General features: G+C 40.6%; 2 protein-coding genes and 1 non-coding gene across 5 annotated transcripts; 2 read left to right on the forward strand and 1 right to left on the reverse strand.

Annotated features, from left to right (window-relative positions):
• Positions 1-2,046: 2,046 nt before the first annotated feature.
• On the reverse strand, positions 2,047-2,122 carry TRNAT-AGU (transfer RNA threonine (anticodon AGU)). Its single transcript has one exon. It is a non-coding gene; the product is annotated as a tRNA-Thr (tRNA).
• Positions 2,123-35,703: 33,581 nt separating this feature from the next.
• DSP (desmoplakin) lies at positions 35,704-79,689 on the forward strand. Of its 3 annotated transcripts, none has more exons than XM_066268452.1 (24): positions 35,704-36,252; positions 48,756-48,858; positions 51,105-51,253; positions 51,968-52,142; positions 55,270-55,398; positions 56,294-56,344; positions 57,590-57,751; positions 58,274-58,378; positions 59,223-59,318; positions 59,652-59,777; positions 60,260-60,412; positions 61,544-61,698; positions 63,221-63,347; positions 64,316-64,517; positions 65,009-65,235; positions 65,727-65,893; positions 66,298-66,436; positions 66,994-67,187; positions 69,353-69,515; positions 69,990-70,073; positions 70,753-70,860; positions 71,431-71,529; positions 72,321-74,615; positions 75,771-79,689. In XM_066268452.1, the coding sequence occupies exons 1-24, from the start codon at positions 36,086-36,088 to the stop codon at positions 79,002-79,004; spliced, it is 8,610 nt and encodes a 2,869-aa protein (XP_066124549.1). In that variant the 5' UTR covers positions 35,704-36,085; the 3' UTR covers positions 79,005-79,689. The 3 variants fall into 3 exon arrangements, with proteins under 3 accessions (XP_066124549.1, XP_066124550.1, XP_066124551.1); XM_066268453.1 differs by having other exon boundaries at positions 35,705-36,252; positions 72,321-73,286; XM_066268454.1 differs by having other exon boundaries at positions 35,706-36,252; positions 72,321-72,818.
• Positions 79,690-82,700: 3,011 nt separating this feature from the next.
• On the forward strand, positions 82,701-109,580 carry SNRNP48 (small nuclear ribonucleoprotein U11/U12 subunit 48). Its single transcript, XM_066268455.1, has 9 exons — positions 82,701-83,008; positions 86,688-86,801; positions 87,057-87,117; positions 88,776-88,850; positions 96,054-96,239; positions 96,650-96,771; positions 106,047-106,135; positions 106,465-106,623; positions 108,729-109,580. The coding sequence occupies exons 1-9, from the start codon at positions 82,850-82,852 to the stop codon at positions 108,775-108,777; spliced, it is 1,014 nt and encodes a 337-aa protein (XP_066124552.1). The 5' UTR covers positions 82,701-82,849; the 3' UTR covers positions 108,778-109,580.
• Positions 109,581-121,896: the final 12,316 nt, after the last annotated feature.

Consider the following 121,896-nt stretch of genomic DNA (forward strand, 5'->3'; position numbering starts at 1 on the left):
AGTGCTAGGCAGAATGAAGGGAAAGGGAGTATATCACTTCGTGAAAAAGCCTGTTTGGGATGAAGAGGGGGCATGGAAGGTGACTGGGAAGCTGTAAGAGGAGAATGAGGGAGTGGAGAGGCTCAGAAGTCTGGAAGAGGAGGTGGCATCAATAAAAAATTATTTCAAAACCCGGAACCTTGATAATATAGCCTGTTGCCTCTTCTTTAGTATTTTGGCCTTTTTTCTTTTACTACTGCTGTAATATGCTGGGACTTAAAAAAAACAAACACAACTTTTCCCCCCAATTCTAACAGAGGACAAAAAGAGAGCACCAGTAAAGTATCTGGTTGGCAAGTATATGGTTCTAATCTAGCACGACCAGGTTCTGAGGCCCGGTTTTATCCCGAAGTGGGAGCAGAGTTCTCCACAGGCTGTTCTCAGATAGCTTCTGTGGGTCCTTGTCTGCGCTTCCCCCTTCCAAGGATTTGGCCATTTCCACTTGACCGCCTTTCTTCCACAGCCCTCATGCAGGAGCCCCTCCTGTTCCCGGCCTCTGTGGTCTGTAAAAGAGGGCGGCTCACCCAGGGCCCGGGTTCTCTTTTCCTTTGCCCATCATGAGTGACTGCTTATGCTAGTCACTGACACTAGGATTATGTCACTCTACAGAGGAGACCTCAACTGCACTCAGGTCCGAGAGTATAACAATGGTTTAAAGAATAACCACTGTATGATCTTACAAAAGCTACAGTAACGAAGTATGGGGTCGGGGTGCATGAGAGCAGAATCAGAGTTCTTCCAGGGTCAGATGGAGCAAGCGCGGTCAAGGTTGAAGAGACTGGGATGGAGAAAGAACCTGTAACACACAATGAGCAGAGCACTGGTGGCCTTTGGCAGAGTATGTTAGTAGTGAGGCTGGGGTGACCAGAGACTGTCAGGGGTGACAGAAGGAGTATGGAGGGGTAGAATCCACAGCTCCTCTGGAAACATTTGACCTCTTTCTTCTCTCTTCCCTTGGAAATATTATGATTCCTCCTTTCTCTTTCATCCCAAGCAGCATAGCTGCTCCCAGTTCCTGCTCCAATATCACGGGTCTGGGAGACTCAACCAGGCAGAAGCAGAGGCTTCTCTGTTCCTTCCGGGTGCACTGCTCTCTGTGGAGTGGGAGCCCCTCCACCTTTCTGAGCACCTGCTATGGAAGCCCGTTTGGAACGTGTAGCCCGCCTGGTTTCCATCTTTTCCATTTGTCCTTTCCTTGCCTATTGCTCTGCTTGTAGCTGCCATGAGTTCCCTGCTCTGCCATCCTACAAAAGTCCTAAACCAGAGCTCTGAGTTCAGTTTGCAAGCACAGGGGAATCAGACTGTGGAATAAAGGAGCGAACATTGAAGTTCATTTGCCTTTGTTTCCGAAACATGTATATTACACAAAGGATAAACACTCTGACCAAGATTCGTAGCCTGAAAATCCATCATTCCGGACACATATTCAGACTTGCTCTCTTGCCTCTTGTGATAAATGTCTACCAAACATGCCATCTTTTTTTTTTTTTCTCAAGGGCAACCAAGCCTCTTAGTTTTGAGGATAGCACAAACACATGATTATGTCCGAGTTTTCCCACTACATTTCACATCAATAACTATGACAAGACTAATGCTCACTGCTCACCTTAAACTGTTTGAGGGACTTCCAGGATAAGTCTTTTTTCCTGAGCACCTGTGTTTGACATAGCTGTATATCTTTTTTTTTTTTTTTTTTTTTTCATTTTTTTGAAGCTGGAAACAGGGAGAGACAGTCAGACAGACTCCCGCATGCGCCCGACCAGGATCCACCCGGCACGCCCACCAGGGGCGATGCTCTGCCCACCAGGGGGCGATGCTCTGCCCATCCTGGGCGTCGCCATGTTGCGACCAGAGCCACTCCAGCGCCTGGGGCAGAGGCCACAGAGCCATCCCCAGCGCCTGGGCCATCTTTGCTCCAATGGAGCCTTGGCTGCGGGAGGGGAAGAGAGAGACAGAGAGGGAAAGCGCGGCGGAGGGGTGGAGAAGCAAATGGGCGCTTCTCCTGTGTGCCCTGGCCGGGAATCGAACCCGGGTCCTCCGCACACTAGGCCGACGCTCTACCACTGAGCCAACCAGCCAGGGCTAGCTGTATATCTTTCTCTGTTGTTATTGCAGTCATATCCTCCTGGTTCCACTTTTCTGCCAGGATGCTAGGCCTTGGGCGACAGGGGTGTTCACTGAATTAGGATACAAAAGATGTGGATCCTAAATTCTGATACTAATTAAATAATATAACCCCATGGAAGTCATTTTCCCTCTGTTGGCCTCAATTTTCTCATCTACAAATAAAAAGTTTGAATAAGATCAATGATGTGCTGTCAAAATTTTAAACAACAAGCTCTGGGTGGAGGAGGGGGAGAGAGGGAAGCCCTGAGTTATTGAGTTTGTCCATTTCTGTGGGGTAAATATCCCACCAAAGTCCCATTTCAAGCTACCAACTTGACATCAACTGGCTCACAAATTTCCTGAAAGCTGAACAGTGGGCTCTGCTGAGACAGTTTCAGCACAACTCTGGGTGAGATAAATACTATGCATTATTTTAATCTTGAAATTCTTTGATATCATGTATCTAAAATCTCTTTCAGTTCTAAATGTTATGATTCTATGATTCTGACACTGAGTAATTTTTTTAAAAATTGTCAGGATATACCCAAAATCTATTAGCAGCACTCACCTGCCCCATAAATTCATCAGCATCCTGATTAAAGCTAGCTTTGGTCCAGATTCAGAGTTTGCTTCAGTCTTGAGCAAGCAGATCTGGTCAGAAAGCCTTTGGACTAGAAATTTCTCTAAAACTATCATGGTTTAAGAATTAGGAACTTGAGTCTTGAGTCTTGAGGGTTCATTCTAGTGCTGTTTCTTTCTTCTTATGAGCAGTTAAGATGGGTTATGATTCATTGCCATGTTATTTCAGCCATTGTTTCCCAGAGCGCCTGGAAGCGAGGAAGGCCTGAAAGCATGCAGTAGACAGATTAAAAACAGGGATGAGGAGAAAGGGACACACCTAGGGCAGGGCCCTTGCTGAGTTGTAAGTGGGTATGAGTCACTCCCATCTGTCTTGGCAGCCACACCTTTTGTCCAAGTTCTGAACGCCAGGTGGAGATTTGCCGACACCAAGCTATCCTGATCAAGTCAGAACAGGTTTCCTGAAAGATCATTCCCATTAAAATTAATGGGATCAAAATAGGCTGATCTTTCTGAAATGTAATTTCTTTTCTGTTTCCTTCATGCTTAGAGAGAACTGTGAAAATGCAAAAGAAAGAAGGAAGCCTGTTTTGACATCCAGGATGCTAGGGGTTAGAGACAGGAGAGGTGGTCTATATTGTCCATTCTTGTCATCCCAGCCAACCTCTAACTATGTTACAAAGAAACCAAGCAGAGGAATATTTTCATTATGCGTGTGCGCATCTGCAACTGCTATTGAATTAGGAAGGCAAGATCTAGAAGGGAAGGACTTGCCATATAACTCAATTCCAAAACCATAGGGATATACCTCATATAAGGATGGCTAGTATCAACTCTTCCCCCCCCCCCAAAAAAAAACCCCCAAAAATAAATGTTGGTAAGGATTTGGAAATGTTGGAACCCTGGTGCATTGCTGGTGGGAATGTAAAATGGTGCAGCCATTATGGAAAACAGTATGGCAGGTTTCTCAAAAAATTAAACATAAAACCAACATATGACTCAGCAATTCTACTTCTGGGTATATACCCAAAAGAGGTGAAAGCAAGATTTCAAAGAGATAACCATATTCTCATGTTTATGTCAGCATTATTCACAATAACCAAAAGTGGAAACACCCCAATTGTCCACTGATGAATGGATAAACAAAATGTGATATATACATACAAATGACTATTATTTGGCTTTCAAAAGGAAGGAAATTCTGACATATGTTACAACATGGATGAACCTCAGAGACAGACTAAGTGAAATAAGCCAGTCACAAAAAGAAATACTGTATGATTGCACTTATAGAAGTACCTAGAGTAATAAATTCATAGAGACAAAAAATGGAATGGTGGTTGCCAGGGGGTAGGGATAGGGAGTTAGTATTTAATGAATACAGTTTCATTTTGAGAAGACAAAATATTGTTCTGGAGATGGATGGTGGTAATGACTGCATAACAGTGTGAATTTGCTTAATGCCACAGTGACATGTGATAGTGGTTAAGGCAGTTGTGAGGTTTAAACACCACAACTCAGGACAGTGCTTGGCACAGTGTTTAGCACACATGAAGTACTCGACAGTGGTAGCTGTTGTGATTGCTGAGCCCTCAGGCATCATGGTTGAAGATCAACTAGAAGCTGGCTATGGGCAGTCTTCACTTATCATTTTTAACTTTTAAAAAAAATCCCAATAATTTTTTACCATACATATTCACATCCATAAAGTACTTGCACCATTAAGACCCACATACACATGGACTAAGATAAGCTAATTTATTTCATGTGTTCTAAACTTATCTTTTCTGCTGACATATCAGTCTTGCTTTGCTCTTTGGCAAATTGCATTTAAGGTAGAAATGTTTTATGTTTATTGGCACCTTTGAAGATTAGACAGTTGTTTTCTCTGAAGAGTTGCTGGGATCATGTCCGAGGTGCTATGGGGCTGTTCACAGAAGCTTCAGACAAAGTCCTGAACCAAGCCAAGTCCGTGGTTACAGCAGCAACTGTGGCAGAGCCCCTGGCTTCGCAAGCTCTGACCTTCCCGGCCATCTCTGCTCCTGCTGCAACAGCAAGCATGCTGCCTTCTGGCAAGTTCATTGGATGGAGGCTCAAGAAGGCAAGAAAAAGGAGAAAAGCAATGAAATAACACCAGGGAGATCTCATATGTGGACTTGAAATCTTTGAGACAATATTGAGGGAATAAATATGGCAAATATGAAAGTATAGTATCATAACTCCCATAAATATTTGCAGAACAGAGGTTCACAATTAGTGGGGATTTTGCTCCTCTACTTCCCACCCTCAGGGTACATGTAGCAATCTCTGAAGACACTTTTGGTTGTCACCACTCACAGGGTGGGGGGCTGTGTGCTACTGGCATTCAGTGGGTAGAGGCCAGCATGCTGTGGAACACCCCACAGTGTGCAGAGCAGCCCCCACATAAAAAAGAATGACCTGGACTGAAACGTCCACGGAGCCGAGGTTGAGGCACCTGCTCTAGAACAACCAGAGGCATTAGAAGAAACTACTTCCTACCTGAGAGAAGGATGGAGGAAGAGAGCTAACAAAATGGGATGGCTTGTAGAGGAGCCTGAAAGAAAAAGGATGCCTTTAGCACACTATTTGGCATTTAACTTTATTACCTTTATTCTCTCTCACACACACATAGTGACCAGAGACCACATCTATTACATTTATTTATCCTTTTTTTTTTACAGTAAAGATATTAAAATATAAAACTGGATCTGGTTAGGAGAGGAACATTTTGTTATAAACTATCAAGGCTTCTTTATTTAGACCAGCACTGTATTCGTCAGAACTTTTTTTTTATATCTTTCTCAACGTTCAGGAAGAATTTGTTCAAACATGAAATCCTTTAAACTTCACAGTGGATGACACTTGGGAAAGTGCTTTATGGGCAACAGATTAAAGTGGGAAAAGGTCGGAAAAGATGCACTAAAATTCCCGGGGGAATTATGACACTCAACCACAGCATCACGTGCTCCCGAAACCCGTTTACAACCAAGCCATCAGCAGAGCAGTTACAGAGGTTCTGTGTCTGCTTGTCTGGGCTCACTCCTGTCATCAGGAGACAAGCTGTGGCACCTGGGGCAAGCTCCTGAACTTGCTTTGTGCTGCTATTTTCTTATCCTAAAAATCACAGGGGTAACAGTAGAATGTATCTGATAGGGTGGTCAGGTGGATTAGCCAGGATAACTAATACAGGTAAAATAGTACAGTGCCAGGGGCATTGCAAGCCCTCTAGGAATGTTAGCTGTTACAGTGGGGATGAAAAAGTGGACCACCGGTATATATATATATATATATATATAAAAGTAAAAGAACAGAATGTTTCCTTTGAAATATAATCAGCTTTTGATTTCTCTGTGACTCAAAATAATCTTTAGGTTGTTTTAAAATTGAACAAAAGGTACTTAATTTTCTTTTCCTCCACTCCAGAAACCACAAGCCATAATTACAGTAGTACCAAAGAATGCTTACAAAATTAGCAAGGAGGGTTAGTGAAGAAAGAAAATTTGGATCCTTTACTGTGAAAGGAAATGTAAGACCAGGTTTCGTGTTTATGCAAATTTTAGGTGTTCTGTAACTGTTTGTTGACAAATGAAACTACTTTCCAGTTGTTTTTTTGGGGGGGAAGACAAGAAGCCACACAATATTAAGAAAAGTTTGAGTAGAAAAGTGGCGGGAAGTCCCGGTAGAGCACGGCTCTGGGCCTACATAACGCTGAGGAGTTGTAGGGCACTCCAGCAAGGGCACTCACAGTGATGTGTATCCAGGCTGCAAACTGGGGCACGTGTTTAGAACTCTAATTCCTAGCGCCACCCAGATTGATTCCATCAGGACCTTGGGGGCTGGAGCCCAGGCTTCTGTATTTTTAGAATCCCCATAGGATTCCAACGTGCCAGTTTTGAGAAACTGGACTGATGCTTCTCAAACTTGAACTTCATATGAATTGCCTGGGAATTTTATTAGAACTTGAATTCTGACTCAGTAGGTGTGCGTAGGGGGAGGAAGCCAGAGGCCAAAGATACTGCATTTCTAATACATTCCCAGGACATGTCAGTTCTGCAATTCGAGTGATCTCATTTGGAGCTGCAAGTCTCATATGCTTTGAAAATGACTCTATATAAATAAACATATGATGTCCTTATAATGTGCTACTGCTATTCTTTGAGTGGAAATTCACTTGTTTGATAAACATATAACAACCTACTGTAGCCATATGCTTTTAAAGGAATACAAAGATGAATAAATAGACTTCTACCCTCAACTTGTTTACATTCAATTCATAAGATGGCATTTAGGTTAGGCAGACAACAAAATCTTTTTCTGATGGCAGTGAAATGGGTACTGAAGGGGGACGGGGCGGGGGGTGTTCCAGGTGGAGGATACTATGAGAAAGTTTTGTTTCAGGAAAATACTGAACGAAGAATATCTGTGTGGCCTAACCTATGGTGGCGCAGTGGATAAAGCATCAACCTGGAATGCTGAGGTGGCCGGTTCAAAACCACGGGCTTGCCTGGTCAATGCACTTATGGGAGTTGATGCTTCCTGCTCCTTCCCCCTTCCTATTCTCTCTATCTCTCTCTAAAAAAAAAGGTAAAAGAATATCTGTGTGAAGCAGCAGAAATGGCTGGAAAATTCAGGAAAGAGATAGGAGAAATGAACAGGAAAAGGAGATTGAACATCAGGGTTTTAAAAAAGGAGTCTATAGATGATGGTGAAGATTTGGAGATTTCTGAGGAATGAGAATCTTTTGGCTGAAGTTAAGAGAACCTAACTCCTGGATTTGAAGGTTTACTGGGGAACCCCTACCGGTCCATCTTATGACTGGATTCAGTTTATGAAACCAAACACATGAGCTCAACACTAGAATTTCTCTCAAAGGTTCACTTATAGAACATTTGCATCTTCTGACTTTCAAACCACACATTATTCACATCTTATGTATAAATGTTGAGTCCAACTCTGTCAAGTGTCAGTATCGAGAGATGTTAGATCCTGAATCTTTGTAAGTATTTTGTCCTCACATCTCCATAAAGTTTGCATCATCAATCAATGGTGGCAATCAGTATAAAGGATGTTTAATTCATTTTTATGTTGTCAGGGTTGGCAACAAATGGATAGACTTCCTGGTCTTTGGGAACTTCATCTTCCTCGGTCACCTGTCTGATACCAAGTCTACTGAGCCTGGTACCATATCACCAGGATTGCAAAATCTCCAACTGCTTGTGAAAGCACAAACAGATCTGCTGAATGTTCAAACTGCAGGACAACCTGCTCCTCCTCGTTTACATGCCAACAGGTGTGGAAGTGCCTCTGACAATAATTCCCCAAACTTGAGCACTGTTAAATTTTTAAAAAGGGGTTGTGTTCTTTTTATAAATTAAAAACTATTATCTAAATTGATTTTTAAAAATATAAAAAACATAAAACAAAAGAAAATAAAATGCACCATAATCTCACTATCTAAAGATTGACCCTGTTGATATTTTTTAAAAATTGAGAGAGACAGAGAAAAAACAGAGAAAAAAAAAACCCATCGATTTGTTGTTCCACTTATTTATGCATTCATTGGTTGACTCTTCTATGTGTCCTGAGTGGGGATTGAACTCACAACTTTGGTGTATTGGAACAATACTCTAACCAACTGAGCTACCCAGCAAAGGTGGTTCAGTTAATATTTTGATAAATTTCTTCCTAGCCATATTTGTTATAATGTGGGATTAAACAGCACAGACAGCTCTGCTATCTTATTTCTTAGCTTAGTATTTTTGTTAAATAATCTTAGGAGGAGAAATTATTTTTCTTTTTTAGTCTACTCAAATCCATTTAGGAATCTTGTATGGTAGGAACTTACATTATAACACCCACTGTGTTCACCTACTGGGCATAGCATTTTTTTTTTTTTACAGGGACAGAGAGAGTCAGAGAGAGGGACAGATAGGGACAGACAGACAGGAACTAAGAGAGATGAGAAGCATCAATCATCAGTTTTTCGTTGCAACACCTTAATTGTTTATTGATTGCTTTCTCATATGTGCCTTGACCGCAGGCCTTCAGCAGACTGAGTAACCCCCTTACTCGAGGCAGTGACCTTGGGTCCAAGCTGGTGAGCTTTTTCTTTTTCTGCTCAAGTTGGTGACCTTGGGGTCTCAAACCTGGGTCCTCCGCATCCCAGTCCAACACTCTATCCACTGTGCCACCGCCTGGTCAGGCCTGAGCATAGCATTTTGTAAGAGAAGTCTCTTGCTCTCCAGAGGCATGTGCTGAGAATGCTATTACATTCAGTAGAGAGTGATTCTGTCTGTGGTAGGAATTAGTTATGGTAGGTAGAATTTGCTTATTCCCGCTTTTGAAATATCCTTGGGGACAAGGAAATCTCAGGCTTAGAATGGTAGCCTTCAGTACCTAAGAGAGCCACCTGTGCACTTGTAAAAGGATCTGCATACTGCTGTACTATTTGTTTAACTGACACTATACTCGACCCTGAGGACATTTTCATATTAAATATTTATTATTTCTTACACTTGCCCTTTTCTTCTCACCTGTCCATTTACATAGATTCTCATTGGGCAATTCTATCAACCAGCATTTGTTGAACACTGGCAGCACTGGAATGTTAAGAATGGCAGTGGTGATGGCCCTGAAAACCTTCCCTGGGAGATAGACAAGATTAGAGCCAGATTAGAGATGAGTGGTTCAGGAGTCCATTAGCAATGGTTCTCATTTTCTGGCCATAGTTGAGTCACCTGGGAAGCTTTTGTGCTGAAGCTACAACCCAGATCAGGTGAATCAGTGTCTCCAAAGATGGAACGCAGGTAGGTAGCTTCTAAGGCTTTCCTCAGTGACTCTGATGTGTACTCAGGGTGGAGACCCTGTGCCACAAAGAAGTGATTTTCATCCACTGGCTGTGCATTAGCATTACCTGGGGAGATTTTTAACAAATCAAAATGCCTGGAATCCACCCCAGAACAAATGAGTCAGAATTTCTGAAAAAGGAGTCTGACAACTATATTTTTTCAAAGCTTCTCAGATGATCTGATAACACAGCAAGTGCTAAGAATCATTGCTGTAGGCAATCCAGTAAATAAAAAAAATCTAGATTTAAACCCATTTCTGACAGTTTGGCTTTGCAAGCCATTCACACCTGTAGAATGATGGGTTACTGCTGTGAGGCCATCTGGGGTAATGGAAATAGCAATGGTTTGAGAAGTTATGAAGGGACCTGAAGGCATGGCTCCAGTTTTGGTTTACTGTTATAATGTTTACTGTGCGATGTAATACAAGTCACGTACCCTCCCTGAGTAAGCAGCCCCTGTCCACCTCCTTACAATTTCTACCACACCTAGTATTTTCAGAATTTCTTTTTTCTCTTTCTTTCTTTCTTTCTTTCTTTCTTTCTTTCTTTCTTTCTTTCTTTCTTTTTTAGAAAGAGAGACAGGAAGGGAGAGAAATGAGAAGTATCAACTCGTAGTTGCATGACTAGTTTTTCATTGATTGCTTCTCAGACTTGCCTTGATTGAGGGGCTCCAGCTGAGCCAGTGACCTTGGGCTTCAAGCCAGAGAGAGGCCTTTGGGCTCAAGCCAGCGACCCTGGGGTCATGTTTATGATCTCACCCTCAAGCTGTTGACCCCACGCTCAAACTGGTGAGCCTGCACTTAAGCTGAATGAGCAACTCCAGCCTGATTCTCTTCATCCTCCAAAGAGGAACTGAAAACACTAGCTCCCACCGCCAGGCTCTAGCCCCAGGCGGATGCCGCCTTCTGCTCTGCGGGCCTTGCAATTCCAGCTCTGGCCTCAGCCTTGGCCTCCCGCCGCTGCTGGCTCTCCACAACGTCCAGGGCAATCTGCAACTCACGAACCTGTGATTCCTTCTCCAGCGGCTGCTCCATTTTCAGGGTTGGCATCTCTTTCTCCCACGTTTGCTCCAGCTCCTTCCACTGCTCGGTTTGCAGGTCCCAGGCAGCCTTTTCCACAGAGCTCTTGGTTTCCTCACGCATGGCTGTAAAAGTCAGTCAGCCTACAGCCCCCAAAAGAACAGCCATGGAGAATCATAACAGCAGCCATTCCTCTACTCTACCGCTCAAAGGTGGTAGTGGCTCCATACCAATCTGTATCGAATCCTGCCACAGACTACGCCAAATGTAAAGCCAGTAGCCATGGCCACCATCACAGCCGCCAGGCCCATGCAGGTTCGCATTTGATTCGGACAGATGGTAATGAAACAACGGAGCCAAGAACTGGTGGGCCATTAGCTTAATCCTAGCTTGCACCCAGCGGACGAGAAATACACACAGTGGGAAAACACTTCCCTTTCCATTCAAGGCTCCCAAAGCCACTGACTTATCTGAGTTTTTTAGAATCAAAGTTTTCTACCTCACCAGCCTTATTCACCTCTGTTTCCCATTCTTTCTGCACAAACACCGCACAAACCAGCTTCTCCCTCAGCACTCCACCATCTTGGCTGCTTCTCCTTTCTTCCATGTGGCCCTTCTCTGCTCTTTTCCAGCATGGGCTCCTCTGCTCCATTTTATAGTGTAGAAATCAAAACTTTTAATCCAATATACAAACAAGGAAGTCTCTGATACAAAGTCACTTAGAGTGGGAAAAGCTTAGTTTTTAAATTAAGCCTTAGGCTATAACGACCCTGCCTGCTTATAGCCTGTCCCCCACACCCAATGCAAACTATAAGCTAGCAAACCTATATATCATATTTACAAACTTATTTGACCAACACTAATTTATTTCTATATATCTTCCATGTTTCTATATTTCTATATATTTAGTTACTATAATATTATATTACTGTAACAACTTTATTATGCAATGCTACAAAGATTTTTACCTCTGAGTAGGAAAAATTATAAAAATCCTTATTCCTCCCACCCTCCTGAACAGGAATTACTTGTCACTTCTGCAAATTCTAGAGATGGAGAAAACATACCAAAGGGGTGGACACTACCAGTGAAGGCTTTAGGAGTGGATAGCCCTCAGAGATCTGCCTCTAAAATCAGAGGATGAGGGGTCCTGGGTGAAATGCTTCACGGAAAATAGCAGCAGTCAAGTATGAGGGCCTACTAGGTTCAAATGTGGAACCTCTGCATTTTTAGATTGTACAGGGGTCTTCGGGTTACAACACAGTTCTGTTTCTATGAAAGAAACATAACCCAAATTTTAGTGTAAGTCAAAACACACCCTAGACTAACACAAATGGAACACCTGCACTTTTAATAGTCCAAAATTATGTAGATAAGTGTATTGGGGAATGCCAACTACCTCACTCATCCTCCTTATTGCTGCATATCCTTCCGCTGTGCACAACCAAACAAGTTCGCACACATAGTCCATAGGTATGATGCTAATGGTGTAAGCCGAACCACTCACATCTCAATTTTTTAAAGTTTTTATGGAGTGAGTGTTGTAAACTTGAAATGTAGTATGTTGAGACTGTCAAAACCTGAGGACCCTTTTATCTATCTGTTTCATTCACACGTATGAGGTGGAGAGTGAGAGGTGGTTTCCTTCTGCAAGAAGATGTGGTTGTGATGCAGGTGTGATGATAGAGCTGATCATCTCTGATGATCAATTCAAGTATGAAATAAGAGGAATAGAAACTACTCACTGAGCTGTTCCTATTAGGTGACCCATGACCTTGATTAATGGCCACTAATCTGTAGTTATTGCTTACCAGCAGACTAGTAAGGCCTTTAATGATACCAGGGAAAAAACAATTAGGAAAGTACAGGCTGGATGACCACATGACTTGCAGAGGCCTAGACTTTTATGTAGCTAATCAGATTGGACTCTATAGTAAGTGTAGTCCATATTGCCTTTATTACGTGGGATTTGTTTCTCATCTCCTAGGGAAGCTCAAAACACTTGACACATGAATTATATCTCTTAATTGTTGGGATTCTCTTAATTGTTGGTATTCTATCCACCAGCCAGTACACATAGTTTTGAAATTGCTGATTCTTTTCTATAGATTCAATTGCCAGTAAAATATCTTTGCACTTTTTTTTCTTTTTTTCTCTGTATTCCTCTGAAGCCGGAAACAGGGAGAGACAGTCAGACAGACTCCTGCATGTGCCCGACCAGGATCCACCCAGCACGCCCACCAGGGGGCGACGCTCTGCCCACCAGGGGGCAATGCTCTGCCCCTCCGGGGCGTCACTCTGTTGCGACCAGAGCCACTCTAGCGCCTGGAGCAGAGGCCTAGGAGCCATCCCCAGCGCCCGGGCCATCTTTGCTCCAGTGGAGCCTTGGCTGCGGGAGGGGAAGAGAGACAGAAAGGAAGGAGAGGGGGAGGGGTGGAGAAGCAGATGGGCGCTTCTCCTGTGTGCCCTGGCCGGGAATTGAACCCGGGACTTCTGCATGCCAGTCCGACGCTCTACCACTGAGCCAACCGGCCAGGGCTCTTTGCACTTTTTATATAGGCATTTTCAATAAACTTTTTGTTGAAAGATCATTTACATACATAAATATATACAATGTATGTACTTATAAGAATAAAGTCAATGAATTTTCACCCACATGTATGCATTGTGTCTCCAGATCAAGGAATAGAATGTTATATCAGGCTAGAAAGCCCCCTCTTTGATTCCACCCAGTCAGTCCCCACAAAGGTAACTACTACCCTAATTCTAACACCATACGCTAATATTGTCTAGTTTTAAACTTTTCCATTTTAACAGCTGACCAGGTTAAATCTATTCCAATGGACAGAGAGTTTCTTGTTAATATTTTCTACCTCCCGAAATCATAATTTGTGGGAGACAGGCTGCAAACAGTTTCTCACAGTCTAAGAGCTTAACCAAAGGCTAAGCTCTTCCCCACACCCTCTAATTGTTTCTGCAATTGACTGAGTTGCTAAAGGCAATCTATATTCCCTTCTTCTTACCCTTCTTCTTTGTTTGTAGAGCTGCTGGTTGAGATGTTATGCATGCTGAGGGCTTTTTGTGCTCTTGGGAGAATTCCTGGTATATTTCAGAAATGTACTTTGTATCAGACACCTTTTTGTTTTGCAAATGGTTTGCTCTCTGCTCTATAAAATAAAGCTCACTAGGGGTGTAGGGGCCTTTTGGTAGGTTATTAGCCACCAGAATATCTACATATCCCATTTTTTCTCTCTCTGTGTTTATTTCTTAATCCTGCAACGTTCTTACTCAGGACCTGCACAATTACAAGTCGCACTGGTTTGCGGCAATAATTGTAAAGAATACTATTTATTTTGCTTTTTCCCTATGCCTTGTGAGTTGGACCAGCCTGATATAAAACTGTAGTGGCTTAAAGGCTAAAATGTCTTTCCCACAGATGGGGTCAGTATCTGTGTTTAATCATTTGGATGCTGAAGAGGAAGATGTGCTGTGACAATCTCTTTAGTAGCTGGTGCTTTTCACTGTTTATTTGTGGATCAATCTCAAACCATATTTGTTTGAATTTTTTTTTATGTACTCATAAGCTTGCATGCACATGCACATATACAGAGCTTCCTGTCTTTCCTGCTTCAACTTCTCTTTTTTTCTCTTTCTATCCTCAGTGGACATCCTTTTCTACCCTATGCTACTCTAGCATAAGAACCTTCCTCAACAAATCCTGCTCTCCGGAGCTCCTCAGCTCTGCACACACTACCTTGGACTGATTTTATCATTAATAACACAAAATGCCTGTACAGCCTTGGAGGGTCTCTTTTTTTAACTTTGGTTTTGAATGTAAAGAAAGACTATAAGAAATTCAGAACTGGAAAGGGAAAATGAGTAGTGAAACCAACTGTTAGAATGTACTTTTTGATATTAGCCTGAAGTTCAAGCCTGAATTTTTATTGAATGAGGTGTCTGTGTTTCTTTTTCTTTAAAGCTTAGAATTTTTTTTTTTTTTTAGTTTTTTAAGAGTTTATTTGAGCCAAGCTAACAACATATGCTGGGTAGTAAATCTCAAATGCTCCTCAGTGCTTGTGTTTATACAGTTGTTTGCAGAAGCCACAAGCATTTGATTCATTAACTCACTTATTAATTCTTTTCTTGAGCCCTATTAGGTGGTAGGCATTGTGGTAGAGGCTGGACTTTCTAAGGGGGAAGTGGGAAAAAGACTGGGAAGCTCAAATAGAGTATTTATAGATCTGACATTTAGAGTTCCAGAAACAGCATGCACATAATAATAGCTCTAAAAGTGTTTTTGGAATGATGATAATAGTATTGTTCATGTTTCTCTATTATAAATCAGTACAAACTCTGAATTGGTTAGGTATAAATGAATCCAGATCATTACTATTCTTTTCTAAACAAACTCAGTGACTTTTATTTAAAATAATGTGATTAAAATCACTCCAGCTTCATTGCCATTAATTACTTCACAATTCAGTGGTATAATTCACAATTACATTTTACTCAATGCCAAACATTTTTCAAATTGGGCTTTCTCCTTTTAATTACAACTGTAAGCTGATACAAGTGGAGTTCAGAGTCATGTAGAACCGCTTACACTTCTGTTAGTATAACTCACTCAGAGATATAGTTACATGTCCCATTTTCCCATGGAGGAAGAGAGGGTGACAACTCTTCCTCTATGTATGAATTCTGATGAACTCATTTAAACCCAACACTCAACATGCATAACTGCTAAACACAATGGAGCCATAAATGGCACATTTGTGGCTTTAAAATGCATCATAACCTATTGTTAATAAGTTACTTCATTAATAATCAACGCTGATCTTAAAAATCTAGGAAGTAGCTTGACTGCTCAAGCTTGGTTAGTTTCTGATAGGTGTTAGCCTCATCAGTTGACAATTGGTACAGATATCTAAAGACTGATTTTTTTTTTAACAGGAATCATACATCTGTCAGGTCAGGTCAGGTAAAGAAAGATGGAGATTAAATGGGAAAATATTTTATTAGGTCTTTTGTTTTCAGTGAAAACCAAATCAAGAGCTCATGTCCATGTTTTCATTCAAAATTAAAAGGGTGAATGTACTCAAGCTATTACTGATGAACAAGATTCACTTAATTTTCTTACGTTCATTTGGTAATGAATGTAAGATATTCTCTGTGATGAGGAAGGCTGACTGACACCTGAGGTTTTCATTCATTCAACAAGCATATATTTACTTATTAGATGCTGGCATATTGACATGACAATGACATGATTCTAAATATATGTTGCTCATGTTGGTTTAGCTTCCAATGTTTTACATTACTTGTGTGTTAAACTCTAAAAATTAGTAAACCCATAGTACTAATCAAGTATAAAATTAAAGCAGTGTCTTTACCCAGGACTTTTTTAAAAAAGATTTTATTTATTTATTTATTTATAAAAAGGGGGTGGAGGAGTGGGGTGCATCAACTCCTAGTAGTTACTTCTCATATGTGCCTTGATCAGGCAAGCCCAGGGTTTCAAACCAGCAACCTCAGCATTCCAAGTTGATGTTCTTTCCACTGTGCCACCACAGGTCAGGCTAGTATAGGACTTTGTAATATAGACACTAGACTAGAATAGTGATTTCAGCAGACATGTCTTCCTCTAAATTCACTCATAACCTGTACTGGGTGGACATTTTTTTCTCTGCTGAGCCTCACTTGAAAGCTGCACAAATTTCTTCTCTCTTTTAATCCGGGTTTTTGTTTGTTTTTTTTGTTGTTTGTTTGTTTTTCAGGAGCTTTCATTCTCCATTCCACAACTGGATGCAGGGGCCCAGTAGGACTCTGCATTCAGATGATTTGGTTGAGGCAATATAAGAAATTTTCACTGATTGCACTACTGCATTCATTAAAATTTTGGCTGCTTAGGTTAGGGACATGATGCCCTTTAAAGCTGACATAATAAGCTCTACCTGGAGGCTCTACCCCAGCTTTAACTTGGCTGATGATTTTCAGCTGGTGAGAATAAAATGGAATCTGTTCTGGGTAACCCAGAAAGTCTTGTTTAAGTCATGGACCTACACACTGGTTGGCAATCTGCTGAGCAAGGATATCCCTCTTTGATCCTGATTCTGATATCACTTTAGCTGCATAGCTTACATCAGTTGTGTGCTTTAGTGGCCCTTGTCTCTCCCCTCCACTCCACCCTCACCAGGATCAAAGATCAGGCACACTCCCCAGCTAGAGTTTTCTCTCCAGCTCATTACTTTTTAAATTAAACCAGTGGTAGCCCTGGCCAGTTGGCTTAGTGGTAGAGCATCCACCTGGTGTGTGGATGTCCCAGGTTTGATTCCTGCTCAGGGCACACAGGAAAAGTGACTATCTGCTTCTCCACCCCTTCCCCTACCCCTTCTCTCTCTCTCTCTTCCCCTCCTGCAGCCATGGCTCCATTGGTTTGAGCACATTGGCTCTAGAAGCTGAGGCTAGCTCCATGAAGCCTCTGCCTCAGGTGCTAAAAATAGCTCTGTTGTGAGCAATGGCCCAAGATGGGCAGATCATTGGCCCCAGATGGGGATTGCCAGGTGGATCCCAGTAGAGACACATGCGGGAGTCTGTCTCTCTACTTCCCCTCCTCTCATTTGGAAAAGAAAAAATAAATTAAACCAGTGGTTTTCAGCCTTTTTACACTTGGGGACTTGTGAAAATAGGAGGATTATTTCAGGGACCACAAAGGCAGAAATAAAAACCGTTATTAGTATTTTAAGCATTATTTTAAAATTTTATACACTATAAAATGAAAATTCTCTAAAACAACCAGATGAACAATAAAAACATTATTTTTAATAGACTACAACTGAAATTTTTGGAGAGCAATATTTAATTCAAGCAAGGCTAGTGTGAATCTGCTGATGCTTCTTTGCAAGAACACTTGATACCCCAGGCTGTAGTTTTATTTCTGAGAGATGAAGTGCCACACTGACTTCCATTTGTTTTCTCAGTCTGGTTTCTATTAGTGATGGGGCCGAGAAAGTCTCCTCATATAAGTAGGTAGTAGAAAATGTGATTTAAAATTTAATAGCTTTGTAACTAAGAGATAGATAGTCTTCTTCCAGTGATATTCAACATTGTAATAATGATTGCATTTTATGTTTGGGTATCAGAGTGACATCAAAAGATAAATTAATTTTTCTTTTACACAATGAATAAGGGAGCAGGAGTTGATATCTTTCATGAGTGGGTTCTTGATCCAGAGGTTACTTTTATGAGTGTTCTCATTTTCAGGGTAATAGTGGTCAAAGTTTTGAACTAACACTCTTAAATCTTTACTTATCATATTAAATAGGAATTTCTGATTGATATCTGCAGCAATCAAAAAGTCTTGAAAAAGTGGAAACATTTCTACATCTTCTATGAAGCATTCTATGTAGCATCAAATACTATATAAATTTGTCTGAATGCTTTTTGTCTATAGTTAAGGTGACCAATCGTCCCCCTTTAGGGAGGACAGTCCTTCTTTTGTAAGTTCCATCCTCTCTCTAAAAGTGTCCTCCTACATGTCCTCCTTTCTGATATTGGAAGACTAATCTGTAAATGTCCATATTCGATTGATGCAGAGTCGATCCATTGTGTGTGATGTGACATATTTGTATTTGCCATGACGATTCGTCAAGGATCAGTACAGTGCTGAGAGACATGATTATGAGATACATGCGATCCGCACAGGAGACCTTGAGAGAGTGCACAATATACCGAGCATGCAAATGACTCTGTGTACATCTTACTGGAACACGACATGGCACATACAACATTGTAGACTCACGATTATTTCTTTCTCAGTCAATATTCAATCATAGACAGGTAAGCACAATTCACATTTTATTAATTCAATATCTATTTATTAATTTCCAAATATGTATAATTTTATTTACAAGTATTTTCCCAAAATTTGAGTTTTAAAGTGGAAATCTAATCTCAAACCATATCTATTAATAATGCATTTTTATTAAATAGTTGCATAAAACAGATATTTTTTAATTAGAAAATGATACATACACTGGAATAGCAATCCAAATTAGTGGTTTTGTTTGTTATTTAGTTTTGTTAATTTAGCTTCTGGAAAATTCATCTACCATGATGTGATGTTTTCAGTTCCTAATGTGCTTGCATTGTTCATATAACTCTATATTTTATTTTTAATTTAAAATTTCATTTAAGGGATGGAAAATCAAAAAAAGAGAAAATGCCATTTCAATGATAAATTGAAAAAGGAATTTCCATTTCTCATATCAAAGAAAGATACCATTGTTTTCTAGAATATTTGCAGCAGAGAATTTTGTATTGCAGTTGGAGGCAGAGCAGAGATAATGAAACACTTGACCACCAACAAACATAAGCAATCATTAGATGCATCAGTTTCCAGTTGTAAAGTAACAGATTTTTTTAAAAGTTCAAATTATTCTGAAGATGAAAAACAGTTGGCTGCAATGGAGGGAACATTTGCATTTCATACCATAATTTACAATCAAAGTTTTCATAGTATGGATTGTACAACTAAATTATTGAAAAAGTTTCACAATGCAAAATTTTCATGTGCCAGGACAAAATGTGAGGCTATTTTGAAATCAGTATTTAAAAATTACTGTGACAAAACACAGAGGACTTGGAAACTGCAGCATTTGTAAGGATTTTATGTGATGCACCAAATCATAATGAAATTAAATTGTATCCGATAATAGTAAGATATTTTAATGTTACCAAGAGCATTGAAGTAAGAATTTTAAATTTAGAATCCATTGAGGGCAAAACTTCTAAATTTTGTCAAACCATCTATACAGAGTAATAAATGAAAACAATCTGAAATCCAAAGTTGTTGCACTAATGGCTGATAATACAAATACAAATTTAGATGGGCGAAGATGCAAAGGGGTGAATAATATGTATATAAAATTACAAGTTACTCCAAAAGAAAATACTAGCAATAGGTTGTAATGTACATATTTTGTCAAATGCAATCAACACAGCATCATGTGCCCTGCCAATTGATGTAGAAGTAATAATAACTATAATTTATTTGCATTTTAGTTGTTTTATTGTTTATTTTGCTACTTTAAAACAATTTTGTGAAGAAGCAAATGTTGAATATAAAAACTTTTAGGATATTCAAAAGTTAGATGGCTTGCTCTAACACCTGCTATACAGTGTGTTCTACAATTATTTAAGCCTCTCCGTTCCATATTTTTTAAGTTTAGACAAATGTCCTAAAATCCTGGAATAGTTTTTCAATAATAAAGTATCTGAGATATTAATGTATTTTGTACATAATCAAGCATCTATTTTTCACAAAATGATTCAAAAGATTGAAAGTGAATACAGTTCAGCTACAGAAGTTAGTCTTATTTTGAATGAGTTTATCCTTCAATATAAATCTTGTTTTGAAGAAAAATTTCTTCCTTTAATTATAAAAAAAATTGTCAGACTTAGAGGAGTCAAATCTGCGTATAACAGAAAAGTTTATCAAAGAAGTGCAGAATTTTTACCAAACATGTTTTCAATATATCGAAGAATGGTTTGAAACAAACATCACGGGAAACAACAGTTTTCAATGGTGTTTTTTACTTTATTGCAAGTATATTGGACAGATATTGAACCTTGTCTTGAGTTTTTATCTAAAGAAATGTCAGACATAAAAATAGACAATTGTCTCTTTTAAGAAATTAAAAAGACTGGATGTATATTTAAATTCTAAAAAATTAATGCAATGGAAAAATGAACATGTCAAAATTGGTAAAAGACGGGTGGAAATATTCAGCCCTTTCAAAAATGAACATATTCCATGTGAAAATTTATTTATTGTTGTTTAATTTACATTGTGCTGCCCTGGAACTGATACAGCAGTTGAAAGAGTTTTTTCGATTGCTAATGATTTTTGGACAAGTGAGAAATCGAGATTGACTGTTGATACTCTAGCTGCAGCACTTGCCATAAAATTCAATATGAAGAATATTTCTTGTTAAGATATTTCCAATATATTGTTACAAGATGATAAATTGACAAAAAATATTCATCCAATGGAAAAGTACTATACTCATTTAGATAATATTATGTAAATGAGTACTTTTTTCTTAGTTATTATTAAAAATTAATAGGCCTATAAGCATAATTACAATATAAAATATTACAAATGTTTTTATTATGCATTTATTATATTATAGTGTATTATTGTTGCAATGAATAAAATGTTTCTTTTATTTACAATATTGTTTTCTTCAATTTATTTTTGTCTTCCTTTTCATTATAAAAACATTGGTCACCTTACTATAGTGCATAATTTGTAAATGCTCTGAGTGGTGCAAAATTGTTGTTCAAACGAGCGTACAAATTCCAAAGGTATCTAAGACAACCTCAATAGTATTTTCATCAATGATACAAGCTAAGTGGCAGTCACTCTGGGCATAAGTAAATCTGACTAAGATCATTGGGTCTATAATCTTCATACAACATCAGGTTGGTTAAATCTTTCGCGGACCAGCACAAAATTTCTGGCGGACCTGCACTGGAGGTTGGACTGGCAGTTGAAAAAGACTGAATTAAATCTCTTTGCCAGTTAAGTAAAAACATTTCCTCCTGGGGGCAAGCTTGCTGATTGTTAGGCTGCCCCCTTTCCTTTGAGCTCGGCTACTACCGTGAGAATCAGTCTACATTTGTGTGTTGCTTATAGTTTAAAATCTCATGTCAGAAAGATCTTCAGGGCCTCTTTAAGGAAGCATTTGGTAGATGGAGGAATAGGCATTGAATAACCTTTTCATGTTATGCAATTCCATATTTTGTGCTTCAGGTGATTTCTTATAGGTTCATTCGAAGACACGCTAACCAGATAATATAGCCTTGCCTTAGATAAAATACAAAGAAGACTTAAAATAAAAGGTTAAATAGAGGGCATGGTATGTGTGGGGGGAGGGGGAGGGGGAGGGGGAGAATAAGAATCTTTTTTTTACTGCGGCAAACACTTTATCAGTTGACAGTTTGCACATTTCCAGCTTTGAGTGGACTCAAATCTGCTAACTCAGGCTTCCCTGAGATCTGGGCTATGGAGAGGTAAGAGGCAGGTAAGATGACTTCATTAAATTGTATTTAAATTTGTCCCACCACATCCACTCCTGTAATCCCATTGACACCTGTTGTAATTATGTTGCACAATCAGTGAACTGAGAACCATGCTCACTTTTGTATTCGTGTTGAACTCAGAAGACAGATAAATGTCAGAGCTCTGCCTTAAATTAAGATTCCTCCCCATAAAGGAATTCTGTACTTAGAAGGAAAGAGTTCCCCTTTAGAAGGTGACATTCTGTCCACGCTCGGCTCAGGGTCAACAAACTCATAGGTCAGTGGTTTCTAGTCTATAGAATGTGGAGGCCTGATGAGATGAATTTCTGTAGTGGGTTTGCAAGCATTATCTATAACAGTATAAAAAATATTTCATCGCCCTGGCCGGTTGGCACAGTGGTAGAGCGTTAGCCTGGCATGTGGATGTCCCACGTTCAGTTCCAGCCAGGGCAAACAGGAGAAGCGTCCATCTGTTCTCCACCCTTCCCCCTCTCCTTTTTCTCTATTTCTCTCTTCCCCTACCGCAGCCAAGGCTCCATTGGAGCAAAGTTGGCCCGGGTGCTGAAGATGGCTCCTTGACCTCCACCACAGGCACTAGAATGGTTCCATTTGCAACGGAGCAATGCCCCAGATGGGTAGATCATCGCCCCCTGGAGGACTTGCCAAGTGGATCCTAGTCGGTCGCATGCAGGAGTCTCTCTGCCTCCCTGCTTCTCACTTCAGAAAACTACAAAAACAAACAAACAAAAGAATGTTTCAGGCTCTGGCTGGTTGGCTCAGCGGTGGAGCATCGGCCTGGCATGCATGTGAAAGTGCCGGGTTCAATTGCCAGCCAAGGTGCACAGAAGAAGCGCCCACCTGCTTCTCCACCTTCTCCACCCTTCTCCCTCTCCTTTCTCTCTATCTCTCTCTTCCCCTCGCAGCCAAGGCTCTACTGGAGCAAAGTTGGCCCGGGCTCTGAGGATGGATCCATGGCCTCGGTCTGCCTCATGCACTAGAATGGCTCTGGTTACAATGGAGGAACTCCCTAGAGGGGCTAAGCATCGCTCCCTGGTAGATATGCCAGGTGGATCCCAGTCGGGCACATGTGGGGGTCTGTCTGCTCCCACCCCCTCCACTTCTCACTTCGGAAAAATACAAAAAAAGAGAGAATGTTTCACATCTATATGTATGATTTTTCAAAAGTATGATGTGCAATTGTAATTAATAAAACACACATTTGTTTAAAAGCATTGTTAAATGCATGAAAGTTTGTTATTGTGTATTTCCTCATTTGGTTGCTCTCAGAATCATAACTTTGCTCATGTGCAGATTTGCAATTTTTAGTAAGAAAATGGCCCTTATAATTTATTTATTTATTTATTTATTTATTTATTTATTTATTTATTTATTTTCATTTTTCTGAAGCTGGAAACAGGGAGAGACAGTCAGACAGACTCCCGCATGCGCCCGACCGGGATCCACCCGGCACGCCCACCAGGGGCGAAGCTCTGCCCACCAGGGGGCGATGCTCTGCCCATCCTGGGCGTCGCCATGTTGCGACCAGAGCCACTCTAGCGCCTGAGGCAGAGGCCACAGAGCCATCCCCAGCGCCCGGGCCATCTTCGCTCCAATGGAGCCTTGGCTGCGGGAGGGGAAGAGAGAGACAGAGAGGAAAGCGCGGCGGAGGGGTGGAGAAGCAAGTGGGCGCTTCTCCTGTGTGCCCTGGCCGGGAATCGAACCCGGGTCCTCTGCACGCTAGGCCGACGCTCTACCGCTGAGCCGGCTGGCCCTTATAATTTAAAAGTTAGAGAGGGTCATTGTTTGAGAGTGTTATAACCTTTAACTCATGAATGCCCTCTCCCTACCTCCAGAAAATATTGAGGTGTTGAACAATTCAGTACTATCATAACCAGAGCAAATATTCTGTAAAAGTCACATATTCTTTGTGTGTGTGTGTGTGTGTGTGTGTGTGTGAGAGAGAGAGAGAGAGAGAGAGAGAAGGAGACAGAGAGAGAGGGAAAGATAGAGACAGACAAATAAGAAGGGAGAAGAATGAGAAGCATCAAGTCTTCATTGCAGCTCCTTAGTTGTTCATTGATTGCTTTCTCATATATGCCTTGATGGGGGGGCTACAGCAGAGTGAGTGACCCCTTGCTCAAGCCAGTGACCTTGGGCTCAAGCCAGTGACCTTGGTCTTCAAGCCAGCAACCTTTGGGCTTAAGCCAGCGACCATGGGGTCATGTTTATGATCCCATGCTCAAGCCAGTGACGCCGCGCTCAAGCTGGAGGAGTCCACACTCAAGCCAGCAACCTCAGGGTTTTGAAACTGGGTCCTCTGGGTCCTCTGCATCCCAGTCTGATGCTCTAGCCACTGTGCCTTCACCTGGTCAGGCAGTCACAATATTCTTGACTGCATCCTTTTCAATCTCCTTCTGTCTCTTGTCTTTTACAAATCTTTTTGGGGAAATATGATATAATCAAACAAAAAGTTAAATAATAAGTTAAAAATTTGCAAAGAGAAAACATATAATACATGACTAATTGCCAAATACTTTGAGCTGAAAGGAAGAGTGGGGAAAGCGAGGGGAAGGGAGAGAGAAGGAGGTGGGCAGTGTGGAAAGAGAGCATGTGCCATCTAGGAGTCTGGACATCAGGGCAGGTTTTATAGATTCTCATTCCTGGCTCTGCAGATTGTCATCTGAGTGACTATGGACAGATAACCTGACATTGCTGAGCCTCTGTTTCATTGTTAATAAAATCAGATTAGAATATCTCCCTGACAGCATTATTGTTAAGATAATTTATAACAAAGTGTTTTGAATGATCTGTATTACACCTGGTATATGGTATGTGCAAACTAAATGGTAGCTATCATTTCTTCCATTAGATTGTCAATCCCGCCAGTTTTGAAAAGGCGACTTATTTATTTTTGTTTTCTCAGAATCTAGCACAATGAATGGCTCATAATAGGTTCTCAAAAAAAAAAGTTTGCTGCCTGACCTGTGGTGGCGCAGTGGATAAAGCGTCGCATTGACCTGGAAATGCTGAGGTCGCTGGTTTGAAACCCTGGGCTTGCCTGGTCAAGGCACATATGGGAGTTGATGCTTCCAGCTCCTCCCCCCTTCTCTCTCTCTCTCTCTCCTCTCTCTCTCTCTCTCTCTCTCTCCCTCTCTGTCTGTCTCTCCCTCTCCTCTCTAAAAATGAATAAATAAAAAAAATAAATTAAAAAAAAAAGTTTGCTGAATGAAAGGATGGAAGGTATAATGAACTGATAGTAGAATGAATAAACGAATGAACCATGGGCTTTGGTGACTTGGGAGGTTGTCACGGAGAAGCCAGACTTGAGGTGAATTCAGTAGAATATGTGGAGAAGGGGGGAGGGCGTGGCAGCGGGGTAAGCATGAATTAAGCACAGAGGCAGGAAAGCACAATATGCGTAGGGAGTAAATTGGGGTACAATTGTGGAGGGCTTTGCACACAAGGCTGTGAAGTGTGTCTTCTCTGCTGACAGTGGGGAGTCAGTGCAGATTTTCAGAAGGAGAACGACACGAGGAGATAACTTCTCAGGTTAGTCTCATGATGGTGTGTAGCATGGAATGGAAAAAGGAATGGTGAAATCCATTCCAAGGACACCGTCAAGTCCCTGAACAGCACAACAACTATGGAAACAAAGAGAGACAAAGAAAAGATGAAGAAAAGGGTAGCAGTCTCTGTATCTGCTCTATTTGCTATAAATTCTTTTTTTAAATTTTTAATTGACTTAAAGGAGAGAGAGAGAGAGAGAGAGAGAGAGAGAGAGAGAGAAGAACATCAGCTGTTCCTGTATGTGCTCTGACTGGGGATGGAACCAGCAATCTCTGCACTTTTGAATGATGCTCTAACCAACTGAGCTATCTGGCTAGGGCACTATGAATTCTTTTCTTTTTTATTTTAGGGAGAGGATGGGAGGCAGAGAGTCAGACTCCAGCATGCTCCTCAACTAGGATCCACCTGGCAAGACCACTAGGGGGTGATGCTCTACCCATCTGGGGCCATTATTCCATTGCTCAGGAACAGAGCCATTTTTTAGCACCTGAGGCAGAGGCCATGGAGCCATTTTCAGTGCTCAAAGCCAACTTTGCTTGAACCAATGAAGCCATGGCTTCAGAAGGGGAAGAGAGAGAGAGAAAGAGAGAAAAGGGAGGTGTGGAGAAGCAGATTGTCGCTCTTCCTGTGTGCCTCGATCAGGAATTGAACCCAGGACATCCATATGTCAGGTGGACACTCCACCACTGAGCCAACCTTCCAGGCCATGAATTCTTAATGTAGCCATTTAGACCATTTATCAACATGCATGTGGATGTTTTTGAAATATACATGATGACATTTTAAAAAATCTTTGTAGGTGAATGTTTAGCTAGAAAGAAGTCAAGCTTACATTGGAAGCTTAGATTGATGAGGAGTGTGGAGCATGTGGCATATATTGAATCAAGAAGGAAAGGTGTTTTGAAGACTGGGCCTTTTATCCCCCCTTGGAGACTTGGGAACATAAACAGTGGTTAGAGTTAGGATGGGCCATGGAAATGGATTAATTGGTGAAATTGAAAAGTGAAGTAGGGCAGCTAAATTTGCAGCAAGAGACTCACTTGCATGGAGAAAGGTGAATTGGATGTGGTAGAATGGGAGTCCCATGGTGTGGGGAGGGATACAGAGATGCATGACTGAGAGGACAGGGAGAGAAGGTGCTGGATGGTTCCCCCAGTGGTGAAGAGCACAGGAAAAACCAAGTGGGCTGAGAGCCAGACTTGGCCAGGCCCACTTCTGTCATCTGAGCTGGCTTTGTGGATTGCCCTTTGCCTCTCCACTCTCACTTGGCTAGGAGGAAGCAGCTGGTGCCTGGGAAGTGCAGCTGGAGCAGGTTGCCTTCTATTGTTGCAGTTCTAGGAAAAAAGTCTGTCTTCCTACGGAGGAGGCTTTATTCTTCCCAAATAAAGAAACCATGTTCTGAAAGAAGTACAGATGAAAAAGAGAGAGGAAGAAAGAAAGAAAGAAAGAAAGAAAAAGAGAGAGAGAGAGAGAGAGAGAGAGGGAGAAAGAGAGAAAGAAAGAAAAAGAAAGAAAGAAAGAAAGAAAGAAAGAAAGAAAAAGAAAAAAGAAAGAAAGATAGATTGGAGGGAAGGAGGGAGGGAAAGAAGGAAAGAAGTAAGGAAGGAAAGGAGGTAGGAAGGAAGAAAGGAAAGAAGGAAACAGGGAAGGAAGAAAAGAGGGAAGGAAAGAAAGAGCCCTTTTCTCTCCTGTTCTTAAGGGGAATTCATTCATTCATTTACTATATTTATTAAATTTAAAAATATCTGCTTTCTTCTTCCAACAACTGCCATGTTTACTGACTGCTGACATTTTTGCTGCAGCAACTCTCTGTGATCCATAATATACTATTTTTCTTCTGCATTGGGGACCAAGCAAGAAGGGCATTTAGGCCTCCCCCTCCCACTTTATGTTCTAAAAATGATTAGAGCATACTGATTGCTGAAGGTTTCACAAAAATGTACAAAGAAGCAGAGTGGCTTTGGACCTCTCAATAACACCTCTATAAAGAGAAGACAATGGAGTAATACTTCCAACAATCTGAGGGAAAATTATTTCCAATATAGTATTCTATACCCAGCCAAATTATCAATCAAGTGTGTGGTGCAATAGGACACTTTCAGGCACACAAATTCTCAAAAGTTTTTCTCCCATGTACTTTTCTCAGTAAAGCTGATGGTAGATGTGTGCCATCAAAATGAGGGAGTAAACCAAGAGAGTGAAAGGCATGGAATCCAGAAAACAGAGGGCCCGCCAATCACAGCAGGCAAAGGGAACCCTTAAGGTTGACACAATAAAATATTTTCAGATGTTCTAAACTTAATTACAGCAGGCTAGAGGGTGGGAGGAAGAGACTAGGGTAAGTTAAGCAGCTACCTGAGCTGAAACCAAGAGAAGATTGCTCACATTCCTGAATATGTATGTTTAAACTCAGAATCAATTTCCTGGCAGCTATGTTAGCAATTATCTAGAAAAGCTAGCCAACCACCAAGTGATACTAATTCCTGCTTATGCATGAACATTTCAGACTGTTGCCCACAACCAATCCAGATGCATCAAGGATTCCTTCCTGACAGACTATTCGTCTATCCAGAACTTTCCCTGCTTCACCATTTCCTGGCCCCCTTATCTATAGACAATGTAAATTCTTTTAAAACAATTTACATCTTCTCCAAACTCATTGTATAAAAGAATCCCTTAAATACCAGGGATGATGTCTTTTCCACCTACCCCTGCTACTGGTAGTTTACTGTAAGCCTCAGGACTCAGTCCTTTTTCTGGCTAGCATAAGGCTCAATAAACCCTTTCTTTCAGGATAACTTTTGACCTTGCAGGTTTTTGTTTAGCAGGGTGAAGGGAGCTCACAGGTAAACAATGGAGAAGCAGGTCTGGAGAGCAATGACCTCAGATTAGAGCAAGTTAGAATATTACAGGAAGGCTTCCTCTCTCTCCCTCCCTCCCTTTATCTCTCTCTCTTTCTCTCTCCCTCCTTTCTTCTCTCTTTCTTTTTCAAATCAATGGGTGTGGAGAAGAACCCTGTAATGTGCTGTACAAATGGATAGAATAATGACTATTATTCTCATATTGATAAATATCAGATTTTTAAGACTCAAGTGCTATGAATATATATCCCTTTCATTTTCAAAGTCAGGTATGAAAGTCACCTTTTTGTTGAAAAATTGCATTTTTACCTGAAAGACATATTATTAAAAATGTATGCTGTAACAAATAAATATTTGATACACCCATCTTCCAGTGATGGCGCCTGTGCCTTAAGATCACTTTTAACACATGAAAGTATCTTTTACTTTTTTTTTTTTTTTTCAATTTTTTTTTATTTATTCACTTTAGAGAGGAGAGAGAGAGAGAGAGAGAAAGGAGAGAGAGAAAGGAGAGAGAGATGGGGGGAGGAGCTGGAAGCATCAACTCCCATATGTGCCTTGGCCAGGCAAGCCCAGGGTTTCGAACCGGTGACCTCAGCATTTCCAGGTTGACGCTTTATCCACTGCACCACCACAGGTCAGGCGAAAGTATCTTTTTCAACACAAAGTTTTTTGTATTTTTTTTTTTTTTGTATTTTTCTGAAGCTGGAAACGGGGAGAGACAGTCAGACAGACTCCCGCATGCGCCCGACCGGGATCCACCCGGCACGCCCGCCAGGGGCGATGCTCTGCCCACCAGGGGGCGATGCTCTGCCCCTCTGGGGCGTCGCTCTGCCGCAACCAGAGCCACTCTAGCGCCTGGGCCATCCTTGCTCCAATGGAGCCTTTGCTGCGGGAGGCGAAGAGAGAGACAGAGAGGAAGGAGGGGGTGGGGGTGGAGAAGCAAATGGGCACTTCTCCTATGTGCCCTGGCCGGGAATCGAACCCCGGTCCCCCGCACGCCAGGCCGACGCTCTACTGCTGAGCCAACCGGCCAGGGCCCACAAAGTTTTTAATGTAAAAAATCTGACCACATTACATATATGGCTTAATAATTGCTTTAAAAAATAACTTTACAATACATTTTGCCTTCTTTCTCCACCTGTGTATATAAACACAGCCATTTTCTTAATATTTTTTTTTTAAAACTCTGGGATCAAGATGAATTTCATGTTCATATAGCTCTTTTACAATGACAATTCCCTCTATAGTTACAAATGAGGTTTAAAAACCTTCCTTTTGTATATTACATTTTTTCTCATGGATACACTAGATAGGAACATTAATTTTGGCTTTAAGAGTACAGTAATTCCAGTTTTGAACCATAAGATTATTTTTTTCTTTATTCAGTAAAACAAAATAAAAGCTTGTTCAGAGATGATAGATAGCATTTCTTCTGAGTACCTTGATGGGAAACAACTCCGAATGCTTTGCTTGATTCCACACTAAACCAGACTACTAAGTTGTTAAAACTAAAGTGATCAGGGAGCAGTCAGACAGGTTTAACGAAAATGAATGTAGCTCTCCACACCCCCCTGTGCAAGGCAGAACTTCTTCAAGGGTTTGTTGAAACTGCTGTGGAACTGTGCTATCACTTTTCCCTAAATCTGAAATGTTTTTGTCTGATGTTCAGTATGGTTTAAATGTTTCAAGTTAAAATTCTGCAAATCAGTATAAAATGCACAAATCAAATCAAATTAGCTTGGTTACAATCAGTTTGATACCATTATCTGTTTCAGCCACTGGCTGTCCTCACCAGGTTGCATTTGTAGATAGTTCTGAGGCTATAAAAATTTTGAAAACAGCTGGTATAAAAGTTTTCTTTTAAAGAGAGAGAAGTATCAAATCATTGTTTCACTTATTTAGTTGTATACTTATTGATTGCTTCTTATAGTGTCTTGACCACCCCACAACCTCAAGTGTGCCGGGTTGATGCTTTATCCACTAAGCCACCCAGCCAGGGCCTGGTATAAAAGTTCTTCAAACCAGCTTGCAGTTCTGAAATTCTCTTTGAAATATAGATTTTGAAGTCCTTCAATAAAGGCTGAGTAGCTATTCATAATTTTCTTCACATAGATTAATACATTATATTTATATCCATGCAGTGTTTGTTCATAACTGGGTTTACCAGAAATAATTTACATCTTGACTTCAAATTTATAGAAGTTTGAGATTCCCAGTGCCAGTATAACAGTCTGTCACAATCACGATAAGCTTAAAAAACTACTTGGAGACTACATAAAAATGCTAACTTATGTGGCTTCTGTATTATATTTATTGACCATGTGGCTTGCCCACCAAAATTAATGTGTATTGTTTACCTTGGTGTTAAGGGAAGGTCCTTGACCTTGTGTGGCCCCTGTGTGGTCCATAGTTGCACTCACCATCATCTATAACCTTAAGCTCCAACCTCTCCCATCTTGTAAACTTGGGCTCTTAATGAAAAAGAGGATTAGGAAGAAATGTATTGATAAATCCACCATATCCATGCTATCCAATTAAAGGCAGCCAAAGAACAACCCCCCCTCCCACTTTTTTTAAGTGAGAGGAGGGGAGACAGAGAGACAGAATCCTTCATGAGCCCTGAAGAGGATCCACCCAGCAATCCCTGTCTAAGTTTAATGCTCTGCCCATTTGGGGCCAAGGACAAACTCTTTTTTTTTTTTTTTTTCATTTTTCTGAAGCTGGAAACAGGGAGAGACAGTCAGACAGACTCCCGCATGCGCCCGACTGGGATCCACCCGGCACGCCCACCAGGGGCGAAGCTCTGCCCACCAGGGGGCGATGCTCTGCCCATCCTGGGCGTCGCCATGTTGCGACCAGAGCCACTCTAGCGCCTGGGGCAGAGGCCACAGAGCCATCCCCAGCGCCTGGGCCATCTTTGCTCCAATGGAGCCTTGGCTGCGGGAGGGGACGAGAGAGACAGAGAGGAAAGCGCGGCGGAGGGGTGGAGAAGCAAATGGGCGCTTCTCCTGTGTGCCCTGGCCGGGAATCGAACCCGGGTCCTCCGCACGCTAGGCCGACGCTCTACCGCTGAGCCAACCGGCCAGGGCAAGAACAAACTCTTAAACCACAAAAATTAGACCATTCTGTTAGCTATTACCTGTGCAGGAACTAAAACAAGAGGCAACAACATAAAAATCTCATCACTATAGTGACAGGAAATATATTTTAAATGTGCTATTTTATTTCTTAAAAGTGAACCATCTTTCCCTGGTAAACATGAAAAACAACTACAAACAGAAAACTTATCCTGTTCCTGGAGGGCACCTGAACAAAGGAAAATGAAGATAGTTTCTTTTTCTGAAATGGAATTTATGCGGTTTATCAAGCTGCTCCCTTCAGTGAAAACTGACTAATTTCACCCTTAACCAGAAGAGAGATCAACCTGATTTTTATGATAGTGAGAACTCAAGAGTCATTGGTTCTGGAGCATTCTAGTTTATTCATACAAAAGATAGAGTAAGAAAGAGTAAAAATACATAATTATTAAAAATTAAACTGTTTGCTATTTTAAGTGTTAACCATGTCAACCATTAGGCATTTTCTTTATCTCACATTATAGTTCTAATCCTAGCATCTGTAGTTCTGATCTGTGAAAATTCTACTCCCCTGGCAGGCAAAACAGCTCTTTTAACTGACAGGCTGTGATGCTTTCTTGCTGCAAAAGGATAGCATTTACCAACAAAGATAGGAGAGCATTCTCATGGGATTTTGAGCAAGTAAATGATTCCTCTTCAGTTCACTGAAGTAAAGGTGCTCTGTTTAGTTTTTTAAAAAAAAAGACATACTCAGGATATCATTGATGCCTCTTTCCCAACTGCAAGGTCATTTCTAAGGTCATATGGAAAGAAAGTTACATGTCAGTAATGTATCTCTGACAGTACAAGGGGAGGTATCTATAAGTGGCAGGGAAAAAATAGCTGACCTTCGTCAGGCCAGCTAGTGACGGCTGTGCCAGACTTTATAGATTATGAAATTTTAAAGTCTAGTTTAAGAAATGGCTACTTTTAAACCTTTCTACTGTGTTCCTGCAATTCTATAACTATGCCTTTATGATGGCATACCTACCATTATATTGTCATGATTTGTATTCCTGTTGTAGACCAGATATCCCATGGATCAGGAGTCATGCTTTATTCTATCTGTGTGACCAGCAGTGAGCCTAATGTATGGCACATCGTAGAGGTTTGATAACTGCTTTTGAAATGAATAAATGTTAAACATCTATAAGGGGGAGTCTTACTGATTCACATGTAGGATAAGCTGGAAACACTAAAGGTTAAAATTTCACATCTAGAAAAGAGCTTTTGGTTTAATGGGTGGTACCTTGGCTATATATAATGTTTTACAGTTTTCAAGACTGTTGCCATATTTTATCTCATTGGTCCTCATTGTAGATCTGGAAAATTGAGCAGTGTAAGTATTATTATTTCCACTTTGTACATGAGGACATCTTGCCCAAGCAAATGGTAGCACTCAGATCAGAACTCTGGCTTTTTTGATTCCCAGCCTTCACTGTGTGCCCTTTCATGAGAGGAGCCTGCTTAGAAGAATGTGTGTGTGTCTGGATTCCATCTGTCATGTCAATTTATTTATTTCATCCTCTCATCTTCCTTTACTATCCTTACACAGAGATAGTTAATGAAAGTCATTTTCTCCCCCGACCTGGACTGTTTGGGTAGCTGGAAATACCTGAAGGAGTGGTGAGGTAGGCTAGGAAGCAATGGCAGCACAGTTGTGTCATTGGTAGGCTGTGCTTTTCATCTCTTCCTGTTTCTGTAACAGATTAAATAGCTCTGTTAGTCTGGGTGGTGTTTGAGTCTGTGGCTACCCAGGGTGAGCTCTCAAGGGGACCCCTGTGTTGAGTGGAGCTTTCCTCATTCCTGGGAGACTCATAGATGTGTGTTGTTTTAAAGGAAAATTCTATTGTGCAATTGCATGATCTTCTTGTTATATATTACTAGAATAAAAGAATCCCTGAATTTTTAAAATTTAAGTTTTAGTATAACATTTTTAAGACAGTGTCTGTGCCTTACTCATTGTCCTATTTTCCAAATTTTAATACTGGCTGTTCCATATAGTAAGTTCTAATTATTTGCTCAACAAAAGAGGTGCATAGAGGGTAAACATCCTAAATCAAATTTTGCATATCATGTATGACACCTCCAATTGGTTTTTCTCCCTTCCAACCAATGAGTATCCTGGGCCATTTGTTCTGGGTTGATTTAGAACCATTGATTCAATTTCAGAAGAACCACTGTTTGTGTCTATATACCAGTGTTTGTGTCATGATTTGAACACTTCATTTATTGCATTTAACTTTATTATAAATGACAGAAAATTGAGACAATGATGGGAATTACTGGGTGTGCTAACAGTGGTCAACTTTTATTGTATATTTGACTTCTTGGTTTTAAACTGTCAACTCTGTGGTCAATTGTAAATAAAGAGAATAGGACGCTTTGCCTAAGATTTTTGCCTAAAAAGCAGTGTAATTAGTGGTACTATAATATGGGAATGTTTAGGAAACTTCCCCTACATCCTTTATAACTTGTAAATGTAGTTCCATTTTTGTTTTTTTTTAGTTCATAAACACTTCAGAAATATACTGTTTAAGAAGGTAAGCCTGACCAGTGGTGGCGTAGTGGATAGAGTGTTGACCTGGGATGCTGAGGTCCCAGGTTCAAAATCCTGAGATTGTTGGCTTTAGAGTGGGCTCCTCCGGCTTGAGCACAGGCTCACCAGCTTAAGGGTGGGGTAACCAGTTTGAGCATGGGACTATCAGCATGATCCCATGGTTGCTGCCTTGAGCCCAAATCGCCAGATTTAGCAAGGGGTCACTGGCTTGTCTTGAGCCCACTGGTCAAAGCACATATGAGAAGCAATCAATGAACAACTGAAATAATGCAACTATGAGTTGATACTTCTCATTTCTCTCCCCTTTTCCTTTCTTCTCTCTCTCATTAAAAAAAAGTTATGGAGGAGGGGCAAAAGGGGGAAATGGGGGTGTAAAGAGACTTTGCATGGGGCATGGGGGCACGATGCAGTATATAGAAAATGTTATATTGAGTGAGACACTTGAAGACATGTCAACACAATAAATTAAAAATTAAAAAGGTTAACTGGCATTATTAGGGAAGATGACAAATATTCATTATAAAGTTCTTTAAATGTTTATTTAAAGAATAATTTCAGTTTTCCAAATTATATATAAAAACAACTTTTTATGGATGCTGTGACTAGGTCTGTAACCAGGTCATAGACCCTGTGGTGTCATTCACACTCAGACACTAACAGAGAGGGCCTTGGAGCAAGTCACTGGAATGTTCTGGCTCAGAATTAGTCATCAGTACTAAGTGGATGATCTCTGTGCAGGGTTCTTTGCTTTTCTCTGAGACTGAAGTCCCAGGAAGGCTGAGTTTCTAAAGGGCTAGGTCTAAGGGGAAGGTGCTCAGGGACATGAGAGACAAGCTTTCTCAAGGTTCTTTTACAAAATATGAAAACTGGGTCTGAGAGTGGATGTCTTTGCAATTTCTAGTTTTAAATGACCACGAACAGACAAGTGTCCTATGATTTCACTTAAATGTGGAATCTAATGAACAAAATAAACTAAGAAATGAAATAGAAACAGAATCATAGATACAGATACCAGAGTGACAGCTGTCAGAGGGAAGGGGGTCAGGGCTGGGTGAAAATGGTGAAGGAATTAAGCAAAGAAAAAACAAACAAACAGACAAAACAACTCCCAGACACAGACAACAGTAAGGTGATCACGGGAGGGTAAGAGGTGTGGGAAAGTAGAAGGTAAAGGGAGGATAAATGGTGATGAAAGGAGGCTCAACTTGGGGTGATGAACGTAAAGTGTGACGTTGTAGAGATAGATGTTCACCAGAAACCTGTGTAGTTTTATTGACCAATGTCACCCTAATAAATTCAATTAAAAAATAAATGACCACGAACATGCAAAAGAATTGCAATTTATATTTTCATGTTACCCCATAAAAATAGGGTGTAAAATTTTTATCTTCATGCCAAACAAATTATTCATTTATGGTGCATACTTCTCCGGAAAGTAGTGGTTCTGTGTAAAAGTCGTTTTTCGTGTCGGAAATCGGACTTTTGAGGTAATTTTCTGCATTACTGAAATAAAATTCTAAAAGCCCCCAAACAAAGCCTCAGCATCTAACCATTCTCTCCTCAATTATGTTTCTAGTCAAAGCTTGGTTGGCACTGTTTCCAGCGGTGAGCAAGAGTCAATGTAGGTACGTGTCCAATTGAATGGTCCTTATTTTTCAGCTCATTTCTGCCTTGGGGACTGTAGAATCGACCAAAGCGGAGCGCTTTCTGGCCACTGCATCGGGAGCACTGAGTACAGCAGACCCGGTAATCGCACGGCCTTACTTGGGGTGTCCGGGTCTCGGGGACCCCGCCCCTCTAGTATTACTCAGGCCTCGCTGGAGCTGGGCGGAGCCGCGGGCGGGCAGGTGGGGAGGGGCGGCCCAAGCGCGGCGGTGACACCCATGGGGGGCGGGGGAGGAGCGGCAGCCGCACCCGTCCGAGAAAGAAACGGCCCAGGTGTGGCTCGGCGCCGGGCGCCAGCAGGGAGGAGACTCGCGCCCCACAACCAACACCGACACCCAGCTGCGGGCCAGCTCCTGTGCGCCCTTGCCGCCCACCGAGCCACAGCTCTTACTCCTGCTCCAGCTCCCCGTTTGTCGCCGTCGCCAGCCCAACCACCGACCACCGCGCCGCGCCCGCAGAGGCCGGGACGGCCCAGGGTAAGAGAGGCATCCTCGCGACATTTCTGCCTCGCTACTCCAGTCTCCGGTTTTTGGAGTTTCCTTTGAAGCCCTCCGCCCTCTCTGAACCGGCAGTCCTTGCTTATGCCTTGGCGTCGAGTAGCTCTCTGAGCGCGCGCCAACATGAGCTGCAACGGAGGGTCCCACCCGCGGATCAACACGCTGGGCCGCATGACCCGCGCAGAGTCCGGCCCCGACCTGCGCTACGAGGCTAACGGCGGCGGCGGTGGCGGCAGGATGTATTATTGCCGGCGCTACACGGTCAACGACCAGAACTCTGACGGCTACTGGTGGGTACCGCTCCGGTACCGGAGCGCACGCTGTGCTTGGGGTTCCGGGGTCGGGCTGCGTGGTCTCCACACTCTCCTACCAGAATCGGTCCCAGCTCGTTGGGAAAGAGAGGGACAGCTAGCCCCTGATGCACGAGGCACGCAGGTCAAGAAAGAGGCAAGTCTGTTTGCCCGAGGTCAGGAGAGCATTTCCTGTTGGCGCTGGGGCAGGACCCAGGTGGCCTGACGCCGGTTGCGCTCTGCAGTCCGGTGTCGGTGTGTGCGAACAGGACTCCATTCCGCCTTTGTCTTTTACCGCGAGCGGGGGCGAGAGGCCAGATAGCGAGGGGTCTGGGCAAGGTGTGGCGGGTGGGCAGGCCGGGCCATGGGGATCTCGGCTGCTTCCAGGACTGTACCTTGCACGGCCAGCGCGGGTTGGCATTCCCTTTGTCCCTGCCGGCAGGTGGAGAGGTCAGGCAGGTCAGGCTGCGACAACGAAACTCAACCTTTCTAACTAACCAAAAGTAAAACAGCAAAGGAGCGGGGCCGTAGACCTCTCCAGTGGCCAGGGTCGGACTCGGCGCCCCGCGGTGTCTAAGCTCATCCCAAATTCCTGGTCACTACGAGACCACATCGGTAGCCTAAGGGCTTTTGTGTAGAAGTTGCGCTTCTGAGAGACGTGGAGTCCGGTTTCTAGAAGTTACCGCCTCGGCCTCTTCTGCTACTCAAACGAAGCTTCCCGGCAGAGGCAGCCATTTGGCCCTAGGTCGCAGCTCCGCGGAGAGACGCCTGTCTCCCTCGGTCTGCCGCGCGGTAGCCCCTGCCGGCGAGCGCACCTTTGGCCCCGCGCTCGCGTCCTTTATTTGTCTTTTTATAAAGCACCCGAGAAACGATCTCATTGTTTTTGTGGAGGAGCGCGGCGCAGGGTCTTGCACCTTAAGCAGCCGAATGTGGGCAAGGGGTTATGGAGGGGAGATCACAGTGTCCCTCCCGTGCCCCGCGGTGATGTTGGAGGCTGGCCTAACCCAGAGAAGCCCATTGGGAAGACAGAGTCTATTTCTAAGGATCATCGAGGAAACAGACTGAGGGAGTCATTTAAATGGGTGTAGGAAGATAATAAACCAGCATTTACCGAGACCCGGGTGCTGGGGTCCGGATACCCGCGTGAGCTGTTAGAATTTGCATTCAGCACCTTCTACAGCTGACCCTGCAAATTCTTGGCCTGAAGCCCTTCCCATAGAAGGCTTTTGGGAAAGACGCCTGCTGTCCAGAACAAATTTTACCCTGCTTTATGGCCCCAGGCTGGGGAGGAGCAACCTGAATACTCTTCAGGGGTTTTTTGTTTGGCCAGCAGTCTCGAAAGCCGGACTTTTCCAGTTGCAGCTTGTTTCCCGCTTAGATTTATATGCTTGCGCGCGCGTATGTATTTACATATTAATATTTATTTTATAAATATATATTTTCCCAGAGCATCTTGGCAATTTATTTTGCTGAATGTGAGTTATCAAAGAATTATTTCAATCTTGGGCTTTTTTTTTCCTGAAGAGAATGCACCTGGGATTTCTAGGGAAAAAAGTGCCAAGCGATAGGAAGAATGGGAGAAACTTTCAGTTTTTACTTTGGTTTTTATGTTTGTTTTAAAATTCGGTCACCGTTGAAATCTGAAACTATTTTTTTTCCTCGTAGTCTTCCGGTATTTGGAAAACACATTTTTTAATACCCACAGATTTAAGTCCAAGTCATAATTTGCTAGATTCTGGAGTAGCTCTGTTTTGTATGTGTGTGGCATTTTAGGAACCAAGTTTTTTTTTTTTTCAAGAGTTTCTCTTATCCTAGAGTCCCTGTTTTTAAAATTGGCAATAAACATCACTTAGTTGAAATTAAACTCTCTTAGCTTTTTGTTGAAGAAATTTGTAATTAGTTAATGGACTGCCTGAAGACATGTGTTTTATAAGGATTTTTTGCCGAAACATTAAATTTTGGGGGAGTCTCTAGTCCTCGTGGTATAGCATCATTTCTTGTGTTCGGTTTTTCCAACCTAAAGGTTGTTTATAAACCTGTCGTGTTTTACATCTCTGAGCAGGGCAAACAGGCTCCATTGAAAAAATGAGCCTCACTTTGAGAAGGGTATTTTTCTGCGTGTTGATCTTGATGGGCCAGAGCCAGGCAGAGTCGGGCTGAGGGCCTGGAGTCAGCATGCGGTTATTCTTCCCGGATCAGGTCTTGGAGTTTCCCCAGCTTGAGGGCCTGCCCCGCTGCAGCCGACCCTTGTTGGACTGAGGAATTAACAAAATACAGAATTGCCCGCACATATTGATTTCTGCGTTGAAACATAACGACTGACTGAAGAGAGACAACGAATGCATTCCGCACGGCTTTTCCTGTAGGCTTTATGGCTTTGAGCTGAGGGATTTGTGCATGCCTGCAGTTGTGGAAGTGGCATGCCAGCTGTGACGAGACTGCCCTCTGCCAAATCAGTGATGATTATGATGCTGCACTAAGCCAACTAATTGTTGATCTTCTAAATAGTTTTTTTTTGTTTTTAAAGCACAAAATGATCACGAAAAACTACCGGTTGATTTAACTAATTTATTTAAAAAAAGAAATTGCTACTCTAATGGCTGAATTAAATTGGTGATTTTTGAAATATTCAGTGTTTGTATTTAGCCCTTCCCTAATAAATAAATTTGAAGGTGTAGAGAGCTCAGTTCTTGTTTTGTTTTGTCTTTTAAAATGTCCTTAAAACATCTTTACATTTATAGCACTTGGCAATTTTTAGGACAGTATGATATCTTACTTATAATTCTCTGTTCTTCCCTAATCTGTCTTTTGCTCTTCTTTATCTTAGGTTGGATGGAATTTGCATCTACTTTATTTAATTTTCTTTGCTCTAGTTAGTATTTTAAAGTTTGGTAAATATTATATGCTTGATAACAAAATAGGTATATTTTCAAAAATATGGGCTAGGGATTTTTCTTGTATAGGATATATATATATATATATTGTATTTTTCTGAAGCTGGAAACGGGGAGAGACAGTCAGACAGACTCCCTCATGCGCCCGACTGGGATCCACCCGGCACGCCCACCAGGGGGCGACGCTCTGCCCCTCTGGGGCGTCGCTCTGCCGCGACCAGAGCCACTCTAGCGCCTGGGGCAGAGACCAAGGAGCCATCCCCAGCGCCGGGGCCATCTTTGCTCCAATGGAGCCGCGCTGCGGGAGGGGAAGAGAGAGACAGAGAGGAAGGAGAGGGGGAGGGGTGGAGAAGCAGATGGGCGCTTCTCCTGTGTGCCCTGGCTGGGAATTGAACCCGGGACTTCTGCACGCCAGGCCGACGCTCTACCACTGAGCCAACCGGCCAGGGTGTATAGGATATTTTTAATTAAGGCAGAGTTACTTTAGTTTTATTCCTATGGTTTAAAAATATTTACAAATCTGTAGTGAAATCTGGTGGCCAGGTGACAGAGTCCCACAGTTAAATCTTTCACTGATAAAAGAGTGGGTTTTTTTATAGCATTAAAAGCTGAATCTAGTAATAAGCTTCAGAAATATGTGGTTGTAATGCTATTTTCTCCAGAACTCCTGATTTCAAAGCCAAAATGCATGTGATCACTATTTGATGTATAATTTTAAGTTTACATTAAACTACCTTTTAAAAGAAGCCTGTATCTTTGCATGAAATAGACAGGTCCATTTGTACTGAGTTAGAGTCAAAAGGAATGCTCACTTTTCCACTTTAGAGACAAGAAGATTAAGACTTGTCCCAAATCCCAGTCCACTCATGACAGAGCTGACACGAGAACCCAACCTCCCAACCCTGCCCCACTGTCATCCTGTATCTTTATAGAGTTACGAATATATTATACTGGACAGTCGTACTTAGATGATGAAAGTATCAATTCTATTTCTTCATTCCTTCAACAAATATTTGCTGAACATTTGCTGTGTCTTAGGTGTCAGGGAGTTTAAAGGTGAAAATACAAATGGCTTCTTAAAAGGAGCACATGCTCTTTAAAGGAAAAGAAGTACACAGTGCTATAATAAAAAAGGATAATGGACAAGAAGGCTAGAGATGACGCAGAGGCTTCCTAAGGAGACAAGATAACATTTGTGGCAGGACTTGGACTAGTAAAACTGTAAAGGAGGAGGTGTTGGATTAGATTTTGGCTTATTTATTTCAGCTGGTGAAGGTGGATGGGCAGAAAGCATTCCAGGGGAGAGAAGAGCATGGGAACAGTTGAAGAGGTGGAAGGTGGAACACCAGGAGCAGATTAAAGGCCTACAAAGTGTTTTTTTTTTTTCCCTGAGGACTCATTGTAGGTGGGGAAACAGTAAGACCTAAGGAGGAAGGATTGGTTGGGGCCAGAGCCTGAGAGACCTTGACTTCATGGTGAGGAATTTGAGTAGGCAGAGAGGAGCCACTGATGATTTTTATCGAAGTCAGGAAAGGTCTCCTGCATTGGGAGAAATAAGATGGTTATAAGTAAGCTTTTGGACTATTTCTGTGGTTGTAGTGTGCAGGGTGGTATGAAGTGGGAGTTAGCTAAAGGAAGCAATTACTATATGTAAGTGAAGAAGGGAGGTGATAAAAGTCTGTTGAGTTGGCATTATAGGCTCAGGAAAGCAGATATTGCCCAACCAAGTGGCAGCTTCAGCTAAGAATTGGATGTGAGAGGCAAAGGAACATCTGAGAGTCTGGCTGAGAGGTGGGTGACACACTGAATGGATCTTCTAAATATTTTTTCTGGGAAATTATTGCAAATTAAGATTCATTTTAGCTTCATATGTAGCAGATAACATTTATGTGGTTATTAAGTTTGAGTAAGTTATATATATTATAAAAATATCAGATCAGTGGTTAGTAATAGTTACCATCTCTTGGCAAATACTTCTCTGATGTGCCAGGTATATTGTCATTATCTCAAGCCTAACAACAATATTCCCATTTTACAGGTAGAAAACTGAGGTTAAAGTCATTAAATGACTTGACCTTGGTCATACAGTGATTGAGCTACACTTGAATCCAGTATACCATAATGACTTAAAAAAAATATCAAATTATCAAGCCGTAGTGATTAGAATTTATCTTTTCTACTTGTAAACTCTTCTATCTATGATGAGTTTTTAATTCTCTTTCATTTGTAGCATTCCTGTGAAATATTTATTTCATAACCAGTCTCTTCTTTCACTAATACTCCTGTGGAGTTCCAGTCTTCTTAGAAAAACACATTATGATGCTGCACTAAGCTAGCTAATTGTTGGTCAGATCTACAAAACAGCTTTCAACAGCAGTTAATTTTCTTCTCTGAATATGGGCATAATTCATTGTTGTTCAGGTGACTGAAATGTCTTGAGAAAGAAGAAAAACTGCTGATGCCCCTGATGCCTCAATGCTGACTTCTCAGGGTGGAGCAAAGGAGGGTTTGGGTGTGACTTGGAGAGTCTGACTCAGTTCTCTGCTAACCAGTCTTTCCAGAAGAGGAGGTTCTAGAAGAGTTTCTTCAGTCTGGAGGCATCAGTGCTTGGAGCACTGCCACACCCTTTGTCTTTCTCTTCCTCCCTTTTACACTCATGGGAAAATAGTCAAGTATGGTTCTGATGTTGAAGCCACTGGCCCACAGTCCCCAAGACTCAGTGAGCCACTCATTGGAAGCAATATCCTGTAAAATGCTAGTGCAGCCCAGTAATTTACACCTTGGGTTGGAAGGGTCCAGGACCTTCAAAGACCTCATGAATGTGAAATCTACATTTCATGAAAATGGCAACAGGTTAGTGAGAGGTCTAAGATTTTGCCTGGAATTAAACATTTTGATGCACAAACATAATGCCCCTTGCTTCATCTGGAACCTGCAAAAATTAAAAAAAGACGTGGACTTCTTGATGGATAATCAGATAACTTGTGTATGATTTATTTAGGCTTTAGAATGAATGTTTTCACATAGAGAAGTATTTCAAAATAAAAATCCCTATTTTGACATTGACTTTGTAAGTACCAAATAATCATATATCATCCCTGCTTAATAAAGGTACACATCTTTTTCTGAATTTCTTTATCCCTTCAATAAGTTTCTGTCATGCTCTGAATTGCTTTATTATTTTCAGGTCTTGTAGGTAATTTTAGGAACATATGCAATGCCTCATGCTTAATATTTAATCCATTTCTTTTTTCTCCTCTCTTTTTTTGTTTTTTTTTTCCCCTTCTCATCCTACCCCCAATTTGCTGCAGAACACCCTTATAATTATGAACTGGAGCAAAAATTACAAAGTGAAAAATCAAAATGTAATCTGAGAACCATGCCCTAAAAGCAGCAGCTGCCACCACCAAGAGCTAGCTTGCAGTGAGGATTCAGTTTTTGCTTGGCTTTACAGACATTTGTGGCTCAAGCATCATGGCAACCACAGGAGGTGGGTGTGCCTCCATGTTGCAGATGCAGAAAGTCCAGGCACAGTGAGTCTGACTTGCTCAGTGTCACAGACCGTACAACCGGAAGTGGCTGAACAGGGAGTGGACTCCTAGTTTAACCAACTTCAAAGTCTTTTTGAAGTTAATGATATATGATCAGTCTCTTCACGCCCCCTCCCCCCAATCCACCAAAAATGGTGTGAAAATAATAAACATGGAAAGGAAATAGAGCTTTTATTAGAGTGCTGATTCCAAAGCTCCTGGGTCAAGACAAAATGAAGATCAGAAGAGGCTCTCTTTTAAAAATTTATAAGGAAAGTAACACCCCCTTTATTTTTGTTCACTGTTAGTATGGAAATGGGTGGGAACATGTGCTACTAGATTGAGCTTTGGGAGTTGGGGTAATGAGATGGATGATAACATCCTCATATCGGTCTTTTATTTGACTTTGTTTTTCTTCTACTTTACTAAACCAAACAAACATGCGTTAAGCACCTTCTGTGTGCTGACTCTGTGTTGTTAGGGGCATTCAGGAGTCGAAGATGTGGGACTAAAGGAGTAGGGAAGACAGGTGTGTAAATAACCAGCAGAATGAGGGCAGAGGTGTGCGTGTGAAAACTCAACAGAGGAGGCAGCATTTGCTCTGACTTCTTGAGGATGGTAGTGTTTAGTGAGTCTTGGAACTAGGGAATTGTCCTTAAATGAAGAAGTGAAAACATGTTTTTACAAACATATTTTTTATTATATTTCAGATTCTTTAAAGAAACTCAGTTCTGTATGTGAAAATGCTTTGAAAATTATAAAGAGCAAAGCAAATTGGCTTTAAGATCAATATTAATACATTACATAAATATTTCCAACAAATATGTATTGAGTTTTTCCAAGGCCATTATTTCATGAACCTGAATACAAAAAGACATAAGACAGAGTTTCTGTACAGGACCCATGTTGATGAATGAACAAAAGGAAGACTAGAGATAGAGATAGAGGGAGAGAGAGGGGGACAGACAGAGATATGGAGGAATGGAAGGAAGGAAGGAAGGAAAGAAGGAAAATGATGGGAGAGAAAGTATAAAGTACAGACTTAGGTTGTATGGGCCGAAGGTCTAATTAACACAATAGGTTAAATAAAATTACTTTTATAAAACAAGGAGAGTAACTTACTCAAAAATATTTTTACCTTCTAATGTTGCATACTTCTCTTCAAAATAATCGTCTTTTTTTCTTTATAATATCCTTGGTAACAAATGTTCAACTAATGCCTGAAGAGAGCTAATTTTGTAGTCATTCTTTAAGAAAAGAGTGTTACTTAGAGGTGGTAAAATAAAACATCCAAAGCTCTCTAATGTTCACACATATCCATGGGCTCCATCCTTGGATGAAAATCCAGAACGTGTTTTCCTTTTAGCCACTGATGAAGGGATCTTTAGGCAAACTTGGAACCATTACTTGTTGAAACAAGTTTTAGAAGGAACTTAAAAAAAGTTTGTGCAGATTGGTTCTTTGTAGTATGAATCATTTGTCTTCGTGAGCTTGAAGATAAAACAATTTCAGAAAAGTTAAACCCTTTTAAGAATAAATGTTATATTTTTTAAGGACAGCTATTAATTTTAGTTTAGAAGTAAATATTTTTTTATTGCTTTGGCTCAAATAAGTTTTTCTTCCTTTTTTTATTTTTTACATGACATCTTTCATACAACTGAAATGGGATTTAAAAATTGAACTTTGAGCTTATTAATTCAGTTCTAACATGGTTTAAAATCTCTGCACTCCTAACACCTGTATGTAGCAGTATCAAAAATTTCTTTGAGGCTAGGGATTTTAAAAAATCTTTATATATGTGTTAAATAAATAAATTTATTTAAAAGTTATTTTTTCATACATGATAGATTTTTGCATTTTTCCAAAGTGCACTCATTATGTGAATTGAAGTGGAAACTTATTACCATTAGACAGAACATAGACTTTTGTATCACTTTCAGAGGAGGAATGAGTTTGGTGGTTTTTATAAAATAGAGTTACAGGAAGCATGAGCTAGAGAAATGTTAGCTACCATTTAGCCTAACAGATGGAAAACTGAGGTCTAGAAAATTTCTGAGATTAAAAAGATAATCTAAAATTGTTATGTGGTCAGTAAAAAAAATAGGATTTGACTTTAAACACTTTTGAATGATTGTATTTATTTTATTTTTTTAATTTAATTTTATTTTTATTCATTTTTTAGAAAGGAGAGAGAGACAGAGAGAGAGAAGGGGGGGAGGAGCAGGAAGCATCAACTCCCATATGTGCCTTGACCAGGCAAGCCCAGGGTTTCGAACCAGCGACCTCAGCATTTCCAGGTTGACGTTTTATCCACTGCGCCACCACAGGTCAGGCCTGATACACAAGTTTTAAAAATCGCACGTGTTCCTGATGCCAGCTCCTCTGGCTGTAATGCTGAAGGACCTGGCACTGCCCTATTGAGTTGTCTTGACACTTGACGGACTTGATGGGTCAAAATCCTTTCTGCCTGCATGTCTGCCTTGATTTGAGGGCAGCCAGTTCTGTGTGGATTCTTCACTGGGCTAAGACAGCAGACTGAAATTTGAGAGGGAATTCTCTTTCTCCAAGTCATAAAACCTCAGGGGCCTAAGTCTCTCTTCCTCCTCTCATTTTTGGTGAACTGAGCTCTTCAAAAGATTCCCTGTCTCACCTATGTCTGCTTCCTAGGGCTGTCTTTTTTTTTTTTTATTTTTATTTTTATTTATTTTTTTTATTTTTCTTTTTTTATATTTCTGAAGCTGGAAACAGGGAGAGACAGTCAGACAGACTCCCGCATGCGCCCTACCGGGATTCACCCGGCACGCCCACCATGGGGCAACGCTCTGCCCACCACCTAGGGCTGTCTTTAACTACACTCAGACTGAAGTGAGATTTCTACAAATGAAAGACAGGGGAGGTATAGCTTGCTTTAAGGACTAGAAGTAGTCTTAAAAAGTAATGTACAAGATGACATTCGATTAATCAGATCATACTTTCCTACACACAAATAGCAATTCCAAAGATTCTTCATTACATTGTTCTAGCACTTGAGCTTTTGTTTGTTGACCCTTAAAGGGATTCGATTTTTGTGCCTTCCTCTTTCCTACAAAGTTGTTAATCTATTAACTAAAATGTCAAGCAAACCCACAGGGCTTTAGTGGATATCAAGGGCATGTGTGATAAACATAGGCAAGTCCTTTAGTAAAGCATGAAGATTTCTTTTTGGTATTATTAACAGCATATGAAGTTCCCTTTTATTTAAAGTTAGATGTATGAAGGCGAAGGGAAGCAGATAAGATGATTTATCTTAATATAGAGATGTCAACTGCTCCCTCTAAAAGTAGGAATACCTTCCCAAAAAGTAAGAGGGAACAACAACAACAAAAGAAAACTGTGAAAAGTCCATTATTTTAAGTCAACATTTAATTGCCTCACATTTCTTTTTCCTGGATACAGTTCATTTCTAAGTGTCCTGTAACTAACTACTCTAGAAGCTGAGTAAAAAGAAGCTTCATATTATGTTGTCAAGTTAATTTAGTCATAAACTGACTTTAAAAAGACTTATATGTTTACACTTTTGTATAATTCATTCACAGCTGAGTTTCGTCTCCTATTTTGTTTTAAAATACATTTTTATTTTGGAATTATTTTAGGTTTATAGAAAAGCTGTGAAGATACTGGAGAGTTCTCATATAATCCTCACCGTTTCTTCCCATCTACCTCTGCCTAATAGCTCAGTTTCTTTTTTTTTTTTTTTTTTGCACTTTTCTGAAGCTGGAAACAGGGAGAGACAGTCAGACAGACTCCCGCATGCGCCCGACCGGGATCCACCCGGCACGCCCACCAGGGGGCGACGCTCTGCCCACCAGGGGGCGATGCTCTGCCCATCCTGGGCGTCGCCATGTTGCGACCCTCCTGGGTGTCGCCATGTTGCGACCAGAGCCACTCTAGCGCCTGGGGCAGAGGCCACAGAGCCATCCCCAGCGCCCGGGCCATCTTTGCTCCAATGGAGCCTTGGCTGCGGGAGGGGAAGAGAGAGACAGAGAGGAAGGCGCGGCGGAGGGGTGGAGAAGCAAATGGGCGCTTCTCCTATGTGCCCTGGCCGGGAATCGAACCCGGGTCCTCCTCACGCTAGGCCGACGCTCTACCGCTGAGCCAACCGGCCAGGGCTCAGTTTCTGATAGTTTTTACAGTAGCACATATTATTAAATCATTTAAGAAACTCTTGACTTTCCATCGTGCTAAGAGATAGACCTCTCATTTTTGTCCTAGGGACTAACATTCTTTGTGGGAATTACTCTCTGAACCAAATAGCTGAAGAGAGTCACTAAATGTATCAGAAGAATGGTGCTCTCATCTCCCTGCAATAAAAGAAAACAAATATAATTACTTCTCCATCTCAGGATTCTAAATGAGGTGTCTGTATTTCTGGATTTTTTTCTCTTGTCTCTTGAATTTCTTTGCTCCATTTTATAATAAGTACATTTTGGGAAGTGTTCCATTCAGTTGGAATTTTGTGCAAGTTTAGACAACTGGTGTAGACCTGTTTATAGCTCAGCAGGAAATAAGTGTGCCAGATTTCCTGTGTGATTCTGAACGAAAGAAAGGCTGTGTTCGAGGGGGGTGTGGTGACCTGGTTTTGACAGGTGGGCAGTGCAGGCGGCACCTGTCTGGGCTTGCCTGTGGGAGCCATGCCTCACCTGGGAGTGGTTCCCAGGGAAAGCTTGGTTCTTCACCCACACAGAGACAGCTAGTGCTGGCTTGTTGGGGAGCCTTGCTTGCAGGGAGGGAACGCAAATAGGTGGCAGAGAGAAAGTCAGGGAGCGCTCCCCAATGTGAAATGACACAGAATCAGGCCTGGCGGGAGAAGTTCCCCACGTTCTTGTGATTTTTATCCTGTCTATACATAGTACAGCTGTGTTTCTCAAAACAATTTTTTTTAAACATTGAAATTCTTTCACTAAAACATTTACAGACACCCCACCCCCCACCCCAGACGCAGAGGCATCGCACATAAGAGAAAGTCCAGTACATTAAAGAGGCATCAGTCAGTTTTATCTGCAGGTGGCCTGGGCTGTAAAGTCCCTAAAAGGACTCAGGCTTCTTGTCCCACTCATAAGGACCTTTCCCGATCATTAAACAATAATTTAATATGCTTTAAATCTCTCTTAAACTAAACTATAGTAGGCTGTGCTGTGCCATAATGTATCCAGGAAAATTAAAAAGTAAGACTGTACTATTATACCTTGTACTTTTTACTTACATCTACAGCAAGTTAAATTCTTGTAATTTTGTTCTTTGAACTATGGAACATCTACGACATTCTTCTTAACCACTGTTGTTTTAAGGTTTCTGTCAGGCATTTTCCAGAAAAGTGCTTCATTTGACATGTAAATAATCTAGGATCATCTAGAAAGGAAAAGTGGTCTGTTTATTTATTTGCAGTAAAGATGTCTAAATTCCCATCACTTTTCTTTACAGTTGTTTTCCTTCACTCTGATTTCAGACAGTATTTCTGTCAAATAAGCCTTTCTCTTGTGCCCTACTGTTTTCCTTAGCTAGACTTGCTAGTAGCACCTTTACTTCCGCCAGAGACTTGACATTGAGGACTGATGCAGAGTGAAGGAGGAGGCGGGAGAGCTAACCGGCTAGAAATGTGTTTTTACAACTCAGAGGAGTATTTCCAGATTGAATCTTGGACTTGGAAAGCAAAACTTGTTGTGAAGGTCATTTTGGGCTAAGTAGTAAAATTTGAAAAAGTTCTGTAGAGTAGAAACTAGTATTCAGTCCATTTTAAATGTTCTGTCTTGAGAATTGTACTGTGGTTTTATAATTGATTGTTTTTTATTCTTAGATACATGGTGACATTTTGGGGGTTAGAGGGACATGATTATTCTCAAATGGTTCAGGAAAGTGTTTAAACGTGTTTACACACAGAGAGGGGGATAAAGGCACCTTGGCAAATGTTAATAATTGGGGAATTTGGGCTAAGGCACTACAGGAGTGTTTTGTCTTGTTTTTGCAACTTTTCTGAAAGTGTAAAATTGTTTCAGAATTGGAAAAAAAATTCATGCTTGCTTCTTTGTGTTTGTCTCACCAGTCAAACTGGAACGATGTCCAGGCACCAGAACCAGAACACCATCCAGGAACTTCTGCAGAACTGCGCGGATTGCTTGATGCGGGCCGAGCTGATTGTGCAGCCGGTGAGCTTTCCGGTTGTGTTCCCAGGGACTGCACATGCCCAGTTTTGTTCCAGGGTCCCTTAGACTCCCATGGCCCTCACCTGTGTGTCCTGATTTACTGCCCTTCTTCACTCAGTGTTTGGAGATGATAATTTCAAAACAGAGTACACAGGAATGTATCTTCTTAACCTACTTATGTTGGTTTAACTGTAGGAACCAGTTTTCACATAGAGTTTTTTTCTTTCCCAACAAATGTTTACACTGCAGATTGCAATAGCCTGTTGAAACTGCAACAACAACCCTTTGCAACCTATTTTGTCCTTACTTTCTTTTCCTAGAAATGCTTTATGTCACTGGATTGTGATGTACACCATCAATTTAATAAGTTCTTTTTCAGGAAAAAAATCACCATGTTGTAAGAACAATTCTACTTGAGATCAACAACAACAAAAAAAAAACACAGAAAAATAAGCAATTAAAAATTGAGAGAAATTGGTAACATTGATGAAAGACTCATGATATTTCTTGATATTACTGAGAGTGCTTAGGATCTTATTGACACAGGCTTAGAAATGACAGGTTCTGTGATATTTCTTTTTCTGTTTAAGGTTTTTATTTTAAAAGACTGTAGCATTCACATTTGCTTTGATTTTGCTACAAACAGACTGAAAATTGGTGGGACCACAGCCACGTTTTCTGTTCCCTCTGTGATGTATTGTAGCTCTTCAGTTTCCTTGATGCTGATGTTAATGTACAGGTTAAATCCGTAATTGGGCTCATCGCAGAGTACTTTTTTCAATAAAAAGAGGAGGGGTTTTAATCAAATGAATTTATGTGTTCTGTCTGGAGACTATCTAAATGTTCTGATTTCTTAATTTTAAATATTGTGTACGTTTTTGTTCTGGCTTATTTTGTCCAGTTTAAAAAAAAAACATCACTTCCATCCATCTGCAAAGATATTTGGGGCTCAGCAAAACCAACTTTGTTCTAGTTCTGATTATTTTAAAAGTCTTGGATCCAAAACACACTACTGTGAGTGTTCACGTGATTTCTTTCTGTAAAGCTAAACAGGAGAGGCATCATGACTTCTCATTGAACACATCCATACCCAGTCCTGGACATTTGCAGTGGCCGTGGATATACTTTACATGTAGTTCCAAAATTTACATGGCACCGTGTTCTCAGTTTATTTTTACTTAGTTGCATTGAGGTGCAAAGATGTCAGGGAAATATACCGTGTTTACTGACATTTTTCTTTGGAGAAATAAGGTTCCTTTGGCTGAAGATAAATAAAAGCAGCAATTCTAAAATTCTGGAGAAAGCTCATATATGGCACTGAACTTCAGCCTTTTCATGCAAACAGAGGAAGCTTTCTTTTCTTAAAAAAATTTTTTATATTGAAATAATTATAGATTCACAAGAAGTTGTTAAAATACTACAGAGCAGTCATATAGCTCACCAAGCTTCCTCCTAAGGTGCCGTCTCACATAATGGAGGCATCATCAATCTCAGAAAATCAGTTGTCCCAATATAGTGAATTAGACAGCTTTCTTCTTAAGAACTGAAAAATTATTTTCTCATATGATCCAGGAAAAGCTCAGCTTGTGTGTGAAAGACCTTAGCTAGTATAATGATACAGTGTTCTTACCACAGTAATATTCCCATTAGAGGAGAGTTCTCAAATGCCAAGATAGGCATTTGAGATGAAGGAGAAAGGGAAAGATCAGCATTCTGTGAATATACTTTTTTTTAAAGTGAAAGAGAGAGAGAAAGAGAGAGGGGGAAGGAGAGGGGAAGGGAAAAGGAGAAGGAAAGGAAGAAGAGGGAGAGAGGGAGAGGGAGAGGGAGAGGGAGGAGGACGGAGAGGGTGAGACAGGAAGGAAGAGAGAAGCATCATCTCATAGTTGCAGCACTTTAGCTGTTCATTGATTGCTTTCTCATTTTTGCCTTGACTGGAAGGCTCCAGCTGAGCCAATGACCTCTTGCTCAAGCCAGCGACCTTGGGCTTCAAGCCAGTGACCTTTGTGCTCAAGCCAGCAACCATGGGTCATGTCTATGATCCATGTTTAAGCCAGCGACCCTGTGCTTAAGCCGGGTGAGTTCGTGCTCAAGCCAGATGAGTCCACACTCAAGCCGGCGACCTCAGCATCCCAGACTGATGCACCACCACCTGGTCAGGCTGTAAATATACTTTTAAAAACCTAGTGAAAATTTAAAATACAGTCTATAAATTTTGGCTAACGAACCTCCCATATTCTTTCTTTTAGGAACTGAAATATGGGGATGGAATACAGCTGGCTCGGAGCAGAGAGCTGGATGAGTGTTTTGCTCAGGCCAATGATCAGATGGAAATCACTGATGGCTTGATCAGGGAGATGCGGCAGATGGGCCAGCCTTGTGACGCTTACCAGAAAAGGTATTCCCCAGAAAGCACAGATACAGGAGCATGGCATGCACCCAGTTACACCCAGTCCCACAGCACAGATACTCATAAGGATAGACTTGCTGGCTTGGTATTGTGCAGCTTTATGTCTCTCTAATACAGATGGACTAAAACTAGTATCTTCATCTTTCATGGAATCACAAAGCTGCCATAAGAATTGAACCAACTTTCCCACAAAAGAGTGTGCTTATTTTAAAGAGTTGAATTTGTTATGAGATGTTAACTGTACTTCCCTTGAGGGGACAACAAAGGCCTTTGGCATAGCATTTGTCTTTTTAGGAGTCTAATATCAAGTCAAGCTCGGTTTAATGAAAACAAAATTGAAAGTCTTAGAGTTGGAAATGCAGTTTAAAGCAGAGAGACAATGCAGTCTGATTTTGCTCTCATGGTACCTGGAATTTTGCTGTCAAAATTCCCAGGGTGAAACTCATGAGAAAGTGAAAGGTGTGGTGGCCAGGTTAGCCATGTTCTATGATGTGTCAGGCTTTAAGCATCATAATATCAAGTTTCTATATGGGATCAATATTCACATCATATGGTAAAGGAGAGTATTCTTCAAATAAAACACTTCAGACCTCTGCTGACACAAAGGAGACTCAGGAAAGGGGAAGTGTGCCAGCACGTATTTTCATGGGCTAGTTTCCTGTGCTGGTATCATTGTTTGTTTTATTTTCTTTTCCCTTTCAGACTGCTTCAACTCCAGGAGCAAATGCGAGCCCTGTATAAAGCAATCAGTGTCCCTCGAGTCCGAAGGGCCAGCTCCAAGGGCGGTGGAGGGTACACCTGTCAGAGTAGCTCCGGGTGGGATGAATTCACCAAGCGCATCACCAGCGAATGTCTGGGTTGGATGCGGCAGCAGAGGGTAAGTAAGCAGCTTCTGGAAGGACGGGGGCTGGTTCTCAGATGTTTCAAATCTGTGTAGGCGCAGGGTCTGGAACCCGGCAGGGTAGCCCCAGCAGTCAGGCCACAGAGAGTGTTCTGGACCTCAGCTGGCAGCAACAACTTGCTCTTTTTGGCATTTTCCTCATATACAATTTGAAAGTAGGCTTCTATTTTGAAATGAATGAAACTTGTCAGTGTTTTTCTCCCTTGCGTGGCCTCATTGCTTTATAGTCATACTTCATCTCACAGGTAATAATATTTAGCAAGGAAATTATAATTGGTAGATTTTGACTAGCTCTGACTGCACAACTGGAAAATGTATTGTGGGACTTCATGTGCTAAGGAACTTTACTGTTCTACTTGAGTGGTAACTGATCTCATCTGTGTTACTGATAGGGACTTAAAAAAAGGAATGTTATGGAGGTTCATTTAAAACGTTAACAAATTTGCAGAAGCTGGAAACGTGCTTAAAACTGGCTATTCTGGTTTGGGCTCATTGGTTGCTTACCTTGTATTTTTGAAATGTCAGCTCTCTTGTGCAATCATTATGTCACTGGAGTAGGAGTGGAGTTAAGTAATGGCAACCGAAATATGTGCTGAGCCTTTCCCTATAACTGGAGTTCCTACAAAATATTTTTCTATGTTAATTACTATTTTATTGTTTTATGTAGTAATTATGTGCTATAATGAACAGGTGGTGGTAGAAATATGCCATAATCATGTAGTTGGGAATTTAATAATGAAAACCTGACACTAATGAACCATCCTTCTCTTGAGAAGGTGGATACGTCAGGATGACAAGTGGTGGGGTTATGCACTAGGGGTTGTGGTTGTAAGTAATATTGGTTTTATTTCTTGTTCTTGGGCCAATTTAGCAGTGGTTCTAAAATTTCTTGACAACTTAAACATTTTTATATGTGTACATTTCTAAGTGATGTGGGCTTATGGGACTATTCATTCATTCAGTTAACTTTTTCTCCCACCTATTATAAGGACTATATATCTTACAGAAGGTAAGGTAAAGGAAGTTATTGATCCCAGATAGCTAAATACAAACCTATTTGTATGTTTTCAGATTTCCTTCTAATTTTTTTTCAGTTGAGGGATACTTGACATACAATATTATATGAGTTTCAGATGTACGGCATAGTGATTCAACATTTGTGTACATTGTGAAATTACCTTTTTATCTCTGAACACACATTTCTTTAGCATTTTATAGGTATTGGTGCCATGCCAGAAACTGAGGGTTCAAAAATTATGTTCCATGGCCTTGAAACTGAATATTATTGAAGAAAACAAGATGCAAACATCTAAATGCCAGATTTCTATGCAGAGTGGAGTGGGATTAAGCACTGTGTTTGAACTATAGTTCAATCCTGCTCAGACAGGACTGGGGGAGGAGTGGTGCGGCAGTCCTGAGGAGTGGAGTGGTCAAAGGAAGGCTTCATAGGGCTCCAACTACATCTTAAGAGTCAGTAATGTTAGGTTAAACAACCTTTGAACCAAAGTAGGAAACATCAAATTTTCTAATTTTTTTTTAGTGTGACACTTATGTAAAAAACTCAGGATTTGTCATTTTCTGTATTCATACTGGGTGCAGCTTTGTAAGAATTTCTTGGTAGCAAAGACTCAACGTTGAAACATTTTGGAAAATAACATTCTGTGGACGTGGCTTTCGGTTTCCATGTTGGGAGCCTTTACTAACAGTTGATGAAACATGCTTTTCAACTCAGGTGGCCCCTGTGGTTTCAAAAGAACTGTGCAGTTCTGTCGCTTACTGCTAGTTTTCTCTGGGATTCTCTTGGGCCCCTTTTCCTCCTAGCCCTTCTTCCCTAAGGCATAGCTTGCATTCTTCCTCTCCCTGCCAGGGGACTGTGCAGCAGGGCCCAGCTGATAAGGGAGCTATGTCCCCAGCAGCACAATCAGGAGGCAGTCACACAACTCCTGCACCAGGTTTTTTGTTTTGTTCCCCTGAAATTTGTTCCTGCTGATGGACCAGTCAGATACTATACACCTGAATGGTAATGAGGTGCTTGAGCAGGAGCCTGGTCACTGTGTTAACTTCCCAGTTCACTGACCTGTTTATGTTAGAGCCAAAATGAGCTGTGGGGGAGAAGGGTCAAAGTCCCGGGTACATTTCAGTTGTCTGATTGTGAAATGGCACCCCTTTCTGGAACTTTGCCAGGTATATGAAAACATAGATGTGGCTTGGAACAATATGTGTTATGTGCTTGCTGTAATACAAGACTGAATGAAATGTTTGGCCTTGGTGTGTCTTGGAGATGACAGAGGTGATTTGGAAATTTATATGACCTCATGCAAAATAAAAGATGAGATAATAGATTTGCCACAGTATGACATTTATGGAAAAATGTATTTGATTCTTATCATGGGGCATTCTTAAATATGAAGTAATGGAGACAAAATAGAAAGTTAGGTTTAGTTTTTAAAAAGCTAATATGCATTCACAGTCTCAGTGTTGCTGACATGAATTGAAGCTCAGTTTAGGCGTTGTGTATATGTTGTAACTTCTCTTTGAAATGGGCTGTTGTGAGTTTTGCATACTGAAAGGTAATAGTGAATGCTGGGTTTAAAGAGTCAACAATTATATTAATCAAAACAATTTAAAGAAAAACAACAAAAAATACTTTCAGGTTAGCTGTTTAGCTTGGGAAGTAGTATATAATTGCTTTTGATGCCCATTTTAAAGTGACTGACTGTAGGAACTTAGTATTTTATAACATTCTCTATGTTAGGCATAGTACATATATAGGTATGCACAGATACTATACACACATACATATGCCACTTTCATGTGCACATGTATTGAATAGATGTTTTTCTTCAGAGGACATGATCGAGGCATCAAGGATGTCATTTCTGAGTCACCTCTTGCCACCTTGAGCTGGGTGTCAGACAAGTTGAGGGAAGTATTTGGCAACCCCCCATTAGCTGTTTGGAAATTGCAAGCCTTAAAAAATTCTTTTGTTTTGGTTTTGGTATTGACTATTTACATGTCCCTTGGTGCTCTGACGCCTGCCTCTGTAGGTCAGGTGTGCCAGGCACACGGGCTCAGAAACAAAGCGCAGTGTTTTCCTTGGCAGACGGAGATGGACACAGTGTCCTGGGGTGTGGACCCGGGTTCCGTGGAGCAGCAGATCGGCAGCCACAGGAGCCTCCACAACGCCATTGGAGACTACCGCTGGCAGCTGGACAAGATTAAAGCTGACCTGGTACTTGCAAATGTTTCGCTTCAGAGTCTCCAAAAAGCACATACTGAAGGATTATGTTGTTAGTTGTCCCAGGCAGTTTGGTCTGCAACATTAGTGTATTATTCCTTTCCCAAATGACTGGGAAATTTTTAAAAAGTCCCACTTCATAAATGAGGAAGTGGGACCCAATAGATGTACTTACTAGAGATTGTGTTAACACTGGGTGGGGAGGCAGTTAACACAAGGTGAAGGACACACAAACACCCATGTTTTGTAAATGAGTGTTTGGGTGGGGGAGTGAGCAGTTCTCTGCAGAATGCAGAGCAGCTCTTCAAATACAGAGGATGTGGCCATCATACCATTTCACGTCCTTGGTGAATCCTTTTCTATGTGATAATTAGAATATTCCTCTACTGAAGGAAATTATGTCTCATCCTGATACCTTCCCTTTGCTGAAAGGACTGGCTTGCAGCTGGGTGGAGAATTACAACATAAATTTATTCATCTTTTTAAGTGCTTGTTTTCCCCCAGGTTTCTATACTTTTGTTGTTGTTATTGTGGCTTTCTTGTTTTGCCTTACTTTTGACCACTCGAATATCTGACCAATTTTCCCTAAGACCCAGGGAATCCTAAATCATATTTCCAGACTTTGACAATTTCCTAACAAGTGAGTCTTTGAGTGACAGCGATCAGGCCTTTACCCGGGAAGATGGCACCACCAGGCCAGTGAGGGTTTACTGTCAAACCACCCGGGAAAAGGTCCTTGTGGGCGAGAGGTTTCCTAGAGAAAAATTGTCTTTCTGTTGAAGGATGTAAAGTCAGCCTCTGATGAAAAGGAGGTTTAGAGGGGCTGCTCTTTCTCTACAGACCCACAGGAGGAAAATAAGATCATGACTTGCTATATGTTGCCTTCTAGCGCGAGAAATCTGCCATCTACCAGCTGGAGGAAGAGTATGAAAACCTGCTGGTAAGACTGCTTATTTCTGATGTCTCTGTGTTCAGTCCAGCTCCATTAATATGGAGTGCTGCTTTGAGGTAAGGGTACCTGCTGGGTGTTAGAGCTAATGGCTAGAGGTGCCTGGAAGTCCACTTAGAGACATGATTTTCATCTCCACTGCTGTCTTTCCTTTAGAACTGAAGTTTAAAAAAATGTTTTTTTTCCTGAAGACAGTACTGAGTGCTGTTCTATTTGCAAGTTAAGTGTCACATCAGTAGCTCTTGTTGAATACGCGCAGGTAAAGCACTAAAGCTTTTCCACTTGTGAACTGCAGTCTTTTTACAAGATGTAAGCAGGAATAAGCTTTGTTTCCTTAGATTGAGGTTTACGAGACCATCATCACTATTTTATGGTAAATGCTGAATCAATTGCCTGACTTATAGGAAAAAGTATTTCCATTCTTCTGCCTATTTGTGTCAGCTTGTCTTCACTTTTTATTTCCTTATTGGCAGTGTTCCTTTTAAAATAATGTAGCTAATAGTGACGCAACAATTTCCTATCAGGTCTGGGGAGTGACTGATGGCACCTTGAAGTTTGGGGTGTGGGAAAGGACAGAAGAATTTTTATTTTTATTTTTAAGAATTTAATTTTCCCTTTATAGTCTAAAACTAATTAGTGAATCCAAATATCAGTATCTGAATCAAGACCCATCTAAATTAGGCTGTTTCACCAAATCTAAAATTGCTCCTTTGCTGCTCATAAATTCGGATGGGTCACATACCAGGTGGTTGGTGAGTGCAAAAGATTAACATATTACTGATTCTTGTGTATCTGTTTTTTTGTTTGTTTTGTGTTTTGTAAAAGGGACTCTATGGGTATAGCTGTGAAATTTGCAGAGAAAATCATTAGTTTGCATATTGTTATCCTAATGGTGCTTTTTTGTTTTCTTTGTGACAGAGAGAGAGTCAGAGAGAGGGACAGACAGACAGGAAGGGAGAGAGATCAGAAGCATCAATTCTTTGTTGCTGCACCTTAGGTGTCATTGATTGCCTTCTCATATGTGCCTTGACTGGGGGGCTACAACAGACCAAGTGACCCCTTGCTCAAGCCAGTGACCTTGGGTTCAAGCTGGTGAGCCTTGCTCAAACCACATGAGCCTGTGCTCAAGCCGGCAACCTCGGGGTTTTGAACCTGGGTCCTTTGCATCCCAGATGCTCTATCCACTGCACCACCGCCTAGTCAGGCCCTAATGCTGCTTTTCAATGTCCTATGCAGAAAGCGTCCTTTGAGAGAATGGATCACCTGCGACAGCTGCAGAACATCATCCAGGCCACTTCCAGAGAGATCATGTGGATCAATGACTGTGAGGAGGAGGAGCTGCTCTACGACTGGAGTGACAGGAACACCAACATTGCTCAGAAGCAAGAGGCCTTTTCCGTAAGATTGCCCCTGAGGAGCTGTAGATGCTTGCCTTGGGGCTGTCGCCTTAGAGGCCTAGAAGATGGGGGCGAACAGACTTGTATCTTTTAATCCACCAGTTATAAATCGGCCTAGATTAGAATGGTCTTGAAAAACCATTCCTTTCAGTGACTTAAGAGGGACAATGCATGAACATCCCAGAAGATAGTGGTTATGTAAGAATTAGTTCTTTCTCAAACCCCAGAGTGCATAGTAGCATGGTGGATTAGAACCTAGAATTAGATTTATTGTAGCTCTGTCACTTTACTTGTGTGAATTTGTACAAGACATGTCACTAGTCTGGCCTCAACCACATACTGGACGATTTCAAACATCCTTTCCAGTCTTAAAAAAGTGCTAGGAATCTTGAGGAAAACATAACAGGATTCTCTGACATTGTCCATTTCCCAAAGGCAGTTTTGTATCTAGCGTCCTGTGGTGGAAATGCCAGAAGGCCAATCAATGGTGACTTGCCCTGAAGAATTTGTTTTTCATTCACAGATACGCATGAGTCAACTGGAAGTTAAGGAAAGAGAACTCAATAAACTTAAACAAGAAAGTGACCAACTTGTCCTCAATCAACATCCAGCTTCAGACAAAATTGAGGTAGGCATAATGAGATTTACATTTTTATTAGGAAAAAAGGGAAAACTTTGTAAAGTAAGACTATACGATTGAATGATTCTTACCCCTCGTAAATCCATAAGAAGTTTATTTTACATTTTGGGATCAATTCCCTAGGCCAGGGCTTAACAATCTTAAACTAGAAAGGACCAAATGATATTTTAGTTTTGCAGGTCATTTGGTCTTTGTTGAAATTATTTAACTCTGCTGTTGTGGTATGAAAACAACAATAGCAATATGTAAGTGAATGAACATGACCCTATTCCAATAAAATTTAATGTATAAAGGCATGCAGGTGGGCCAGGTGGGCCTCTTGGGGCTGTAGGCTGCTGACCTCTAGACTGCTTATTTGTCGTCTGTGCTCAAGGCTGACATTAGCTGGCAGCACCAGTATGGTCATATTGGTTGTTAAAAAAATTTAAAATATTTCCATATCTATTAGAGTCATTGCCTCAGAGCCCCTCAAGCCCTCCACATGGGTGCCTTGATCCTGCCTGTGATCTCGGTGGAGGAGAGGAACCCTGCTCTAGGGCTGTCCCCAGTGTCTGTTCTGACTGGGCAGTGGCTATGCCATTTGGGTGAATATTTTGACTAATTCTCCTAATGCTACTTATTTGTTAAAACTGGGGCTGTAAAATTTAATTTCTACTGTACCTGGAGTTCCCTGCTGGGAAATTCTGTTTTTAATATTTGGAAAAAGTTTGCTTGACTTGGAATGAGGTAGAAAAGATTTCATAGCTTTCATTCAGGGTCACGTATTGATCAAAGAGTAGAACCCTCTATATGGCTGGGTGGTGGTGAGACTACTGATGTTTCCTTGTTTCAGGCGTATATGGACACTCTTCAGACACAGTGGAGCTGGATTCTTCAGATCACCAAATGCATTGATGTTCATCTCAAAGAAAATGCTGCTTACTTTCAGGTTTTAATACTTAGTAGTAATTTAATTATCTTTTAGGTCTTAATACCTTATCTTCTGAATGTTTTAAAAGAACTGAAAACAGTCTTCAAAGTATAATACTACTGATTGGTTTTCAGGTTAGAGGAACATAGATTGGTAAGCTGGTCATCCAGTCAGTCAAGTCAGTCTCTTGCTGTCACAGATGAGTTAATATACTTTCTGCTCTAATCTTTTCTTTAGCCCCCACCTCTCAAATGGACTCTTAGGAAACATAGTGCTTGAAAGAGAAATAGTAGATGAGGTTGCTTATTGAGTTGCTTTTCAGTGACATGGGATCATTCTCATCCTTAATAGTTTTTTGAGGAGGCCCAGTCGACAGAAGCCTACCTGAAGGGCCTTCAGGACTCCATCAGGAAGAAGTACCCCTGTGACAAGAACATGCCTCTGCAGCGCCTGCTGGACCAGATCAAGGAGCTGGAGGTACTGTCTCAGGTCCAGACCCTCAGCAGCCTTCCACAGGGGAGATAAAATGTCCCTACTCGACGCAGTTCAAGGATTTGCATTATTGTATGGAATGACTTGTGCTGAAAACTCGCACAAGTGTTTTCTTCATCTCTCAAAATAAACTTCTTTATCTGCTCCATTACTGTTGAAAATTACTTTTTCTAAAGTAATCACTATTGCTCAAAATGACAATGGAGAGAATAACATGAAAATTCCTTTGGAAAAGCATACTTCAAGCTTTTTCAACATCAGTGCCCTTTTACACAATGCTATTCTTTCCTACCAACTTAATTCATGGCTATGCAGCTTCTGAAGTCGCTTATTATGAAAGGTTCTCATTGTCCCTGAAGAGAGCAATATCTCATTTGTAATGTCATAGTAGCTGTATTAATGTCATTTGAAGATCTTATCTAAAATTCAGAGTCTGTGTTAAGGTATGATTTTATTTGCAATTGCAGAAAGAACGAGAGAAAATCCTTGAATACAAGCGTCAGGTGCAGAACTTGGTGAACAAATCCAAGAAGATTGTGCAGCTGAAACCACGTAACCCAGACTACAGAAGCAGCAAGCCCATCATTCTCAGGGCTCTGTGTGACTACAAACAAGACCAGGTGTGTCTTCACGCAGAGCCATACAAAAGCTTTCCCTTCTCTTCTATGTAGATTTTCATCAATCAGAAGAGCAGAATTTAATCGAGGTTTCTGTGAGTGCCACAGTAAATGTCTTTTTTTTGTACACAGAGCAGCAAATGCGGCGGCTTTGTTCTGAATCACACACTGGCTGTCAATGATTAGGACAGGGCTTATTTTAAACTATTCTAAATCTTCATACTCTTTTTCTTCTACCATACAGACTTGTTTATCAGTGATCACTCCCACCTTTAAACTTTTGACATAAAAGAAATGAGCCGTGACCATTGTGCTACATAGAAAGTGAATGTCATTGCAGATATTCAGTAATTGAGCATACCGATTTTGCAGTCTCTGTGGTAAATAAAAGTATTGTATGGAAAGAGGACTTGTTTTCATTAATTATTTATGTAATTCCCACAGCTCTATTTTTTTTACAAAAGTTATGGAGGACTTAAGAAATTTACAGTGTCTTTAGTTAGTTCTATAAATGTTATAAAACAATAGAGTTATTTTACTACAAATGTTTTAAGAACTTAACTGGAGAGGAAAAGTTGAAATGGAGATTGAAGTACAGAAATATCAAGCTTGTTACATTTCAGTAGTTAAGATAGTTGCATATTTTAAGTTATGAAGCTATATAGAGTTTACTTAGGAAAGAAGCTATTTAGAAGCTAGAGTTAATTTAGAAACTTATTTTTCTGAGGACCTGATACCAGAGTTTTTTACTTAAAAATTATAAGAGCAAATGAATGAGACAAGTGACTTCCACAGACTAAAATCTAATAAATAAAACACGAAGTCACAAAGAAAAGCCATGTGGTGAGTTTTTGCTTTACAAAAACGATTTCTCACTGTGTTAATGGGTTCCTCAGGCTGGCTTCAGAAAGTTACTTCACCTAATTTATTTGATACACACCTTTCAGACTCATATATGTTGTGTAAGGCATCAGTATAGTTGGGCTGTATAAAGACTATCTTCATTTGAGGAAAAATTAGTAAAGTGAAAAGCTCAAATAGTTGGCATGTTTTCATTTCTGTTTTTATCTGTGAGAAAAAGATACAAATGTGTACTCAGGAATAAAGCCACAACGTGGGTTGCTTGCCTTACAGAAAATTGTGCACAAAGGGGATGAATGCATCCTGAAGGACAACAATGAGCGCAGCAAGTGGTATGTGACGGGCCCAGGAGGGGTAGACATGCTGGTTCCATCCGTTGGTCTGATTATTCCTCCTCCAAATCCTCTGGCCGTGGACCTGGCTGGCAAGTAAGTTGCTGAAGTTCCTTGTAGTCATGGCATGAATGGAAGTCAGGAGGAATGGGGCAAATGCTTACCACACAAGGACCTTAGACACACTGTTTCTTACTATAACTGCCCCTTCCCAAAAGGAACCTTGTGAAGGTCCACTTATATTACCTTATAATTTTGTGTTGGGAGATACTTTATTATGGGAGGATAAAAAAGAAGGCCTGGCTATAAGAAGACTAGAGTATGTAACTGTCATATAATACTACTCACAAAAATTAGGGGATATTTTGGCCCTGGCCGGTTGGCTCAGCGGTAGAGCGTCGGCCTGGTGTGCGGGGGACCCGGGATCGATTCTTGGCCAGGGCACATAGGAGAAGCGCCCATTTGCTTCTCCACTCCCCCCCCCCCCCCTTTCCTCTCTGTCTCTCTCTTCTCCTCCCGCAGCCAAGGCTCCATTGGAGCAAAGATGGCCCAGGCACTGGGGATGGCTCCTTGGCCTCTGCCCCAGGTGCTAGAGTGGCTCTGGTCGCAGCAGAGCGATGCCCCGGAGGGGCAGAGCATCGCCCCCTGGTGGGCAGAGCTTTGCCTCTGGTGGGCGTGCCGGGTGGATCCCGGTCGGGCGCATGCGGGAGTCTGTCTGACTGTCTCTCCCCGTTTCCAGCTTCAGAAAAATTCAAAAAAAAAAATAAAAAAATTAGGGGATATTTCAAAATGACTATGAAGTGATAAAATACCCCCTAATTTTTGTGAGTAGTATACTTACAAGGCGTTGTTTCAAAGTTCTTCCTTTCTTAGACAACCAGTAATTTCTATGGAGCTACAAATATAAAGTGCCCTTAATATCAATATGCACTCATTAATAGGCAGGACATTCATTTTATGGATTGTCCATGCAGAGCCTTCTCTAAGCTGTCAGTTGTGGAAGTCTTCAGCACCCTTAGAATAGGGATGTAGCGTAATGAGCCCCATGTGCTCACTTCCAAGCTCCAGCGGCCATCAGCATTGCATGACTGCATTCTTCCTGTAGTCCTGCCCAGTGCTAGTCTGTGCTCTACAAACAACGTACAACAAAAAAATCATACTGTGTATTTTGATTGAAACAATGCAAACTATCTAGACTAATGTAGATCATTGAGAATGTACTTTAGGGGAGTAAATTAGTCCAAATGCATCGCAACGTTGAATATTTAAAGAATTATACATGTTATTGAGTGCCAGCCCATGCTATGGAAGACCCCTGACCCAATTTAGCTTACAGCTACAGCTAAAGTAGAAAATTATCACGAGCCTCAGCAAATCTAATCTTGCTAGCAGAGGCAGGATGCGTTCCTTGTGCGTCAGCCCTGCAGATATTGCAGGAAGGCAGTTTATTATCTTAGAACAGTGTGTGCTTGTGTGCTTTTGCAACCCAACAATACATTCAGCCTTTACTCTGTTAGTTCTGTAGTTTTTTGCACGGTCATGTAGACACGGCCAGTGTTCCCATGTGGGGTAAAGTTTGAAAGCCAGGCTCAGTGTGTTTCCTTCTCATGTTTCCTAGGATTGAGCAATACTACGAAGCCATTCTAGCTTTGTGGAACCAACTGTATATCAACATGAAGAGCCTTGTGTCCTGGCATTATTGTATGATTGACATTGAGAAAATCAGGGCCATGACTATTGCCAAGGTATGTGTGCAGCACCAGCACCACCCTGACTGCCCAGAAGGGTCACCATGCTTCTGCCCACTGTGTGTGTTTCTGCCAGTCAGACCTTCTTTTTTTTTTTTTTTTTTTTTTTAACAGAGACAGAGCAAGAGTCAGAGGGATAGACAGACAAGAACAGAGAGAGATGAGAAGCGTCAATCATTAGATTTTTGTTGCAACACCTTAGTTGTTCATTGATTGCTTTCTCATATGTGCCTTGACTCTGGGCCTTCAGCAGACCAAGTAACCCCTTGCTCAAGCCAGCAACCTTGGGTCCAAGCTGGTGAGCTTTTTGCTCAAGCCAGATGAGCCCACGTTCAAGCTGGTGACTTCGGGGTCTCGAACCTGGGTCCCCACATTTCAGTCCGACGCTCTATCCACTGTGCCACCACTTGGTCAGGTTCAGACCTTCTTATAGCTACTGCTGAAAGTGTCAGCTTAGCCTGCCATAAAGGTTCTGGTCTGTCCACTATAGGATGGAGGAATTCACATGTGGCTGGTTACGAGATGAATTCAAGTAGCCTGACTGACCCATAGTACCCATGGAAAGCGCACATGGTCCTATAATATTCTGGATACTATTCTTGGATGCAATGGAAAGTTAGGTGATAAATTATTGACTGGGTATCATAGAAGTAAATGGTGAAATAGAATTCTTGGAATAACCTCAAAGCATTAGTTACTCAAAGTTAGTGGTTTTCAAATTGGGGTCTAATAATTCTAGGTGAGAGGGGGTCCTCTCGGATGGCAGTGAGGAGAGAGGCACAGAATGTGTCATTTTTGGCTCCCCTTAAATTTTTCCCTTTTTAGTTGTAACAGCTTTGCTGTGACCTGCTTTATACTTGGTGCTTGCCTCAAGCCCCACCTGGCACAGGGCATCTTCCAGCAGAATTTCTCTTGGTTGTACTATGGGAACAACCATAAATCACTTCTGCCTGGTTTACTTTCAGCTGAAAACGATGAGGCAGGAAGATTACATGAAGACAATAAAAGACCTTGAGTTACATTACCAAGAGTTCATCAGAAACAGCCAAGGCTCGGAGATGTTTGGAGATGACGACAAACGGAAAATGCAGTCTCAGTTCACGGACGCCCAGAAACATTACCAGACGCTGGTCATCCAGCTCCCTGGCCACCCCCAGCACCAGACAGGTCAGTGTGGTGTACCTCTCTTTCTCTCTGGGTCAGCCATACATGCAGTTTTAAAGAGAAAGTGATTGGGATATAACTAGTTTCCGAATCATGTTTTTGAAAAATAATATATCAAAATTTGTTTATACACTTACCATATTTTTCGCTCCATAAGACGCACCTGACTATAAGATACACCCAGGCTTTTAAGGAAGAAAATAAGAAAAAAAATATTCTGAACCAAATGGTGCATTAAAATACGTAATAAAGTACCGTATTTTTCGCCCCATAAGATGCACGGGCATTTCCCCCTCCACTTTTAGGGGAAAAAAGTGCGTCTTATGGAGCGAAAAATACGGTAATTTTCATAATCAAATCAAAGGAAGTAACTACACTTTTATGCAGCATGGGCTTTTCTTTTCTTTTTCTTTCTTTCTTTCTTTCTTTTTTGAGGCCTGGTACCCTTCAAATGAAGAATTCTCTGACTTTGTTGTCCTAACATATTTTTACAGTAACCACAACTGAAATCACTCATCTTGGTTCCTGCCAAGATGTCAACCATAATAAAGTAATTGAAACCAACAGAGAAAATGACAAGCAGGAGACGTGGATGCTGATGGAGCTCCAGAAGACTCGCCGGCAGATAGAGCACTGTGAGGGCAGGATGGCTCTGAAGAACAACCTTCTGGCAGACCAAGCGTCCTCCCACCACATCACAGTGAAGATAAATGACCTAAAGGTATGTATCCATGAATACTCTGCCTCATTCCAGGTATATTTATATGTATCTACAAACTAAAAAAGAAAAAGCAAACAAAGCCTCCTGGTTTACCCTGGCCGGCATTGTCCCTCAGGGCAGAGATGGCTAGTCCGAGCCCTGGTCAGGGCACATACAGGGACAGATATTCCTGTCTCCCTTTTTCTCCCTCCCTTCCTCTTGCTCAAATCAATTAAAAACAAACAAACAAAAACCCTGGTTTAAATAATTATAAGCAATAAACATTAATTTTTGAGGAAATAGTTTTCTGGCATGATTTCTTGTTTTTCTGCAAATTTGTAGACATTTCTGAGGCTGGGAATTCAGCCTCCTCCGCTATTAATTGTGGGTTGCTGAAGCAGGCTACAGTGGTTTTGCTTTAGGTATATAGTATTTGGTTCATTTCAAAAGTTTTCACAAATCACACAGCTAGATCAAAAGAGCTTTTTTTCTTTTCTTTTTTTTTTTGACAGAGTGTACAGAATGATTCTCAAGCAATTGCCGAAGTTCTCAACCAGCTTAAAGATATGCTAGCTAACTTCAGAGGTTCAGAAAAATATTGCTACTTACAGAATGAGGTATTTGGGCTGTTTCAGAAACTGGAAAATATCAATGGCGTTACAGATGGCTACTTAAACAGGTAATCACAACTAACACTATCTCAGACATTTTGCCAGACTTCAGTTGCTCTGTACACTTGGCTTGCTGCATCCTTTACCTTATAGTTTCTGTTCTCACCAGAGCCTTAGTTAGCATTCTTTGCTTTTGAGAGAGGCTTCTCTAGACAATGGTGTTGATTCCACTCTTCTGAGAGCTAACATATCTTGTAGTTAAGGTATACTCTAAGAGCTAGAACTTAAGAGTTTTCCAGTTAATGCAAAATGGGGTGGAGGTGAGAAATGTATTGTTCCTGCAGTTTATACACTACGCAAAATAAATTATCTGCCTTCACATTGTTCTCTTCTATTAATAGTGGCAGGAGCCAGTTGTTCAAAGCTTAGTGAAGTAACTGGCAATACTGTTTGCCTGTTTTGGTCTTTACAGTTTATGCGCTGTGCGAGCACTCCTCCAGGCCATCCTCCAAACGGAAGACATGCTAAAAGTTTACGAAGCCAGACTCACTGAGGAGGAAACTGTTTACCTGGATCTGGACAAAGTGGAAGCTTACCGCTGTGGACTGAAGGTAATGTGAGAGGATGTTCACAGTGGCCCAGTTTACAGAGAATAATACAGGACTCTTCCCCCGATTGTAAAGTTTCACTGAGTTTTCATAAATTTTGAGGATTGCCAGATTATGTTGATATTCATTGTTATCTCTAGAACATTGTTTCCTAGAGTGTGTTAGTAGGAACTATGTGAGAATGTAATTTGTGGTGAGATTAGTCTGGGGAATGCTTAGTTAAATATAGTTAAACTGGTTTCTTTGCTATAGGACTTAACAGAAACAGTAATACATTAATATATATTATATTAATAAGTGTAACATTTAGGTTTTCTAAAACTAATTTACACATTTAATCCTTTTGCAATGGGGTAGCACAAGCAACTAAATCACTGGCAGAAATATTGGGAAATAAGTCAGCAAACAATATTTTTATGAATTGATTATCACTCAAAAATACGAATATTCTGAAGAGTTTTATAAACTTGTTTTTATTTTTCATTTGGTGATTTGCAACGAGGCATGAAGTAAACGATGAGATGAATTTGTGCTCTTTTTTTTTTTATCTCTGATGACAGAAAATTAAAAATGACTTGAACTTGAAGAAGTCATTGTTGGCCACCATGACGACAGAACTGCAGAAAGCCCAGCAGATCCACTCCCAGACATCACAGCAGTATCCACTTTATGATCTAGACCTGAGCAAGTTCAGTGAGAAAGTCACACAGCTGACAGATCGCTGGCAAAGGATAGACAAACAGATAGACTACAGGTACGCTAGCCTCTTTCTGTACTTTCTTTCCATTTGTCCCCAAGATGTCCCTTGAAATAATCACTATACAAAAAGGTTTTGTTTTGTCTATAAGTTAATCAACACAGGTGTTCTATGTAGCTGCCTGCAGGCAACTTTGTTGAAATGGAAAAACAGTACATTATAATAGCCAAGCTTGAACCAACCCATGCCAGGTGTCATCCAGGTTCTTAGGGAAATAGTAGAAGATATTGATCAAACTCCTTTGTGCCTTATAAACAAATTCTTGTGATGACTGTTGGAGAAAGTAGATGCTTTTTCACTATAAGTTTATGAAAATTGTCTTTTAAATTTTTAAAAATTTTTAATATTTATTGATTGATATTAGAGAGAGAAGAAGGAAGATAGTGAAAGTGGGAGAAAGCGAGAGTGAGAGAGTGTGTGTGAAGCATCGATTTGTTGTTCCATTTAGTTGTGCTTTTGTTGTGACTGGGAATTGAACCTGCAATCTTGGTATATGGGGACAATGCTCTAACCAACTGAGCTACCTGACAGGGCCGAAAATTAAATCTTTTTTTTTTTAAACAAATTTTTATTACACAAAGGTTACATTTCTCTACTTTGTACACAATTATTCTTTCCACAGAAAGACTGCTTCTTAACTTCTCATCGGGTAATGGCAAGCACTAAAATCCTCATTTTGACAGAACAGTAGTAAAAATCCCTCAGTGATTTAAGTTGAAAGCTGTATATTGGTACATGGTTCTTGCACTTGGTGTAAAAATATGCGAATGTATTTTTATTCAAAAATACAAAATAAATTGTCTGCATAAACAATGACAGCAGTAAACCACTATATGTTATTAACTGAAACCAGAAACTGATGGTTATAGTGATTTTCTTAAATATCGGCCAGACTTTCTTCATTTTCAGCAACTGACTTCTCTGAAGTTATAGGTGAGGAGCACTGCCTTGACCTTCCTCTCACAGTTCCCATTGATAATGATAAAACACTGTTCTAGGATTAGAACATGCTGCATCCCATTCTACCTCCCATTCTACCTCCCATTCCACCCATCCCGCTCATTCCAGGGTCTTTCTCACTTTAGGAATTGCTGTGACTACACATTCTGCTGGTGTTAACAAAGGTGTTCCAGCAGCAGCCAAAAAAATAGTTCTTACAACCTTAGTTAGATCAATGATTCCTTTTTCTACCATATTGACAATATCTCCAAGCGTAGTGTCAGTTCAGTAACCAGTGTTCTTCTGTTTGGCCCCATAGAAATGGCTACTGCATTGGCTAAAAGGTCTACACCTTGAAGCATTAAGCCTCAGGCATGTGCACTAAATTTTACATCTTTGGCATAAGCCCGAGTGAGATGAGGAGCCAGTGAACTGGACACTGGCTCAATATAGCTAAGGACTTTGTGTAATTGAAGCATTTCTATGGGGCAGTGGCAGGTGTGCCAGCTGTGAGGCAGACTGTCAGTGGCAAGTGAGGGCCGAAAATTAAATCTTAACAAAAGAAGTGCATTATTGCACATGGGGGTTTAAAAATATATTCTCAATTTTGCTTGTAGGTCATTTTACTAGTAGTGCTTTTTAAAAACATCTTTATTGATATGTAATTCACATGTCAATCCACTTAATGTGTACAACTCAGTGGTTGTGTTAGCTATCAGCACAATTGAAATTTAGAACATTTTCATCTCCCCCATCCCTAAAGAAACCCTTGTATCCACTAGCTGTCGCTGCCTCCCAACTTTCTGTCTGTATAGATTTGCCTGTTCTGGACATTCCATATAAATGGAGTCATACAATGTATGGTCATTTGTGACTGGCTTTTTTTGCTTAACATAGTATTTTCAAGGTTCAAAAATGGTATAGCATGTGTGAGTACTCCCATTTTTTTTAATGGCTGAATAATATTCATGTATGGATAGACTACATTTTGTTTATCCTTTCACCAGTTGATGGATACTTGGGTTGTTTCCAATTTTTGACTATCATGAAAAATGCTGCTATGAACATTCATTTATAACTTTTTGTATGGATGTATGTTTTCATTTTTCTTGGACATAGACCAAGTGGAATTGCTAGGTCATGTGATAACTCCATATTAAATACTATGAGGAACAATGGTAGTGCTTTAACAATTTTAATAATTTGACCTATGTTTTCCCTAGATTATGGGACCTGGAAAAACAAATCAAACAACTGAGAAATTATCGTGATAACTATCAGGCTTTCTGCAAATGGCTCTATGATGCCAAACGCCGCCAGGATTCCTTAGAATGCATGAAGTTTGGGGATTCCAGCACAGTCATGCGATTTTTGAATGATCAGAAGGTAGAAGTCAAGTTGTCATTCCATAGCTGTTTTGAAATTATTTGGGTGTAAGCTGTATATTCCTCTGGTTTTCTTAGCAGTGCCTAGATTTGAAATGATTAATGTTACTAGCCTAGCCTATTTTGTGAATGCTTCAAGACTGCCCACATATTTACAAAGAAATGCAATTATGAATACAGAAATAATATAATGGTGTACTAAAGAATTTGTGTAAATTAAAGTGAAAGGAGCAGAAAAGAATGCTGACTAGAAAGTAACATTTTAGGTAGATAAGAAGTTAAAGAGCTTTGTTTTCTCTTCTGAATAGAACATATGCTTGTCTCCTAAAGTTTTAACTGTGAGGGTATGAGATCAGTATATGTAGTAATAAACTGAGACAAACAAGCAAGTAAAAGTGGTTAAAGAGTGAAATAACATTTTATTTAAAAATGTTTATACACTTTAATATTTGTAAATATTTTATTTTTTATGTAGAACTTGCATAATGAAATTTCTGGCAAACGAGACAAATCAGAAGAAGTACAAAAAATTGCTGAACTTTGTGCAAATTCAATTAAGGTATGCTGGTTTTTACAAAGAATGTTGGTATTTCATCAAGAATATTATAATTATTTTAAAAGATTTTATTTATTGATTTTACAGAGAGAGGTGAAGGGGTGGGGAATGAAAAGCATCAACTCATAGTTGCTTCACTTTGTTCATTGATTGCTTGTTGTATGTGCTTTGACTGGGCAAGTGCAGGGTTTCAAACCCACTATCTTAGAGTTTCAGGTTGATACTCTATCCACGGCACCACTGCAGGCCAGGCTCATCAAGAATATTATTAACTGCATAATTTTCTGATTCAATTTCAAGATGATAAATTTCTTGAGCACAGCAATTATTGATTTTATATATTCTCTCCTGAACAAACCATAAAAATTTGTTATCCATTAACTTGCATTCATTGCACATTGGCAATACTTGAAGGAATGAGCTAGTGTTCACTCTTTAGACTGGTGGCATGTGCAGAATTCTCAAATTTGCATATAAAGGTGTACTACTTGGTTTAATCATGTATGTTAGCTGCCTGGGCACTAGCTGCACATGATAGACTTTGGGGTGGGTCAACAGAAATACAGTTTGATGATTTGAAACTGTGAAATTGTAGCTGTCAGTGAAACTGTGAAATTGTAGCTGTCAGTGATTCCTTTTAAGTTCACTAAGTATGTTTTTCTTAAACTCTGTTATTCTGCAGGATTATGAACTCCAGCTGGCATCCTACACCTCAGGACTGGAAACTCTACTGAACATACCTATTAAAAGGACCATGGTTCAGTCTCCTTCTGGGGTGATTCTGCAGGAGGTATGTATGTCATTCCATATCTCTTATGACCTGCCCTTCCTTTGACCTCTTCCCTTTTCTTTGTCCCCTTTCTGTCTTCCCTGCAGTCCCTAAATTCATCCCTTGTTATAGGGCATCCAATCTAAAAGGTTGAAGAGTAGGTTATGCTCCTTGTAGTGTAAGTTATCTGTATGTGATGCATTTTAGGAAATGATCAGTAGAAGTCTGAGTCTGTTGTCTATAGAATAGTCTTTGCAGAAATTAAGCTTGAATTCTGGATTTGATGAGGGAGATGTCTAAAAGTGGAACATATCTTGTTGATTTATAAAAGATAACTTCCCCAAAGATGTCAGAGAACATCACCTGTCAGACAGTTTAGGGAAACACCCTGGAGTGATGAGGATGGATTACAGTGCTTTTAGCCCTTTATTTTGATGTACTGCTAGAACTTGGCATTAGTATGCATGAGAATTTACTCTTTAAATTATAACTTTACTATTATGTTATTTTAGAAAACAAAATTGATCAGCTTGTATAGGACTTTTGTGGAATGTAATACCTCTTTTTCTTTTTCCTCTTCTTTCCTCCAAGGCTGCAGATATGCACGCTCGGTACATAGAACTACTTACAAGGTCTGGAGACTATTATAGATTCTTGAGTGAGATGCTAAAAAGTTTGGAAGATCTGAAGGTAAATTACTTATTCTATTTCCTTGAAGCCTCAAAAAATAAAATAGAGGACTTTATTCCTACCTATTATAATATGGATTTGGGCATAATTACTGGTAATTGTGTATTTTCTATACATAATTAGTAAAGTGCAGCTTGCTCATGAGCCTGGGGTTAGTCCCATGCCCTAGTACACTGCTCAAAATGCCTTCAGAAATATTTGGAAAATTATAGTTATTTTAACTTTCCCAAACCACTAATGTCATTTGTAGTTTTGTTGAGGAATTTGCTTAATTTCTTTGTGTTCAATTAAGACTTAAGACTATCTCGGACAAGCTGCATTGAATTTTTCACATTGAGTAATTGTTTCATTTACTACTCAGTTCTAAGACTTGAATTGAGTTTAGGTGGGAACTTACTTTATGCCTTGAATCAATAAAGAAACATAAGTTATGAAATCATAAGCTTTTGATCTTGGAAGGAATTACATCATTTATAGATGAGGAGGCTGAAACTCAAAGCTATATATACATCATTTTTAAAAATTTACATATACTCAATTCAAGAGCATATAAGCAATTGATGGAATTAGGAAAAGACAGATTTTTTCAATTTTTGTCAAGAAGTTTTTGATTTATATCACTATGTATGTGCTTGTGTGTGTATGTTTGTGTGTATGCTTGTATGTATGCTGTATGTGGGTGTATAAAGAAAAATGAAAATGTAACACTGGTCTGGGAAGGAAAAAGCACTGCTTCTTTCTTGTGATATGAGATGGTTTTCTTTAACATATTTCTGATTTTACTTTTATAGCTTAAAAATACCAAGATTGAAGTTTTGGAAGAGGAGCTCAGACTGGCCCGGGATGCCAACTCTGAAAACTGCAATAAGAACAAATTCCTGGATCAGAACCTGCAGAAATACCAGACAGAGTGTTCCCAGTTCAAAGCCAAGCTTGTGAGCCTGGAGGAGCTAAAGAGACAGGCTGAGCTGGATGGAAAGGCAGCTAAGCAAAATCTAGACAAGTGCTACAGCCAAATAAAAGAACTCAACGAGAAGATCACCAGACTGACTTATGAGATCGAAGATGAAAAGAGAAGAAGAAAGGCCATGGAAGACAGATTTGACCAACAGAAGAGTGACTATGACCAACTGCAGAAAGCAAGACAATGTGAAAAGGAGAGCCTTGGCTGGCAAAAAATAGAGTCTGAAAAAGCCATCAAAGAGAAGGAGTTCGAGATAGAAAGGTTGAGGATTCTTCTGCAGGAGGAGGGGGCCCGGAAGAGAGAATATGAAAATGAGCTGGCAAAGGTAAGAAACCACTATAATGAGGAGATGAGTAATTTAAGGAACAAGTTTGAAACAGAGATTAACATTACGAAGACCACCATCAAGGAGATCTCCATGCAAAAAGAGGATGATGCCAAAAGTCTCAGAAACCAGCTTGATAGACTCTCCAGGGAAAATCGAGATCTGAAGGATGAAATCGTCAGGCTGAATGACAGCATCCTGCAGACCACAGAGCAGCGAAGGCGGGCTGAAGAAGCTACCCTTCAGCAGAAAGCCTGTGGCTCTGAGATGATGCAAAAGAAGCAGCATCTGGAGCTAGAGCTCAAGCAGGTCATCCAGCAGCGCTCTGAGGACAATGCAAGACACAAGCAGTCCTTGGAAGAGGCCGCAAAGACCATTCAGGACAAAAATAAGGAGATTGAGAGACTAAAAGCTGACTTTCAGGAGGAGGCCAAGCGCCGCTGGGAATATGAAAATGAACTGGCTAAGGTAAGAAACAGTTACGATGAGGAAATCATTAGCTTAAAAAACCAGTTTGAGACAGAGATCAACATCACCAAGACGACCATCCACCAGCTCACTATGCAGAGGCAAGACGACATCAGTGGCTACCGAGCCCAGATAGACGACCTCACCAGAGAGAACAGGAGCCTTTCCGAAGAAGTAAAGAGGCTGAAGAACATGTTAGCCCAGACCACGGAGAATCTCAGGAGAATGGAAGAAAACGTCCAGCAGCAAAAGGCCACTGGCTCGGAGGTGACTCAGAGAAAGCAGCAGCTGGAGGTTGAGCTGAGGCAGGTCACGCAGATGAGAACAGAAGAGAGTCTGAGATACAAGCAGTCCCTTGATGATGCAGCCAAGACGATCCAGGATAAAAATAAGGAGATAGAAAGGTTAAAACAACTTATACAAACAGAAACAAATGAACGTAAATGCCTGGAAGATGAAAATGCTAAGCTACAAAGGGCCCAGCATGAGTTGCAGAGAGCAAATAATAGTGCAACAGAGACGATAAGCAAGTTAAAGATTCAGGAGAAAGAACTGACACGCCTGAGAATCGACTATGAAAGGATTTCCCAGGAGAGGTCCGTGAAGGACCAGGATATTACCAGATTCCAGAACTCTCTGAAGGACTTGCAGTTGCAGAAGCAGAAAGTGGAAGAGGAGCTGAACCGGCTGAAGAGAACAGCCTCAGAAGATTCCTCCAAGAGGAAGCAGCTAGAAGAGGAGCTGGAAGACATGAGGAGGTCTTTGAAGGAGCAAGTGATAAAAATCACCAGCCTGACCCAGCAGCTGGAGCAGGCATCCATTGTTAAGAAAAGGAGTGAGGATGACCTCCGGCAGCAGAGGGATGTACTGGATGGCCATCTGAGGGAGAAGCAGAGGACCCAGGAAGAGCTGCGGAGGCTCTCCTTGGATGTAGAGGCCCTGAGGCGGCAGTTGCTCCAGGAACAGGACAATGTCAAACAGGCTCACTTGAGGAATGAGCATTTTCAGAAGGCCATAGAAGATAAAAGCAGAAGCTTAAATGAAAGCAAAATAGAAATTGAGAGGCTGCAGTCTCTGACAGAGAATTTGACCAAGGAGCACCTAATGTTGGAGGAAGAACTACGGAACCTGAAGCTGGAATATGATGACCTTAGGAGGGGCCGGAGTGAAGCAAATAGTGATAAAAACGCAACCATCTCTGAACTAAGGAGCCAACTGCAGATCAGCAACAACCGAACCCTGGAACTGCAGGGACTGATTAATGATTTACAGAGAGAGAGGGAAAATTTGAGACAGGAAATTGAGAAATTCCAAAAGCAAGCTTTAGAGGTATTCACAAATATTTGATCACAGCTCCACTGTCTCTCAAACAATTCACTCTATTATTGTCTTATCTAATTTTTCTTTTTATCACTATCACTACTATCTGTCATCATCCAGACAGCTGCTTTAAAGTAACTTGAATGCTCTTTGCCCTTCTATTCTGTCACTGCCGCAATGCCAGTTTGTGTGTAACTTGTGTTTGGCCCTGCTTTTAGAACTTCAGCATTGGTATAACATCTGAGATCGCTTTATCTGAGTGTTTTGCTCTATTTTTTAGAAGATAGCTCTTACTTAGCTGCGACCTAAATTTTTAATTTAAATTTTCTTAAATAAAAGCCATGTTCTATGTGTGTCTATTTCATTTTAAAAGCACCTTTTCTCTCTGCTTACATAACTTTTCTGCATGCATTATTTTACTCTCTTGATCATGGCCCTGTTTGGCTTTTATTATTATTTTTAACCCCAATTTAAAAAAGATTTCTTTAACTTCTAATATGTTTGACTTCTATAGACAATATTTGTGTGGGACTGGGTGTGGGTCTTTTATATATGGAAAGATTTGTATTGCTTTTTAAAAAACACATTAGTGTAGGTATAACAGGTGAGCTGTAGGTATAGCAGGTGTAATTACCTGGAACACAACTCCTCGTATCTTTTTGAAACCCTAATTACTGTTAATAGGCCCTGGCTGGATGGCTCAGTGGATAAAGTATGGATCCAGCAAGCCAGAGGTTGTGGGTTCAACCCTCGGTCAGGGCATGTATGAGAAGCACCCAGTGAGTACACAACTAAATGGAAAAACTGAGAGAAACAATGAGTTGATGCTTCTTTCTCTCTCTCTCTCTCTTGATTCCCCTCCCTCTCTCCCCCTTTCTCATTCTCTCAAGTCAATGGAAAAATTAAAAAAAGAAAAGCATAAGAAAGGTCCACAACTTTTCTTAGTTCTTTTTATGGAAAAAATAGTAAATATGAAGCCATATCTCATAGTGGCAACATATAGCTACAGATCTTTTCCCATGAATTTGTAAGATAAAATAACAGTAAAGCCAGGGAAAACAAAGAGAAAATAAGTTTCTTTAATGTAGGAAAAGAGGTTAAATTATGGTAGTCATACGATATAATCCAATTGTTTCCCCCTTTTTCTTTCTTTTTAAATTCTAGGCATCTAATAGGATTCAGGAATCAAAGAGTCAATGCACTCAGGTGGTGCAAGAAAGAGAGAGCCTTCTGGTGAAAATCAAAGTTCTGGAGCAAGACAAGATGAGGCTGCAGAGGCTGGAGGATGAGCTGAACCGCGCGAAAGCAGCTCTAGAGGCAGAATGTAGGATGAAACAGCGCCTCGAGTGTGAGAAACAGCAAGTCCAGAATGACCTGAATCAGTGGAAAACCCAATATTCCCGCAAAGAAGAGGCCATTAGAAAGATAGAGTCAGAAAGAGAAAAGAGCGAGAGAGAGAAGAACAGCCTTAGGAGTGAGACAGAAAGACTCCAGGCAGAGATCAAGAGGATCGAGGAGAGGTGCAGGCGCAAGTTGGAGGATTCTACCAGGGAGACACAGTCACAGTTGGAAACAGAACGTTCCCGACTTCAGAGGGAAATTGACAAACTGAAACAGCGCCCATATGGGTCCCATCGGGAGACCCAGACTGAGTATGAATGGACGGTGGACTCCTCCAAGCTGGTGTTTGATGGGCTGAGGAAGAAGGTGACGGCGATGCAGCTCTATGAGTGCCAGCTGATTGACAAAACAACCTTGGACAAGCTGCTGAAGGGAAAGAAGTCAGTGGAGGAAGTTGCTTCTGAAATCCAGCCTTATCTTCGGGGTGCAGGAGCTATCGCTGGAGCTTCTGTCTCTCCTAAGGAAAAGTACTCTTTGGTAGAGGCCAAGAGAAAGAAACTGATCACCCCAGAATCCACAGTCATGCTTCTGGAGGCCCAGGCAGCTACAGGTGGTATAATTGATCCCCACAGAAATGAGAAGCTGACTGTTGACAGTGCAATAGCTCGGGACCTCATTGACTTTGATGACCGTCAACAAATATATACAGCGGAAAAAGCTATCACTGGATTTGATGACCCATTTTCGGGCAAGACAGTATCTCTTTCAGAAGCCATCAAGAAAAATTTGATTGATAGAGAAACCGGAATGCGTCTGCTGGAAGCCCAGATTGCTTCAGGAGGTATCGTGGACCCTGTGAACAGTGTCTTTTTGCCAAAAGATGTAGCCTTGGCCCGTGGGCTGATTGACAGAGATTTATATCGGTCCCTGAATGATCCTCGTGATAGTCAGAAAAACTTTGTGGATCCAGTCACCCAAAAGAAGGTCAGTTACATGCAGCTGAAAGAACGGTGCAGAATCGAACCTCACACTGGTTTGCTCTTGCTGTCAATACAGAAGAGAAGTATGTCCTTCCAAGGAATCAGACAGCCTGTGCCTGTTTCTGAGCTAGTAGATTCTGGTATATTGGGACTATCCACTGTAAATGAACTGGAGTCAGGTCGAATCTCTTATGATGAGGTTGGTGAGAGAATTAAGGACTTTCTTCAGGGTTCAAGTTGCATAGCAGGCATTTACAATGAGACCACAAAACAGAAGCTTGGCATTTATGAAGCCATGAAAATTGGCTTGGTCCGACCTGGTACTGCTCTGGAGTTGCTGGAAGCCCAAGCAGCTACTGGCTTTATAGTGGATCCTGTGAGTAACTTGAGGTTACCAGTAGAGGAAGCCTATAAAAGAGGTCTGGTTGGTATTGAGTTCAAAGAGAAGCTCCTGTCTGCAGAACGAGCTGTCACTGGGTACAATGATCCTGAAACGGGAAACATAATTTCTTTGTTCCAAGCCATGAACAAGGAGCTCATTGAGAAGGGCCATGGCATTCGATTATTAGAAGCACAGATTGCAACCGGTGGGATCATCGACCCGAAGGAGAGCCACCGATTACCAGTTGACATAGCATACAAGAGGGGCTACTTTAATGAGGAGCTCAGTGAGATTCTCTCAGATCCCAGTGATGATACAAAAGGGTTTTTTGACCCAAACACTGAAGAAAATCTTACTTACCTACAACTGAAAGAAAGATGCATCAAGGATGAGGAAACAGGGCTATGTCTATTGCCTCTGAAAGAAAGGAAGAAACAGGTGCAGACATCACAGAAGAATACCCTGAGGAAGCGTAGAGTGGTCATTGTGGACCCCGAAACCAACAAGGAGATGTCTGTTCAAGAGGCTTACAAGAAGGGCCTTATTGATTATGACACCTTTAAAGAACTGTGTGAGCAGGAGTGTGAGTGGGAAGAAATAACCATCACTGGGTCTGATGGCTCCACCCGGGTGGTCCTGGTAGATAGAAAGACAGGCAGTCAGTATGATATTCAAGATGCTATTGACAAGGGCCTCATTGATAGAAAGTTCTTCGATCAGTACCGATCTGGCAGCCTTAGCCTCACTCAATTTGCCGATATGATCTCCTTGAAAAATGGTGTCGGCAACAGCAGTGGCGGGAGTGGTAGTCTCAGTGATGACGTTTTCAGCAGCTCTAGACATGAGTCAGTGAGTAAGATTTCTACCATATCCAGTGTCAGGAATTTAACCATTAAGAGAAGCTCTCTCTCTGACCCCCTGGAAGAATCGAGCCCTATTGCAGCCATCTTTGACACGGAAAACCTGGAGAAGATCTCCATTGCTGAGGGGATAGAACGGGGCATCGTGGATAGCATCACTGGTCAGAGGCTGCTGGAGGCTCAGGCCTGCACGGGTGGCATTATCCACCCTACCACCGGTCAGAAGCTGTCACTTCAGGATGCTGTCTCCCAGGGCCTGATCGACCAAGATATGACCACCAGGCTGAAGCCTGCTCAGAAAGCCTTCATTGGCTTTGAAGGTGTGAAGGGAAAGAAGATGTCTGCAGCAGAGGCAGTGAAAGAAAAATGGCTTCCCTATGAGGCTGGTCAGCGCTTCCTAGAGTTCCAGTACCTCACTGGGGGCCTCATTGACCCCGAAGTGCATGGGAGGATAAGCACGGAAGAGGCCATCAGAAAAGGCTTCATCGACGGCCGAGCAGCTCAGAGGCTGCAAGACACCAGCAGCTATGCCAAAATCCTGACCTGCCCCAAAACCAAGTTAAAAATATCCTACAAGGATGCTATGAATCGTTCCATGGTGGAAGATGTCACTGGCTTACGCCTTCTGGAGGCCGCCTCTGTCTCATCCAAGGGCTTGCCTAGCCCTTACAACATGTCTTCTGCCCCAGGCTCCCGCTCTGGGTCTCGCTCTGGCTCCCGCTCTGGCTCCCGCTCTGGCTCTCTCAGTGGGTCCCGGAGAGGAAGCTTTGATGCAACAGGGAATTCTTCCTACTCTTACTCCTACTCCTTTAGCAGTAGCTCTATTGGGCACTAGGAGGCAGTTGGAAATGATTGCTATACCTTAACTTCATTTATATGAATTTTCACTTTATTAAATAATAAAGACTCTCTAGTGCTTGCAGTTTAGTGATAGAATTTTCTGTGCTTAAGGATTAAAATCAAATAGTAATGGCTGTTCTGGATTTTTTATCTTCTTAGCTCACCTTAACTAATGTAATACACTGGATATAGTATATCTGAAGTAATCAGTTGTAAGGATAGCACAAATTGAATTTAGAATTTGTTTCTTCTCCTATGTTTAGATTTTGATTCATTCTTGAACTTCTTTTGGCCTATAATACAGATTTCTGTTCCTGAAGATAAAAATTAAATGGATAATTAATATTTTAGTCATTTTGTTTCTCATAAATGTTTCCATTTTCTGTATTAAGAGAAAATTGCCCCCACATCTCCTGACCCTTGCCAAGGAAATAAAAACTCCACCCAAACCTAAGCATTTTGGAATGAGCCTCCTTTAGTTTTAGACTGGATGGTATGACCCATATACTCGTATGTATCTATCTGGTTTGGTATTAGTTTGACTAGATGTGCATGGTAGCAGAAATCTTGTCTTTTCTTTGGTTAAAGTATTCTGTTTATTTTGCTTGTCATTTTCAGTGTACTTTAAAAAGATGTCTGTGAAGTTTGCTATTCTGGCAATAAACTTTTGAACTTTTGAATTTTTTGTGTTTTGATTTAATAACATGTTTATATACAAAAGACATTTAGCAGCAGGTTTTTGATGATTGTAAAATATGTCAAAATGATCTGTTTGTAAAATACATATTAAGAAAGACCACTTATAAACTATTTTAGTTGTCAATTCTTAAAATTTGGCTTTTGAAGGTAGTTTTCCCAATACTTTTTGAGTGCCTGCTGTGTACCAGGTAGAGTCCTTGGGAATAAGCCTGCATAGAGGTGAGACCAGAGGTCAATACCCAGTTTATTCTGGACAATGAGTATTAAATAGTGTGGGCAAAAATAATTATAACATTTAAAAAACAGGAGGTGGCCAAGCTTCTGTTTTGGAAATGCTCAAAATACATGGTATTTCATTTTGTCCCCAAAAGCATTGTCCTTAAATTTATGAAGATAGTTTCTGAAGCGTTCTTGGCTGTCGAAGGAAATGAGATAGTAGTCTCTTCTTTCGATCAAAGAGAAACTTGGAAGTCAGACATTTGTCATTAAATTAACATTGCTGAATCCCTATTTTGTGTCTACTATTGGGCTAGGTACTATAAGGATTCAACAGAATTTAAAAATGACTTCAAGCCTTTGCAGTCTGCGTTAGGACACAAAAGAAAGTCATCAGTGGGACAACTTGCATATATCAGTAGTATAAATACAATCAAACATTTTATAGTGTATTAAAATCATTCTTAAGATAATACTTATTGGGGCTTTTGGGACTTAGAGTGAAAACAGTATTCGTGTCTTCTTTTCTTGCCTTTGCCCCCCTCCCAATCTGGAAGACTTATAATTAGTTTCATGCACTAAATATTGAGTTCTGTGTGCCATGCATTGTGCCAGAAATTGTAGATCCCATGGTGGGTGGACATTTTAGACCTGTACTAAGTTTTAATTTGGTTCACATATGCAGTGCATCTACTGAAAAGGGAAATATATAATTTTTCATAGAAGATCATCCAAATAGTCTTAACATTTTCCAGGCTGCTGGGCTAATTGTAAGTGTAAATAAAAAGTAAAGATGTTAGAACTCATCCCTGACCCCACATCTGCTTGCAGCTACTGGCTGGTTTCTGTATTTTCTGGCACTCTGCCTTTTTACACTTATCCCCATTTTTTTGTAGGTGAGAGAATTGTGCTATTTGCCTTTGGAAACAGCTGTTCACAAAAATTTCCTTCATATTTGTTTCTATATCTGGTGGATGCAAGTGCAAAGGGAAGCAGAGATTTGGCATTAGGCTTGAATAAAATAGAAATAAGGGATTTGATTTGGAGAGTTATAATCATCTGGGGAAACAAAAGGGCTGGTTCCAGATTGGAGGGTAGGAAATGTACACAGTAAGCTTGCGTTAATCAATACAAGGAAGTACTTAAGGACTAATGGGAATGTGTCAGACATGGGGTGGTTTAAAGTGGTTCCCACAGGTCAAATTTGGGACAATTGAGCTTGAACAAGAATTATGGTGGTAATAGAGTAGTAATAATAAACTACAAATAATTTATTAATAAATTAATGATTTTTTAAAAAAACATGTCTTACAGTGAAACAATGAAATGTAATATAGTAAGAATGCTAGCTAGTAAACAAGCCATGATAGTATTAAAGAATCATTTATAATTCCTAACATAATCACAGACTCAGTGAAGGACTGTAAATTTGTTGGAGAACAGGACATGCATATGGCCTCGAGGTATCCTATAGATCACTGATTACCAAGAGGAAGTGTAGCCTGACCAGGTGGTGGCACAGTGGATAGAGTGTTGGACTGGGATGTGGAGGACCCAGGTTCAAAACTTCGAGATTGCTGGCTTGAGCACGGGTCACTGGCTTTGAGCGTGGGATCATAGACATGAGCCCAAAGTCGCTGGCTTGAGCAAGGGGTCACTTGCTGTGCTGTAGCCACCCCCCCCCCCCATCAAGGTGCTTATGAGAAAGCAATCAGTGAACAACTAAGGTGCTACAATGAAGACCTGATGCTTCTCATCTCTCTCCCTTCCTCTCTGTCTATACCTGTTCCTCTGTCTCTTGCAAAAATGCTTAAACTGAATCTAACCATAAAGGGAAAAAATCTGATAAATGCATAAAGAAGGACATTCTATGTGACAAGTGGCTGAGGTTCCTACAAGATTCAATGACTTAATTTTTAAAAAGGAGAGTAGGGGGGCCCTGGCCAGTTGGCTAAGCAGTAGAGTGTTGGCCCGGCCTGTGGAAGTCCCAGGTTCGATTCCTGGCCAGGGCACACAGTAGAAGCGCCCAGCTGCTTCTCCACCCCTCCCCGTCTCCTTTCTCTGTCTCTTTCCCTCCCGCAGCCAAAGCTACATTAGAGCAAAAGTTGACCTGGCCACTGAGGATGGCTCCATGGCCTCCACCTCAGGCGCTAGAATGGCTCCAGTTGCTATGGAGCAACGCCTCAGATGGGCAGAGCATTGCCCCTTGGTGGGCATGCCAGGTGGATGCCAGTCGGGCGCAAGGGGAGTCTGACTGCCTTCCGGCTTCTCACTTCAGGAAAAAAAAAAAAAGGGTAGGAGAGACTCTTCCAGACTAAAAGAGACAACTAATGATAGGTAATGAGTTGAAAAAATAAAACAGAAGAAATGTTGGGGAATTTGAATATGAACTGTATATTAGATGATATTTTGAAATATTTAATTTTCTTAGGTTTGGTCATTTTGTGGTTGTGTTAGAAAAGATTCCCATTCCTAAAAGATTCATATGGATGTTTGGGGGTGAAGCATCTGCAACTTACTTTCAAATAATTCAGCAAAAATAGCATGTGGGGCTGCGTAGGTAGGTAGAGGGGAAGAAAGCAAGGGGGCCAACAATTTCATGAGTTGGAGGACAGCTATGCGAAAGCTCACTGTACTATTTATTAAACTTTCTTTAGATATAAGCTATTTGAAAAAAAAAGGTACGTGGGGGTGATAAAACCATTCAGGAAAGGCTAGGGGCAAACGCATCCAGGTGCAGTTAACTAAAGGAGCGCTATTTGAAAGAGAAAAACATCCCTCTCAAGGACAGGTCTGGCCCATCTCAAGGCGTGTCCTTATAGGCGGTTCTAGTCAGGTGGCGGAGCGACCCCGCCCCTAGCTCCCAGAAGCCCGCGCGTGCTGCAGACAGATCCGCCGGCTTTTCTTGCCGGACCGTGTGTGGCAATGGATGCTGAACCTCCTCCGGTGGAGGAACGGCGGCGGCTGCAGGAGGAGCTGACCGAGTTCGTGGAGAGCTGCTGTCGGACTCTGGAGGAGGTGACGGCGTCCCTGGGCTGGAGCCTGGATCGGCTGGACCCCGGAAAGGAGGCGGCGGCGGCAGAGGTGAGGGGCGAGGGTGCCCTCGGGGTCCTCAGCCTGCGGGTTCCCTGGCGGCGGCGGCGGCGGAGAAGGAGGAGGAGGAGGAGAAGGAGGAGGAGGAGGGAGCGGCGTGGGAGCCGGGGTTCCCGTGCAGAGCCTTGCGAGGCTCCCAGACCCGGCTCGGAGCGCTCCCGACGCTCCCGGCCTTGGGCGGGGCGCACCCATCCCCTAGGGCGGCGGCCCACCTCCGGGAACCTCGGGGTTAAAGAAATCGTGAAAATGCCTTGGGCGAGGCGGGAACGCAACTCTGTTGTTTACTGGGAAAGAAATGAGCGGGTGTCAGATGGCTGCTTGCGAGCAGAGGTGCTGGCAGTTTGCTTTGTCATCTGTCACGTGGGCCTTGTAATGGCCCCAGGTTCCGTCGGAGAGCGTGGGGGTTCAGTTCGCCTTTCTCTGCCGCAAAACTAGGCCCTTCTGTCTGAGACAGTACCGATTCTAGACTTACCAAAGGAAATCACCAAGAGATGGTGACTAGCAGTTCTCCTGCACATTAGAATTGTTTATTTGGGGGGGGGGCAGTAGGCAAGTGTATTAGAGTGACCAATTATGATTTTTTTTAAGGGGTGGGAGGAAGGAAAGTGTTGCAGTATGGGATTATTCATGATCTCCAGATTCTTTCTGGGTTTACTATGCTGTAATAATTCTCTCGGGTTTAAATCACATAGATTCAGGCGTCCCCAAACTACGGCCAGCATGAGGCCATTTATCTGGCCCCCGCCGCACTTCCGGAAGGGGCACCTCTTTCATTGGTCAGTGAGAGGAGCACTGTATGTGGCGGTCCTCCAACGGTCTGAGGGACAGTGAACTGGCCCCCTGTGTAAAAAGTTTGGGGACCCCCTGAGTCACATTGTGATTTCCGGAAGCATTTAAAGTGTATTTGATTTCTGTGCATACTATTCATGTTTATTGTATGAACAGCATAACAATTAAAAAACGAACTACTTTATTGTTCGTTGAAAGGTATATTTGAAGCTCTGAATTTCACTGAATGAGGTTGCCAAGCCTTTCCATACCATTGTTTACTCATCGTTGTAGTAAATTTGGATTTCTTGTATTGACACTTAAACAGCACTTTGTATATGCTACTTACTCTACAGTAACTTGTTTAATACTCATCATTACTCTATGAAGTAAGTACCGTTAAGCCTCATTTTACAGGTGAGGGAACAAATCCCGAGAGATGGTTTTTGTCCAAGGACACACTGCTAAGACATGGCTAGGATTTGACCCCAGGCATTTTTGCTCCTGAGAATGTGTGTTCTTCATTGCTGTGCTGCCTCTCTAAAACTATTTTGTAAAATGACAGAAATCTGACAAGCAGATGTAGGTGTATGTCTAACTTCTGCAAAACCAGTATCTGATACTCAGGAGAGTGACAAGCTTAAACTCCTGATAAATGAAGTCTAGAATTCCAGAATCAGTGCAGTCCAGATAATCAGTCTGTACTTTTCTGCTAGAGTGTTTTATTATGGAAGTTAAATGTACAACAGCCACAGTTTGTCTTCAGGAGTTTACTGCCTGGTAGTAGTGATGAGGGAATACAGAGAAATCAACTGTTACATTATACAAAGTGTATGAAGGGTGAGTTGGAATTGTTGCAGGAAAGGTTACTGTAGGCTGTTGTGGGACAGCAAAACTTCTTGGAGAAAGTGAATTCTAAGCTGATAAATAGAAGTGAGCTGACTTAGCGAGGTGAAGCACAGAGGAAGAAGCATCAATAGCATATGTAAAAGTTCAGAGATAAGGGCATGACCAGACCAGGAAATCTCCCATAGTTAAGGGTATCTAGAGCATAGTTTGTGAAGAAGGAGGGGAATGATGGTGTGTAGGGGGGGAGATCTTGTAGGTCTTGCGTAGGCCATTTTAAAGAATCTATATACATATTTTTTAATGAGGGCAGTGGGGAAATCATGGAAGCATTTTAAGTCAGAGCACAACATAATTATATCTATCATTTAATAACATAATTATTGCTTCCATTTAATGAACACTTGAGATGTACCAGGCTCTATTCAAATTGCTGTATGGATATAAACTTATGTATAACTTATTTAATTTTCACAATAGCTTTGTGAGAGAGGTCCTGCTATTATACCCATTTAATAGATGAGGAAACTGAGGCAAAGGGAGGTTAAGTATCTTGACTAAGTTAATACACTCAGTAACTGGCAGACCGAGGATTCAAACTAGCTACTGTGTGGAGAATGGAATGGACTCTATAAGACTGGAAGTGAAAGGGGATATGTGGGGAGGTAGAAGAAGGTTTAGAGGGGGGTAAATGGTGATGGTTGGAGACTTGACTTGTGGTGATGAACACATAATACAATATACAGAATATTTATTATAGAATTGTACACCTAAAACCTTTGTAATTCTATTAACCAATGTCACCCAATAAAGTCAATAAAATAGTAATGAAAAATATGAAGACTGGAAGCAGAGCTAGTAGTTAGGCAATGGCTATTGTATTCCATGATATCTTGAAGTGGGGAAATGGTAGTGGGATGGATTGTGTGGAGGGGTTCAGAGCTATTTAGGATTAAAAAGGATAGGTAGGTGATCGATTACATGTGGATGATGTGGGAGAAGAGGCAGTTCTTTGCTTGAGCAAATAGGACCTTTTGCTGAAATAGGAAAACACAAAATGAACAGATTGGAGGTCAGGAGAACATGAATATAATGAATTTATTTTTGGTCATATTCAAATATTAGTGTCTTTAGTGTAATGCCCTCAAGAGAAATAAGATCTGAAGATACAGATTTTGGGAGTCATCACCATATAGTGAAAATGGAAGCTGTGAGTTCTTCTAGTAAGTATATATCAAATGGCAAAAGGCCACTGGTTAGACCTGTATGAAACAGCAATATATAAGGGGAGACAGATAGTGTATATATACACAATGAAATATTAGCAATAAAAAAAAAAGGAAATCCTGCCATTTGTGATGACATGGATGGACCTTGAGGGAATTATGCTAAGTGAAATAAGTCAGACAGAAAAAGACAAATACTGTATGATTTTATTTATATTTGGAATCTAATAAAAAGCAAAAGCAAATGAATAAACAAAATAAAACAGAAACAGACTCATAGATATAGAGAACAAGCTGATGGTTCCCAAAAGGGCAAGTTTTGGTGTTGGGAATTAAAGTAAATAAAAAAATAATAAGTGTGTAATCTAGGTGTATAACATCCCTCTGGGGAAAAAAGGGAGGGTGGTGTATAGCTAAAATGAAGAAAGACATCTTTAGAAGAGACCAGGTAGAAGGAGCATGGAAAGTGTATCAGAATAACAGAAATGGACAATTGGATTGCAACCTTCCAAGCAGTCAGACATAAGAACTATGACATGTGCTTTGGCTATAGCAGCAAGAAGCTTGTTAGTGACCTGTTGACTGATAGGTGAAATTGTTGAGGCAGTGAATGAGAACAAATCTTTCAGAGTTGGGTTTTCATGTGATCAAAGAGGGGGCGTAATTTTTGATATGCACATACATTCAAACAGGGTTTGGGAGAGTCCTGTAGAAGAGGACATAACTGAATAGTACCACTTAATAAAGTGGTATTTAATAAACATTTAATGGTATAGTTATTTAAATCTTTAAACATGTACCTTTTTTTTTATTCTGTGTGGTTTTTATAGGATGAAGTTGTGATATGCCCTTATGATTCCAATCATCACATGCCTAAATCGTCTTTAGCAAAGCACATGGTATCGTGTAGATTGAGGAAACAGGGCTACACCAAAGAAGAAGAGGTACCATATGTTTATGATGTATATGTCATATAATTCATGCATTAATAAGTTAAAAATATATAGAAGGTGTAGGGTGAGGTTTTCTGACATAAAATGAGAGGTATTCCTCTTTCATCAGGTAGAATGATACTAGCCTACTTGCAAATTACTGCAAGATATATTTAAATGATATTAATTTATTATCAAATCTTAAAATAGTTAATCATCTGATTCTCAAGAACACTGAGGTTTTTTTTTTTTCTTTTTACTGTTTAGGATAAAATGTATAATTCTGAATTTTTCTATGAGAATGTGAAGATACCCTCAATCACTTTGAGTAAGTATTAACTTGATTGTAATTTAAAAATAATCTTAATATATATAGGTGTTGCTAGTTTATTTTTGTTTTTTATTTATTTTTAAAGATTTTGTTTATTGATTTACAGGGGGTGGGGAACAAGAAGTATCAACTCATAGTTGCTTCATTTTAGTTGTTCATTGCTTGCCCGTTGTCGTCATATGTGCCTTGACTGGGCAAGCCCAGGGTTTTGAACTGGCGACCTCAGTGTTCCAGGTCAGTGCTCTATCCACTGTGCCACCACAGGCCAGGCAATAGTTCGTTTTTAAAAAATATTTTTATTGATTATAAAGAGAAAGAGGGAGGGTGAGAGAGAGAGAGAGAGAAATAATGGATTTGTTGTTTCATCTATTGGTTGATTCTTGTATGTGCTCTGACAGAGGGTCTAACCTGCAACTTTGCTGTATCAGGGTGACATTCTAACCAACCGAGCTACCTGGCCAGGGCCTTGATAATTCACTTCTGAATTATCAACAGAATAGACTTAATATAAGAGTGCTTATTATTAAGAATATTTTGTACTTTAAGAGAATGTAGGATTAATTACTGTATAGTGAAACTAGACTGCTCACAAAAATTAGGGGATATTTCAAAATGAATATGGAGCGATAAAATATCCCCTAATTTTTGTGAGCAGTATAGTTTTTGTAATCTGAAAGTTAGAGGTTAGACTTATATTAATAGTCAGTGAAAACCCTGCAGAGCTCTGTACAATAGGACACATACCTTTCTTCTTGATTATAATAGCAATCTGGCCATATAGCACAATTTGAAAATAGGACTGAAGATGAAAATGTTTTTGTTTTTTTTCTGAAGTGAGAGAAGTGGGAAGGTGGAGAGGCAGAGAGGCAGACTCCCGCATGCATCCACGTGGCATGCCCACTAGGGGGCGATGCTCTGCCTGTCTGGGGTGTTGCTCCACTGCATCCCGAGCCATTCTAGGGCCATGGAGCCGTCCTCAGTGCCAGGGCCAATTTTGCTCCAGTGGAGCCTTGGCTGCCGGAGGCAAGAGAGAGAGAGGAAGGAGAGGGGGAGGGGTGGAGAAGCAGATGGGCATTTCTCCTGTGTGCCCTGACCGGGAATCAAACCCGGGACTTCCACATTCTGGGCTGACGCTTACCCAGCCAGCCAGGGCTGGAAATACTTTTTTAAGAGGTTGAAATCTAGGGCTGTAAAATCGGAAGACCCTGATTCAACTCCTGTTTTGTCACTAACTAATGTGTGACTCGGCAAAGTAATTAGCCTGTTTTTGTTGCCTAAATTTCTTTATAAAATGGGGATGAATGTAATAGAACTTTTGTGAGGATTAAATGATATATGTAATATTCTTAGTATAGTGCCTGACACTTAGCTGGGATTCAAGAAATGTTAGATATTATTGGTTACTAAAGTTTGTAGCAACTACTGCTGTGTGCCTGATTATAATGTTTTCTGAACCACTTCAACTCTTGTTTACTTACTTGGATTGAACTGGATCTGAAAGAATTCTTCATTCAGATTATCTAGACAGCAATGTGGGTTTTTCTTTTCTTAAAAGTCTTAAAAGTTTATGTGTTTAAAGAACTTGGATTGAAAACCAGTTAATAATCTAAATGTGGACACTGATGATTAATATTGTTTATGGATTTTTTTGACAGATAAGGACTCACAATTCCAGATAATTAAACAGACTAGAACTGCAGTTGGAAAAGATGGTGATTGTTATAATCAAAGTAAGTGGCATCATAATTTGAGCTATGTAATGAGTCAAACTATTTTTCTCTTACAGTGCTTATTACTGACTTTTAAAGAAAATCTTGTGAAAACAGTTATACGGTAGTAAAGTTTTACATTTAACATTAGACTACTGTGCTTGGTGTCAGCTTCATTTGTTAGATATTTTCTCTCTGATAAATGAGTGTCACTAGGACAATATCTTAGCTGGAGCTTCATACTTTGGAATTAATTGCCTAACAGGTGAGATTACTTTGTTGGTAATTTTTAAAATTATGATTATTTAGTAAATGAATCCCATTTGGTGAGACTGTTTTACCCTGAGATTTCCTCTGCTTGAGGGATTAGCCCATTGTTAAATGTAAAAATACTGAAATGCTGTATAAAAGGAAAGGCTTAGGCTAAAGGAGATTAGTCTTCACAGCTTCCCCTCAGAATGAAGCACAAACACAAAGTGTTCCATACAATTTCAGACGGTTTGTGGGTTCCTTGGTGTCCAGCTTTGGAGCTGGATTTGAAGTTTCTGTCTGAGATTCACTTCAGCAGAGATCAGGTTCGAGCTTTTAAGTGTGAGCTTTTAGGAAATTGAAAGAAAACTTCATCCATCAAAAACAGAAGTAAATGAGTAAATAGAGTCAGTAGATTCTTGAATCTAGATATAACATCTAAACTAAGCGTGACTGGCTTCTTTTATTAGGATTTGAGTTGTCTTTTGAAGTTTCTGAGGGTTCCTGGACATCTTACCTTTTTTCCCCTCACTTTTCTTTCTAGCTGAATTATGTGCATTTGTCCTTTGTTAAGGTTTGTTCTCTCCCTTGTTGAAGGTTAGGGTCTTAAACCCATTATTCTAAATCACTGTCTGGGCTTGATTTCTCCTTGTTTTGGAAGGAGGAAGTCCTTTACCTTTAGTTGACATTACATTAGTTCTATACAGTGGCCAGAAGCACAATTCCTTCTCTGAAGCCCTTATTTTTACATACTTTTTGTGCTAAATTCCAGATTTTTCTGTTTGAGGGAGACATTTGACTTTTGTCTTATTTGAAAAGATTACTGAGCTGTGATCAGTCAAGCCTTTTTTCAGCTCCTATTAATTGGTTCTACTCATTGCCTCTCTTTAATCAAACTGTTTAAAAGTATTTTGTTTTCGTGTTTTTGGAAGGGGTTAATTTTTAAAGGACTATTTGAACTTACCTACTTAGGTAGGTTTACTGAATCTCTATTTAGAGGTTAGAGAGAACTCAAATCATCTAATCTAGTGTCTGCTTTTCACAGATAAAGGAAACAAACCGACTGATAGAGATGATAAGGGTCTAGTGCAGGGGTCCCCAAACTACTGCCCGTGGGCCACATGCGGCCTCCTGAGGCCATTTATCTGGCCCCCGCCGCACTTACGTAAGGAGCACCTCTTTCATTGGTGGTCAGTGAGAGGAGCACATTGACCATCTCATTAGCCAAAAGCAGGCCCATAGTTCCCATTGAAATACTGGTCAGTTTGTTGATTTAAATTTACTTTTCTTTATTGTAAATATTGTATTTGTTCCCGTTTTGTTTTTTTACTTTAAGATATGTGCAGTGTGCATAGGGATTTGTTCATAGTTTTTTTTTTATAGTCTGGCCCTCCAACGGTCTGAGGGACAGTGAACTGGCCCCCTGTGTAAAAAGTTTGGGGACCCCTGGTCTAGTGTGTTTGGTCTAAAGATCCTCAATACTTTTGTATTTTAAAAGAATTGTTTTTTCAAAGCTCTGTTATATGCTTTATTGCTCCTTCACAACAAATTTATAATAGATTGGGCGAGTGTTTGTAGTTGGTGAAGCAGAGGCACACATAAGTGGATTGACACTCCTTTGCTAGATAATAGCAAAGCTGGATTGAGAGCCAGGGTACGAATTTTGGCACAGTTCCTATGCTGAGTTGTTCTGCATTCTGTTAGAAACTGTATATTTAGTGATATTTGTGCATTCTAAATAATTGCTCAAATGTATTTGTTTTATATTATGTCTATCATGATTATCACAAACTTCAAATCTCTACATAATATTACTGTTAGTACTGTTTATTGTTGATTCTACTTTGGGTAAGCCTGTTTTAAAGAAACAAACTAGCTGCTCTCCTTGGCCTTGTACAGATGACAACTTTTCTGGGTTTTTGCTTCGTTATCTATAATATAAAACTACCTTCTGGTGTATGTTTAGAGCAGTAGAGATAAGGAATGCTAAACTAGCCTTAAATGATCATTGGTAGCTGTTGTTATCTAAGCAATTTAATTTCTTAGCAAATTAATGTATAGAAACCAATAATAAGATAGTGAAATGGGTGAGACTTTTTTATGTATATGAGTAACTTTCTAGAACATTTTCTAATATTCTGAGATTTTATTTATGCAACTGAGTAATAAGGCAGATTTAAACAATTTAGTTCGTTACAAAAGCAGAGTTACTTTGAACGAATACGTTTTTCAATATATAATTAAGAGGAACTTTTGATTTTTACAGTACCTTAAATTAAAATTTAATTGTTAAGAATAACTGTTTTTACATGCTCTGTAACACTCTTTTTAGAATTCTTTTTCATCTAGTGTAGAGTTCTGTGATTTCTCACCAGAGATTAATTTTTGTAACTTACTTATACTTTCTTAGACATTTTATGCCAGGACAGAAACCTCTTTAATATCTTGGTTTTGGTTTATTTACTTTGAAGGAAGATGACTAACATGAACAATTTTACATTTTCTCATATAATTAATATTTTTGTTATTCACTAAATTGTAAGTTTTTTGGTGAGGTTATATTTATGCTTTTATTTCATCAGTCTTATGGTTGACCTATTTAGGTTTTGATTCATTATTCTTTGTGAAAGCTTAAATAACCATTAGATCTACTTACTTATTTTCAGGTATAGTTACTTTGGTTAATTTTATAACCAAGATATTAGTTTCATTCATTAACAATCATTTTAGATGTGTGCAGGGTTTATCATTTTCCCTCAGCATTAAAGATTCAGGTTGCTGTACTTCAGTTTCATGACATATACAGTTGACTTTGAACAACATGGATTCGAACAGCTATGGTCCACTTACATGTGGATTTTTTTCAATAAATACAGTTGGCCCTCTGCAGGCTGTGCATCCGAGGAGAATACTGAAACTATTTTCGACCCATGGTTGGTCATCCAGGGATGTGGAGGGCCGATGGTATGCATTTGTTCTCCCCATTTTATATAAGAGATTTGAGCATCCACAGATTTTGGTATCAGCTTAGTTTCTTGGAATCAAACCCCCATGGATATCAAGGGCCAACTGTAGTCATAGTTTTTAGGGAGTCAAATTACATGAGGGTTTTTGACTTCTTGGGGAAGTGGGGGGTTGTGCCTCAGACTAATACTGTTGTTCATGGGTCAGTTGTATTTGAGTCATGGCCATGATTTGAAGATCAGTGTACTATGGCTAAAGAACCTTAATGAGAGAGAATGATAGTGGTTCGAGAGCTAATCTGTTTCTACCACGTTTAGGATGCCTTATGCTGGCAAAGTGATTAACAAGGGAGACTTGAGAATTAGTGTTAGTAAAAAGTAAATTAGAGTTTTAGTTTGGGGTGAAAAGTTCTAGAAATAGAAGTGATGGTTCCACAACAATGTGAGTATCTTGATGCCAATGAATTGCACATTAAAAAATGGTTAAAATGGTAAATTATATGTTATGTACATTTTACTGCAGTTTAAAAAACTGCTATACAAAAAAGTAGAGGTCATGGAATTGGTATGATTACAACACATTGATATATACCTCTAAATAAGAAACGTGTTTGAAAATTTACATTTTATAGAAATGTAAGCTTATTTAAATGCATTTACCCATTTTTGTGAGAAATATCTATGTTCTGAATGATTTGAATGCAGTTTGTTGTTTAACTTTTCCTGTACTTTTTCTTTTTCAGTAATTGGGGTGAGTATAAAGAGGAATTAGGAACCTGAATGTACTCCTTATTTAAAGATATGCAGTATCCTTTTTGCAAATGATATCCTTTTAAAAGTATCATTCAAATTTCTAAACTTTATCATAGTCACTGTCACAGTATTAGTCTTGATTTGAAATTTTAGTTGAATTTCAAAGAATTTAAGTATCAATTTTCACCATTTGGAAACTTAAGATGAATAAAGAAAACTCCAGTATATTTAAATGAAGGAATTAATATTTCTTTGTTTGAAAATAACAGGCAAAGGTTTATGTGGAGCTTGTTTATAATACAGGCTTGCACTGCAGAATGGTGTTTTGGTATACAGTGAACGCATATACAATGGTGGTCTATAAAATTGTAATGGATTATAATCAGAAGTTTGCAATGTTGAAAGAAAAGACTGGACCCGACCAGGATGTTAAATTCACTGCTAGCTCTGGGGTGGTTTTAAAAGACAAGGTGCCTGGAGCCTGGAGTTGGTGAAGGAATGAGAGGAGCAGGCTGGGGCAGAGGGGAGCCCAGGAGCTCTTGCACCCAAACTCTACCCCTACACACACTCCAGCACACAATCTCACTTCCCTTTTTTCTGTTTCTCTTTATCTCTTTCCTCCAGTCCCATTTCTAGTCCTATTGTCTGTCTTGTTCACTGTCTGTCCCTCCCTCTCTTTTCCCCTCTCTCCTCCTGTTAGTCTCATCTCAAGCTTTATCTGAATCTCTTTTGATCTCTGCTCCTCTTTTCCCTTTGTCTCTGTTCTTTCTTCTGTTTCTCCCTTCTTTCCTTCCTCCTCCTGATGTCTACTTTTTCCCACAGTGCCTCACCCACAGCCCTTCCCCTGTCCCTGCCAAGGCCACACACCCATACATGCACTTTATGTTTTATACAGTAATTTTACTCTACCTTTTTAAGGGTTAGCTATGTTTAGACACATAAATACTTACCGTTGAGTTACAATGGGCTGCAGTATTCAGTACAATAATAACATGCTGTACAGGCCTGTAGCTTAGGATCGATAGGCTATACCACATAGACTAGCTCTGTAGTAGGCTATACCATCTGGGTTTGGGAGGTGTACACTATGATGTCCCACAATAATGAAATAGCCTAATGACACATTCAGAACTTATCCCCGTCATTAAGTGGTGCATAATTGTACATCAGTGTTTTCTAATTTTTTTCTCCCAGACTTTTAATAACCTATATTCAAAGGAATTAGGTTTATCAAAGCTAACTCATTTTTATATTATAAAATGAAATGTTTTAACATCTGGCTGCACAAAAGGACATTTTCCTGGTGTCTATCAGAAGTAGATTAAAATTGATTTACTTGAAAGGGAACCCTTCCCCACTAATTCAGAGTCCTTTGACTAGTATAAGTGGCCATGTATTGTTTTCTAGAGCTCTTAAACCACAGACTCATATTCAGTGTAGCTGTCCTCTTAATTTGTAGACAGATGTAATCTTGTGTGTGTGTGTGTGTGTGTTGTAATGCTTAGTTCATAGTATGACTTTATTTTTGATATTTTTGCATCTTAGGAAGTCAACGAGGTTAAATTTTATCAAATACAAGTTTCTGGGAAGAGCTACTGCTGCTTTTACATTGTCCTGTGAACCAGAGTTATTAGTCAAGGGTAGTTAATCTTTTTATACCTACCGCCCACTTTTGTATCTCTGTTAGTAGTAAAATTTTCTAATCGCCCACTGATTCCACAGTAATGGTGATTTATAAAGTAGGGAAGTAACTATAAAATTTATAAAGCAGAGTTACAGCAAATTAAAGCATATAATAATAATTACTTACCAAGTACTTTATGTCGGATTTTCGCTAAGTTTGGCAGAATAAATCTTTATAAAACAACTTACTATAGTTAAATCTATCTTTTTATTTATATTTTGGTTGCTCCACTACTGTCCACTATGAAAGCTGGAACGCCCACTAGTGGGTGGTAGGGACCAGGTTGACTACCACTGGTCTAGAGCAACCGAGCAAACATTAAAAGGAGTTATGTAGTAATAGCACGTTCTTTGCATTAGTGAATAATGAGGTCTGGGACTATCGTTTTAAATTGCTTTATTTACAGTTACAATAATTTTTGTATTTCTTTGAGAAAATTTGAATCTCAAAACAAATATTTTCTTCAATATTTAATACATCATATCAGGTATTGTATTTACTTTTTTTCATTAATAAGCAGATTTTAGAAAGTTCTGTAACTGTTGTGGGGGCACTGCTGTTAACCTTTTTCAGTTAACTTGGTTAAGCCAATATGCTGCTGCTTCAGAAAATTAAAACAAATTTAGCCTCAATTTAATCTCTTTCTCTGGTGAAGAAGTGTGGGATTTCTGCTACTTGATTTTTTTGGTCCCTAACTCTGAGTCATTCATTGCACAAATGGGATATATTTTGAATGAGGAACAGCTTGATATCATATAAAAATGACATTTTTACACATTTTTTATATCTCCATAATTATTTTTAAAGGAACTACAATGTATATTACCTATTAAAAGTTTTTCCCTCCAGCTTTTTTTTTTTTTTTTTACAGAGGCAGAGATAGACAGGGACAGACAGACAGGAACGGAGAGAGATGAGAAGCATCAATCATCAGTTTCTCGTTGCGCATTGCGACTTCTTAGTTGTTCATTGATTGCCCTCTCACATGTGCCTCGACCACGGGCCTTCAGCAGACCGAATAACCCCCCCTGGAGCCAGCGACCTTGGGTCCAAGCTGGTGAGCTCTTTGCTCAAGCCAGATGAGCCCGCGCTCAAGCTGGCGACCTCGGGGTCTCAAACCTGGGTCCTTCCGCATCCCAGTCCGACGCTCCATCCACTGCGCCACCACCTGGTCAGGCTCCCTCCAGCTTTTATGGGAGAAAGGATATAAACAGAAAAAAAACTATTACCTACTTTTATAATATGGGCAGCCTTTTAAAAATTGTTGCCCAAAAGGTTTTCTTTTGAGGAAATTGTCTTATGGTTATTCCTGCCTGCCTTCATGGGATCTGTCTTACCATTGTTGGGGAGAATAGCAAATATCCACAATATATCCTTTATGTGGAAGAGCATTCAGGATAGAGTCATTATTTATCATTTATCACATATAATAGATTGATGTGCTTAGTTTAGGGATTACTATGAAAAAATTTGTGTTAATACTGCATTATAGCACATGTTTAAAGATAAGTAGTAGATTTTAAGTTCACAATGCTTCATGTATTGTTTATTCTTGTGGTTTTATTTTTACTTTAGGGGTTTATTCTTCACTACCTGTTGAAGTTCCTCTGAATCACAAACGGTTCGTTTGTGATCTGACCCAAGCCGATCGTCTTGCCCTCTATGACTTTATAGTTGAGGAGACAAAGAGAAAGCGCTCTGATTCTCAGATAGAAAATGACAGTGATCTCTTTGTAGACTTGGCTGCAAAAGTCAATCAAGGTTTGAGATTAATATCATACTTTTATATTTCTTAACTGTCATTCTTTTAGTGTTATTAAGATGATTTGTCAGGGTACTTTGAGTAGGAAGAGTATCAGATATTCACTTATTCAGTGTGTGGAATTTTGCTCTCTTTTACATTTAGCATAGATTCCTTCTGTAAGAATGTTACTTACAGCTGTTCTGTTGCTTTAATGTATGTACCTGAACACGCTTATGTTCAATGATGGCTAGAGAAAAGGAATGGTATAAAGCTTAGCCCATTTATAATATATAATGTATGTAAATATAGACTATTTTTGTGTGCTACATTGAACATGTTAAAATATGATTGTGTTGTTCCTTACTGCTAGTTGTAACAGTTTACAAGTTTCTAAGGATATAGTAATTTTACTTTATTCTTTTACTAGATAATAGTCGAAAAAGTCCAAAATCTTACCTTGAAATTCTGGCAGAAGTGAGGGATTATAAAAGAAGACGCCAGTCCTATAGAGCTAAGAATGTTCACATAACCAAGAAGTCATATACTGAGGTAAGTTTTATAATCCTGTAGAGCTTTTTTGAGAATAGACATTTCCCTTAGGTAATTTCTAAGTCTGTTCTATGGATTTCCACAGTTCTTAGATGTTCTGAAAAAAACTATCTTCAGGCTGGCTGCACCTGATTTTTATTTGCTCCATCACTCTCAGACAAAGGGTTTTTAGGGTACAAAAACATTATGTAAAGAGGTTATACAATCTTTGAGAAAGTGGTAAGAGGAATTTGACTTTAAACAAACCTAGGCTTAAGTTTTGATTCTGCTGCATATCATTGGGCTGTTTGACTTGGGCAAGTTATATAAACTATTTAAGAATTATTACTTTTTTTTCCATTTTATCACAGTACAGACTTTGCAGGATTGTTATAAGAGTTAAAATGATACATGTGGATATGAATTGCTCAATAAATAGCTATGTTTTTTTGGCAGAACTTTTAGTGTGTTTATATGTATTCTGCTATTTGGGTTTAAGAAATGTCTTGGTATAAATTATAATTTGTATAATTATGTATATAATACAATTATATAAGTTATTACATTAATCTCTTGATGTATAATTAAATTTATTTTCAGATATCATTTGGTAGATAGAGTTGATGAATTTTTTGGTACATGAGTACCTTGCCCAGATTCTAAATAATTTCCTAATTGAATCCCTAATTATTCCTACATTATTTATTACTTCTCTCTATGATTTCAAAGACTGTCCCCTCTGGCCTCATTCTACATAGCATTTTTGGTTACTTTAGTCAAGTGTTTTTCTTAAACTATATCTGATTGCACAACTTTATTTTTACCTCTCAAGTCCTAATTAATTAATGTTGTTTTCTCATCTGAAATGCTCTTTGTTTTGCTGTTTTAAATCTTTATTTTTTTATTTTTATTTTATTTTATTTTTACAAAGGCAGATATAGACAGGGACAGACAGACAGGAATGGAGAGAGACGAGAAGCATCAATCATTAGTTTTTCGTTGTGCGTTGCGACTTCTTAGTTGTTCATTGATTGCTTTCTCATATGTGCCTTGACTGCGGGCCTTCAGCAGACCAAGTAACCCCTTGCTGGAGCCAGCGACCTTGGGTCCAAGCTGGTGAGCTTTTTGCTCAAGCCAGATGAGCCCGCGCTCAAGCTGGCGACCTCAGGTCTCGAACCTGGGTCCTTCCGCATCCCAGTCCGATGCTCTATCCACTGCGCCACAACCTGGTCAGGCTAAATCTTTATTTTTAAGATTAAAAAAAAAGTTATAGATTTTAGAGAGGGGGAAGGTAGAGAGAAGAAAGGGACAGAAACATTTATCTGTTTCTCTATCTGCCCTAACCGGGCATCTAACTGGTCAGCTCTACATATCAGGATGGTACTTGAATAAACTGAGCCATCTGGTTCACCCTACAGAGCAGAAATTATTTCAGCGGGGTTTTGGTCCTCACTGGGTTTGCTCCTTGAGTGTGTTGCTTATGGAGGTGGTTGGGTGGTGGTTCTTTGATGTGGTCTGAAGCTGTCCACTCTGTGCACTGGCTCTGGGGCATCCTGGGAGGATGCCAGGGTCAGCCGCCCCCTGTGTTCTGCCTGGGGACCACCCGGCATGGGCTACAAAGTGAACTATAGATGGCTGCTACTTGTGCTGGCCTTGGATGTGTCAAGGTGAGGCCAAGCTGTGAACCAAACGTGGTTGTTGCTAGTGCGGGCCTGGGGCCACTTAGCAAGAGTCACAGGGCTCACTGATGGCAAATGTGCTTGAGAGATTTTAGGAAAATTATGGAGCTTGATTCAAGACAGGACATTTATATGGAAAAACTACTGGAAATAAGTTATGGTGGGCCTGAAAGTTGGATGGGATGGTTCTCAGGGAATCACCAGTGTGGGGCCAACAGATAGATGGTGACTCAGATATGATGCCTGCTAGCCAGTTCTGTGGAAGGAAGGCTCAGAAGAAGAGCAATGGCCTTTACCAGCACTTCTATCTGGGAGAAAGCTGCCATCTCTTGTTCTGATGCTGGCAATCAGTTCCTATCTGTACATCCCTGGAGCTTTTCAAGCTAATGCTCTAGCACTGGAGCTCAGGGAGTTAGAGTAAGTCTGTGTGTGAGCCCTTTAAGAGGAACTTCCTGGGACCTGCAGCCTTCTGTCTTCTTTAGCCTCAAGCCCTGCGGTGGGTGTTTTTTTGTTTTTTTTTTTTTGTGACACAGAGAGGGACAGACAGACAGGAAGGGAGAGAGATGATAGATGAGAAGCATTAATTCTTTGTTGTTCATTGATTACTTGGGCTTCAAGCCAGCAACCATGAGGTCATGTCTGTGATCTCACGCTCAAGCCAGAGACCCTGCACTCAAGCTGGTGAGCCCACGCTCAAGCTGGTGACCTTGGGGTCTCAAACCTGGGTCCTCTGCATCCCAGTCCGACACTCTTATCAACTGTGCCACCGCCTGGTCAGGCAACCCTCTTGTTTATTATCTACCACACATGGGTGTGAAACCAGCCCTTTCCTCATCTCAGCTCCTCCTACTAGTCTCGATGTGGCTTCTTCAATTCCATAATTGTAGGATTTTCATTCAGCCAGATTTTAGACTGTTTTGATTGATGATTCTTTAGTTTCATTGTAATTTTGATGTGGTTGTGGGTTTACCTACACTGCCACCTTGACTGGAAGTAGCTTCCTGGCTGTACGGTTCCTGGTGCTGGTCGTTCTGTGCAGCACTGGGAACGTGTTTCAGAGAGGTGCCAGCTGCATTGTCGTTGGTCCTCTGCCCTCATGCTGTCTGAACTCTGCTCTTTCCTCTCTGCTGTTGCTGCCCTTCCCAGCCCCCCTGTTAAGAGCCGGGCCAGCCCTCTGAAGGCATGGGCACTCTAAAAAATGAGAGACTCCCAAAGACCCAGGTGGATCTCCAGTGAACTTCCCTTCCTAGTTCTCTATGGGGATGCTGCCTCCCTGGGACAGGTGGCTCTGCATCCCGCTGCAGGGAGTGGGCAGGGACGTCCGCCACGCTGGAAGCCTTTCTTCTGCTGTGGAACTCTTGACCCTGCTGAAGGGGCAGCCACAACTCAGCTTCTTCTACCACCTAGCCCTTGGGCTGCTTGTCACCACTAGCCCTGCACTCAGAATGTCTGTCTGCATGAAGGTTGACAGTGAGACTCAGGGAGACTGGTAGTACATGATCACTGCCAGGTTGCCATGTATTCCAGTGGTCATTGACCTGTGGACCAAAAAGTACTGTTTACAATTTGAGGACCCACACCTGTGGGAAAAACATAAAGAAATATGTACACCAGTTACTTATCTCAGAATGTCAGGGGTACCAGAGGGGTCCCCCACCTAGATAAAAAAAAATTAGCTTAGAAAAGTTCCTTTAATATTTCTTGTAAAGCTGATTTGTGGGGATGAATTCTTAAGCTTTTGCTTATCCGGAAAACTCTTGATTTCTCCTTCAAATGTTAATTTTAACCTTGCTGGGCAGAAAATTCTTGGTTGGAAATATTTTTCTTTCAGCACTTTGACTATGTCTTGATACTCCCTTTTGGCCTATATAAAGTCCCTGCTGAAGAAACCTGCTGAGAGCCTTATGGGACTTGCCTTATGTGTAGTAAGTTTTCTTTTGATGTTCTTAAGATTCTCCCGTTAGCCTTAACTTTACCATTTTAATTGTAATGTGTTTTTGTGTGGTTCTCCTTGGGTTCATCTTTTTGGAACTCTCTGGGCTTCCTGGACTTGGGTGTCTGTTTCTTTTCTCAGTTTAGGGAGGTTAATTGCCATTTTTCTTTAAATAAGTTTTCTGGCCCTTTCTCTCTTCTCCTTTTGGGACTCCTATAAATGTGAATGTTATCCCACTTGATATTGTCTCAGGTCTCTTAAGGTGTCTTCACTTTTTAAAATTCTTTTTCCATTTTGCTGTTCTTTCTGGGTGTGTTTTATTGCTTTGTCTTCCAACTTATTGATTTTTTTCTTTGACTTCATCTAGTTTGCTGTTCATTTATAACTTCTCTTTGTACTTTCTTTTATTTTTTCTCTCTTAAAGTTCTCATTATGTTCATCCACAATTCAGTGAGCAATTTCATAACTATCACTTTGAACTCTTTATCAGGTAGGTTACTTATCTCTGTTATTTTTCTGGATTTGTTTTGTTCTTTGGTTTGAAACATATTTGTTTTCTTATTTTGCCTGACTCTGGTGCTTGTCTGTATGTATTAGACAAACCCAACCCAGTCCTGAAGGAGTAGCCTTGTGTAGGAGATGATCTGTGGGCCCAGAGGCACAATCTCCCCTTACCACCAGAGCCAGGCACTCAGGGTGCAGCCCTTGTGTGGGCTGTGCTTAGCCATGGCATATGACAGGGACATCTGTGTGCAGCGTGCCCATCTGTCCTGGCTGCGGTGCAGCTCCTATATGGGGACGGTGGGATGTGGTGTGCTTGCCTGACTGGCTGTAGTGTGGCTGCTGCTTGGGATGGGCAAGGCAGGCGTGCTTGTCTGGGTGGTCTTAGGACGGGCTGGGAATATCACTCTACCTGTACTGGTAGGCTAAAGGAAGGACACCAAAAATGGCGCACACCAGTTTTGTCACCAGCAAGTTAGAATGAGATTGCAGAAATGGTGCCAGCCAGTGTTCCTGTCCCTAGGGAAAATCTTAGCGGCTGCCTCTCTGGCATCTGATTCAAGTTTAGTAAGTGGGCCTCCCTCACTTATGTTCTAGGTTTTTCTTTTTATTTTTTATTAAGTGAAAGGCGGGAAGGCAGAGACAGATTCCTGCATGCTCCTTCATCAGGATCTACCCAGCAAGCCCCCTACCAGGTGATGCTCTGCCCTTCGGGGGCCGCTGCTCCATTGCTTTGGAACTGAGCTATTTTAGCACCTGAGGAGAGGCCAGGGAGCCATCCTCAGTTTCTGAGGCCATCTTGCTCAAATCATTTGACCCATGGCTGTGGGAGGAGAAGAGAGAGAGAGAAAGAGAGAGAGAGACCTTTTCAAACTGTTGTTTTGGGCTGGATTGCAGGGTTAAAGAATGTGCCTGTGAACCCTTTAAGAGCAGATTATCCATTCCTTTCAGTTCTGTGTTTTTCCTGGACTTAATCCCCATTGATTTTCAAAACCAGACATTTTGGGGGCTTTTCTGGTGCCAGATCCAATGGTTAGGGGGCCTAATGTGGGGCTTGACACTCTCTTCAAAGGAGAGTTCTGTATTTTTTTAAATTTCTTCTGGTTGCAGGTAGGTCACCACTCCTGGGGTGGGGACTCAGGTGAGACCCTGCCTCCGCCTCTCCTGCCGTCTTCTTGCATATTTTATCTTTTACTGTGGAGGTGCTGTTCCATTAGCTCTCAGTCCTCTTCAGGGGACAGTTATTCCACATGTAACTATAAATGTTGTTTCCATGGGAGGAAGTGAGTTCAGGGTCTTTCTGTGCTGCCATCCTGAACCATAATCTTCACTGTTTTAAATCTTGATTTTTACTGTTTCCATGAGGTGCGAATTAATTTTGGGTCACCCACTGGCTTTTACTGCACTTACATTCTGCGCCATGTGGCTTAGTACTTAATTTTATGCCATTATTTTTGCAATTAAACTATGTTTTAGACTTAGCTCTCCGAGTAGAGGTCTGGGACCATGCTATTCTGCCTTAGTGATTTTTTTTTTTTTTGAGAGAGAGAGAGAGACCAGCAAGGTAGAGCGGCTGAGAAGCATCAGAGAGAAAGAGAGTGAGAATTAGCTGTTTTCACTTGTGCATTGATTGCTTCTAATATGTGCCTTGACTGGGACTGTGCCAGTGTCTCTTGCTCAAGCCAGTAACCTTGGGCTTTTCATCCCAGTGACCTTTGGGCTCAGATCCAGGGAGCTTTGGGATCGTGTGGACGATTCCCTGCTCAAGTCAGTTACCCCACACTGATGAGCAAGCACTCAGAGCTGGCCACCTCAGGGCTATCACATTGGTGACTTCAGTGTTTTGGGCCAAGGCTTTATGCGTTGAGCCACTACTGGTCAGGTATACCTTAGTGATTCTTACAGTTCCTTAAATGCTTGGTTGTGCATCATTTGTTTCTTTTCTAGTCTGATAACATTGTGATCAAGTTTGTGTTGCTGCTAGTATTCTTTACAATTTTATGGTTAAATTTTTATTATGGAAATACTCAAACATATACTAACGTGGATAGAATAGGTTAATGAACCCTGTGTACCATCACCCAGCTTCAACAATTATCAACATAAGAACTCCTTGTATTATTTATATCCCCATTTACTTCCTATCTTCTGTGCCCTGTTGCTTAGTAATTTTGGAAACATCCTAAATATCTTTCATCTGTAAATACTTCAGTGTTTACAGCTCTTTTACTGATTTATCTCTGGTCTGGGTGTTTTCAACAGTTTATCCATTCCTAGTTTCTTTTATATCATATAATTTTTGTTTGCCTGAGCTAGAATCTTAACTTTGAAAAATGTCAGTAAAAATTCATTATATATTGTAGTTTCTGTGCATATTATACTTCCTTGGAGTATGTGAGTATCAGTGCACACAGACCCCGCCATTAAGGAAAAACTTATTATAGTTTAACAGGTAAAAAAGACCTTTCACAATACAGATTACACTAAATGCAAAAGTGAGGTGAGATGAAATTTTATAGAAGGAAAGATTGGTATAGGCTTCGTGGAGAAGACAGTATTTTGAGAGCAGGGGAGAAGCAGAGAGTAGGGTGAGGAATGTTTGCCCGTTGCTGTTTTCTTTGACGTGGATCTGGAAACCATGTCCAATAACGTTTGCACTTCACAAAGCTCACATAGCACTCTACTAGTCAGGGAGTCGTACAGGGGAGAGCTAGAGCTGGAGTGGGAGTTCAGTTGTGTGACTCCTTTCGTTTCCTGAATTAGACCTTGACCTGTCTTAGAGTTTCCATGAGAGAGTACAGTGAAGGAGGGGAAATTGTGGGTAAGCATTTTCCAGGTGAAGTACTAGTGTTCCTAAAAATAAATAAAAGTATAGGAGTTTTCTAGAGACCCATTAGTAAGCAGGGTGGCTAGAACTTAGGGATTTTGAAGAAGTATCCAGTGAAAGATAAGGCTGACTTCTATCTACTCTGTGGTGTAAAATCATAGAAAGTTTTGAAGGCTCTATTAAGGACTGTGGATGTTGTTTCGTTTTACTTCAGGGGCTGTTGAAAATTTCTTTGAGGTGGGGAGACATGTAGTCAGACCTGAACTATAGCATGTGTCTCCGAGACTGCCACTTGTTTCCCGTACCATTCTTCTGAAAACACTCCTGATTAGGAATCAGGGAAACAACTGTAACCTTCCATTAAGTTTCATCTAACTAGTGACTTTTTTTTTTTTGTTTGTATTTTTCTGAAGCTGGAAACAGGGAGAGACAGTCAGACAGACTCCCACATGCGCCCGACCGTGATCCACCCGGCACACCCACCAGGGGCGACGCTCTGCCCACCAGGGGGCGATGCTCTGCCACGACCAGAGCCACTCTAGCTCCCGGGGCAGAGGCCAAGGAGCCATCCCCAGCACCCGGGCCATCTTTGCTCCAATGGAGCCTTGGCTGCGGGAGGGGAAGAGAGAGACAGAGAGGAAGAAGGGGGGGGGGGTGGAGAAGCAAATGGGCGCCTCTCCTATGTGCCCTGGCCGGGAATCAAACCCAGGTCCCCCACATGCCAGGCCGACGCTCTAACGCAGAGCCAGGGCCCTAACTAGTGACCTTTATATTTGTGCTTGATGACTCCATAGGATAAATAGGAAAGAGAGAAACTTTAAATGGTTCTTAGGTAGCCTGACCAGGCGGTGGTGCAGTGCATAGAGCATTGGACTGAGATGTGGAGGACCCTGAGGTCGACAGCTTGAGCGTGGGCTCATCTGGCTTGAACAAAAAAAGAAAAAGCTCACCAGCTTGGACCCAAGGGCGCTGGCTTGAGCAAGGGGTCACTCGGTCTGCTGTAGCCCCCCAGTCAAGGCACATATGAGAAATCAATCAATGAACAACTAAGGAGCCGCAACAAAGAATTGATGTTTCTCATCTCTCTCCCTTTCTGTCTGTCTGTCCTTATCTGTCCCTCTCTCTGACTCTCTCCGTCTCTGCCACAATAAATAAATGAATGAATGAATGAATGAATGGTTCTTAGGTAAGTGATTTAAGTCTCATTGGGAAAGTATCTGAAGTGAGTGACTGTTTCATGTTTTGTCTGTTACCTTGACTCAATTATAAGATTTTTTTTTTTTTTTTTGTATTTTTCTGAAGTGAGAAGTTGGGAAGCAGAGAGACAGACTCCCACATGCACCCGACCAGAATCCACCTGGCATGCCCACCAAGGGGAGATTGCACCGTTGCAACTGGAGTCATTCTAGTGCAGTGGTTCTCAACCTTTCTAATGCCGTGACCCTGCAATACAGTTCCTCATGTTGCGGTGACCCCAAACCAAAAAATAATTTTGGTGGCTACTTCATAACTGTAATTTTGCTACAGTTATGATTTGGAATGTAAATACCTGATATGCATTATGTATTTCCCGATGGCTTTAGGCGACCTCGCTGGGGTCGCGACCCGTAGGTTGAGAACCACTGTTCTAGTGCCTGAGGTGGAGGCCATGGAGCCATCCTCAATGCCTGGGCCAACTTTGCTCCAGTGGAGCCGTGGCTGCAGGAAGGGAAGAGATAGAAAGGAGAGGGGGAAGGGTGGAGAAGCAGATGGGCGTTTCCCTTGTGTGCCCTAGCCAGGAATCGAACCCGGGACTTCCACATGCTGGGTCGACACTCTACCACTGAGCCAGCCATCCAGGGCCAATTACAAGATTTTAAAAAACTTTTTATTTGTAAATAATCTCAAGCATACAAATAAATTATAAAACTAAAAATAATACAAAGAACTCCTGTGTGTCTATATTCATATCACCTGTTGTTAATGTTTTGCTCCATATGCTTGTCATTTGTACTCTTTATCGTCACATATTTTGCTCTCTGTATCTGTATACTAATTTTTTTCTGAACTTTTTTAAGGTTACATACATCATGATCCTTTATCTCAATGCTTAGTATGTGTTTCCTAAGAATAGGGATGTTTTCTTACATAATCATGGTGTAGTTATCAACTTTAGCAAATTTGGCATTGATGTAATTTCATCTACCATTCATATTCCAGTTGTCTTTTTTATGTTTTCTAAACTGCACACATCCCACAGTCCATTGTATTAGAACTTTTAATAAATATTTGTCAGCAGTGATTCTTTTGTAGCATGATCATCTTAATTTTTTGAACAATCTTTCTTATCTGAAATTCTGTGTTGAACTCTTGTCAGGTGATTCGGGATGTGATAAATGTGCACATGGAAGAGCTCAGTAATCACTGGCAGGAGGAGCAGGGAAAAGCAGTGGATGATGCTGAGAAGTATGTCATTATGTTTATCAGTGAAAGTACTCTGTTGTTAAACTGTTAGCTAGAGTTGTTTAATTGGATTTTAGCATTTCCAAGGCCATTAGTAAGGCACTATAATTCATCAGAATAGTTACTGTTTCCCGTCATTGCTCAGGGTTATTATACTGAGTTGTACATGTTATAAAACTGTTTCTTTGATTGCCCTCTTAAAAAGAGTGTAAGATTATACATAATTTTTATAATGTCTGTCATTGGTCTGATACAGAATATTGGACTTTAGGCTGGTCCATAGTAAAGACAATGGTTAAAACTAACTGAATAGCATTCCTTTGTATGTTCAGGAATGAGGAAAGGCGATCAGCTTCAGTTGATTCCCGGCAGTCTTGTGGAAGCTATTTGGATGCTGAGTGTTCACAACACAGAAGGGATCGGAGTAGGAGCCCCCATAAACGAAAAAGAAATAAAGATAAAAACTGGGACTCAAGAAGAAGGAAAGATAGGTAAGCTTAACAGTGTATCATCCAACATTGAGTTATTTACTTTTGAAAATTAGTTTCTTCTGATATAGTCCATGTTGAAAAAAATAGAAAAAATAGATTGTAAGAGTAAATTATAGTAAAGAGAATAAATAACTGATGAAAATTCTTAACATCAGTCCTGTTTCAGTTAAAATATCCACAGCTGTGGTGACATAGTTCTCTGTATGCCTGATTGGATGTACGTTTCCTTTTCTATTCCTGATTTTCTAACTAGGGTGCATGAAAGTAATGTCTGGGCGGGAAGTCGACTGTTTAAAAAGCTGTTTGCTGTTTTTCTTTTGTTTTTTTGTTTTTTGCTCCTTCCTTTCCTTTCTACTTTCCCTCTCTTTTTTTCTTTCTTTCTCAGGTAAAGGGTGTGTAATGTTGAGAGAAGATTCAAACTTTAGTGTTGGCCAGTTTTTCCCTTGTTAATATCCCTCACAAAATTTTGATAGCAGAGAAATATGAACTAATACTAACATGATAAATTTAGAGCAATTAGGGTCTGTTCCCATATTTCAGCTGCTTACTGGGCATCTGCCTAGATCTCAAGTTCAGCAGGGTTATAAAGGACATTCTCTTTTTCTCAGTCTGCTCTTCTTTCCTCAGCATTTTTATCCTGGTTAATGCATCACCATCATGGAGTCATGTTAGATACTCCTTTTTTATTTCTTACCATCTAGTCTTAATTGTTCCCAGTAGTTCTACCTGAAGATATCTCATACACACCTTCTCCTCCTCTTTCATTATTGCTGTCCATCTGGAAAATGATGGCAGTTTTCCTAATTGTTCTACCTGTCTCAAAGTTTGTGCCTTATAAATTCATCCCTGCCTTACTGCTAGAGTGAACTTTCACCTCTAAAAACCCTTCAGTGGCAGAATTCACATTCCTTAGAACGGTTCTCAAGACCTCCAGGATTAGGGCATCTGCCTACCCATCCTTGTGCTTTGCCACTACACATGGAATGCGTATGCTTTAGCCAGCCTGAACTGTATAGTTCCTCACCCACACTGGGCTACATCTGTGCCTTGCTACATTGTGTTCTGCTGCCTAATGTTTTCAAAGCCTGCTTGCTAAATTCCTTATCTTTTAAGACCTAGCTTAGTCATTCCCATGAAACCTTCTTTTACTTACTCAGATAGGACTGATATTTTCCATTTTGTTACCTACCAGGCACATACTTTTTGTTCAACTTAATTATGGCTCTCCTTGCAAGGCTGAGGGCAGGCCCATGTCTTATCTAGTATTATGTGCACAGTGCTTGTCCAATAATGGGCTCTCAGATGATGTCTTGTCTCTTCAGAGCCACTGGTGATCAAGAATTATAAGGCTTTGGTTTAATAATGTTACTCATCTTACTATCATCATTCAGTTAATAGGTGTAAAGCTAGCTATGATTTAGACTTCTTATAAAAATGAAATTTTTGCTTAGCAATTCCTTTGATTCATGCAATGAATGACACTTTATAATTTATACAAATTAATTCTTGATTAGCTATCAGAAATCATGCTCTTTAACTTCTTTCTGGTTTGTTAGTGCTTGTTCCACTTTAGATTTTGACATATTTGACCAATCCCTATTGACTTTAGTAAATTAGACAAACAGCCTTAAAATCCACACGTGAATAATTTTTTTTTAAAGAGAAGATCACCAGAGCATTAGCAGGAAATACTTCTTAATAGGCTAACCTTTGAGTTCTGTCCCCCTGAGATAGGATGAATTGTGGGGAGTTGGGCTAGGAGCTAGAATAAGGATGTCAAAGTTTCTGAATTTCTTCTCTGACTTTAGGATTCCATTTAAAATTAATTTTCTGGTCATCAACCATGTACAGATACTCAAAGTTAATTTGAAAGTGGAGCTCCAAAGTATAGTTTTAAGAAATCCATTTTGTTTAACTCAATCTCAGTTTTGTCCCTTTTTTTTAATGATGCATTTTCTTAAAACATCACTGTTCAGTTCTAAATGCATGCTTTAATTTGTTCTGGTTTATATCTGATGTCCATATATTACTGATGAATTATTCTAAAGCTCTTCTATTAAAATAGCCATAATTTATAATAGTTTTTTTAACTCCTTTTATTTCAGGGATGAAGAAAGACATCATAGTCATAAAAGAAGAAAGCAAAAAGTATAAATGAAGCATTTGTGCATGTATTAATTGCTGAAGCCATGATAACCAATATGCTGATATTTTCATAATTGCTTTGATAAGGAGAATGTTTATTATTTTTCAGTAAGTGCTTATATCTCAAATCATGAGTATACTGTTATGCCCAATAACTTTGTTTTTCTTATATTTTAATAGATGATTGCTTTCTATTACTGTTTTGGGGTTTTTTTTTGATGATTAATGTGTCAGAAAATTTTTTAAAGTCAGTACTTGAATTAGATACATAGGACATGAATCCATTCTCATTGTATAGGACTGAGGTCCCCTTAGAACACCATCTGTGATCCCCTGACCACCCTGGGGATAGCTGCTGTTTATCCCCTGTACTGGGGAGCTGTGACGGGGAAAGCAGCCTGGTGTAGGTTAGGAAGGGGAGACCCCTGGCCAAATAAAATACATGATAGTTATATCATAGATTTCTATGTCATATTTAAAAGAAATAAACTTTATATTAACATGGATAGACCTCAGAAACATAATGTTAAGTGAAAATAGCAAGTTGCAGAAAGATATACAAGTTGTATCTTTGTACAAAACAATAGTATATGTTTTTAGTGGCAGTTCACGTATGTAAATATATTTTTCAAGGTTCAGAAGAGCCCATACCAAACTCAGGACAGTGATTTGGGGGCAACAGTATAAATGGAAGAGCTAAGGGATGGTAGTGAGGATTGGGAGGGTGGTCAGAGGAGACTTTCGCTTTATCCATAATATATTAATTTTTTATAAAATTTAATGTTAATTAAAAATTATTTTCTTTTTATAAATGAGCTTTAGTGAAATTTATTGAAGTTTTGTTTACATAAAATACAATGCATCCATTTTAAGTGTACATTTCATTGAGTTTTGACCAACTTATACCCCCTATGTAACTATCACCTCCATCAAGATGGGGAACAGCCCTGGCTGAGTTGGCTCAGCGGTAGAGTGTCAGCCTGACGTGTGGAAGTCCTGCCACCCTTCCCCCCTCTTCTTTCTCTCTATCTCTCTCTCTTCCCCTCCCACAGGCAAGGCTCCATTGGAGCAAAATTGGCCTGGTGCTGAGGGTTCCATGGCCTCCACCTGAGGCACTAGAATGGCTCTGGTTGCAGCAGAGCAACACCCCAAATGGGCAGAGCATCGCCCCCTGGTGGGCATGCCGGGTGGATCCTGGTCGGGCGCATGCGGGAGTCTCTCCGTCTGCCTCCACCACTTCTCTCCACTTTGGAAAAATACAAAAAAAAAAAAAAAAAAAAGAACATTTCTATCACTGTGAAAAGTTTCCTTATATCCCTTTTCACAATCAATTTATCTATCCCCAGCTGTAGGCAACTAGAGAGATCTGCATTTTGTTAGGAGCTGTATTTTTTCTAGGACCCTATAAATGGAACACTGCAGTATGTACTCTGCCTTCTCCCACTCCACATACATTGGAGACTGACCCATGTTGTGTCAGATCCTTTCTGTTGCTAGCAGTGTGTTCTGTTACGTGGTAGACCATTCAGTGAAACTTTGGTATTAAATGTTAAGCATCTCATATCTGAATAGCAATAACTTGAATATTGGAAATCGAGCTTAAAGATTTGAAAGTAGGTTCCAAATAGAAATGAAACCTTAATTATTTCAGTATGTAACTGAAAAAGACAGAAAGATTGGCCCTGGCTGGTTGACTCAGTGGTAGAGCGTCGGCCTGGAGTGCAGGAGTCCCTGGTTCGATTCCCAGCCAGGGCACACAGGAGAAGCGCCCATTTGCTTCTCCACCGCTCCCCCTCTCCTTCCTCTCTGTCTTTCTCTTCCCCTCCCGCAGCCAAGGCTCCATTGGAGCAAAGTTGGCCGGGGCACTGAGGGTGGCTCCATGGCCTCTGCCTCAGGCGCTAGATTGGCTCTGGTTGCAACAGAGCAACGCCCAGATGGGCAGTGCATCGCCCCCTGGTGGGCGTGCCGGGTGGATCCCGGTCGGGTGCATGCGGGAGTCTGTCTGACTGCCTCCCCGTTTCCAACTTCAGAAAAAAAAAAAAAAAAAACAGAAAGGTTGACTTGATTTAGGTCAGATTGGCTGTTACACCTCAGGTGTAGAAAACAGCTCTCAGATTCGTAAGTTGGAAACAGGTCACTTGCCAATATGAAGCCCTGCTACTTCCGTCGTACTTCATTTCTTTTTTTTTTTAATTTTTATTTATTCATTTTAGGGGGGAGAGAGAAAGAGAGAGAGAGAGAGAGACGGGGGAGGAGCAGGAAGCATCAACTCCCATATATGCCTTGACCAGGCAAGCCAGGGTTTTGAACTGGCAACCTCAGTGTTTCCAGGTTGACGCTTTATCCACTGCGCCACCACAGGTCAGGCTGTACTTCATTTCTAAATATCTAAAATTAAGATTTAAAAATTTTAAGTGCTTAGTAAATTCTTGAATGGTGGCAGTAGTAAATGTTTGTGGATGAGGAAATTTAGGCATAGAGGTGCTTAGTTATGGTATTTCCCCAACATACAAACAACATAACAAAGATTGGAACTAGGATCCCTGCTCTTAACTACTGTACAAACCACTTTTTTAACTGTGAACCGTTTTTAATGGATTCTAATATGATAGTATCTGTCATTTTATAGTGGTCTCTTCATATCCACCAGAGTTCTCTGAACTCTTATAAAATCCACAAAAATTGAACATCTTATCACCTCCCATTTTGTTAAACTGATACATAAATAAACTTGAATTGGATCTTGCCACCATTTAATTATGCACCAAATTTCATCACATTGGTCAACTTCATATAGCAAGATGTTACATGAACACATGAAAATATGTCACAGCAACTTCTAAATTTAAGAGTGCCAGACAATTATATGCCGGATTCCTGGAGGAATCTCAGTCAACAGAAGGAAGTTGGAATCAGCTGAGGGAAAACTCAGGCTTGCTTTATCTTCCTGTCCAGGGCATTCATCTCCTCATCCCGAGGAAGAGGATGTGGGCATGGTTTCAGTCTGACAACTGGAAAACAAGACTTACCGAATTATCAAAGTTCAAGAGAGGAACCATTGTGAGCAAAAGAAATTAAGAAAGCTTCTCAGATATTTGAACTGACATTGGCCCCTTAAATTTACGTGTTAAGATAGCTGCTGCACAGAGTCCAGGGCCCTGACTATATTCAATAAGAAACTGAACTTTTCACTGTTTTAAATTAATGATCTCCAAGTATTCACCACTTTGAGTAAGGCTGATTGGATAATCTCAAACCTTCTAGTGAAAATTAGTTATCAAATGGTAAACTTGAGATAAAATGCTTTAAATTGGCATTAAAAAATGTTTTCTCTTTTAAAGCTAAATCATCGATGTATTCTATAGTACAGAAATGTTAATACTATAAAACAGTACATAGGGTCTACTGAAGATAATTTTTTTAATGTTTAGTAAGTTTATAAAGGTCCAAGAGTTCTCATGTAAAGCTTTGTTAAATTCCAAGAATAGAAAACTAAAGTCCATGGTCGAATATGAGGCAGTTTCTTCTTGTGTATCTTGCTTTTGAGCTGCTACACTTAAGCCAGCAGGCATGTTCATTATTAAACAAAAGCTCTTTGAAACCACACTAGTTTTATCACATTAGTGAATGTACTTCCTACTCTGGTCACAGATTTGGTCTAATGTAAAGTCTTTTGGATATTTTGATTAGGACCAGCAATTTTTGGTGCTTCTTTACAAAAAAAGAAATATAATTTGTCAGACTTAAAAACTGCAGACTGTACATCTTTACTGAGCAAGCTGAGCTGCTTTCCCATTCAAAAAAACAACGAAGGCTGCTTAAGAGTAAAACTGCCTGCAAAAGACAGTAGAAACTCGTCTTATTTGTAACCCTTTGCTTTAGTAATGTAAGGCAGGAGCCACTTCCAGTGTAAACAGTTGCTACACCCACCTGGATAATATTGAATTAGGGAAGGCCGCAGGCTCTGGGAGTCCTTCCTTATGAGGATCACACCTTGTAGCTCCAATGAAGGGATGTGAGGTTGAGTGGCTTAAGTATTTATGTGTTTATGAGGCTGATTTCCCACAATCATGGGTTTTGGTAACCCACATTGTTCCTCCAGCTTCAAGCTATGATTCCTCTTCTAGACTGAAAGGTAATCAGTGGAGTTTTCAGGAATAGGGAGAGAGATGAGTCACAAACCTGGGCTCTATTTGGTATCACTGACACTAATACAAATGACACTTAAATGATAAATTCTTCACATAGTAGAGGGAAAAGCTTGGATCAAAGAGGGCAGTAGGAGTCATAAGTACAATACAGGTGTGCCTCTTCTTTGCCCTGGAACCCTGGGCAAATTCTTGATCTTGCCATACTTCCTAATCCTCATTTGAAGATTGAGAAAAACAGTGCACTCTGAAAGGGTTGAGGGGTGAAGTTTAGAGATAAGGAATGTGAATTGCTACCTCTGGTGTCTGATAGAAGGCAAGTATTATGATTTGTAATATACTTATAAGTTCTTCTCTTTCTGCTTTGCCTCCTGTGTTTGACTTTGCTGATGTATCAACCAAGATACTTGTTTGGGCCCCAGAGAATTCTCTCACACTTTATTAAGCAAATGTCATGCATTATCGAAATATGTATAGGAAATATGTATAAGAGGTACTTTACATTATCTACCTCTCTAGGGCATATACACAGCTGGTATGCACCTGAATAACCAACTAGTGTTTAGATGCTGAAATACTTCTAAAATGCTTAGTAAATAACTACTGTCCAGAGGCTCACCTACCATCTCCCTGTCTTTCTCCTAGATACTACCATGATTCAGCAAATAAAAGGCCAATGCTTGGTGCAACTTGGGGTCTTGGGGCACCCTGCTCTAGGGCTAAGGGTGGTTGGTGGCTGTTCTGATTAATTGGTGACTATACAGTTAGTCTCTCCCTAAATAATATTAACATGGGACATACTATTCCATTTATCTCTCTGGCCTATCTGTTAGGCTCTGTGTGATGTATTGTGGGAATACTGATCATATGGACATGGTTACACACACTTGAATTAGCCAAAGCTATTTGTAAACAATGGTAGCAAAAGTGTGGAAGAGGAATTAGAAGTGTACTGTTGTAAGATTTCTTAGACTATACAGAGTGGTGTAATATTTGATGACAGACTATGATAGTTAACAGTGTATATTATAAACCCTAGAAAGCCACTAAAATAAAAAGAGGTATACCTAATAAGCCATAGTGGAGAGGAAATAGAATCAGTAAAAACAGTATAAAAGATAAGAAAGGAAGGAAAAGGGGACAAAAGAATAGATAGGACTTAAAGTAGAAAACAAATAGCAAGAAGATAGATTAAAACCCAATATATTGACCACATTAAACATTAATGTAAATGTTCTAAACACGAATTAAAAGGCAGAGATTGTCAACTTGAATAAAAAGCAAGACGTCGCTATATATTTTCTATATGAAACGCACTTTAAGTATAAGGATGAAAATAGGTTAAAAAGAAAAAGATGGCAAAAAATGTATCATGTTAACACTAATCAAAAGAAAGTTATTGTCAGAAAAAGTAGACTTCAGAACAATGAATATTAGCAGGGATAAAGAAGAATATTTCAAAATATTGAAGAGTTCAATTTATCAATAGGACACAACAATCCTAAGTTTGTATGCACCTAATAAGAGTTTCAAATATACGAAACAGATTGTTTCATGACTGAAAAGAGAAATAGGCAAATTCATAATTTATAGGTGGAGATTTCAACACTTGGCCCTTAGTAAATCATAGCACAAGTAAACAGCAAATCAGAAAAAGACTTGAACACTACCAACCAACTTAACTGACATTTATACAACACTCCACCCAACAAACAGCAGAACACATGCTTTTCAAATGCACTTGTGATATTCACCAAGACAACATGCCATAAAGCGACTCTTAACATGTTTGAGAGGATTAAAATCATACAAAGTTTGTACTCTGACCACAGCAGCATTAAACTGGAAACAATAACAGATATCTGCAAAATCCTTAAACATTTAGAAATTGAACAGTATACCTCTAAATAGTATAGCTCATAGGTCAAAGTAAATCATAAGACAAATCAGGAAATATTTGAATCAAAATTGAAACAACAGAAATGTGGCAACCTACTAAAGCAGTATTTAGAAGGAAATTTATAGCATTAAATGTTATGGTAGAAAAGAAGAAAGGTGTCACATTTATGACTAAACTTTCACCTAAATATCAGAAAAAGATTGGTTTAAGCCCACATTAAGCAGAAGGAAGGCAACCATACAGGACAGAAATCAGTGAGATAGAACACTAAAAAGCAAAGTAGGAAATAAGTGAGACCTCTAGTTCAGCAAAAATGATAATATTGATTTTTTTGTCTAAAGAAATTGAATAATTAGGTTGTAAATCCATGGTTTCTTTTGTGCTCAGAAAATCTGAGTTCCTTAGAAGATAATTTTTATTGTATTTTATGGGCATTTACTATTTAAAGGAGCAGAAATGGAACTCAGCCTTTCCTTAGAGCACCCCACCCCCTCTGGCTGTGTTAACTCATCCTCCTTGGTGGGAATAACTAAGTCACAGGCCAGGGTGAAAGAGAAAGTTGAAGCCAAAAAGAGGCAACAGGCAAGAGTGACATTTGTCAGGAATTAGACAATATGTATCCTGTTGTGTCTGCCTTAATTTAATTAGCTTCATGTCCTCAAGTTTCATCCATGTTGTAACATGTGTTGGAATTTCTTTGCTTTTCTGAATAACGTTTTATTGTGTGTGTGTGTGTGTCTATATATATATATATATATATATATATATATATATATATATATATATGGCACATTTTGGCCTATACATTTCAAAAAATGGTATATGAAACATACAATATTAGTTTCAGGCATATAAGATAATGATCAGATAGATGTACCAGTATATATTGCAAAGCCTAGTTAACACCCATCACTACACAGAGTTACACTTTTTTTGTGTGTGTGATGGACGCTTTTAAGATTTACTCTCCTAGCAACTTTCAAATGCGTTATACAGTATTATTAACTAGTCACCATGCTGTACATTACATCCCCAAGACTTATTTATCTTATAACTGGAAGTTTGTATTTTTTGACCACCTTTATCCATTTCACCCTACCGTCACTCCACACACCTGGCAACCACCAATCTATTCTCTATACCTATAATTTGGGTTAAAAATTTTTTTTTGAGATTTACTTATAAGTGCAAACATACAGTATTTTCTTTTTTGTGTCTTAACTTATTTCACTTCGAATAATGCCCTCTAGGTTTCTTCATGCTATTACAAATGTCTGAATGTCCTTTTAATGGCTGAGTAGTATTGCATTGTATATATGTATAACACACCTTTATCCATTCATCCATTGATGGACACTTAGGTTGTTTTCCCATATTGACTATAATGTAAATAATGCTGCAATAAAGTAAGTGGTGCAGACATCCTTTCTAATTAGTGTTTTTGTTTCCAGAAGTGGAATCACTGGATCATATGGTTGTTTGTTTTTCAATTTAAAAAAGTTTTTTTTTTTTTCCCAAGAAATGCAGGGGGTGAGAGACAGAGAAATAGAAACATTGAACTGTTCCTGTATGTGCCCTGACTAGGGATCAAACCAGGAACTTCTGCACTTTGGGATGATGCTCCAACCAACAGAGCTATCTGGCCAGGGCTTATTTTTTATTATTTTCTTAATTTTTATTTTTTAGTGACGGGGAGAGAGGAGGGGGAAGGGAGGCATTCATTTATTGTTCTACTCAGTCGTGCATTCACTGGTTGCTTCCTGTGTGAACCCTATGCTTGACATGAATTGAACAGGATAAAAAAGTTTTAAACTTAAATGTTTGAAAAAATGTCCCCTACTTACTTCCTTATCAATATTTAATCAATCATTTCATAAAATTAAAAAAACCCTTCTTGTTCAATGATATCTGTTTTGCTGATTTATTTAATCACTAGTGTGTCAAAGCCTTAAATTTCTCTCTCTCTCCTCCTTCTTTGTAGTATATGAAAGGCCTTTCTCACACGTTATACTTTAGACATGTGTTTGTGGGTTGGTGGAACCAAATCGCCACCGATCAGATTTCTATGGAAAAATATTCCAAGACCCGAGCCAATGACTCACAAACAAACTTCATCACTGTGGCCAAATTGCTTTAACACTGCAAGCATCAGTCTCCCCACTTGGTCATGAAGATAATAAATACTACTTCATAGATTTTTTCTGAGCATTACACACATTTTTCTAGCATGTAAAAAGTGTTTAATAAATAAAATTCTACTCTAGAGATCATCTCATAATATTTATAAACATCTCAGTTATTTGGTAATACATATCCTTATCCCTTGCTTTCCATGTAAGTAAGAAAAGTGAGCATAGATATTGATTACTCTTCTAAACTCTCATTGTTTTTGCATTTATCCAGACTTCTCCAAGGAATATTTGTTTCCAGTTCAAGAGGATCCCTAACCTGTTACATGGCTTTAGCCAGCACCACCGACATCAGCCGACATTTCTGCATTGCCAGGTCCAAAGGACACTTGGCATCTTTAAATGGCTGGGTCTCAGTGTCTGACTCTATCAAACCCATTGTGATAGGCTGAATTGTTCCTTCCCAAGTTTGTATGCTGAAGTACTAACCCCTGGTGCTTTAGAATATGATTGTATTTATTTGAAGATAGGGCCTTTAAAAAGGTAATTAAGGTAAACTGAGGTAATTAGGGTGGGCCTGAATCCAGTATGACTGGTGTTTTTATAAGAAGAGGTGAGGACATAGATGCGCATGCAAAGCAGAGATTGTGTGAGGACACAGGGAGAAGACAACCATCTGAAAGCCAAAGAGAGGCTTCAGGAGAAACTGACCCTGCCAACACCTTATCCTGTACATCTCTCTTCCAGTGCTGTGAGACTATAGATGTCTATTGTTTAAGCCACCAGTTTGTGGTACTTTGTTATGGCAGCTAGCACACTAAGGCAGCCTTTTTTTTTTTTTTCAAAACTCATCACTGCCTAGATTCCTACAGTGCCACATTCTCCTGGTTATCGTCTCACTTTCCCAACTGTTCTTTCTTGATGGACTACTTGTCTTTTGTCCATTCTTAAGTATTGTGATTCTCCTGGTTGATGGTCTTTTTCGTTCCATATGCTCTGCCCAGCAGATTGTCACTGACTCTTATGTTTGAACTGTGTTGACAGTAAACAATTTCCTTGTGTTTTGATTATGTTGACAATAACCATTTCAATGACTTAAACCCAGTGCTCTCCTCCAAGTACCATATTTATGAGTAAAATTGCACATTCCCCTGAATATGCTCCACATACTTCAGAATCCACAGTCTAAAACTGTGGTCCTCGTTTCCTCCAAAGCTGTCTCTTCCTCCTGAGTTCTTACCTCCCCCATTTGGTTCGCGTTACCATGTTCCTGTGCTAGGGACCTGGCAGCCAGTCTTGATTTCTCCCTGTCCTTTACCACGCTATATTACCTCCTAAGTATATATTAAGCGCATTTTGCCCTTCCCATATTTGCTGCCCCGCTCTAGTCCCGGGGGCACGCCTCTTCTGGCCTGGACGCTGCAACGTTGCTCCTCCTACCTTCATCCTCATTCTCAAATCAGTCCTGGTGTTAGTTGCCTAGGTAATTGCCTGGGCTCCCTCCCCCATGCTCTTCCCAGGATGGTGCTACACACCCTTGGAGATTTTGATCAGGTTCTAATGTCTTCTGGGAAGCCTTGGGGACCTACTTAGAGAAGTTAGACAGAGAAGGACTCACTGAGAAGGTGTTATCTATGATGAGGCCAGAGGAACGAGGAGGCACAGCATGTTCCTTCAGTACACCTGTTGGGTCTTTAAAAAATTCAAAATCTACTTCAGCTTTTTATCCTTTTTTTCCTAGGTTTTAAAGATTGTTTGCTTTATACAAAGTTGTCTACTGCCACCTTATGGCAAAACTTGTAAAGACACTTCCACTCATAAAATTCTGCTAACTGAAAAGCTGGATCATCTCTCCTGTTAAAATGGATGGATTAGTCTCTACTTGGTCTAAGAACACCACCTCTTCTTATGCATTAGAAACTGTCCTCTCATTCACCCAGAAATGTTCTTTGTCATGTTCCCCGATATATTGCCTTGTCAATTTTTCCATCTTTATTGACTTTTCCCCATAAGCATTTTAACCTGCTGATAGATAATTTTAAAACAAAATAAAACAAACAACAAGAAAACCTCAAATACTTTACCTTAACTCTATACTTCTCTCTAGTTACTACCCCATTTCTCTTCTCTTTTTTATGGTAAATCTCTTCAAATGAGTTTTCTATACTTGCTGTCCTCACTTCTTTCTTCCTCTTTTCTTAGGTTGTTGCCTCTTAGAGTCCAAACTGTAGGATTGAGGCCAGAAATGATTTCACATTGCCAAATTGAGTGCTCAAGTCTCAGTCTTCATCTTGACCCAATGTTGATGTCATTGCTGAGTCCCTTCTTGAAAGGCTCCTCACTACCAAGACTACTTTCTCCTGGTCTCCCTTCTACCCTGGCCTTTTTTTCTCAGTATGTAATGCTGGTTCCTCCTCCTATCGAGCCTTAGTTGTTGGAATGCTCACGGCTCAATCTTCCAAGTCCTTCTCTATCTGCGCTCACTCCCTCATCTCATCCAGTCCCTCCCTTTTATTTATTATAGTTTAATGTATTTTTAATAGCAAAATTATAGGAATAGCATGCAAGACGACATTAAAAATGTACTTGCATATAAGACAACTCAGAAAAGTATAGTAAATGGATGAAATTTACTGTATGATAAAAATGCTACAAACATCATTTAGTGGCCATCCATAAGAAATTTAACTTGTTTAAAAAAAAAATCAAAATGCTGGCATTGTTCAGAAATATTTAACAGGTGTTGTTTTGTTTTAAAATGATCTATCTTTATAACAACTCGAAAATTGTTATAAAGTTGAACTGCTGAAACTTGTTCACTGAAACATTTAGACTTGCGTTTCTGCCTTATGTCCCCACATTTATATTTAAAAAATCCACACACAAATGACAATGGAGAAACTGCCAATACCTGATTTCTGTCCTCTATTTTCCACTTGCAGTCATATACTTAAGTACCTTTTGATCCTACAGAGAAAAAAAAAACAAAAAACTAATGTCCAGAACTACCAATAACAGGAAGAAGAGAAAAATAAAAATTTTTTAAAGAATGAAATGTTTCTCATCATAGTGGATTCTTAAGCATATTCTCTACATAGGTGATGAGCTAGCTGGATGTCTTTTGGCACAATTGTTACACGTTTGGCATGAAAATTACACAGGTTGGTGTCTTCCAAAAAGGCCAAGCAGATAGGCGTCACTTGCCCCAGCAGAGCCCCACTGGCTGCACTCTGGAAGCAGGTCTGTCTTGAAGTCCTGAGCAATTCCTTGAGCCAGGCTCTGGAAGGGAAGTTTGTGAATCCGTTCAGTGGACTTTTGATAGCATTTTAATTTCATTAAGTGTCAAGGTACCAGGCCCATAACGATGAGGTTCCCTCACCTCTCCAGTAGAGGGCACACTCTTGTCAGTGGCTTGGGTAGCCAGTTGCTTCTTCAGTGCTTTGCCACTGGTGGATTCCCAGGCAGGTGGTTTTGTATGAGCCATGGTATAGTGATCTCTTTACTGAGGCCCTTTCTCCTGCTGCGACAGGAGCTCAGTGAGCTGGAAGTGGTGCTGGCGTTAGAACGCAAGAGCTCCTGTGTGCGGGTGTGGGCAGTGACTCCCTGCACAGGCAGTCATCTAGCTCCTAACTCCTTGGTGTGGGGCACCAAGGGGGCAATATGGGGGAGGGAAGGGGTATGGCCAGATCATCTACGTGAAAGATCATTCATATGCTAAATGTCCCAAACTACTCCAGTCATGGAGTAGTCCAGTGACCTGGACTCAGTAGGTGCTATGAGGGGGAAGATGTTTCTGAAGGAGTGTTTGCTGGTGGCACCTATCTGCCTGCAATGAGGTGTGTGCTTGCAGTGGGACCTGAGGAGGCTGCGATGGTTTGGGTGTGAAGCTTCCTGGGTAGACATGTCCTTGGAAAGTGGTGTTTTGCTGAGTTGAAGAATCGCTACATCTTGAAGCCCAGAGCAGCAGCAAAGATTTCTATAGTTCTCAAGGTCCTCACTGCCTGGCGAGGCAATAATAATTTTAGAGCAGCTGCATTCTGAGTGTGGCTGTGGTTTCCTTTAGCCAGGGTCATCTGTCTCAATTTTGTTTCATGTGACTGTATGGGACTGGCTTTGGAGACACTGGCCTGTGGAAGTTTTGGACAATGCTAAGAGGTTGCCAGGAAGCTGTGAGCGGGAGATGTTAAGCTTTCCACTAATTATCAGGCATGTTGCAGCCTGGGCTGTGTTCAGTTTGAGGAATAAAAGTAATATTGCCTTCCTTGTGCCCTAAGCTGGTGCGGTGGCTAAATCTGGTTATGGGACAGTCTGGTGTCCTCTACAGAAGCAAGCAGGGTACAACACTCCTGCCATCTGCTTCTTCTATCAGTCACACTTCCCGCTGTCTTGCCATATCCTTGGTTCTGATGGTCTTTCATCATGCCTGGAGGAAACCCAGCCTGGACTAGTCTTTCTCTCTGGGTCCTGCAGAACACCGCAACCCCCAGCTGGTGCCGCTACAGGAGTGTGGACCCCAATCACGACCCTCAATCCCTCTAACTTTCCTCTTTCTTCACATCTTTGCTTTCCTTAAAATGACAACTTAACTACTTTTCCTCTTATTCCAGAAACTGAGACTTCTACCTGCCCTGCCAAAGCTGTTCCCACACTGGCGGAAACAGCTGGTGCTCTCGAGAGCTGACACCCACCCAGGGTTGCCCTACATGCTTCACTTGCTACCTCATTTCATTTATGGATTGTCCTCTTTTACTTAAACAATAACATGAAAACAAAAAAACCAAGGCACAGCGAGCTCAAGTAACTCGACTGAGCTTGAACAACTCATGAGAGGCAGCACTGGGACGTGAACTCGGGCCAACTGAGAATAGGAGGTCCCACACCTGTTCCAGCTGGTGCCTGGGACACACTGGCGCGAGGTGCTGAGTACAAACGTGTTGGATGAATAGATACA

Source organism: Saccopteryx bilineata, chromosome 3 (assembly GCF_036850765.1).
Source record: "Saccopteryx bilineata isolate mSacBil1 chromosome 3, mSacBil1_pri_phased_curated, whole genome shotgun sequence".
Taxonomy (NCBI): Eukaryota; Metazoa; Chordata; class Mammalia; order Chiroptera; family Emballonuridae; genus Saccopteryx; species Saccopteryx bilineata.

Excerpts from the sequence above, each read along its gene's own strand:
- DSP (XM_066268452.1), top strand. The coding sequence starts at position 36,086 with ATGAGCTGCAACGGAGGGTCCCACCCGCGGATCAACACGCTGGGCCGC. Across the intron at positions 36,253-48,755 it reads CAGAACTCTGACGGCTACTG|TCAAACTGGAACGATGTCCA; the intron begins GTGGGTACCGCT and ends TTGTCTCACCAG. Across the intron at positions 51,254-51,967 it reads TGTGACGCTTACCAGAAAAG|ACTGCTTCAACTCCAGGAGC; the intron begins GTATTCCCCAGA and ends TTTCCCTTTCAG.
- SNRNP48 (XM_066268455.1), top strand. The coding sequence starts at position 82,850 with ATGGATGCTGAACCTCCTCCGGTGGAGGAACGGCGGCGGCTGCAGGAG. Across the intron at positions 86,802-87,056 it reads GCTACACCAAAGAAGAAGAG|GATAAAATGTATAATTCTGA; the intron begins GTACCATATGTT and ends TTTACTGTTTAG. Across the intron at positions 106,624-108,728 it reads TCAAGAAGAAGGAAAGATAG|GGATGAAGAAAGACATCATA; the intron begins GTAAGCTTAACA and ends CTTTTATTTCAG.